General features: G+C 53.2%; 5 protein-coding genes across 7 annotated transcripts; 1 reads left to right on the top strand and 4 right to left on the bottom strand.

Moving 5' to 3' along the window:
- Positions 1 to 3,571: 3,571 nt before the first annotated feature.
- MESP1 (mesoderm posterior bHLH transcription factor 1) lies at positions 3,572 to 6,657 on the bottom strand. Of its 2 annotated transcripts, none has more exons than XM_054713291.1 (2): positions 4,140 to 4,829; positions 3,572 to 3,931 (listed from the first exon to the last, which is right to left on the bottom strand). In XM_054713291.1, the coding sequence occupies exons 1-2, from the start codon at positions 4,800 to 4,802 to the stop codon at positions 3,848 to 3,850; spliced, it is 747 nt and encodes a 248-aa protein (XP_054569266.1). In that variant the 5' UTR covers positions 4,803 to 4,829; the 3' UTR covers positions 3,572 to 3,847. The 2 variants fall into 2 exon arrangements, 1 of the variants encoding a protein (XP_054569266.1); XR_008555403.1 differs by lacking the exon at positions 4,140 to 4,829 and adding an exon at positions 6,545 to 6,657 and having other exon boundaries at positions 3,867 to 3,931.
- Positions 6,658 to 24,297: 17,640 nt separating this feature from the next.
- MESP2 (mesoderm posterior bHLH transcription factor 2) lies at positions 24,298 to 26,740 on the top strand. The gene is made up of 2 exons (XM_054713290.1): positions 24,298 to 25,140; positions 25,913 to 26,740. Exons 1-2 carry the CDS (start codon positions 24,298 to 24,300, stop codon positions 26,180 to 26,182), a joined length of 1,113 nt encoding a protein of 370 aa, XP_054569265.1. The 3' UTR covers positions 26,183 to 26,740.
- Positions 26,741 to 30,753: 4,013 nt separating this feature from the next.
- On the bottom strand, positions 30,754 to 49,094 carry ANPEP (alanyl aminopeptidase, membrane). The gene is made up of 20 exons (XM_054713281.1): positions 48,493 to 49,094; positions 47,829 to 47,971; positions 47,543 to 47,694; positions 47,084 to 47,210; positions 46,841 to 46,995; positions 46,494 to 46,607; positions 46,230 to 46,373; positions 46,016 to 46,081; positions 45,840 to 45,905; positions 44,149 to 44,324; positions 43,858 to 43,937; positions 41,801 to 41,928; positions 41,656 to 41,711; positions 40,660 to 40,807; positions 36,370 to 36,461; positions 35,883 to 35,993; positions 35,572 to 35,739; positions 34,183 to 34,323; positions 33,737 to 33,818; positions 30,754 to 31,355 (listed from the first exon to the last, which is right to left on the bottom strand). Exons 1-20 carry the CDS (start codon positions 49,092 to 49,094, stop codon positions 31,203 to 31,205), a joined length of 2,904 nt encoding a protein of 967 aa, XP_054569256.1. The 3' UTR covers positions 30,754 to 31,202.
- Positions 49,095 to 75,349: 26,255 nt separating this feature from the next.
- On the bottom strand, positions 75,350 to 116,267 carry AP3S2 (adaptor related protein complex 3 subunit sigma 2). Of its 2 annotated transcripts, XM_054713303.1 has the most exons (6): positions 116,135 to 116,267; positions 109,469 to 109,560; positions 108,947 to 109,058; positions 102,465 to 102,536; positions 78,276 to 78,383; positions 75,350 to 76,285 (listed from the first exon to the last, which is right to left on the bottom strand). In XM_054713303.1, exons 1-6 carry the CDS (start codon positions 116,201 to 116,203, stop codon positions 76,157 to 76,159), a joined length of 582 nt encoding a protein of 193 aa, XP_054569278.1. In that variant the 5' UTR covers positions 116,204 to 116,267; the 3' UTR covers positions 75,350 to 76,156. The 2 variants fall into 2 exon arrangements, with proteins under 2 accessions (XP_054569278.1, XP_054569277.1); XM_054713302.1 differs by lacking the exon at positions 78,276 to 78,383 and having other exon boundaries at positions 116,135 to 116,261.
- A 3,127-nt stretch (positions 116,268 to 119,394) lies between these two features.
- ARPIN (actin related protein 2/3 complex inhibitor) lies at positions 119,395 to 133,284 on the bottom strand. Its single transcript, XM_054713301.1, has 6 exons — positions 133,115 to 133,284; positions 131,242 to 131,317; positions 127,221 to 127,353; positions 124,383 to 124,589; positions 123,814 to 123,977; positions 119,395 to 120,548 (listed from the first exon to the last, which is right to left on the bottom strand). The coding sequence occupies exons 1-6, from the start codon at positions 133,204 to 133,206 to the stop codon at positions 120,540 to 120,542; spliced, it is 681 nt and encodes a 226-aa protein (XP_054569276.1). The 5' UTR covers positions 133,207 to 133,284; the 3' UTR covers positions 119,395 to 120,539.
- Positions 133,285 to 139,472: the final 6,188 nt, after the last annotated feature.

Genomic DNA, 139,472 nt, shown 5'->3' with positions numbered 1-139,472 from the left:
CCCAGGGGAAACCTGGGGTCAACCACACAGAAGCATGTTTCCTGCCCATGAGCATGAGGAGCTTTGTTTTACACCCGAGACGCACGCACGCCTGCCTGCCAGGGCTGTACCAAAGACCGGATTTGTCACCTCCCTCCCATCCTCCTCCCCACCCCAAACACCACGTACTGGTTTCGTGAAAAACTCCGTAACCTTCCTCATCCTGATCTGTGAAATCGCGCACATCACCTGCCTCCCCCCGCCCCCCGCTCTGAGGCTAAAAGGACTTGAAATTAGACGGTGGCTTTCATGTCCGACACACAGCACCTGGCTTCTCCCCACGTGAGTTAGAACCTGTCAGGCTGCGCACGCGCTGTGACGAGGTGACCAGAGTCAGCAGGCTGGCCGGGCGGCGCCCCGTGCTGATGCTGTCGCTCTCTCTCTCACCATCCAGACCAGGGCACCCTGCCCAGGGCCCCGGGTGAGGGGAGGTGGGCCGCCAGCCAGCTCTCTGTCCCTGAGACCGGCTGGCGCCCGGCTGTCACAGAGGCAGCGCACCTGTGAGTAAGCACAGGCTCTGGAGTCACATCCGGGGCCCAATCCCAAGGCCACCACTGAACATCTGTATCAACATGGTATCAGCCTCTTCCTTTACTGTACTTTTTTTTTTTAAGGCTATTTATTTATTTTAATGTATATTTTTTATTGATTTCAGAGAGGAAGGGAGAAGGAGAGAGAGAGATAGAAACATCAATGATGAGAGAGAATCACTGATCAGCTGCCTCCTGCATGTCCCCACACCGGGGACCAAGCCCACAACCCAGGCATGTGCCCCCGACTGGAATTGAACCCAGGACCCTTCAGTCCGCAGGCCAGCGCTCTATCCACTGAGCCACACCGGCTAGGGCAGTGGTCGGCACACTCATTAGTCAACAGAGCCAAATATCAACAGAACAACGATTGAAATTTCTTTTGAGAGTCACATTTTTTTAAACTTAAACTACATAGGTAGGTACATTGTTATTATCTTAATGAGGGTACTCCTAAGCTGGCCTCTGCTAAAAACTCAAGGGGCCAAAGAGCCGCATGTGGCTCTCGAGCCACAGTTTGCCGACCAGGGGGCTAGGGCTTCCTTACTGCACCTTGCCATCCTTAACGTGGCCCGTTAGCTCGGGCTCCCCTCACCGATGAGCCGAGAAATGAGAGCAGGCGACAAGGGCTCGCCTACCTGTGCGCGGGTGACCGTCCTGTCCCTCTGAACTGGCATCAGGGCTTCCGCCGGTTCGGAGCGGCTGGCCCAGGAAGGGGTGGGGACGACAAGCGGTGGGAGGCGATCCGTCTCATCTCCTGCCCTCCGTCCAATTAGCAGAGCCCTGTTAATGAAAGCCACACTCAGGCGCTAATAAACGGAGAGAGGCCCCCAGCTCTGCGAGGCGGCGGCCGAGGCCCTCGGAGGGGGAGGGGCCGGCCAACAAGCCCCACTTATCTGTGAAAAGACTTGCTAATAACTTTAATTCCCCCTCCTACGCCGCGGGGCCTTTGCCATGCAAATAGATTTTCTAAACCGGGTAGGATCCTGGAGAAAACGTCCCGTCCGCCCAGCTTAGGGTCCTGGGAGGGGAGAGTGGTTGTGGGGTGGAGGTGAGGGAAAGCGGGTCTCACCCCGTCAGGGCCTCTGCTTTGGGATCCCACTCTCTGAAGACAAAAGTGACAGGGACCCCCCACCCCACCATGAATGACTGCCCCTGCCGGCCTGAGCAGGAGCAAGACAAACCCATGGACATCAACAGGTAAATAAACTGTGGTATTTCATTAAATAAAGTGGGATACTCCAGGGCCAAGAAATAAACCTAAAACCGCACGCTAAGTGAAAAAAGCCAGTCAGAAGAGGTCACACATCCTCTGGCCCATTCCTATGAAATGTTCAGAACAGGCAACGCTAGAGACAGGACGCAGAGTAGTGGGCTGGGGCTGGGGTGCAGCAGAATAGTGGGGAGTGACTGCTAATGCAAACAGGATTTTGTTTTGATTGAATTTCTTGGGGTGGCACTGGCTAATAAAATTATACAGGTTTCGGAGTTTCCTGCTTGTGGGGGGCGGTGATGAAATGTTCTAAAATTAGTGATGATAGCATGATAGCCCTAGCTAGTTTGGCTCAGTGGATAGAGCATCGGTCTGCGGACTGAAGGGTCCCGGGTTCGATTCCAGTCAAGGGCACATGCCTGGGTTGCACAGGCTCGATCCCCAGTAGGGGGCGTGCAGGAGGCAGCTGATCAATTATTCTCTCTCATCATTGATGTTTCTATCTCTCTCTTCCTCTACCTAATCAATAAAAATACATTTTTTTTTAAAAATTAGTGGTGGCCGAAACCGGTTTAGCTCAGTGGATAGAGCGTCAGCCTGCGGACTGAAGGGTCCCAGGTTCGATTCCGGTCAAGGGCATGTACCTTGGTTGCAGGCACATCCCCAGTAGGGGGTGTGCAGGAGGCGGCTGATCGATGTTTCTCTCTCATCGATGTTTCTAACTCTCTATTCCTCTCTCTTCCTCTCTGTAAAAAATCAATAAAATATATTTTTAAAAAAATTAGTGGTGATGGCTGCATAACTCCCTGAATATAAGAAAATCATTCGAATATACTTTAAGGGGTGGACTTTTTATGGTATGCAAATTACATCTCATTAAAGATCTTATGAAAAGCAAATACCAAGTCCTGTGTTTCAAAGAAGGTTGAGGGGTTGCAGGGGAGAAGGAGGTATCCACAGAGGGCTGAGGGACCCTTGGACAGACGCTTTGTCCCTTGTCCACCTCAGCTGCCAGGGCTGGCTGCTCACCAGACCCCCTGGCCCAAGCCAGGCTCCTGGCCTCAAGCCTCCCCTCCCCACACACCCCTTCCCTAATCTGAGTCCAGCCAACGTAGACAGGGGTATGGCAGCTTGGCCTGGCTCTAGGTCAGGTGGGTGGACGTGAATGCAGTCAGATGGGCCTGGCATCTCACCGAGGCCTCTGGGAGGTCAAGGTTCCATAAACTCAGGACTGGCTCACCGTTATTTTATGTCCCTAAACCGCGTGGGAGTGAAGGAAGATGGGAAAATCCCAGAGTCCAGGCCAGGATGCTCCAGCACAAGGGGAATACAGGGCCCGGGACACGGGAAATGACCCCGTTAAGCTATTGTCCCCGAAGCTCCCAGAATGAATGCAGCTGACAAAATCCTACCAGCGCTGGAGGGTTGACCCTGAGTCTAGGCTTCTGCAAAATGGTTATTTGGGTATAAAATGTGTCAAGGACCCGATGCGGTAAGTATTCACTGATGGAGATGTACTTTCTAGAGATCCTTTGGTTTATTCCAGCCCCCCACCAGGTTCAAAGAAACGATGGACAGACTCCATGCCCTGCCACTTTCCCAGATGAAGCGCCTGCCGGTTCGAGGCTGACCCGCCCGAATGGGAGGTGCTGGGGGCAAGGAAGAAGGGGTCTGGGCCTACGTGCTCTGGGGGCTGAAGATTGCAAGAAACCCTCCCAACTCTCCTATGTGCTCTGGAGGAGAGGGTGGGAGCTTTGCATCCACGCAAAAAAAAAAAATAAATTGCCAATTGACACCAGCACAGTTTATTCACAAATAAATAAATACGCCCTAAGCACAGCCTCCCGCCTGCCTCAAAGCGTCCGTCCACTCTGCGGGTCCCATCGCGGCAGGGGCGGGGGAAGGTCATCCAGGTGGGACAGGCTCTCACCCGCAGGCCTGCCCTGGCCAGCCTCGCCGCCGCCCTCCGCCAGGGGAGGGGGTCTGGACAGGGAGCCCTTCCAAGGTGCGGAGGCCGCAAAGACCGCAGTGCTCACAGACAGGCCGCCAGCTGTCCGCCATCACGTCAACCACTCAGGCCGGGGGGCCACTCCAGGGGCGAGGGGGGCATCCAGGTCTCCAGCTGGGCCAGCACGTGGGCAGGAAAGAGCTGTGGGTGGAGGGAGAGGGGACAGCGTGACCCTCAGCGCTCCTGGGCTCCACGCTCAGAGGACCCTGTCCCTTGCGCGTCCCCTCCCTGCCCTCACCGCGAGCACCCGGGCACCCCGGCTTTCAGACCCTGGAAAGCCAGCGGGGAGGCCAGGCTGCGTCTCCAACCGAGTGGCGCCCACACGACGGCGGCGCCAGGAGATACTAACCGGAGACGAGGGGCCCGGCTGCACCGCCAGCCCGTCGGGGCACGCTGCCTCCTCGTAGAGCACGGGCACCCCTGCGGCTCCGGGACAGGCGGGCGCGGGCCCCCAAGACCCTGCCGCGGGGGCGGCGGGGCCCAAGCCGCGCGCGTGCGCCTGCGCGGGGCCGCCGTCGGGGCAGAGCGGGCAGCCCCGAGGGGGCGCCGCGTCGCTGCTCCGGGGGCGCGGGCGCCGGCGCCGCAGGCTGTCCTCGCTGAGGCCCAGCACGGCCGACAGGTGGCCGATGTAGCGGATGGCCAGGCGCAGCGTCTCGATCTTGGTGAGGCTCTGGCCGGCGGGCGCCACGGACGGCGGCAGGAAGCGGCGCAGCTCGTGCAGCGCGCGGGCGAGCGTGCGCATGCGCAGCTTCTCGCGCTCGCTGGCGCTCCGCCGCTGCCCGCCGCCCAGGCGGCCGCTCCTGCCCGCACGAGGGCCGCGCGGGGCTGCGCGGGCGCCGGGGCGCCGGGGGCTGGGCGCGGGGCTGCCGGCCGGGGCGCTGCCCCAGGAGTTCGGGGACGAGGCGGGGGAGCAGCCGCGGCCCCGGTCGGAGGGCGCAGGAGGCTGAGCGGCGCCCCAGCCCGCGGGGAAGATCCAGGGCTCGGAGAGCGGCGGGCACCGGGGCTGGGCCATGGCGGCAGCGGCGCGTCCCGGGACGGAGGCCGGCGACCTTTTTATCCCCGGGGGCGACCGCTCTATCCGGAGCCCGAGGTGTGAAGTGGCCCCTTCCAGGCCCCATCAGCACTTCAAAGCGGCTCGGGGCCTGGGGGGGCGGGGCCTGAGCCTTTGAACCGACGGGGGACGAAGGTGCCGGCCGCTCGGCTGCACCAGGTTGGCCCCACCTGAGCCATCGCAGGCCGCCAGCCCCTGCCCCTCGGGCCTCCTGCCTGCGCCCGGCCCCGGGTGTTGGGCCAGCTCAGCAGGTAAAAGGAAGCAGGATCACAGACCTTGAAGTCCAGGACCCAGGTCCCGGGCTGTCTTCACCTGTTGGGGACCTTATGCAAATAAATGAATTTTCTTGCACTTTTGTTTCCAATTTGTATAATGGGATCCTAGGGGCCTGGAAGTGAGGCCCCGATTCCCGCTAGAGGTGAGGGGTACAGCAATCCATTCCTCCTCCAAGGCAGGCGGTCCTGGATGCCCCCCTCCCTAGGTGGAGAGTTGGGGGAAGCACCACGAGGAAGCGATCCCGGGCGCCTCCCACAAGCTGGCTGCATCTGGTCAGGGTGCTGGACCATCTGGGCTGAGCCTGCGGCCCTGCAGGACACCCTCAGCCTGGCAGCCTCCTCGGGGGCTTGGCCTGTTGCCACCCCTGGCCTCCGGCTGGTGTGCTGTCACTCTGGGGCAGGTGTAACAAGCTTTGCCGTGGAAATGACAGAGAAAAGACATCTGACAAAATCCAACACCCCTTCACGATAAAACTTCTCAGCAAACTAGGCATAGAGGGGAACTTTCTCAACCGTCTAAAAGGCATCTACAGCCCTAGCTGGGTTTGCTCAGTGGATAGAGCCTCGGCCTGGGGACCGAAGCATCCTGGGTTCAATTCGGGTCCAGGGCACATGCCCGGGTTGCAGGCTCGATCCCCAGTGGGATGCGTGCAGGAGGCAGCCGATCGATGATTCTCACCACTGATATTTCAATCTCTCCCTCTCTGAAATCAATAAAAACATATCTAAAAAAAAAACAAAAGGCATCTACAAAGAACATACAGTTGACATCACATTAAATAGGGAAAGACTGAAAGCTTTTCCCCTATTATATATTTTTTTAAAATATATTTTATTGATTTTTTACAGAGAGAAAGAGAGAGGGATAGAGAGTTAGAAACATCGATGAGAGAGAATCATCGATCAGCTGCCTCTTGCACAACCCCTACTGGGGATGTGCCCGCAACCAAGGTACGTGCCCTTGACCGGAATCGAACCTGGGACCTTTCAGTCCACAGGCCGACGCTCTATCCACTGAGCCAAACCGGTTTCGGCTCCCCTAATATTGAGAAAAGGGCGAGGATGTCTGCTCCTACCCACACCTAGTCAGCATCTTCCTGGAGGGTCTGGCTTGTGCAATAAGAAAAAACGAGCCGGTGTGGTTCAGTGGATAGAGCCTTGGCCTGCGCACTGAAGGGTCCCGGGTTCGATTCCGGCCAAGGGCACATGCCCAGGTTGGGGCTTGATCCCCAGTAGGGGGCGTGCAGGAGGCAGCCGATCAATGATTCTCTCTCATCATTGATGTTTCTCTCTCTCCCTTCCTCTCTGAAATCAATAAAGAAATATATATTTTTTAAAAACGAAAGGCACACAGATGGTCTCTCTTTACAGACAACAGGACTGTCATCACATAGGAAATCTCACAGAGGATTTATCTATATTGCCTACCTGACCGCTCGGGTTGGCGTCAGCACCTGTCCTAACAGCTCCTTCATGCATGATGCCCTCCAGCTGGACTGGGGCTTCACGTCTTTGAGAGAAGATCTACTGTTTCGCATCCTCCACGGCTTCCAGCCTCAGGGGACCGGAGGGTGAGCTGGCAGGAAAGAAAGGAAAGCAGCTTGGTACCATCTCCCCTGGCATCTCAGCCCACCGCTGCCCTCCCCTTGTCTTTATCTTCTAGGCCCGTGGTCGGCAAACTGCGGCTTGCGAGCCACATGCGGCTCTTTGGCCCCTTGAGTGTGGCTCTTCCACAAGATACCACGGCCTGGGCGAGTCTATTTTGAAGAAGTGGCGTTAGAAGAAGTTTAAGTTTAAAAAATGTGGCTCTCCAAAGAAATTCCAATCGTTGTCCTGTTGATATTTGGCTCTGTGGACTAATGAGTTTGCCGACCACTGTTCTATGCAGTGACCTCCTCTACCACCTGTAACCCACCCTGGCAGGGTGTCTCAGAATGCTTATGCCCAGTCACAGCCAGGAGAGGCAGTGCCACCCTGCCTGGGTGCACAGGGCAGGACCCACATACTCCCAAGGACAGCCTGGCCCCCTCAGCCTGCAGCCGTCAGCAGGGGCTGCCCTCCCTGGACCTGGGCTGATGGATGCCTTCTGGGGGGGGGGCCTCCAGATTCAAGCCAAGAACCTGGTATTGGAGCCCAGAGACTGGGCCCGCTGTGACCCCGCTAGACGGGAGGGAACAAGTGGCTGGGCCCTGGCAGAGGGTGCTGTGCACAGCACGGGCGGGGCGCGGGGTACAGGCTGAGAGGCAGGAGGGTGGGGGGTCTCAGAGGGCCTGGGCCCTTGTGGCCAGCCTTCTGAATATAAAAAATGCCTCCAGCCGAAACCAGTTTGGCTCGGTGGATAGAGCGTCGGTCTGCGGACTGAAGGGTCCCGGGTTCGATTCCGGTCAAGGGCATGTACCTTGGTTGCGGGCACATCCCCGGTAGGAGGTGTGCAGGAGGCAGCTGGTCTATGTTTCTCTCTCATCGATGTTTCTAACTCTCTATCCCTCTCTCTTCCTCTCTGTAAAAAATCAATAAAATATATATATTTTTAAAAATGCCTCCAATCCCCATATGGTTGTGATCGCCACTGGTTTGTTGGCAATGACGCTCCGAAGTGAATTTGTATTTCATGAAGTACAAAATCAATTGTCCGAACTTGGACAAGACTGTCCTGAGAACACACGTCCGGCTCCTGAGGGGTCTCAGATCTGGGACCTAATACCTGACATTCACCGAGAGCTCACACGGTGGCCGCCAAGAGAGCTGGAGCGGAGAGGGCACCTCAGTGCCGTGTGACAAGCGGGTCTCTGGTGCAGCGCCGAGGGAGGGTTTAAAAGACCCAGGGGGGCCCTAGCCAGTGTGGCTCAGTGGACAGAGCGTCGGCCTGTGGACTGAAGGGTCCCAGGTTCGATTCCGGTCAAGGGCACATGCCCAGGTTTGGGGCTCGGTCCATAGTTGGGGTCATGCAGGAGGCAGCCGATCCATGATTCTCTCTCATCATTGATGTTTCTAGGTCTCTCTCCCTCTCCCTTCCTCTCTAAAATCAGTAAAAAAATATTTTAAAAAAGTTTTAAGTTTCTCACGCTCTAAAATGGTTGTGACGCCTGGTCCTACTTTTCAAACCGTTCTTCATTAATATATGCACACAGAAATATATATATATTCCCAGAAAACTCACACATGGTAACTTGTGGAAGTCTTATTCTGTTAGTAAATTAAAAATGTATACGTGATATTTTATCACCCTATAGGGTATTGATCAGTTTTATGCAATCAATTGGTAAGTTCATTTCAGCATCCCTGATTTTGTGTGTGTATGTGCATGTGAATATATGTATATATGTGTGTATATAAGTACTTATAATATCTAATATTCATATATCCTTCAAATTCTCATTTGGACATGTTTAAACACATTTCTGGATCTCTCATTAATAAAGCATTTAATATTATCTTTGAAAAAAAGGTAGAATGATAATAATAATAATAAACCCAGGGGTGTGTGTGGAGACGAACAGCCCACTAAATGGCATGCAAGAGGCAGGGTCTTCAGCCCTAAATGCTAACAAACTGGAGATGCCACGTGAGAGTCCCTCCCTCTCCTGTAGCCCTGGGGTCTCTGGGCCCAGACTGTGCACAGCCTGTGGTCAGTCGGCCTGATGGAGCCCAGTGGGGGCAGAGGGGGGACCCCCAATCTGGAGCCTGGCCCTGCCGCCTCCTGCCAGCCAGCCCCCCTCTTCCCTTCCCCATGCCTGTCACCTTTGATCTCCTTATCGCCAGCCTCTCTGGTGGGTTCATTTGGGAGCTGCCCGAGTTAATGAGTTCTCCGGGCGGCCGGGCCCACACGCCCCCCCACTGGGGTGAGGACTTCACACCTCGGGGGCCTGTGTTTTGACAAGTGCCTGAGCCAGTGGCTCCTGCTCCCCTGCCCGAGCCTGCCTTCGCTCCCCAAAGTGTAAGGCTGGGAAATGAGGCCTGGGGGCAGCCCCACTGAGCAGAGGTGAGAGTTCAGTGGGGTGGGGGGCAGGGCAGGGCAGCACCCCCGTAGGCCTCCGCCTTCCTGCTAGGAACCAGCCGGTCTCCGGTCTCCGCAGGCAGGCCAAGCCGGGTCTTGGGCACTGGCCCCCTCTCCCATCTCCCAGCTCCAGGGCCCTCATTTCCCCGGCAGCCCCCTGACATACGAGTGCTAATCAAAGGTGCTATGTCAGCATGATCCCTCGCAGCCCTTCATTCCTGTCCGGCTGGAGCCGGAGCCCCAGGGGAAGGAAGCAGTTCTGTACCAGCTTGCCGAGCATCAGCAGGCGCGTCCCCTGGGAAGCTCTTAATTTGGGGGTCCCCTACTGCCAGGGATCCTCCAGCCTTATTGTTCATGAAGCCCCCTCCTTCCGACAGCCTAGAGCAGTGGTCGGCAAACTCATTAGTCCACAGAGCCAAATAGCAACAGTACAACGATTGAAATTGCTTTTGAGAGCCGAAAACCGACGTCTGCGCATGGGCCACGAAGTTTCAATCGCACTGTACGTGCGCGCCCGCACGTGGGATTTTGTGGAAGAGCCACACTCAAGGGGCCAAAGAGCCGCATGTGGCTCGCGAGCCGCAGTTTGCCGACCACGGGCCTAGGACACCCTCTGGAGTGTGGACAACGTGGGTTGGGATCCCTCTCCTGCCATGTCCTATGTCCTACCCGTGTCACTCACTGTCCGTCTGAGCCCCAGCTGCTGCTTCTGTGCCTGGGGTGTGCGGCGCCCACTGTGAAGATGTGGCGAGGATCGATCACACCCCACGGACGCGCTTCGTGCAGCTCCCACGTGCACGCTGAGACCGCCACTCGGGGCCTGGCACCGTGCTGGGCTCGGCTGGGTCCCAGCTCACAACCATGCTGTGACGCAGGGGTACGGGCTCGCCTGGCTGAGGAGGCGACGGAGTGGCGAGAGGCTGTCCCCTGTCACATGGCTACAGAGCTGGGGCCCATCTGGCTCTGTCTGGGGCCACGGCCGGTGTTGCCCCTGCCACCTCTGAGTCTGGGGGGCTCGATGGCTCCTTTCCTCCGGGATCCAAAGCAGATGCATGAGGATGAGCTGAGGCTGGAGGGGGGCTGAGGCCACCTGGAGCCCAGGGCAGTCAGAGGGCCCGGCACGAGGCTCCCAACTCCTCCTCCTCCTCCCTCCTTCCCCAGCAGCCTCCCAGCTCCAGCCCGAGGCTCCCAGGGAGCCCCTTTCCAACTGGGATCACCCCCCCTCCTCACACCTCTGGCTCCCGGAGCCACTGAGTTGGCAAGCCATATGGAATAGATTATTCTGGAACCACGATAATCTGATTATCCTGGCCATGGATCAGCTGGATATGCAGCCAGTGGAAGTCACAGGAGGCAGAGGGGTGATGAGGAGGGAGGGGGTGGGAAGAAAGGGGAGAGATTTGGCGGATTCCGGGGAGGGATCAAGAGAAGTCCTGGGAGCTGGCTGAGAACAGGGCCAGCAGACACTGCCTCTGCCCTTATGGGGCGGGGGGGGGGGGGGGAGGGTCACACACTGCTCCTTTGCTTCATCTGGGTACATGGAGGGGGGTCTGAGCTTTACAGTGAAAGGTGGGGAAACTGAGGCATAAAGTGGCCTCTGTGACTCCGACTGTAAAATGCAGCAGGGACTCCCGATGGCCTGCCCAGATGTCCTGGGAGCTCTGCACGTTTGGTGAGAAAGCGTCCGTCTCAGGCCACAGTGCTGACCCGGAGTCACGCACACAGCATACGCATGGATAGGTGTACAGGATACAGCGTCCTTGCATTTCCAGCCACAGACAGCAGAGGGCGCTGCCCAGCCACCCGGGATCTTAGGATCCGTAAAAGGCACACCTACCTCTGACCAGTCAAAGGCCTTTCTCCTGGAGCAAGGGCCAGTGCTGGGTGGGAGTGGTGGGCACTGCGAGCTAAGCAGAGGTGCCAGAGGTGCCGGGCTGGCTTACGAAGTGGGTGAAGCTGGCTCAGCGCTGGCGCGATGGGCTCTGTGACCCCCGACAGGCCACTTGCCTTTTCTGGACCCGTTTGCTCATCTGTCAATCTGTGTGCAGAGGCAGAGCAAGATGGAGCCTAGAGGGGAATGGGGGAAGGGAACTGGCTCAGGAGGGCTGCGGACAAGCAGGGCTCAGGTCCCTTCCCGCTTCCCCACACGCAGCCCTGGAACGAAGGTTGAAAGAGTCAAACCACAAGCTGACCGAAACTCCAGGCGGGACACCGTGGGCTCTGAGCCCTTGCCAGCTCCCTGGAGGGGATCTGCAGGCCCAGCTCAGCTGCCAACTTGGGGCACATCCAGCCCCAGCCCCCCCAGAAAGCACACGACGCAGCTCTCTCCAGGCAGGATGTACAGGTTTCAGGCCCCGCTCACCCCGCCCCTGTCCTGGCTGACTGCTCACAGCAGTGAGGTGCCTGCCAGCGGCCAGTCCTGGCAGGAGGCGGAGGCCCGTACTCAGCACCAGCCCAGGCCGCCTCGGGGCTGGACACCCCCGCCTGGGCTCCCACACCAAGTCCCTGGGTGGCTCCGGCCCTCAGCCACTTCCAGGTCCTCCTTCCCAAGAGCACCTCCCCAAAGGTACCTGACTTTAGACCCAACAAAAAGCAGAGTGGGGGCTCGCAGACTGAGCTGGAATGCCTGGGCAGGGCCTGGGGGGAGGGGGTGCGGAGTCTGTGCGGCCTCCTTTGCCAGAGGCTGGGGGACAGGGATGTCCCTGGAGGAAGTGCAAGAGCTTAAATGGATCAGATAATGAATGGAGCAGGAGAAGGGTCTTGTGTGATCAGTATTGATTACGGGCCCCCAACTGAGGATAGAATGAACTCAGTCCTCGGCTCTGGGGGGCCCCCCACCAGGAGAAGTCCCGGATGCAGCCCTGGGCCTGAGCCGAGGAAGTTTCTGCACGCTTGGAGGTCATGCCCCAGCCCAGGCCCTGGGCATGCGCGGTCAGCGACTGGCACAGGCGGTCACACTGGTGTGTGGGCACGAGCTGCTGGCCGCCCATGACCAGGTCCCCACCTCTGGGGCCCCCTGGGGCCGGGCTTCAGGACAGCCTCACCCAGTGGTTCCCCTGATGGGAATTCATCCTGATTAGAAAAGATTAAAGGCACAAGTGTAGGCATACTGCTGAGCGACAGAACCAAGCTGCAGGAAAAAAACAAAAACAAAAAACAACGAAACATTCCATGAGGCACCACTGATATAAGCTAAAACAAAGAGAATCTAAAAGAAAACGAGAATCTAAAATATCCCTACATAGAAAGTCATCGGCCGAAACCGGTTTGGCTCAGGGGATAGAGCGTCGGTCTGCGGACTGGAAGGTCCCAGGTTCGATTCCGGTCAAGGGCATGTACATTGGTTGCGGGCACATCCCCGGTGGTGGGGGGTGTGCAGGAGGCAGCTGGTCGATGTCTCTCTCTCATCGATGTTTCTAGCTCTCTATCCCTCTCCCTTCCTCTCTGTGAAAAATCAATTAAAAAAAAATTTAAAAAAAAGAAAGTCATCGAATATGGAGCCCATACATATTTACGCCCTGCCTTTTGTAAAGATCTACTGTGTAAAAGCACAGACTAAGGCCCCAGTTCTCACCAAATCCATAATAACGTACCCAGACTTATTTGTGGGAGGGGAGGTCTGGGTTTGGGGTCGGGGGGAAGGGTCAACAAAGACTTTAATCTTCACCTGTAATGTTTACATTTTTGACAAGGAGATTATATAGCTTAAAACTGCATGTTAATGTACAGCTTTAAACTATTTGTAAATTTACAAGGCTATTCCTCTGCGGAAAACTGTAAGGCATCTCAGTGTATACCAGAGAACTTGTTACCAAAATCTCGGTTTAGAAATACAGGTACTGCCCTAGCCGGTTTGGCTCAGTGGACAGAGCGTCGGCCTGTGGACTGAAGGGTCCCGGGTTCGATTCCGGTCAAGGGCACGTACCTCGGTTGCAGGCTCCCTGGTCGGGGTACATGCAGGAGGCAAACAATCGATATGTTTCTCTCACATCGATGTTTCTCTCTGTCTTTCCCTCTCTCTTCCACTCTCTCTGAAAATCCATGAAAAAATATCCTCTGGTGAGGTTAAAAAAAAAAAAAAGAACTACATGTACGGATACAGAAAATGATCTTAATACATCAGTGAGGAAAAACTGGTCACAAAACAATGGGCTCTTTAGATACCCAAAGGGTCTAGAATAGGTATTTGTAAGGCAAACATTCATATCAGCATTAGTCACTGGTTATCAGTAATAACCAAAAGGTGGCAACAGCCCTAGCTGGTTTGGCTCAGTGGATAGAGCGTCAGCCTGCGGACCGACGGGTCCCAGGTTCGATTCCAGTCAAGGGCACATACCAGGGTTTCGGGCTCAGTCCCCAGTGGGGGGCGTGTAGGAGGCAGCCGCTCAATGATTCTCTCTCATCATTGCTGTTTCTCTCTCTCCCTCTCCCTTCCTCTCTGAAATCAATAAAAACATATTTAAGAAAATAAACAGGTGAATGTATTGTATGTGAATTATATCTCCATTAAGTTCTTTTTTTTAATTAAACCTTTTCGGGGGACAATGGTTATCATGTAGGTGTCAGGAGTGGATTTCTATGTTACAAGATCTGTATATTGCTCGGTGTGCCCATCACCTTTATTTTTGATATAAAAAAGTTATTTTCAAAAATAAAATATATAGCCGTAGCCCGTTTGGCTCAGTGGATAGAGCGTCGGCCTGTGGACTGAAAGGTCCCAGGTTCGATTCCAGTCAAGGGCATGTACCTTGGTTGTGGGCACATCCCCAGTAGGGGAGTGCAGAAGGCAGCTGGTCGATGTTTCTCTCTTATCGATGTTTCTGACTCTCTATCCCTCTCCCTTCCTCTCTGTAAAAAATCAATAAAATATATTTAAATAATAATAATAATATAAAATAAAATATATATACAAAAGAATACCCACAACACATAAAAATCCCCAACACGCTCTCTCCCCATGCTCCATGTATATGCTCATGTATTTGTAGGGATGCTAGAAAAGGTTGGGATGCAGAGAGATGGACCAACATGCCATCGGGGTTCTCTCTGGGTGGATGAAACTGGGGGGCATTCAAGATTCCCTTCTTTTTGATTGTCTGTATCGTCTCGAATTTCTGTAACAGCATTCCTTGCTTTGGTAAAGGAAAGAAAAAGGGAAGGAGGGTGGAGGGAGACTTTGCAGAACCATCCCCCCGCCCCAAGCTTGCTTGCATTCCAGCAAGAGTGGGCACCACTCATTCTCCCCTTCGTCCCTCCCATGAGCTGCAGGACTTCAGACAGCCACTCCTGGCCAGCAGGGCGGCAGGCAGGATCTGTGGAGTGCCACGTGCTGAACACATGGTGTTAACCCTAATCATCTCAGCAAAGAAACCCATTTCACAGATGATAAGACTGAGACTCAAGGGGATTGAGCCCAGGCAGGCTGGCTCTAGGCTTAAGCTGCCGCTACCGGCCCAGGCACTGGCCCAGGCAGCCATGGGGCCTCTGCAGGCCCGGGCACACCAGCCTCCTCAGCTCAGCTTTCTTGTTGGCGGAAGAGCAGGGAAAATTCCCTCCACGCCCAGCCTGTGGGTACCTGTGGCCCCCAGCGAACTCCCATCCCTGTGCTTCTCCAGCCAACAGTGGCCACATCCTTCCCCCCCTTCCTCCACATTCTCTCCTTCCTCAGAATTTCTGTGGACTCATTGCCTCCCTGAGTCCAAACTCCTCATCCACCAGGAATCCCAGCTCCCATCTGCTCATCCACACCCGCTCCACCCATCAGTCCCCATCCCCGTCCTGGGGCCCCAGCCCGCTTGGCATTGCCCTGGGCCTTCCGTTCCCAGACTTGGGCTCACACCCTTCCCCGCTGCCTGGAATGCCCCACCTCCACTTGGAGGAAAACCCACAATTTCAGGTCCCCCCTTTCCTTCTGCAACCCGCCCCGCTGACCAGCCAGGGAGCTCGGCTGTCGCCCACGGGCTCCCAGCACCCCAGGCACCCCAGACTCAGAGCCCACTTGCTCCTCTTTCTCCTCCAGCTCTGAGCTCCCAGCGGGCAGCGACTCGTCCCCCCTGGAGCCCGGGCCCCGGGCCGGGTGGAGTTTCCCGGGGGGTGTGGTGCGCGGCCCTTTGGGGGCCAAATCCTGGCTCTGAGGACCTTAGGCAGATGATGGACCCCTCTGGGCCTGCTTCCCATCTGAGCAAGGGGAGAACAGCGGGCCGAAGTCCTGGGTTTGCGCCCTGAATGGCTGTGCAGGCAGCGCTGGGCACTTAGGCACAGAGGGGGCTAGGAACCCAGCTCCAGCAGCTGCTCTGTGACCTTGTCCTGGTGGCTGTCCGTCTCTGGGCCTCCCGGTGACACGGACGATGCTCTGCCTGGCACGGCCTTGTCCCTGGGCTTCCCTGGCTGTGCCCGGAGTCACGCCCCAGCACCGGGGCCGGGAGAAGCAGGATCTGGGCAGGCTGACTCAGGGACACGGAATCTGCCTTTCCCCTGGCCCCCCCACCGCCGAGTGGGGACCTGCAGCCTCTCCCCCCAACCCCAGACGTGCGCTCCAGGGATGCCGAGGGGCCTGTTGCCGGCTGTTTTGGAGGCCCCTGCACACCCTGGTTCCCAAGGCGACACCTTGTGCCCTGAGGGAGGCAGCCTTGTGTCAACAGGCTGAGGGGAGGTGTGAAGGCAGCCACCGTGGCCAGGGGCGCGGCGGGCTGGCCCTTGCTGCTGGCTGGTAATGAGAATACCACCTGGCCCTGCAGCCCCGCACGGCCGGCCTGCCCGCCTTCCCTCCTGCCTTCCCTCCCACGTTCCCACAGCCTGCCCGCCCCCAGGGCCTGAAGGGAAAGAAGACGGAGCGGGCAGGGGCCAGGCGGTAACCCGCCTCCAGCCTTGGACCTGCTCCCGGGGCCCTGTGTGCCCGTCGGGGAGAAAGAGCAGGTGCAGAACCAACGGGGAGGCCTGCGCGAAGCCACCTGACACAGCCCCGCCCCCCACAGCCCCCAACATCATCAGAGCCCGACGCCCTTCTCATCTGACGGCAGCGGGTCGGGTTGGGGGCAAAGTCCTGGGAAGTGGATGGGGGATGATGGGACGGAGGCGTCAGGGTCCTCACCCGCATAATAGGTGCCTTGACGTGGGCACTGCCGGCCTCACGCGCCCAGCCGGCTGGAGCCGGAGACAAGCTCAGCCAGAGGTGGAGGGGGCTGTGGTTCCAGCCCCAGAGCAGGCCGGGCTGAGCCAGAGGCCGAGCCAGAGCTTCGGGCTCCGAGGGGAGCAGGCTGGGAGCGTTCCGGCGGCTCCGGAGCACCTGTGAGGCCCCTGAAGCGCCCCTGGGGCTCCCTCACCGAGACTGCCCAGAGCCCAAGGCAGCATCCCCCATCCTCTCCGGATTCCTGGCTTCAGCTCTAAAAGGACCTCAGGCCTGACGGTGTGGCTCAGTGGTTGAGGATCAACCTATAAACAATTCCTGGTCAGGCACATGCCCGGGTTGCGAACTCAATCCCCACTAGGGGGCGTGCAGGAGGCAGCTGATCCATGATTCTCTCTCATCATGGATGTTTCTATCTCTCCCTCCCTCTTCCTTCCTCTCTGAAATCAATAAAAAAAAATATTAGCCGAAACCGGTTTGGCTCAGTGGATAGAGCGTCAGCCTACGGACTGAAAGGTCCCAGGTTCGATTCCGGTCAAGGGCATGTACCTTGGTTTGCGGGCACATCCCCGGTGGAGGGTGTGCAGGAGGCAGCTGGTCGATGTTTCTCTCTCATCAATGTTTCTAACTCTCTGTCCCTCTCCCTTCCTCTCTGTAAAAAATCAATAAAATATATTTTAAAAAAATATATTAAAAAAAAACCACACACACAAATGTATTAAAAAAAAAACAACAACACAAAAAAAAAACCATATTCTGCCCGTGACAAGACTGGGAATAGAACTGACACATCACTAGAGACCTTCCTCCAGAAGAAACATTCACCCGTTCATCTGTGGAGACAACGAAACTGTGACGAATCCACTACACTGACCTGTCATCCAGCCCCCATGGCCCCCTTGTTCACAGGGTACCCCAGGAGCGTCTTCATTACGTGGACAGGAATTGTGTCTGGCTGCTCAGTGCACACACCCAAAATGACAACAACTTAAACGAGACGGTGGGGCCTGGTCGGCGTGGCTCAGGGGTTGAGCATCGAGCTAGGAACCAGGAGGTCAGGGTTCGATTCCCGGTCAGGGCACAGGCCCGGGTTGTGGGCTCGATCCCCAGGGTGGGGCGTGCAGGAGGCAGCTGATCCGTGATTCTCTCTCATCATTGATGTTTCTCTCTCTCTTTCTCTCTCCCTTCCTCTCTGAAATCAATTCAAAAATAACAACAAAGAACAAGATGGTGATTCATTTTCTCACACATTAAAGAAACTCACGGGCCGAAACCAGTTTGACTCAGTGGATAGAGCGTCGGCCTGCGGACTGAAGGGTCCCAGGTTCGATTCGGGTCAAGGGCATGTACCTTGGTTGCGGGCACATCCCCAGTGGGGAGTGTGCAGGAAGCAGCTGATCGATGTTTCTCTCTCATCGATGTTTCTAACTCTCTATCCCTCTCTGTAAAAACTCAATAAAATAAAAAAAGAAAAAGAAAAAGAAACTCACGGGCAGACAGTCCTGGGCTGGTGTGGCGCTTCCATGTTGCCACGGATGCCTCGGGCTCCTTTCGGCTCCACCATCCTCAGTGTGCGACTTCCGTCCTTGAGATTGCCTCCGGGTCACAAAATGGTTGCTGGAGCTACAGCCATCACACCTATTTTCCAGAAAATGTACGTGGTTGGAGCCTCAGGAGGATCCTCCCTGCTTTAAAGCCCTTTCCTAGAAGCCTCCTTCAATACTTCCAACATTTCACTGGCCATTCCATCTGCAAGACAGGCTGGGAACTGGATGGGGCTTTTTAAAAAATATATATATATATTTTTTATTGATTTCAAAGAGGATGGGAGATGGGGGGAGAGAGACAGAAACATCACTGATGAGAGAGAATCATCGATCGGCTGCCTCCTGCACGCCCCACACTGGGGATGGAGCCTGCAACCCGGGCACGTGCCCTGACCGGGAATTGAATCTCGACCTCCTGGTTCATAGGTCGATGCTCAACCCCTGAGCCACTGTGGCCGGGTGGAACTGTGGGCTTTTAGCTGGGCATGTAACCCTCCACAATACAGACTCCTGTTTTTAAGGAAGAGAGAAGAGAGGCTGTAACACATGCTGTGTGGACAACTACAGGTCCCTGCCACTCTTGTCAACATTCTACTGGCCCTGTTCCCTAGGTCTAAGCACCATCTCTCTCTTCAGCTGGTGAAGGGTCGAGCTGAGACTCCAAAACCCAGGAATGACTCCCCAGCCCAGCATCCTAACCATTAAGCTACACTCCCTCCCTGTACGAAACGGAGGCCCAGTGGGAGGATGCAGTTGGTCTCCCCCTGGTGAGTGGGGCTGACAGACAAGGCCCCTGGGCCACAGAGCCTGGATCCCAGGTCGACCCACTGAAGAACCACGGGCCCCAGCAAGCCAGGCCGAAGGCCCCCACTTTCCAGAATTTATGCTCTGACATCCCACGGTCAGACTAAGGCCCAGGCTCTGCAGCTAGCCCAGACCAAGAGGAAAAAGCACGGAGGCCGGCCAAAACCGGTTTGGCTCAGTGGATAGAGCGTCGGCCTGCGGACTGAAAGGTCCCGGGTTCGATTCCGGTCAAGGGCATGTACCTTGGTTGTGGGCACATCCTCAGTAGGGGGTGTGCAGGAGGCGGCTGATGGATGTTTCTCTCTCATCGATGTTTCTAACTCTCTATCCCTCTCCCTTCTTCTCTGTAAAAAAATCAATAAAATATATTTAAAAAAAGAAAAGAAAAGAAAAAGCACGCAGGCCTCGGTGCTGGGTGGACTCCCATTATTCACCAAATCCTTTCACAGGAAATCCCTCTGGATTGGCTCCAATGGGTGAGGTGAGGGTAGGATGGGCGAGGAAGGAATAATTCTGGGTGTTTATTTTTTTAAATATATTTTTATTGATTCCAGAGAGGAAGGGAGCAGGATAGAGACAGAAACATCAATGATGAGAGAGAATCATGGAGCGGCTGCCTCCTGCACGCCCCACATTGGCAATCAAGCCCACAACCCGGGCAGGTACCCTGACCGGGAATCGAACCGTGATCTCCTGGTTCATAGGTCGATGCTCAACCACTGAGCCACGCCGGCTGGGCAGTACTGGGTGTTTAGAACCTTCCTGGAGGTCACAAGGGTACTTTACCATTCCAAATGCAGCCGGCTGTTGGGCCAAAACTGAAAACATTCCAGCGTTGTATCAATAAGAAACCGATTTACTTGCGTTTGCCATTATTTCAACCTCCAAAGTGCAGGACGCCCTGGCAGGGTGGCTCAGTCGTTTGGAGTATCATCTCCTACACCAAAAGGTTTTGGGTTCAATTCCCAGTCAGGACACATACCCGGGTTTTGGGTTTGATCACCAGTCGTGGGTGCGGGAGGCAACCGATCAATGTTTCTCAATCAATCTCTCTCCCTTCTTCTCTGTAAAAATCAATAAGAACATATCCTCGGGCCGAAACCGGTCTGGCTCAGTGGATAGAGCGTCGGCCTTCGGACTGGAAGGTCCCAGGTTCGATTCCAGCCAAGGGCATGTACCTTGGTTGTAGGCACATCCCCGGTGGGGTGTGTGCAGGAGGCAGCTGATCGATGTTTCTCTCTCATCGACGTTTCTAGCTCTCTATCCCTCTCCCTTCCTCCCTGTAAAAATCAATAAAATATATTAAAAAAAAAAAAAAGAACATATTCTCGGGCGAAGATTAAAAAAAAAAAAAAGAAGTGACTGAATGTTTTCTGAGTCTACTCTGCCCGCAGGAAAAAGTGCTTTGGTATTTTTTTAACGTGGGTTTAAGCCCTTTTAAGTCATGAAATGTTGCATAACCAACTGCTTCTTTCCAAAGAAAGCATGTTTAAAATCAGGCATGGTTAACCGATTCCATCTTCTTTTTGCGTTACGGATAAAGTTCCCTCTCCTCATTCCTAGCAGCTACAATAAACCAAACAACAGCTGCCCTGACCTATGTTATTCCAGGTCAGTTATTGCTTCATCATCATGTTACAGTGGTTACATGAGCATCTTTTCTCCAACATATTTTAATTCTTTTTAAAAAAATATATTTTTTATTGATTTTTTACAGAGAGGAAGGGAGAGGGATAGAGAATTAGAAACATCGATGAGAGAGAAACATCGATCAGCTGCCTCCTGCACACTCCCCGACTGGGGATGTGCCCGCAACCAAGGTACATGCCCTTGACCGGAATCGAACCTGGGACCCTTCAGTCCGCAGGCCGACGCTCTATCCACTGAGCCACACCGGTTAGGGCTCCAACATATTTTAAAATAAGTTCTGAGGAGGCCCAACCGGCATGGCTCAGTGGTTGAGGGTCAACCTATGAACCAGGAGGTCAGGGTTCGATTCCGGTCAGGGCACATGCCCCGGTTGTGGGCTCCATCCCCAGTGGGGAGCGTGCAGGAGGCAGCCGATCGATGATTCTCTCTCATCATTAATGTTTCCATCTCTCTCTCTTCCTCTCCCTTCCTCTCTGAAATCAATAAAAATATATATGCATTTAAAAAATTATCTTCTGCGATGGAAACGGATGAACACTGAAATCAACTATGACCAACTGTGAGTGAGCTACATATGTCCGAACATGGAATGCTCTAATACACGCTGCTGAGTGAAAAAAGAACAAGTTTCAGGCTGGCATGGGCAAAAGGGCCATGGTACCGCCTTTATACTGTGTGTGACTTCTGAGGACATATGTTGACTGATGTGAATGCAACCCTTTACCAATAGCTGTTCCCGTTTGGGGCGGGGGGAGGGTTACAGGGGCTCCAGCTTTCTCTCTCATGTTTCCATTTCTTTCTTTTCTAAAAAAATATATTTTATTGATTTTTTTACAGAGAGGAAGAGAGAGGGACAGAGAGTCAGAAACATCGATGAGAGAGAAACATCCATCAGCTGCCTCCTGCACACCCCGTACTGGGGATGTGCCCGCAACCAAGCTACATGCCCCTGACCGGAATCAAACCTGGGACCCTTCAGTCCACAGGCTGACGCTTTATCCACTGAGCCAAACCAGTTTCGGCTAAAAGTTAATTTTTAAAAACAGCCACAAAATACTAGAAAGCCATTTACTTATTTCCTTTTAAAATGTATTTTTATTGATTTCAGAGAGGAAGGGAGAAAAAGAGAAAGAAACATCAGTGATGAGAGAATCATTGATCAGCTGCCTCCTGTACACCCCCACTGGGGATGGAGCCCACAACCCGGGCACGTGCCCTTGACCGGAATCGAACCCGGGACCCTTCAGTCCACAGGCCGATGCTCTATCCACTGAGCCACACCGGCTAGGGAAAGCCATTTACTTCTTCAGGCTGGTATGGGTTAATCTACTCCTGACTCCCAGGGAGCATCTCGGGAAGTCCCACTGCCAGGCCTGTGCTTATGCTGTTCCCACATCCAGAATGCCCTCTCTCTGCCCTGACCGGTTTGGCTCAGTGGATAGAGCGTCGGCCTGCGGACTGAAGGGTCCCAGGTTCAATTCCGGTCGAGGGCATGTACCTTGGTTGCGGGCACATCCCCAGTGGGAGGTGTGCAGGAGGCAGCTGGTCGATGTTTCTCTCTCATCGATGTTTCTAACTCTCTATCCCTCTCCCTTCCTCTCTGTAAAAAATCAATAAAATATATTTAAAAAAAAACAAAACAAAACAGAATGCCCTCTCTCTGCCTCTCTCCCTCCCCTAGAACCAGGCATGGCTCAAGGCCCAGCTGTGACCTCTCACCTCTGTAACCAGAGCGCTAGTCTCTGGCCCTGATGAGGCCCTTAGCCTCCAAGTCTGCCCTTTCTAAGAAAGATCACCAAGGACACCCGGCCGGCGTGGCTCCGTGGTTGAATGTCAACCTATGAACCAGGAGGCCATGGTTCGATTCTAGGCCAGGGCACATGCCTGGGTTGCGGTCTCCATCCCCAGTGTGGGGCGTGCAGGAGGCAGATGATCAATGATTCTCTCATCATTGATGTTTCTATCTCTCTCCCTCTCCCTTCCTCTCTGAAATCAATAAAAGTATCTATATTTTTTAAATCACAAAGGACATCGACACCTCCTTTAAACTGTAACTGTTGCTGAGCGGTGAGAGGTTTTCCTTTATAAACTTTACTATGTCCAAGTTTATATTATGAGACTGTAACAGTCCTGTGAGTAGATATATAATTATTATTCCTTGTTTTATGGAGCAGAAGGCTCAGACTTGTTAAGGGCTTTGCCCAAGGGCACACAGCCAGTTAGTGGTGAGCCTACTAATTATTTAATAGCCTCTCCCACAAAACTAAAATCTCATGAGGGGCCCTAGCTGGTTTGGCTCAGTGGATAGAACATCAGCCTGCGGACTGAAAGGGTCCCGGGTTCAATTCCGGTCAAGGGCACATGTCAGGGTTACCGACTCCATCCCCAGTGGGGGGCGTGCAGGAGGCAGCCAATCAATGATCCCCTCCCTCATCACTGATGTTTCTATCTCTCCCTCTCTGAAATCAATAAAAATATATTTTAAAAATAGCCGAAACCGGTTTGGCTCAGTGGATAGAGCGTCAGCCTGCGGACTGAAGGGTCCCGGGTTCGATTCCGGTCAAGGGCATGTACCTTGGTTGCGGGCACATCCCCAGTACGGAGTGTGCAGGAGGCAGCCGGTCGATGTTTCTAACTATCTCCCTTCCTCTCTGTAAAAAAATCAATAAAATATATTAAAAAAATAAAATAAAAAATAAATCTACCTTTGTTTAAAAAAAAAAAAAAACACTAAAAAATAAACTCTCATGTGGGCAGAGAACACGCCCAGCTTGCTCACCCTGGCGTGCCTGCCATTTACCAGCTGCTCAATAAACATGAATTAAGTGAATAATGCCCACGAGCATCCTGAAATGTAAGTACCCCAGTGCCAAGTGCACACTAAGTGGCTCTGTGGATGGTTCCCCCGAGGCCCCCGGCAGCCATCCCGGCTGGTGTGTGGCGTCATTGCTGAGAACGAGGAAACTTGAGCCTCAGAGGAGCGAAGTCACTTGTCCCAAGTCACACAGCAAATAGAGAGGGTCTGGCCGGGCAGGCCTGGGAGGCCCTCTGCACCCCATTCATTCTCCTTCTCCAGGCTCCTCTCTTGTTTTTCTTTATTTTATTTATTTATTTTTATTAAGGTATTGTATGTGTACATATCTTACCATTGTGTGTACATATCTTACCATTGTCTTGTTTTTTTCTTTTCTTTTTTAAATTGATTTCAAAGAGGAAGGGAGAGAGGGAGAGAGAGAGAGAGAGAAACATCAAGGATGAGAGAGAATCATTGATCGGCTGCCTCCTGCACGCCCCTCACCAGGGACCAAGCCTGCAACCCGGCCATGCGCCCTTGACCAGAATCGAACCCGGGACGACGCTCTATCCGCTGAGCCAAAATGGCTAGGGCTCCCCTGTTGTCTTTCTGGACCAGAAATGAGCTGTGGGCAGTGAGAGGCCTTTCTCGGTGTCACTCAGCAAATCAGCAAGTGCAGGCTCCAAGGAACCCAGGAAAGGCCCACCTGCACGCCCCCCCCCCCCCGCCCCCGCCCCATCACTGCTGGCAGGTCCCTCGGGCCTTGTCCTGGGCACCCTTGTAGGCTCTGGGAGCAAGTTCCTGGGCACAGCGCGCTCCCCACCCGGGACTGGTGATGAGAGAGGCGCAGGGGTCCCCGAGTCCCTTGAGAGGCAGCTTGGGCGCCGGGAGACAGAGGCGATGGCACTGCCCACCGCTGCTGCCGGGCTCCTGGGCACTCACCCTGCGCAGCGGAGTGGACGGGGCGGGCGGGAGGAAGCCCGGTGAGCAGCTTCGCAGCTCCATCCAGATGCGAATTGTCCCTCCCACACTTCCCGGGCTGCAGGGGCCTCCATTAGAGCCCCCCGAGGAGTCAGAATCCACACCTCCGCAAATGGGCCCGCTTTCCCAGGGGCCCCCCCTGCCCAGACCTTCCCTGGGCTCTGTGGGTTTTGACACCTCGCTGCAACCTGGCGGGAGGCCACCTCGCACCTTCGGTCCGGATAAAAAGCTCAGGCCCCCGAGGTGGCCGGCCAAAGCCTCGCGGAGCCCGCGGCCCCGGCCATGGCCCAGTCCCCGCCTCTGCAGACCCTCGACCCCTGGATCTTACCCCAGGGCTGGGGTTGGGCCGGGCACCCGGACTCCACGTCCCCTGCCTCTTCCTCCTCGGACTCGTCGGGCTCGTGCCCCTGCGACGGCGCCCGCGGCCCCTCGCAGCCCGCGCCCCCCGCCCGCGGCGCGCGAACCCCGCAGGCCGCCCCGACGGCGCCCGGACGCGCGCGCCCCGCCCCGGCCGGCGGGCAGCGGCAGAGCGCCAGCGAGCGCGAGAAGCTGCGCATGCGCACGCTCGCCCGCGCGCTGCACGAGCTGCGCCGCTTCCTGCCGCCGTCCGTGGCGCCCGCCGGCCAGAGCCTCACCAAGATCGAGACGCTGCGCCTGGCCATCCGCTACATCGGCCACCTGTCGGCCGTGCTGGGCCTCAGCGAGGACAGCCTGCGGCGCCGGCGCCCGCGGCGCAGCGACGACGAGACGCCCCCTCGGGGCTGCCCGCTCTGCCCCGACGGCGGCCCCGCGCAGGCGCAGACGCCGACGCCAGCGCGCGGCCAGATCCTGGGCTCCGCCGCCCCCGCTGCGGGGTCTTGGGGGTCCCCGCCTGCCTGTCTAGGAGTCCCAGCAGCGCCCGAATGCTTGGGGAGCAGGACCCCCGACGTGGGTCCTTGGGTCTCACCCCCTTACTGCTCCGGGACGCGGTCGCTTCCGCAAGTGTCCCAGCGTAGGGCCCCCGATGCGGCCCTTTGGACGCCGCCCGAAGGCGGTTCCGGAACGCAGACACCCGGAGAGCCCGGGACCCCGGCCGTGCCCTGGGCGCCGCCCTCCGCCGCCCCGGAGCCCGCTGCAGTGTACCAGGTACCGTGCCCAGGCTGCAGTTGGAAATGGACGGGGTGGGTAGGCGCTGGTCTGCAATAGATCCCATACTATGTAGGTCCCGATTATCCAATCCCACCCTGGTTAGGGGTGGAGAGAAGCTGAAGGGGAGATGGAGAGGGCGCTGACCCCTTGGGGAAAGAGATGGGACCCTCGCAGTTAAGGCCACCAACACCTAGAAGTCCTCACACCCCGCGGAAGAGGGAGGAGCCTTCAGATTTGCTCCTTCCACCCTGACTTCTGGAGGTGGCAGGAGCCGTGTACCAAAGTGCTCCATTCAGGGCTGGGAGGACGAGGGGAAGCCCCGCAGCTCCAGGATGAGGGGCTGTCTGATGGATGGGCTTTGAGCTGGTGACTTTCATGTTTCCTTCCAGCTTCATTCATTCATGAGGCCTATGAACAGTGGTCCATAACATAGCATATCAATAACCAAAATGTATATTACTGTGCATGAATTGACTCATTCTGCCCTGCATCTAGCCCTATGAAGTAGGTATTATCATCATCCCAATTTACAGATGGGAAAACTGAGAGTAGAAGAGGTTATCTGTGTTCTTGGAGCTGGTGAATAGCAGAGCTGGGGTTTGAACCCTGGCAGTGTACCCGCAGAGCGGACACTCCTAACCACTTTGCTTTCCCTGCATTCTGGATGCCAGGGCTGTTCGGAAGCTGCCTGCCGCGCTCGGAGGAGCATCTAGGTTCGAGGTCTCGGCCATAGTGGCCCACTAACCAGCTGCTCTTGTCTCTCTTGCAGGGTATCTGTGTGTCTCCGGAGTCCTATCTGTTGCCAGAAACCCCACCCCTCCTGCCGGGCCCAGCATGCCAGAGACTGCAGCCTCAGACCCAATGGGGATACTGGAGCCACAGTGCAGAGGTGCTCCCCAGCTCGGAGCACCAGGGACCAGGCCCCACCTTCCATTTCAGCGATGACAGCCCTCTCCAGAGCTCAGGCCTGCAGCTCAGTGGCTGCCCTGAACTTTGGCAAGAAGACTTGGAGGGGGCCCACCTGAGCATCTTCTATTAATGGCCTTGCCTGTCCCCTTTTCAGCTAGGAATGAAGCCTGTAAGTGTGGGCGCCCTCATGGGCGAGGCCAGTGGTTTTCAAACTTTCCTTTAGCCTTTTCCAAGTGATGCCTTTCACGGAAGCAGTGTTTGGTGGCCTCCCTGGCTGGCGTGGGGGCTGGGGCAGTGCCCTCTGCTCCTAGGCACCCCCCAAAATGATCAGTGCCCTGAAGAGCACAGCCTGAGCTGCAGAAACACGGGGGCTGCGTGACCACCAAGTTGGCAGGGCTGGGACTGATGGGATGGATTGGGGGAGTGGGGTGGGCTGAGGGCAGACCCCTATATACCGTGTGTTTAAAAAAACACAACACAGCCCTAGCCGGTGTGGCTCAGCGCATAGAGTGTCGGCCTGTGGACCAAAGGGTCCTGGGTTCGATTCCAGTCCAGGGCACGTATCTCAGTTTCAGGCTCCTCTCTGGCCCTAGTCAGTGCGCATGCAGGAGGCAGCCAATCTGTATCGTTCTCTCCCATCAACATTTCTGTCTTTCTCTCTCTCAAAAAATGTCAATGGAAAAACTATCCTCGGGTGAGGACTAAAATGTAAATAAATTTTTTTTAAAAAAAACAAACTGCTTTGTTCTGTGATTTTATGGCCTCCAGGAAAGGGGAAATGTTCCCATCCCCCGGGGAACCAGTCATGCCCTCCCAATGGTGATGTGGGCCCTCCCTTGCCAATCTGACCACGCTTATTGCGCAAGGTCTCTACCTGGCCGGCTGTGCAAGGTGGCAGAGCGGGTTGCCCCGTAGACCTGTTCACTTGCACCAGGCCAGCGCCCCGCCCCCTTCATTCCTGCTGACCCGTAGGGCTCGTCCACAAGGATGTGAAACTGTTTTCAAAGGATGCCTGTGAGTGGGCCCCAGGGACCAGGCTAGTGTATTAGTGGGGCTCGGGTTGCCCTAACAATACCACAAATTGAGAAGCTGAACAACCAAAATTTGTTTTCTCAGAGAGGCTGGAAGTCCAAGATCAAGGTGTCGGCAGGTTTGATTTCTTTGAGGCCTCCCTCCGTGGCTTGCAGACGGCCACCTTTTTCTCACTGTGTCCTCATGTAGTCACCCCTTGGTCTGTGTGTCTGTCTCAATCTCTTCCTCTTAAGGTCACCAGTCATAGGGGATTGGGGCCCACTCATCTGACCTCATTTTACCTTCATTACCTCTTTACAAGCTCTGTGAACCCCAAGCTGGGTGTGGATGTCAAGGCCCTGACTCCCCACGCAGTGCTCTCTCCTTTCCAGGGAAACCCAAGGTCCTGGCTCCAGTCTCAGGGCATCTGCACCGAAGGCAGAACTGAACACCTGCCCGTCTCCTTCCTTTGGCTCCCACCCATCTGCGCTTCATCTTAAAGGGACAGACAGAGGTATCCCTGGCCCAGTCAGTCACCCATGGCCGCTCCCCACAGCTCTGAAGCCCTGCCAGGGCTGGCGGAGAGCCCAAGGGAGGCCCTGGCCTTTACCAGCAGCAGCCAGAGCGGCGTGTCTTCTAGAACTTGGCAGCTCTACTTTCCCAGGCCCCCTCGAGAGGTGTTCCCCTAGGAGATGCCAAGGCAGAGGCAAGAGGCCGCCACCACCCCGGCTGGAGTTGCCCGAGAGGCGTCCTAGATGCTGCTGGAGTCGGGGAGCAGGGCCCCGGGGGGGATTGGGCTAATCCCACCCCTGTCCTCACCCTCTGGGAGGGGAGGCTCTTGGGAATAGCAGCCCCCTGCCCCCATCCGTCTGGCCCGTGGCTCCGTCCCAGGCATGCTGCCCTTGGCGGTACCTCTCTGCTAAGTGACTGGCAGGGGAGGAGAGGTGCCGATGGCAGTGCCCAGCCTGGGGTGACTGGTCTACCCGCACCTTCCCGGGGATCCCGGTCACCATCTGTGCGGCTGGACATTGGCTGCGTGCCTCATCTCGGCCTTTCGGTGACCCCGCAGTGTAGAGAAGGACGTGCCTCCCGGATGGTGGGGAGGTGGGAGGGGACACTGTACCCCAGCTGCTTCCTGTGGATCCTCAGATCCTGCCTTCCCCGGGGGCCTTGAGCCCTAGACAGACGGGGAGTGCGCAGTCTGGGTCCTAGGGGGCTCCCGCTCTGGGTGTGACCTTGAGCAAGGTTCTGCAGGCAGGTCTCGCTCTGTCCTTGCTGCAGCCCGGGAACCGGTTTCCTCCAGCCTTGTGAATGCCGGTGAAGTGAGTTGTCAGGTGGCCCTGGCCGAGCATGTGAGGTGTGGCTGTCATAGACCCTGCCTCAACGTCACTCGCTCATGCAGGGGCAGGGAAACCGGTCTAGGGCCTCCTTCTAGCTCCACTGAGTTGTGCCTTCACCTCCCTGAGCCTCTTTCCTTATCAGCAAAACCTAGATACAGACTGTGCTTATCTCCTCCTGGGACTGTTGGGAACCAAATGAGAGAATGCGCATAAGCGCCGAGCTCAGTGCCAGGCACAGAGACTAGGATCCTTGCTGACTCTTCTCCCTGGAGGCCAGCTCTCCCCCAGGGACACGAGATGGCGGGGCTGACCCCTCCCCCAACAGGGCCCTGAGCTCTGGTCCCCAAAGGTCAAGTGCCAGCCGCTGCTGCTGGGCGCTGGCGACAGGAAGGGCTGGCCCAGAGGGGACCTGGTTAGTGGAGGGACCCCACCCCACCCCGGCTGGCCCCGCCCCACCCTTTGATGTGCAGGCACCAGTGGAGCACAGGGGAGCCTGTGAGGGGAGAGGGCCTTGAACCCAGAGACGGGGCTAGGACCATAATGACAGTGGCTTCTTCTTACCTGTCAGGCCCAGTGGTCAGTACACAGACTCCCTCCATCCACATACCAGCCCTAGAGTCAGTCTTCATTGCGCAGACGGAACCCAAGTCCAGGGTTTTTGGTCACTTGTCCAGGACACGGGGGCTGACATATTGGAAACCTCTGGCCTCCCAGGCCCCAGCAGCTGGAGCTCTGCAGGCCTTCGGTCTGTGACTCCCTCTCCGCCTCCCACCAGCCCCGCATGCTCAGCTGGGCCTTGTGGGGCTGAGGCCCCGGGGAGCTTCCCACCACCTAGCTCAGTGCTCCCCAACCTTCTTTGGCCACGCCCCACCTAAGCATCTCTAACATCCTGATGCCACCCCCCACCCCCTGTGACATACAATTCTTTTTTTTTATTTTTATTGATTTTTTACAGAGAGGAAGAGAGAGGGATAGACAGTTAGAAACATCGATGATAGAGATACATCGATCAGCTGCCTCCTGCACACCCCCTACTGGGGATGTGCCCGCAACCAAGGTACATGCCCTTGACCGGAATCGAACCTGGGACCCTTCAGTCCGCAGGCCGACGCTCTATCCACTGAGCCAAACCGGTTTCGGCTACAATTCTTATTATTCAAAAAGTGAGCTCCTATTCACGTGGAGGAAGCCTCAAAGGCCATGAACTTGGTCTAAACAAACTTCCAAATAACATGGAATCCATGAAAGAGAAAGATAAAAGAACGAAAGGACACGCCGAAACCGGTTTGGCTCAGTGGATAGAGCGTTGGCCTTTGGACTGGAAGGTCCCAGGTTCGATTCCGGTCAAGGGCATGTACCTTGGTTGTGGGCACATCCCCAGTGGGGGGTGTGCAGGAGGCAGCTGGTCGATGTTTCTCTCTCATCGATGTTTCTAACTCTCTATCCCTCTCCCTTCCTCCCTGTAAAAATCAATAACATATATTAAAAAAAAGAAAAAAAAAAGAACGAAAGGACAGTGGAAGGACTGAGGAAGAAATCACTAAGAAATTTACGGTTAATAATAATAATAATAATAATATGAAGTGATATCAAGAAATAGCAAATAAAGTTTCAAAACATAGAACAGAGAACTGAATTGCATACATATGTCACAATATACATTTATAGGCTGTTTATGAGGCCCCTAGAACCAGAAGAAATGCAAAAAATTCACTGTTAATAACTCATTCTCAAATTGCCCCCCTTAAACATCAAATTGCCGCCTGTGGGGCGTGTGCCCCACGCTGGGAACCTCTGACCTAGCTCTCTTGGCCAAGAAATTCCCAGCAAGTCCCAAGTGGGCCTTGGAGCCCAGAGGTCCCAGGCCTTGCCCTCAGTGTTGGCCCTGGCCACCAGCTCCCCCAGGTGACGCGGTACCTGCCGTCTCCAGCATGCTACTCGTGATAACAAGGTTACGACCCGACATCACACTCACCCGCCATGGACCCTGGGGGGGTGGTAGGACCTGCCCTTCCCCCCGCTGTGCCAGGTGTGCGGCTGCGGCGCAGGACGCGGGGCCCTGGCAGGACCCGCTCTGGCCGGGCACCAGGCCCCGCTCCCCCCCCCCCCTACCCCGCCATGGAACGCTGTACCTGGGCCTGCCCTCCGCTCCCCGGGGCTCCCCAGCACCCACAGTGCTCAGATGAAAGGAAAACGCAGCAGATTCTGCAGGAGGGCCCAGCACCCCCTCCCCCACGCCCCAGAGCATCCCAGACCCCACCTTGCTGCCCACACACCGCTCCCTCTAGCCCAGGCTCCCCGGCTGCCATGCGGACCCCTCCTGTCCTGGTTCAATCATGAGTCTGGAAGCTCATCTAGAAATCCTTTATCTATATTTTCTCTTAGAAAAAAAAAAATATACAGATCTGGTGTCCTGTGGAGTCCCCAGGTCCAGGGTCTTCGTGGGAAGGTGAGAGGGGGCAGGCAGCTCCCCAAGGCCGCCCCAAGTCCACGTGGGGCTTTGCTGTCTGGCCCTGGAGCTGGGCTTCCCTGAGATCACCCCAGGGCTCTGGGCGACGGGAGCCATGCCAGGCCTGGGGTGCGGTTGGCACGAGGGGCAGGGCAGGGGCTAGGAGGTGCTTGAACTGGCTCCACGGACAGAGGGGAGAGAACACGGGCTAGGACTTAGTCCCTGAGGGAGGACGTGGGGCCTCAGGGTACGGGAATGGGGGTCCTGCGGGGGGCGTGGGGGGGGGAGCCGCGGGGACAGATGCCTGTGGGCACCTTCCGTGCGGGCCGGGCGACTGCACAGACTGGAGACTACTGGCTGTTCTGTTGGAACCACGCGTGCACCACGTCCTTGTTCTCCTTCACCCACTTGATGTTGGCCTTGGTTTTCTCCAGGGCCTGCTCCAGAGCCCGCGTGGCTGAGCCGAAGCCCGTGTCCATGTTGTTCTTCTTGAACTGCTCCAACTGCCGGGGAAAAGGGAGCGAGTCTCAGCCCAGGCTGGTCTGCGGCTCTGAGCAGAGGGGCCCGGTCCTGGCCCTCCCACCCCCCTGGGGCCAAGTCCTTATCGGGAGCAGAGCTAAGAAGTGACAGCCCCCGGGGTTCAATCTGCCTCCCAGATGATTTAGCCTGCAGCGTGTGCTTCTTGACGGCGTGGACTCTCGGTTTTTAATTGAATTGCAGTCTCAATCCAATCAAGGCGGGAGAGAGTGGCAAATGAAACACACACCATGGCAACCGAGCAGCTGAATTGAAAAGGCGGCCATTTTCATAATACAAATGACCCAGTTGCTTCGACCAGTAAGTGGTTTGTTTGTTTGCTTTTTTTTAAAAAAAGATGTTACCGATTAAAAAATGCATTAGTTCTGGACATTGTAACTAGGGCAATCAGACAAGAAAGGAAGAAGTAGAACTGCCTCTACTTGAAGATGACACGATCTGTACACAGAAAATCCTTAGACATCTACAAAAAGAAGTTATTTGAACTAAGGAGTCCAGCAAGGTTGCAGGATACAAGAGCAATATGTTCAAATCGGTTGTATTTCTACACAGTAGCCATGAAGAATTTGAAAACAAAATTAAGAGAGCAGCTTCATTTTTAAAAAAGAAAAAGAAATTGGCCCCCTTGCCGAAACCGGTTTGGCTCAGTGGATAGAGCGTCGGCCTGCGGACTGAAAGGTCCTGGGTTCGATTCCGGTCAAGGGCATGTGCCTTGGTTGCGGGTACATCCCCAGTAGGGAGTGTGCAGGGGGCAGCTGGTCGATGTTTCTCTCTCATCGATGTTTCTAGCTCTCTGTCCCTCTTCCTTCCTCTCTGTAAAAAATCAATAAAATATATTATAAAAAAAAAAAAAAAGAAAAGAAATCGGCCCCCTTGTACATGGCTGGCAGGGATGTAAATTGGTACAGTTACTTCGGAAAACATTTTGGCAGTTTAACAAAAAGTTAACCATAGAGTTACCAAATGACCCAGCAATTCCACTCCTCGGTGCATACCCAAGAGAAATGAAGACATATATGTTCACTCAAAAATTTGTACATGAATGTTCATAGCAGTGTTATTCATAATAACCAAAAGGTAGAAACAACCCAAATGTTTTATCAGCCGCTTAATGGATTAGCGAAAGTGGCATAGCCAGACAACGGAATAGGATCAGCCATAACAAGGAGTGATGCTTGCTACGCCATGGATGGACCTTGAGAACATTACGCTAAGTGAAAGAAGCCAGACACAAAAGGTCACATTACTTCACTGTCAAGTAAAGGCTGAGAGGCTATAGCAGTTAAAAGCACAGGACATGAGCCCTAGCTGGTTTTGCTCAGTGGATAGAGCATCAGCCTATGGACTGAAGGGTCCCGGGTTCGATTATGTGTCCATTGTATGAAATGTCCAAAGAGGCAAACCCATAGAGTCAGGAAATAGGTTAGTGATTGCCTGGGGCTGGAGACGGGAATGAGGAGCAATGGCTAATGGGTGTGGGGTTCCTTTTAGGAGTAGTAAAAATGCTCTCGAATTAGATGGTGGTGATGGTTGCGCAACTTCGTAAATATACCAAAAACCACTTAAAAAGGTGAATTTTATGATACACGAATTATATCTCAAAAAATTTTTTTATATCTCAATTTAAAAAAAGACAAAGCAACCTAATGCAATGAGTTCACTTTGGCTTCTAATTCAAACGTATCAATGCCAAAAACTTAGAAGATTTGAAAACGGCCTGGGTATAAGATGATCATTCATGTTCTTGGGTTTGCTAATAGCAGGGACATAATGTTTTTAAAATTCCTTTGTTTTAGGTAGGACTAAAGTATTTAGAGGTGAAATTACATAATATCAGTGATTTGCCTGAAAATTTATCCACCCCCACAAAGTATCGGGAAAATGTTCCTAAGTGTTCTAATTGAGTAATGGGTATATGAAGGTTCATGATTTTATCCTCTTTCCTTTTTGCCTGTACAGAAATCCCAAGAGAACTTTTTGGATTGAACTGGACAGCCCTGGCTGGTGTGGCTCAGTGGATAGAGCGTTGGCCTGCGGACTGAAGGGTCCCGGGTTCGATTCCGGTCAAGGGCACATGCCTGGGTTGTGGGCTCCATCCCCAGTAGGGGACGTGCAGGAGGCAGCCGATCAATGATTCCCTCTCATCATTGATATTTCTATCTCTCCTTTCCTCTATGAAATCAATAAAAATATTAAAAAAGAAAAAGTCTGGACACCCAGCTTCCCCTCTCAATGAGGGGGGCCTGGCTACAAGGAACCCACGCTCCCTGGGCCCACCCTCGGGGGGAGCTGACTGGCGGCCGCCCCCTTAGACCCGGGATGGTCCCGGGGGCCCAGGGCTGCTTACCTGCTGCAGCTCGTGCTCAGTGGAGAACCGTCGCGTCACGGCCTGGATGAGGTTGGAGAAGGAGAAGGAGCCGCCACCGTAACTGCAGGTCAGGGAGAGAGATGAACCGTGAGGGGGGCGGGAACTAGCACGCAGTGACGGACAGGCGACACTGCATCCGCACAGCTGCCCTGTGACTGGTCCATCTTGTAGATGAGACGCAAGGGCGCACTCAAGGGGACCCGAACACGGGTCTCACGACGGTGTCCTTGCTCCCACCTCTCCAGACATCACTCCCACCAGCCAGACTTTCTCTTCCCTCCAAGTGGGAAAAGGGACGACCCATCCCCCATCTGCTCTTTCGATGCCTGCCCCCACTCCTGTGCAGGGCTCACCCCTCTCTCCCAGCCCTGCTGTGTTCTGTGCACAGACATTCTGCACCCCTGCCGTGCTCGCAGCCGACTCACTCATTGAAGAGCTTCTTCCAGTTGATCTGGACGAAGTCCCAGGCCAGGGTTTTCCCGATGACGTTGCCGGCGATGCTGCTGATGGTGGAGGTGGCGTCCTGCTTCCGGATGAGCTCGGGGTTCAGGGTGTAGTTCAGGTACCTGGGAGGGCAAGGTCTGCGTTAGTGATCACGACCAAGGGCTGCAGTCAGGTGATTCGACAGAGAGCCAGGCTGGCACGGGAGCCTGCCCTCCCCCGACAGCTGTCCTCCATCCTTGGCCATCCCCTCGGCATGCCAAGGGCTATAAGACCCCTTGGTCCTGCCTCCCTCTTGTAGCTGGGACACTGAGGCGCCTGTGCAGGGTCACCGGCTAGGCCAGGTGTCATGCCTGACATGACCTGGTATTTGACAGCTATCTGACAGGGAATGAAGGAACAAGAGCTGCGAGCCCTGTTCCATGCAGGGTGGCCACTCCTGACTTTGACTGAGGCTGGTCCTGCTTTACTGGGCTCTAGGAGATGGCGTATGAGGCACGCAGTGGGAGCCGGGGGCCCTCATCAAGGGCGTGGGGGTTGGCCTGCACATCCAGAAGGACTGAGGTCCAGCTGGTGCCACAGCCCTTCACAGAGAGGGAAACTGAGTCACTGTCAAGTAAAGGCTGAGAGGCTATAGCAGTTAAAAGCACAGGACGTGAGCCCTAGCTGGTTTGGCTCAGTGGATAGAGCATCAGCCTGTGGACTGAAGGGTCCCGGGTTCGATTCTGGTCAAGGGCACATGTCCGGGTTGCAGGCTCGATTCCCAGTAGGGGGCAGTGCAGGAGGCAGCCGATCAGTGGTTCTCTCTCATCATTAATGTTTCTCTCTCTCTCCCTTCCTCTCTGAAATCAATAATAAATAAAAAAATACAAGAATGAAATACTTAAAAAAAAAAAAAGCACAGGACATGAGCTCAGACTTGGGCTTGATTCTTAACTCTATCACTCTTTAAGCTTCTTCTTCTTTTTTTTTTTTTTTAATATGTTTTATTGATTTTGTTACAGAGAGGAAGGGAGAGGGATATAGAGTCAGAAACATCGATGAGAGAGAAACATCGGTCAGCTGCCTCCTGCACACCCCCTACTGGGGATGTGCCCGCAACCAAGGTACATGCCCTTGACCGGAATCGAACCTGGGACCTTTCAGTCCGCAGGCTGACGCTCTATCCACTGAGCCAAACCGGTTAGGGCTCTTTAAGCTTCTTGACCTTGGGTAAGTTTTCCGAGCCTCAGTGTCCCCATCCGTAAAATGGGAACATCCTGCCCCCTTGTGCAGTTTGGTGAGTGTGCAGGCCCCTGTGAGGCCGGTTCTTTCTCTTCCCCCCGGGATCGAGGTGGGGAAGGGAACTCGCCCGCCGTGCCCGCAGGCCTCACCTGTTCAGGATCCAGACCTCCTTGCTGCAGGCCAGGGCTGCGCGGAGCTTGTCAGCTTCGTTTACCAGGGTGGCTTTTCGGAACTGGTCCCAGGCGAAGTCCCACTCCTCCTCGCCGCCCTGGGCGATGGCGTTGCAGTAGATGGTGGACCGCAGGTTGGGGTGGATCCTGGCGTCGGGGGTGGGGGTGGGTGGGGGGAGGCGGTCAGCAGCGGAGCAGCAGCAGGGAAGGTGGGATCAGGTTCTGATGAAGACAGGGCTAAGGGCTTGAGGGACGGATGAAGCTCGGGCGGGGGAGCAGGGGACACTCACGGGTTGTTATTGGGGTCAGCCATCCACTTGGAGAAAAGGTCCGATACCAGCTTCTTGCATTCCTGCACCCCACTGGAGCAGGCGGTGCTGATGGCATTAACCTCGTTGTACCTGCCCCGGGGACACTTGGTCAGACTGGCCAGGGCTCCCCAGCGGACACACGGCTCCAGGAGGGGCGGCCAGGCCGGGGCGCTAAGGCTGCAGCCCGCCATGTCCTCTGGGTCCCCCCTTTGCCAGCACAGGGGCCAGCCCCAGCTTCCCCATCTAGGATCTCAATGACCAGGTCGCTGAGGGGACCTCGGAGGTTCAGTTTGGTCCTTTGTGCAAAGAGGCCAGATGGGCCCCCGGCCCCTCAGAGATGGCAGGGCCCCTGCTGGTGGGGGAGTGGAGAGGTCCGGGGGACACTGCCTGGGTGTTGCTCTGGACTCCCCGGGTCAGGGTGGCTGGGGCCCCCATGACCTCCAGACCCAGAAGAGGTCACACTCACTGGTCCATCAGGTTTTCGGGGCGATTCGTCCAGTTACCGGTGAGGTTTCCAAAATAATAGAAGAGGGGCGTGACCTGCTTCTTCAGGTATTTCTGAGGAAAAGAGAACAGGAGCAACTTTAAGGCTAGACTCCAGCCGGGCCTGCCGAGGGCCCCGAGGGGCCTTGTGTGGGTGGGAAGGATAGGGTTGGGTCCCCTCGCCGCCCCCCCCCCCCCCCCCCCCACCCCCCCCCCCCCGCCGCCTGATTGTAAATGTTCTGTGTTTATTGTGGGCAATTTAGGAAACAGAAAACCATGCAGAAAATACAAACCACCCGGAGCTCACCAAAACGACAATTTCCCAACTGATGTGTGCCCTTTGCCCTTTCCTACCGAGCGAATCGACAAACCTGCGCGCTGCACAGGGTACCTGGCCTTGCGCCTAAGCCCCACCCCATGGTATTTGTTTTATTTGTTTTTTAAATCCTCACCCGAGGATATTTTCCCATTGATTTTTTAGAGGGAGTGGAAGAGAGAGGGAAAGACAGAGAGAAACATCGATGTGACTGAAACACATCGATTGGTTGCCTCCTGCACGCGCCCCAACCAGGGCCTTAGCCAGGGGTGGGGGTGGGGAGGGAGCCTGCAACCCAGGTATGTGCCCTTGACCGGAATCGAACCCGGGACCCCTCAGTCCGCAGGCCAATGTTCCATCCACTGAGCCACACCGGCTAGGGCCCTTCGCAGACTCTGGCTCAACAGGGTCGATTGTCATGTGTGCCAACCAGAAGCCACAGCCAAACGTAAAGGAACAAACCCCAAGGACAAAGAGAATGGGCGAGGCAAGAGCAGGGGGAGAGGCGATCACTTACGAGCAGGAAGGCGGGAGGAGGCAGACAGGTTTGGCAGAGTGACCTGCCTGTGGAGGGATGGGGCGGGGTGGGGGGGGGGGGGGGACGGAATCAAGGGACCTCGGGGGCAGGCTCGGCATGAGAGGGGTAGGTCTGCGGGGGACGAAGGGAGGCGGGGGCTGTAGAAGGGCGATGGAGGCCAGGGCAGCAGAAGGAGGAATTACCCCCAGCCCCCCTCCCTCCCTGGGCAGACCCCCCTTCCCCACCACCGGTGAGGCTCATCAGAGGGGCTCAGAACTGGGAGGTCACGTGGGAGAGTGGCCGGCCTGCAGAGGGGAGCAGAGGTGAATGGAGCATACGTGCTGCATGGAGGTGTCCCCTCTCGCCTTCCCCACTCTAACCCACCAGCCTCACAAAACAGAGGATCCCGCTCTGAAGACTGAATGGTCTCAAGGCAACACCCCCATGAGGAGTCACTCGGCCCCCCAGTCACCCCACAGGGAGACCTGCAGGCGACAAGCCCCACCTCTCCACGGGGCTTCTAATCACTTTTTAAAAAAATATATTTTTTATTGATTTTTTACAGAGAGGAAGGGAGAGGGATAGAGAGTTAGAAACATCGATGAGAGAGAAACATCCATCAGCTGCCTCCTGCACACCCCCCACTGGGGATGTGCCCGCAACCAAGGTACATGCCTTTGACCGGAATCGAACCTGGGACCCTTCAGTCCGCAGGCCGACGCTCTGTCCACGGAGCCACACCGATCAGGGCTCTAATCACTTTTTATTTGCCTCCTCCTCAAATCCCAAGCGGCAGCTCAGCCTCCAACTCAAAAGAGACAAAAGCCACAGGAGACGCAGAGGAAACCAGTCAACAGAGGAAGAACAGGAAGTTTCGGGAAAGCCTGTGATGACCGCCCGTGGCCCGGACGGAGGCCCGGACGCCGGGCCAGGAACAGCGCTGGGAAGTTTACAGACAGGAGCGGGGAAATGGACACAGCCCGTGGAGGAGGGTGGGTGGGCAGGTCCTGGCGGGCAGAACAGAAAGCCAACACGCTGCCCAACACAAGAGGGGGGACGCCAGGTCCAGTCCGCCAGGAAAAAAAAAGGAGAGGAAGAAAGTTGGAAGGAGCGACACAAAAATGTGCAGAGCGGAAGGCTGAGAAGGGCCCGCCAGGATTGAGGGAAGAGCCCACAGTTTCCAGAAGGAAACTCACTGGCCACTCACTGGCCACGTTCAAAGAACCCACTCACTGGCCATGTTCAAAGAACCCACTCACTGGCCACGTTCAAAGAACCCACTCACTGGCCATGTTCAAAGAACCCACTCACTGGCCACGTTCAAAGAACCGGAAAAGAGACAGGCTCTCCCTAGGCCAGTGGTCGGCAAACTCATTAGTCAACAGAGCCAAATATCAACAGTACAACGACTGAAATTTCTTCGGAGAGCCGAAAACCGACTTCTGCGCATGGGCCACGAAGTTTCAATCGCACTGTACGTGCACGCCCACACATGATATTTTGTGGAAGAGCCACACTCAAGAGGCCAAAGAGCCGCAGTTTGCCGACCACTGCCCTAGCCAGTGTGGCTCAGTGGACAGAGTCGGCCTGCAGACTGAAGGGTCCAGGTTTCGATTCTGGTCAAGGGCACATGCCCGGGTTGGGGGCTCGATACCCAGTAGGGGGCGTGCAGGAGGCAGTTGATCTATGATTCTCTCTCATCATGGATGTTTCTAGCTCCCTCTCCCTCTCCCTTCCTCTCTAAAATCAATAAAAAATTATTTTAAAAAAGAGACAAGCTCTGGGTTTCTCAACAGAGACTAGACATGAGTGCAGCAAGACCTGAGAGGTTTTCGAGGAATAATTTCCAAGGTGGGAACTTCTACACCCAGGTGAGCTCACGCCGGTGTGAAGGTGGAATAAAGGCATTTCAGACAATCAACCCTGGGACGTCCATCTCTCACAAACCCTTTCTCAAAACTCCTGGAAGGCCCTGGCCTGTTTGGCTCAGTGGATAGAGCATCGGCCTGGGGACTGAAGGGTCCCGGGTTCGATTCCGGTCAAGGGCATGTACCTTGGTTGCGGGCACATCCCCAGTGGGGGGTGTGCAGGAGGCAGCTGATCGATGCTTCTCTCTCATCGATGTTTCTAACTCTCTATCCCTCTCCCTTCCTCTCTGTAAAAAAATCAATAAAATGTATTTTTTTTTAAAAAAACTCCTGGAAGATGAGACAGAAAACTCGAGGAAGAACCCAAGGACTCTGAGTCCAGGAGAGCGACCTAGCCTATGAGCCAAGGGGGGTTGAAGAAAGCAGGGGTGCCTGGGCAGAGATGGGGGAGCAACGCTGCTGTATTATCTGATACATTTGCATAAGACGGACAAAGAAGGAAATAGAAGCATAGCATTCTGTGCGGCTCAGCCAGGCTGCGTAAATAATGGCAACAAAGTCAATGCCACACACCGAGGTGACCCAATATTGTGACAGCCGCATCAGGAAGATGAGGTGATGCCAAGGTAATTACAACCTCATTCACCATAATACCTCACGTCATAGGAAGTTCATGTGAAAAATGTTTAATCAAAAAAAGATCTCTTCAAGTATGAGCTAGTGGCTCCATAGTATTCCACCAAATGGATATGCTACTTAACCAACCCAGCTTTGGAACATTTAAGTGTTTTGGGGCCGGGCCGGTGTGGCTCAATGGCTGAGCATCAACCTAGGAACCAAGAGGTCACGGTTCGATTCCCAGTCAGGGCACATGCCCGGGTTGTGGGCTCGATCCCCAGTGTGGGGGCGTGCAGGAGGCAGGTGATTCATGATTCTCTCTCATCATTGATGCTTCTATCTCTCCCTCTCCCTTCCTCTCTGAAATCAATAAAAAAAAAATACATATTTTAAAAAGTGTTATGGGGTTTTTGGTCTTTTATAAACCACATGGCAGTGAACACCCTTACAGATCCAGCTTCCCCTGCTGGTCTCCCGAGGGGGAGTCCCCTGCATTAAAGCTGCTAACACCTGCATCTCCGCCCCTCCTGCCCCGGGGGCTGGCTAGTCAGGTAGACATTTCACAGGGGGGTTCTCTGGGCTCAGGAGGGGTACCCACGGCCACGGAGCCGGTAAGACAGGCGTCCTGCGCCCCAGCACAGTAGCCTCTTCTGAAAGGGCTAACATCCAAATCCGCCAACTTCGCTGGAAGTCTGGGCCCTTGCCTTGCCCTTCCCCACCCGCCCTTCACTCCTGATGCCGCCTGCGGCCTTCACTCCTGATGCCGCCTGCGCTCACCACTCTGCCCAGCCTGCGCTTACAAAGGCCCTGGGCCCGGTCGGCCTGGAGGGTTTCACCACGCCAGGCGATACCTCCATGGGCTTCCTAATGGTGCAATGCCAGGCACCTGGCGAAATGGTCCCCGCGCCCCGCCCTCCCTCCGTACCTGCATGGAGCCTGGCCCTCCCTCCGTACCTGCATGGAGCCGTAGACCTCGGAGCCGTCGAACATGAGCTTGAAGTAGCTCAGGCTGCTCAGGGCGGCCTGCCAGGGCAGGTACTGTCTCTCGTTGATCAGGAAAAGGGTGTTGTCCAGCGCCAGGGTGACGGGGACATGGCGGGCACTCGGGGTCAAACAGAGGGGCTCAACTTAGCACCCCCAGCTACTCCTCTCTGGGAACCCCAGCCGCCTCCTGGAGCCTGAGGTCCCAGAGCCCCAAGTGCACCAGCTCCGGTGTTCACTGGGGTGGGGAATGTGGGTGCTGGGCGATTCCACAAACAAGGCCAGCCAGGCCCTGCCCTCCCCCATTGCCAGGCACAATCCCTTGCTTATTATCCCCATTGTAAAGATGAGGCTCTAGCCAGTTTGGCTCAGTGGCTAGAGCGTCGGCCCTGGGACTGAAGGGTCCCGGGTTCGATTCTGGTCAAGGCACGTAGCTCGGTTGCAGATTTGATCCCCAGCCCTATCGGGGCACGTGCGGGAGGCAACCAATCGATGTGTCTCTCTCACATCCATGTTTCTCTCTATCTCTCACTCTCCCTTCCACTCTCTCCAAAAATCAATGGATGCCTAGCTGGTTTGGCTCAGTGGATAGAGCGTTGGCCTGGGGACTAAAGGGTCCTGGGTTCAATTCCAGTCAAGGGCACATGCCCAGGTTGTGGGCTCGATCCCCAGTGTGGGGGCGTGCAGGAGGCAGCCGATCAATGATTCCCTCTCATCATTGATGTTTCTTTCTCTCTCTTCCTCCTCTCTGAAATCAATAAAAATATATTTAAAAAAAAAAACCAATGGAAAAGTATCCTCGAGTGAGGATTAACAACAAAAAAGACAAGCCTGCTGCTCACAGTGGGGGGCGGGGGGGGGGAACCCTTCACACTTGCAGGTCAGACTCAGGGTTTCTCACTATGGAAACGCACCTGCTCACGGCACAAGGCCTTCCCGGCAGAGCCCGAGGAGGGAGGCGACACTCACCTGGCCAGGTCAAAGGCGTCATGGATGACTTGCGCCCGATTGAGGATCGGGATGACCTAGAAGGAGCAACAGAGGGTGTGACCTCAGGCCGTGACCTCGGGCCGCGCCTGGGGCCGGGGCCCAGGTCGGGGTGGCAGACACCCACCGACAGGTCACGCTGCAGCTGAGCCTGAATCTTCCTCCAGTTTTCCAGGTCGTAGTTCACCTGGTAATAGCCCGTCACGTTGACATTGAGCAGGACCCACTCGTTGGTGGTTTTGAACTCGTTGTGAACTGTGGGGAGAGAGACCGGGGCTGGGGCGGGGTGGCTCAGAAGACCAGAGGCTGACCCTTGACCTCCTCCCTCCAGGCCTCAGCCAAGAGCAGCCTCGTGCGGCTGCCGGGCAACAGCTGGCCACCAGCCTGTGGGGCAAAGCCGAGGAGAGGGGACGAGGGGCGGCGGCAGGCTGCCCGGCCGATCGCCACCTCTGGCGGGCTGGTGACCTCGGACAGACCACATGCCATGCCTGAACCTCAGTGCCTGCCTGCCGCCCAGAGCTCCAGGGGCCCGGGCCAGTGCCAGCTACCTGGGTACCTCTACTCTCACACCTCTAGTCCACTCAGACTCCCATCCAGGCAGCCCCCTGGCACTGTCCGTCTCCTTAGTGGGGCTTAGCGCCCCCTCCTCCCTGCTCTCCCTTCTAGCCTTTCTCCTGGCAGACAGGGGGGACCCTTCCACACCCGCAGGTCAGACCCAATCATTTGCCAACTTCCCAGCTGCCCCAGCTCCTCCCGGCCCAAGTCTCTCCTGCCTCCATGCCTTGCCCTTGCTCTTTCCTCTGCCTGAAACGCTTTTCTTTTTAAAAAAATATATTTTTATTGCTTTCAGAGAGGAAGGGAGAGGGAGAGACAGAAACATCAATGATGAGAGATAATCATCGATCAGCTGCCTCCTACACGTCCCCTACTGGGGGTCGAGCCCGCAACCTGGGCATGTGCCCTTAGGTCGGAATCGAACCCGGGACCCTTCAGTCTGCAGGCTGACGCTCAATCCACTGAGCCAAACCAGCTGGGGCCTGAAATGCTTTCCTATGACACCCATTAGCCCAGCTAACTGCTACTTTTCCTCTAAGACTCAGGACACCTCCTCCGGGAAGTCTTCCCTGACTTCTCCGTGAAGTTGAATCTCCCTTAATCCCAGCTCCTGGCCCCTGTGCCCAAGTAGCCCAGAGGCCAGACACGCCTCTGTGAAAGCACTCAGCGCAGCTCAGAACGCTTTCATTGCTTGTCTTCCTTCCATTCATCGGCAGCCCTGGCCAAGGGCAGAAGATGACTTGCCTTGACCTTGGCTTCCTCAGTGCCTGGTGCTGTCTAACATTTCATGGGAATTGTCTCCTTTAATGCTCACACAATCCCGCGGGGGTAGATACTGAACAGCCCCATTTTATAGGTGAAGAAATGGAGACCCGACAGGGATGGTAGCTTGCTCAGGGTCACAAAGCTGGGCAGCAACAGCAGAGCAGAGATTAGAACCAAAGGCAGGCAGGCCTGGCCGGCGTGGCTCAGGGGTTGAGCATCAACCTAGGAACCAGGAGGTCACGGTTGGATTCCCGGCCAGGGCACATGCCCGGATTGCAGCTCGATCCCCAGTAGGGGGGCGTGCAGGAGGCAGCTGATCCGTGATTCTCTCTCATCATGGATGCTTCTATCTCTCTCTCCCCTCTCCCTTCCTCCCTGAAATCAATAAAAATATATTAAATAATTTTTTACAAAAGAACCAAGGAGCCCTAACCGGTGTGGCTCAGTGGATAGAGCGTCGGCCTGCGGACTCAAGGGTCCCGGGTTCGATTCCGGTCAAGGGCATGTACCTTGGTTGTGGGCACATCCCGGGTAGGAGGTGTGCAGGAGGCAGCTGATCGATGTTTCTAACCTTTTGCACTCGGATGTCGAGTGTGACTCGACACGGTTAGCATCGGTAGCAAAGGGTTAGCGAGTGCAAAGGGCTAACTCACTATCCCTCTCCCTTCCTCTCTGTAAAAATCAATAAAATATATATATTTTAAAAAAGAACCAAAGAAGGCAGCTCCATTTGGGGAGTGAAGTGAGGAAGGAAGCCCTGGCCGAGGTGGTGGGAACCCCAGCACATGGGCCAGGAGCTGGGGGGGGGGGGGGGGGGGCGGGGGGGGGGCGGGGCTTCTGTCTACAGGGGCAGGCCTGCATTACTCATGGAGGCTCCTTCCAGCCAGGTGTCTTTCTGCAGGCTGCCATTTTTCAGAGACGAGATGTGAACAATCCACTGGTAGCTGCAACAAGAGACCCGAAGGGGGGGGGGGGGCGGTGAGAGACGGCAGGCCGTGGCCACCACCAGCGCAGCCCTGCGCAGGCTCCCACTGTCTGCCCGACTCTCTGGCAACACGTGCCCCCCGCCTCCTGGCCCCGGCGAGGCCCCTGGGGACCCGCCCGAGGACACCGGCCCGGCCCGGGGGGCGCGGGGGGGGGGCCCCCTCTGCTCACCCGAAGTCTGAGGGGCGGGTGACATTGGAGTCGCGGTCAAGGAGGAAGTGGTTCTGAGAGACGTTTCCTGTCTTGGTGTCCAAGGTGATGACAGGGAAGCCCATCTGCAGGATCCAGCGGTCCATGATGGTTTTCACATCCTGAGGCAGTGTGACGGCCGACTGCTGGTCCACGGCCTGGAAGGGGACACACAGGGGAGGGAGCCGTCAGAGCGAGGGCACGAGCCGTGGACAGACACCCCGATGGGGGGCCTGGGGACGGGCGGAAGGTGGTTGCTGCTGTACTCATTGGCCTTTTTTCTCTCTTTCCATGCATATGTATTGTTTTCATAATAACAGCAAAATGCCAACCATGTCTGTGAATAACTGAGAAAATAAAAATGACAACAGAGCCCTGGCTGGTTTGGCTCAGTGGATAGAGCATCAGCCTGCGGACTGAAGGGTCCCGGGTTCGATTCCGGCCAAGGGCACATGCCTGGGTTGCGGGCTCGATCCCCAGTAGGGGGCATGCGGGAGGCAGCCGATCAATGATTCTCTCTCATCATTGATATTTCAATCTCTCTCCCCCTCTCCCTTCCTCTCTAAAGTCAATAAAATATATTTAAAAATAATAAAAATAAAATAAATAAAAATGACAACAGGGCAAAGAAGGTGGGCAGAAGAGTGTGCCGGAGGGTATAGGCTGAGAAGGGGGAGGCTCCGGGGGCTGCAGAAAGAGGGGGCTCAGGAAAGAGGGAACCGAAGGGAGGGATGGAGTTGGCGGGGCACCTGGCATGGAGGAGGGCTCACCTTTGCAGGAGGCATGGGAAACTGAGGCAGGGCAAGGAAGCCGGTGGAAGTGGAGGGGAGGGACTGAGTCGGTGAGGGAGGCGGGAAGGGGGGGGCAGGTTCCTGGCAGATGGAACCTGGGCTGGAGCTTGGCCAAGAGGACCCTGGAGCCCAGCTGTGACTGTGACAAAGCCCTGGTCCCCTCTCCCTGGCCAGACTAGCCTTAGAGCCAGGGCACCTGGGGGCTGGAGGGGAAATTTGGGGTGAGGAGGGCCCCAGGGAAGGGGTGGGGCCGCTGGGGGGGAGAGGGAGAGGTGGGGATGAAGGAGAGCGGGCAGATTCCAGCCGAGGAGAAGCAGGGAGGGGCGGCGGAGGGTGGTCAGAGGGTCTGCCCCACAGACAGGGGCTGCTGGGGGCGGGGGGGTAGAGGGGGTTCTGAGTTGACAGGAATGCAAGGTGGGGCCGGATGGGAAGGTCCCAGCTGTGCTGAGGGTGCGGGGTGCAAAGTCATGCTGGGGAGGGGCCGGGAGGGCACAGGGCAGCCAGGACTGCTGAGCAGGTTGAACGACTGGCTCCAAAGTTCCCGGTAGAGGAGGGCTCGGGCCTGGGAACCGGGAGGCCCGTGTCCTGAGCACTCAGAGGGGTGGATTCCTGGGCTCCCATCACGGAGCTCGCTATGGGGTGCAGCAGGCCAGCTGCGGGGGGGTCTTGACCCACGGTTCTCACACCCCCTCCTTCAAAGGGCCATCACAGGGCCCATTTTCCCGATCACCTATCAAGGCTCCAGATGACCTGCCCGGGCTGGTGAGCCGTGAGCCGGCACATTCCTTTACACAGGTGCCCGCCTCCCCCCAGGGACATCTAGCATCTCAGGACCCCAACAGGATGGCTCGGGGGGGGGGGGGCGGGCAGGCTGTTACCCACCTTCTGCAGGCTGTCCCACAGGTCCAGGTAGGTAGTGCTGTTGTAGGAGTAGGTCTGGAGGTAGGACTGTGGAAAGAGGCAACGATGAGGGCTAAGCTGGGGCCCCAGGCCCCACCACTCCGCCAGGGGGAAGGCCCCCCACCCCCACCCACCAAGGGCTGGCCCAGCGCACTCACCGCCAGGCCCTTCTTGAACAGGTCCTCCGTCAGGAAGCTGGACAGCATCCTGAGCACAGAGGCTCCCTGGGGAGGGGGAGGGGTGCTCAGAAAGCTGTGCGCAGCCAGCAGGACCCTGCGACCCCCACCAGGCCGGGACAGGTGCTCCCGGAGCCCCACCTCCCTCCCCATCCCCCCCCCCCCCGCCCCCACCAGCACGCATGCCGGGCAGCACCTTGCTGTAGGAGATGGAGTCGAACATCTCGCTGATCTGGGCCGGCGTGTTGATCTCCTGGGCTGGGGTGGACAGCGGGTGGGAGGAGGCCAGGGCGTCCACCGCCATCACCCGGTACAGCTCGTTCTGCACTATGATGTCTTTCTGCAAATCCCCAGCCGCCGTCAGGAGACTGTCCTGGGAGGGGTGACCCAGGCCTCCCCCCGCCCCACCCCCCCCCAGGCCCCAGGCCCCAGGCCCCAGGCCCCGGCACAGCGGGCTCACCAGGTTCCAGGAGGGCTCGGCGTAGTCAGCACCCAGGTACTCCACGTAGGAGGCGAAGCCCTCGTTCAGCCACAGGTCGTTCCACCAGGCCACCGTCACCAGGTTCCCAAACCACTGTGGGGGCGGGGCGGGGGTCAGCCCTGCAGCTGCTCCGGCCTTGTGGCCCCCCACACCCCCCAGCAACCCTCCGGGAGCGCCCCCCATGCCAGGCCTGGGCCGGCGCCTTCTGACATCATCCTGACTCCCGCTCGCTAACCCGCCTCCCTTCCCGGCTGCCGAGGGGGGACCTGTGCCCCCCCCCCCGCCCCCACTTCCTTTCCCTGCACTCCGCAGGCTGCGCCGGCTACCTGGTGGGCCAGCTCGTGTGCAATCACGGTGACCACCCGCTCCTTGTTGCTGCTGGAGGAGGACTCCGGGTCGAAGAGCAGCGAGTTCTCACGGTAGGTCACCAGCCCCCAGTTCTCCATGGCGCCCGCGTTGAAGTCGGGCAAGCCGATCTGGTCTGGGGAAGCCAGGAGGTTGGCAGGACGGCCGGCCTCTGGACATGGAGGCCTCCTCCCCCCCCGCCCCCGTGAGACCCCCTCACTCACCGGATTTGTCCAGGGGGTAGGGGGTGTTGTAATGTTGGGCAAAGAAGTTGAGGATGCGGCCTGTCACGTTCAGGGCATACTGGCCGTGGCCCGCCGCGGTTGCACTGGGGCGAGCCCAGATCCGGATCTGCAAAGAGGACGGAGGAGGGGTCAGGGGCCCTCTCGGTCCTGGCGCAGGTGGGCCGAGTCCAGGGCTTGGATGAGGTGAAGCCAGGAGGCCTGGTCAGCAGGAGCGCGGGCTGGGGGGTCCCTGAGGGGCTCTGGGTCCTCGGGAGGATTCTTTGGGGGATGACAATGGCCATAACCACCGCGTCTGTCTGGCACCCGTGGGTCGGGAGCTCCCTTCATGAGGAGGGACCCCACTTTTCAGACACAGAGAACTCCCCAGAGCTGGGATAAACAGGAAGATCCCTCAGGCAAGGCCAATCCGGGTGAGGACAGGTGGGCCCGGCTTCGTACCAGGACTTGCTGATCGGTCGACATGATCTCTGTCATGTTCACAGACGTGAACTCGCTGACGATGTAGGCCAGCAGGTAGGTAGACATGACCGGTGTGGTGTGGAACTCGGTGACGCTCCACGTGGGGTCTCCGTCAAGTGGGACGCTGGGACCTGGGCGTGGAGCAATCAGGCAGGTGGGCGCGCGTCCTGTCTCGGGCCCTGCACCCCCCGCCCTGGGGCGCCACTCCCGGGGGGGGGGGGGGGCGGGGGGGGGCGCTGTGTGGCCCCAGGACAGACCTGCTCACCTTTGGGCAGCATGTTGGACAGGGCCGTGAGGTTATGGGGGTGGATGAGGGTGATGTTAAACCTGGCCTTCATGGCGGGCTCATCAAAGCACGGGAAGGATTTCCGCGCATCGGCAGACTGCATCTGGGTCGTGGCCAGCACCCTGCCCAAACCGGGTGTTAGCGGGTTGCCCGGGGAAGGCGTGCACCCGTCGGGGTGGGAGAGCGGGGCTTGAAGGTGTTTCTGGGCGTGCAGGGGGAGGGGTGCCCGGAAAGCTGGTCTGGCCTAATCCCTGCCCTCCCCGCCTGTGCATCAGCCTCGGATAGGCCCGCCGACTCTGGGAGATCAGAGCTCCTTCCGGACTGGGGACAAAGTCCCGGCAGGCTCTTCCCTATGCCAGCTGGGAGCCCACCTCTCTCTCCTCTGCTCTCAGTTTTCCCGTCTAAACCGGGGGACACGTTCACCGCTCATCCCCGACTCCCTACAGTGGGGTAGGGAGGCCTCCGGGAAAGGGTTTGTGGTAGCTGCTCCCCGGGAGCTCCCTGGGAAGGAAGGGCCCGGCGAGGGCTCCCGCAGGTTCAAAGGCCTCGAACCCACGCCCTCCCCGGGCCCCCCCACCGGCTCCAGCTCTGCCTCCGCGCCTGGATCTGCCCGCAGCACCGGGCCGGCCGCGGTCCAGCTTACTTTTTGTCGTTGCCGTCCATGTACTCGCTGCGGTAGAAGCCCGCCAGGTCGTCGGCCAGCTCGCCCTGGAACGTGCTATTCATCTCATACATGACGCCCGCCTCCAGCTGGCCCTTCAGGTGCACCACCAGGTACTCGGTGACCTCCACCAGCTCGGTCCTGTCGATTTCGGGGGCCCTGGAGCCCCCCAGGGCCTGCAGGGCCACCCTGTGCCCCTGGGTGTTGGTGTAGTTGAGCTTCTTGCTGTGGATGATGATGACGTCGGTGGGCTCCTGGCACGTGAAGCGGACGGTGCTGGAGCCCGTGAAGATGTACAGGCCGTCCTGGGGTTGGAGGTAGGGCCTCAGCGTCACCTGGTAGGAGTCGGGGACCAGCGACCTGGGGAGGCGATACCGGTTCCACGGCTTGCTCTGGTCCAGGGTGGTGGTGGGCATGGTGCTGGTGGTGGTGGACATGGTGGGGGCCGTGGCCGAGCTCTCGGCATTCTTGTTCTTCTCCTGGGCATACACCACGGACAGGGCGATGATGGTGCAGGCGGCCGCCACGCCCAGGACGATGCCCAGGATGCCTAAACTCTTGGAGATGAAGAAGCCCTTGGCCATGATGAGGGCGGGAGTTCGGGAGGCTCAGGACAGGCAGGGAACAGGGCACCCTGGGGCCAGGCTTATATCCCAGAGGGGAGGAGTCCCACCGCCCGCAAACTGGGCAAAAATTAACCAGGGCTCAGACAGGCAAAGGTCGCTGGACTGGGCAGGGGCGAGCTCTGCCCAGGCTCCGGAGAGGAGGCCCAGGAACCGCGCACCTGCTGGAAGCAAACAGTATCCAGTTACAGGCTGCTGGCTGCCCGGAGCCGCACCCCCACCCCACCCCACCCCCCGCCTGAGGGGTAGCGGGTGCAGTGCTATCTGTGTGCAAGCTGAGATGGTGGGGACAGGAGAAGGGGGATCGAGGTGAGAGTGAGGAAGGACTTCCCGGGAACAAGAGGTGGGAGATGCAGAAAAGGGGAGAGTGGGTTTCTGAGTCGGGAATACACTGGGTCTCCCCTGCGGCCGGAGCTGGAGGGGTGCCCAGCCCCCCTGCATTCCTCTAGAGCAGGCAGGCTCCCAGGTGCCCCCCCCCTCCCTTTTCCTTTGTCCTCAATTATCAGCTCACTGAGTAGAATGGGATAAGTTGTTTTGCCCTTTTTTTCCCTTGGGTTAATTCTCACCCGAGGATATTGTTCCGTTGCTTTTTAGGAAGAGTGGAAGAGAAAGGGAGAGTCAGAGGGATGTTGAGAAACACATCGATTGGTTGCCTCCTGCACTGGCCGCGGGCTGGGGAGGAGCCTGCCACCCAGGTGTGTGCCCTTGACTGGAATCGAACCCGGGACCCTTTGGTCCACAGGCGGACACTCTATCCACTGAGCCACACCGGCTAGGGCTGCCTTGCATTTTTTAAGACAGGAGGCTGGTGGAGGCTTAATCTCTTGACCAACCATGACCTTGGGCGGGTAGCTTTCTCTTTCTGAGACCTCTTTCCCTCTCTTGTTCACGGAACAGATTTAATGAGAAAAGATATTAAACACCACAGAGCGGAACCTAAAAGTCACCCGCCCCGCCCCCCCCCCCCCCCCCCTTTCTTATCCAGGGCTCGGCCACGGCCTCCTTTCCTATCCTTGGCAGAAATGAGAATAGCACTCATCATTCTCAATAAAAAGGCAAAACTGCCCCAGCCGGTTTGGCTCAGAGGAAACTGATGCCCATTCTTACCCTTCCCATCCACCAGCCTAGTTCCTCAAGTCTTGACACCGCCTGCCCCTCACCCCCACTTCCAGTACCCCCCGCCCCCCATCTCACCACTCCTGGGTCAAAGCCACTCTCATTGTTTATGTGGACACTGCTGTGCCCTCACCCACTCCCCATATCCCACTTCCATTCTGTCCCCCTCAAACCTCTTCACCAAACAAACTGGATCATTATTTTCTACTGAAACGGGCAGAATACAATGTTCCCCAAAACTGCTCCATCGAGCCAAGCTCACCAGAACTGTGGCAGCTGTCAACAGGCAGCTATGAAACAATGGTCCGGAGACTACTGAGACGTCTTGTACGTGTGTTTTTCTGACCTAAAGCCAAGCCATCGCCCAGCTGGGTGTGGCTCAGCGGTTGAATGTCAACCCTGGAACCAAGAGGTCACTGATTTGATTCCCGGTCAGGGCCTATGCCCAGGTTGTGGGCTCGGTCCTGAGTAGGGGGTGTGCAGGGAGCAGCCGAATTCGTGCACCAGGCCACTAGTGTGTGTGTGTGTGTGTGTGTGTGTGTGTGTGTGTTGTTTTGCCCTTTTTTTAAAAAAAGCCAAGCCATCAATCACTTAGGGACCAATTCAATATCTGGTTGGGAAAGTCCCTTCCCACATCCCATAGTAAGTGTTGCACAATCACAGAACGCTTTACTTTGCTGACATATACCCAGATCTGTGTTCCAAAAAAGAAAAAGCCTGCTAACTCACTCCTTGTTAACCCCAACAACTTCCATGTTCCCAAGCCATAGAAAGCCCTCGGCCCCACATTTGGGGCACAGAACCTGGGACCCTATCTCGGTGTTCTCGCCCTCTGCAGAGCCTCAATAAATCTGCCTTCGCTTTTATCAGTGTCCCTGGTCCAACTTCTTTGATATCAGGAGACAAGAATCCAAACTTGTTGGTAACACTGCTTAAAAACCTTCCTTTGGGTCTTGGAATCTAAACCAGATCTAAAGGGACCCAAATTCGAGTGCTCTCAGCCTGCCCACTGCACAGCCTCATTCTCACCGCACTCCCCCCTGCCTTGGTTCTCCAGCCTCTCTGGCCTTCACCCAGCTCCCTCACCACAGGACCTTTGCACATGCTGTTTCCTCTGCCTGGGTCATCTTCTCTCCCTTCTTACCCTGGTTCATTCCTATTCACCCTTCCAGTCTTTCTCAGAGAAGATGCCTGACCTCCCTGACCAGGTCAAGCTCCTATTAGCTCCATTAGCACCACACACCTCTTCTTCGAAGCCCTGTATCTCAGCGAGTTTTCGATGTGATCTGTGTGGTTGATGACTCAAGCCCTGCCTATTTCCCCAACAGACTGGAGGCCCCAAGAAAGCAGGGGGGGGGAGGGGGTGGGTGGGTGGGTCTTGGCTGCTTCGGCTTACCAACACTTGGCACATACGAATGAGTAAATGGGGGAGTCCATTCAAGGGGTCTCACCTTATTGCAGCCTTTCTAGCCCATCTCCGCTCTTGTCCCTGCCCCCACGCTTGCCCTGGGAGAACGGCCTCCCCCCTCCAGCCCACTTCCACTCACAGCAAGCAGGCAGGACTCACGTCGGGGCCAGATGCCCCTCAGGACTCCCGTTTGTCTGCTCCGTCAGCTCACCAGCTCCTGGAGGACCTCATTCACCTGCCCCAACCCCCCCCCCCCCCCGCCCCCCGAGCCTGCACGAAGGCCTGGTCAGTGACTACGTGTGTGAGCCGACGCGGAGACGAGTTCATTCCCGCACAACTGCAAGAGTGAATGGCTGCCACCGCATCTGGCCAGCAGAGGCCAGGGTCTGAGGGCTGGGTCTGCGGGGGGAATCCTGGGTGCCCATCCCTCAGAGGCAGGGTGCTCCAAGCCCTCAGCAGTTCCCTTTTTCGCTGGAGACCTGTCCCCCAGGGCCCTGGTCTGGGCGGTGTGGACTTCCCCCTGCAGTAACTGGCAGCCACCCCGTCAGGCCTGGGTTGATTTCCAAGAAATCAACCGAGTGGGAAGCCAAGTGCCCAGGGCAGGGCTGCAACTTGGGCCCGGTGACAGAGGGAACGGTGACACCCCAGGGTGACGTAGCATGTGCTCCCGGTTCCCGCCATCGGGGTAGCATTTGCCAAGGAAGGCCTTGCGTGTGGTACCCCTGGAGGCTGGCCCCCAGGACCCGTGCCGCCCCCCTGAATTGCGCCTCACCGCCCCCCTGACTGGGCCTGCAGCCCCCTCCCACCCCAGGAGGGAAAGACCCACCAATCCAAATCCGGTTGGCCTAATCCCTTCTCCAAACAAAGAAAGAGGCCCAGCCTGGCCCACCGTCCGCTTTTCCTGTTTGCTTTGGACCTGGCCCACGGGCCCAGCTGGCTGGGATCTGAACTCCCTGGGAAAGGGCCTCTGGCCTTCAAAGTGGGCGCAGCAGGCAGCCCACTGACCTGTCATGGGAGGTCCCTGCTCTGGGCACCAGGCCGGCCCAGCTGGGGGCGCCGAGAGGGACATGTCCCCCAGCCCCACTGCTGTGATACCACGCGGGGCCCCCTCCTCCGTCCCCGCTGTGGCCATCTCCACATCCCACCAGACACACCTTGGCCGGAATTCTTCCTCTCCCGCTCCAGCCCGCTCTCCGGCTCCTCTCTGCCCGCAGAAGGAAACCTCCACTCTGGCTTGAGCCTCAAGACCTTCTGTGAACTTGACCCTCTGGCCTCTATCTCCAATGCCCACCGTGGCTCCAGCTGCTGGCATTTCCCCAAACCCTCTGGGCCTTTTCGTGTCTCTGTGCCTTTCTTCGCTCTTCCTGTTCCCACTGCCAGGAATGTCTTTTCTCTCCCTCCTGTCAAAGCCCTACTTACTCATCCTTCAAAACCCGGCTCAGATGTCACTGCCTTCTCCGGTACGGCAGCCCCTTTGTACTTCCCTGGCCTGATTCCTTCCCTTATCACAGCTCTTACGAAAAGGCCGTCTGCATGTTCAAACCTAGACCTGGGCACCTCGGGGGAAGGCTCGGTGACTGTACACCCCTCCACGCCTAGCGCAGGTCATGAGGCCAATGCGTGTCGGCTGAATGAATGACAGCAGCTACCAGCCCTGCCGTGGCTTACAGCTCCGGTGTGGTCCAGCCCCCAGGATCCTCTGGTCTCCTCCCTCTCCCCCTGCCACCCTCTCTCCTCCGCCCCACTGTCTTCTGGTGTATCAAGCCCGCCAGGCTCCCCCTGCCCCATCCGCCTCCCGTGGCCCCACATGAGCTGCTCTTTGGCCTGGAGAGCTCCTGTCGTTCCTGCACACACCACCTTCTCGTCCTGGAGGCTCACTTCAGCGCTGCTGCCCCAGGACAGCCCCCCGAGCACCCCCAAGACTGAGCGCCATGAGGATAGTTCCCCCCACCCCCATAAACAAGCACCTAGTATACACCGGTGGGCATCACGTAAGTACACAAGCGCCTAGTACACACCGGTGGGCAACACGTAAGTACACAAGCGCCTAGTACACACCGGTGGGCAACACGTAAGTACACAAGCGCCTAGTATACACCGGTGGGCAACACGTAAGTACACAGCACCTAGTATACACCGGTGGGCATCACGTAAGTACACAGCACCTAGTACACACCGGTGGGCATCACATAAGTACACAAGCGCCTAGTACACACCAGTGGACATCACGTAAGTACACAGCACCTAGTACACACCGGTGGGCATCACGTAAGTACACAAGCGCCTAGTACACACCGGTGGGCATCACGTAAGTACACAAGCGCCTCGTATACACCAGTGGGCATCACATAAGTACACAAGCGCCTAGTACACACCAGTGGGCATCACGTAAGTACACAAGCGCCTAGTACACACCGGTGGGCATCATGTAAGTACACAAGCACCTCGTATACACCAGTGGGCATCACATAAGTACACAAGCGCCTAGTACACACCGGTGGGCATCACATAAGTACACAAGCACCGAGTACACACCGGTGGGCAACACATAAGTACACAAGCGCCTCGTACACACCGGTGGGCATCACATAAGTACACAAGCACCTAGTATACACCGGTGGGCATCACATAAGTACAAAAGCACCTAGTACACACCGGTGGGCATCACATAAATACACACCGGTGGGCATCACGTAAGTACACAAGCGCCTCGTACACACCGGTGGGCATCACATAAGTACACAGCGCCTAGTACACACCGGTGGGCAACACATACTTATGCAGCAGATGCATCAATGAGAGAGACGGTGGTTAAAGATGGAATTCAGCGTCATTCAACCCCTTGATCCTGGGGACAGGTGTTCCCTCCATCCCCACTCTCCCTGGGGTCCCAGATTGTGCACACAAACTACCTTCCTGAGCTCTGCCATAGCTGTGAGCCTCCTGCACATGACTCAACATTTTCCTGTAATCAATTCATGACTTCCTCTCCTTCTGAACAAGAATGGCCACGAAATAATGGTTGCACGTGTTAACGTTGCATTTTTTCCGTTACACGTTTCAGCTCATGACTCCTGACTTGGAACCATTCATCTGGGTCGCGCCTACAATCACTTGGCGTGGCCACACCCACTTAGGGAATCACTGCTCCGTCCTGCGTGGTCCGGGGGTGGCGGCACCTGCATTGTCTTTGGCGTGGAGCCCCTCCCCAGGGGAACAAGATGTGCGTTCCTTGTACAGCTCATCTCCGGACTCGGGAGAAACCAAGTGCCTCCGGCCCCATCTCAACCAAAGCGGCTTTCCCATGGGCCCACACATTTCTGCCCTGCCTCAGTTTGGGTCCAGAGAACAAGTTACTCCAAATTTAAAATATAGCCCTAGCCGGTTTGGCTCAGTGGATGGAGCGTCGGCCTGCGGACTTGGGGGGTCCCGGGTTCGATTCCGGTCGCGGGCATGTGCCTTGGTTGCGGGCACATCCCCGGTGGGGGGTGTGCAGGAGGCAGCTGATTGATGTTTCTGTCTCATCGATGTTTCTAACTCTCTATCCCTCTCCCTTCCTCTCTGTAAAAAAATCAATAAACTATTAAAAATAAAAAATATATACATTAAGGCTGACAACGATCACGCAATAGAATATTTAAGGCAGAGTCACACGTGTAGAAGGCATCACCTGAAGGGGAGAAGTCTCAGAGGTGGGGAGACGGGTTGCCTTCTGAAAATGCTAGGAGTCTGGAGGGGTTAAGGCGGGAGGACCAGCAATCAGCAAACTACTGTGAGCTACAGGCCCCCTCACTGGCCACTCCGCCCCCCTCCCCACTCCATCCTGTCCGCTGCAGGGCTAGGGGAGCTGGGAGCAAGGGGACACCCTGAAGCCCACCTGTCAGTGAGTGGGGGGCAGAGACTAGGCTGGGGCCCCAGCTCAGGGTCCGCTCTGGCCCCTCTGGCCTCTGACCTTCTCCAGGCTTCTGCGGCCTCCATCCCAGCTGCATGAGCCTGGGCCCCGGCCAGCCCCCAGGGTGCTTCCGCTGGGAGCCTCGGACATTGTCCTCCTGTGAGAACCTCAGAAGGCCCCCTGCTGGGAGGTCAGCTCTGGTCTCAGCCTCTAAGACCCAATGCAGGGCCCTCAGGAGGGAAGGCACAGAGGGGCCTCGTGGGATTGGGGCGGGGAGGGGGGGGGGGCGAAGTACACCAGCCATGGAGGAGCCATCCTGGGCTGCAGATCCTGCCTGGCAACTCCCATCTGTTTAACTGAGCACCTACTATATAGACGCCCTACTGAGACAATCGCCACCATTTGGCGGCTGGAGAAACCAAGGCACAAAGCGGTTAAGTGTCTTGCCCAAGGACCACAGCTGGTTAGTAGGCTTAACTACACATGCTTCCTAAGCATCTTCCCCTCCCCCCCCCTCCCCCCCCGCCATGTTCTACTGTGCAGGGCCCATGAGGGCTGGAGACCACAGGAAGGGGACACGCACCAGGCAGGGCGATAACCTGGAGGCACATCCCCACTTCCTCTTGGCCACGCCTTACTCCACCCCACCACGGCTCCACCTAGAAAACGGATGCCCCGAGGGCCCATCGGGTCCAAATCCCCTTTCACAGGCCAACACAGTGAGGCCCACAGAGATCCAGGTCCTTAGACACTCGCCACAATCAGACCCGGGGTGTGACTGGGACCAGTGCTCTGACCACCCGAGGGCCCTGCCTGGCGGGTGTGGTCCCTGGGGGCTGGGATGGTGGGAGGAGGGGATTCAGGCCACAAAACCCCGATCAGGGCTCACCTGGGCCCCTGCCTGCTGCCCTGCTAGGGGCTTGGGGTGCAGTTGGAGGGCCCCTCCCCACAGGTGGGGATAGTGGGCACCTTGACGTCACCCCAGGGAGCGCCCCGCAATCTCGGAGCCTCCTTTTGCATCGGGAAACCCCCATCCTGATGGGATGGCTGCAAGGGGAGAGGGGACCGGGATTGGAAAGTGGCTGCTTAAGGACACAAGTGTGCTTCCCTCTTGCCCCCGGGGCCAGGGAAGGGCATTCCAGTTTAGACAGAGGCCACATTTCAAAGGTCCCCGAAGAGGCCCCGGGCCATCTCCTCTGGCAGCGGCCCAGCCCCCAGGATTTTCTTTCCTCTCCCTCCCGCTGAGCGCACCCCCAGGGAGAGCCCAGCTCGGTGCCAGTCACCTTTCGTCCCACCAGTCCCATCACCCAGCCGCAGAGCCAGCGGGGCGCAGTCCGCCTCCCAGCCTGGTCTCCCCACCTCTCCTCCCCCGCCCCCGGAAGCTCCAGCAGCCCCCTCCCTGGCCTGGGTGGGGGGGACCTCTCCGGGGGAGGGGGTCCCCTGCCCCAGGAGGGCCAAGAAGAGGGAGCAGCAGAACCTTGGCCAAAGGAATTCTTGGCTTCTCAGGGTGCCCGCCCGAGAAGGGGGCGTGGGCAGCAGACGCGGGGCTCCCTGCACGCGTTGGCGTCGGGGGGGCCCCACTCACTACTGCTGAGGTTCCCCGCCGGCCCCTGCCCCGCCACCCCGCTCACTTGCCTAGGCCACCGGAGCCGCTCCGGGAGGATGAGCGGACCAGCCACCCGCACGCGCCACACCACGGCCCGACTCCTCCTTTCCCAGGCTTTTTAAAGGGAAGTAACCTGACCCCACCGCTACCCCTCCCGGATTAACCCTTTCAGGCCGCCGCCCACACACGCGCCCGGACTCGCCTGCCTGCTGCTCCCGGACGGCCAGCCTCGCCGGGACCCCAGTGGCTCTTTGGTTCCTGGTCTGCTTCCCCCCCACAACTCCAATAGCGAGTCCTCCTGTGGCCAGAGCCCAGGGCCCCGCCCCTCCACATCTGGACAGCATCTGCTCCTGGGGGTGGGGCACAGAGCCCAGCCCTTCTTCCAGCTGGGGTGGGGGAAGCCCCACTCGCACATCCCAGCCACCCCACAGGTGGGGGTTCCACATAACTAAATCTTGCCGGGGACGTTAATTTAACTTTTATAACTCTTGCGGGGCGGGGGGAGGTGGTAGCGGGGGGGGAGGGGGGGGCTCATCAGAAAGAAGGCAGCGAGAGCAGGAAGCTGGACCTACCAATAAAGTGACCGGAGCCAGGGGGCTTGCCTCTCACCCCATCTGCTTCCAGGGGCTGTGAGGGCAGGGACTGGGCCTCCTCTTCTCCGCGCATCTGTATACTGGGCAGTCCCAGATGCTATCAGTGCTGGCTTCCTGTGGTTGCTGTAACATATGAACACCAACTCAAAACAACGCACACTTCTTATCTTACAGTTCTGTAAGTCAAGGCCAACGTGGGCCTCACCGGCTGCACTCCAGGGCCTCCGCGAGGCTTTCTTTTGGCCACGCACGGAGCATCGTGTTTGTTTGTTTGTTTGCCTTTTCCCGCTTCTGGAGCCCACATTCCTTGGCTTGTGGCCCCTGCCGTTTTCAAAGCCAGCAAGCCGCAAGTCCAGTCTTTCTGCCTATTTGGGGGACTAGCTATGGTTATGGGAAATATTAATCAAGCTATATTATATCAAGAAATATTATTGGGGACTATGGTCATGGGAAATATATATATATTTTTTAATTGTTTATTGATTTTTACAGAGAGGAAGGGAGAGGGATAGAGAGCTAGAAACATCGATGAGAGAGAATCATCTACCAGCTGCCACCTGCACACCCCCTACCAGGGATGTGCCCGCAGCAATGTACATGCCCTTGACCGGAATCGAACCTGGGACCTTTCAGTCCGCAGACCGACTCTCTATCCATTGAGCCAAACCGGTTTCGGCGGTCATGGGAAATATTAATCAAGCTATATTATATCAAGAAATATTGGGGACTATGGTTATGGGAAATATTAATCAAGCTATATTATATCAAGAAATATTATTGGGGACTAGCTATAGTTATGGGAAATATTTCTGGCTATATTGGGGACTAGCTATGGTTATGGGAAATATTAGGGTCTAGCTATGGTTATGGGAAATAATTAGGGTCTAGCTATGGTTATGGGAAATATTTCTGGCTATATTGGTGTGGGCAAAAGGGGCCACATGCTGACCTGACAAGCTCAGGGGAGGCCTGTGTGGCAGTTCTGCAAACTCAGACACCTGAAGTCACCACAAAGGATGGTCTGAAATTAAACGTGAACTAAAAGCAGTGATGGTGGGTAGTTACATCCTAGGCCGGCATCTTCACTGACAAGGTCAACCTTTACCTAACTGAGCCTATCTGTCTTTTTGCATCTCTGATAACATACCTTTTGAAATGTCTGGGTAACTTGTGACCTCCCTTTTTCTGGACCCCTTGGGGCACAGCCTAATGTGCTGGGCGCCAGGACAGAGACCACAAATTCCTTCATTATCATGTTCATTGTCCCTGCACCCACCTGAGTATGTGTCCATCATTTCACTTTTTACCCAATCCCAGGGGTTTCCCTGCTTTGCTTTCTCCCGCCTCTCTGGTTCATATGTATAAATCCAGATGTAACCCACCAATCTCAGGGGCATTTTCCCAATTCGTTGAGGTTCTGCTTCCGGCCATGTCGACAGTTTGGCTCAAATAAACTCACAAAAATTCTTTACAGGTTTCAATGTTTTTTTTACGTTAATATTGGGGACTAGGTGCAGTTACGGGGAATGTGAATCAAGCTCTGTTAACCACGAGTGCCTTGTGCTGGTTAAAGAAAGGACAGGCTGACCTGGCTGGGGGGTGTAAGCCCCCAGGACCTGGGAGTCAACCTTGAACCTGGGAGTCAACCCTGGAACCATTCTCATTCGAGAACTGCCTATCATCATGGAAAGGTGAACAATCTTGTTGCCCAGACAATGGAGTCCCACCCCAGCCTCCTAATTCCCCCTGTAATCCTTGTCCCACCCTATATAAGCAGCTGGCTTAAGGGGGCCTGCAGAGCAGACCTGCTGCTCGCCCATGCTGCCTGCAGTATTGGAATAAACACTCACATATAATTCAACCCTGTCTCTGCTTCATTGGCTCAAGTAGTGACAGGCAGCCGGGACCCACTGATTGCCCAGTTACGTGATCACATCACTCTGACACTAACTCTTCTCCTTTGAGGATCCTGGTGATTACATTGCCTCCACTTGGATAATCCAAGAAAATCTCTCAACTTTCAGGTCTGCAGATAGCAATTTTTAATTTAAAAAAAAAAAGTATTGTTATTGATTTCAGAGAGGAAGGGAGAGGGAGAGATAGAAACATCAATGATGAGAGAGAATCATGGATCGGCTGCCTCCTGCACGCTCCCCACTGGGGATCGAGCCCACAACCCGGACATGTGCCCTTGACCAGAATCGAATCCGGGACCCTTCAGTATGCAAGCCAGTGCTCTACCCACTGAGCCAAACCAGCTAGGGCCGCAGATGCAATTTTAATTCCACCCCCAACTTTGCAAACTCCCTTTTGCCAAACAAAGCGTAATATACAGGGATGGGGCAAAAGTAGGCTTACAGCTGTGAGTATGCAAAACAGAGTTTATTATTGTATTATTATTATTATTTACTAGTGGCCTGGTGCATGAAATTCGTGCACGGGGGAGGGGAGTCCCTCAGCCTGGCCTGCACCCTCTCCAATCTGGGACCCCTCGGGGGATGTCCGACTGCTGGTTTAGGCCCAATCCCTTGGGGCGGTCGGACATCCCTCTCACAATCCAGGACCGCTGGCTCCTAACTGCTTACCTGCCTGCCTGCCTGATTGCCCCTAACCACTCTGCCTGCTGGCCTGCTCGCCCCCAACTGCCCCCCCAACCAGCCTGCTTGCCCCCAACTGCCCCCCCGCCAGCCTGCTCACCCCCAACTGCCCCCCCCTGCCAGCCTGATCACCCCCTGCCCCCCCTGCCAGCCTGCTCACCCCCAACTGCCCCCCCCCCCCCCGCTGGCCTGATCGCCCCCAACTGCCCTCCCCTCCTGGCTTGATCGCCCCTAACCGCCTCTGCCTTGGCCTCCCCACCATGGCTTTGTCTGGAAGGATGTCCGGAAGGTCTCCTAGTCTAATTAGCATATTACCCTTTTATTAGTATAGATTATTGTATTGTTTTTCCATATGAACAGCTGTAAACCTACTTTCTCCCCACCCTGTGTATAATGACTCTAAGGACACATAAGAAACTGACAAGACTGGTGTTTTTCCCAAAGGGAAACTGGGCAGCTAGAGAACAGGATGGGAAACAGATTCTTTAATGAATCCTTTCATTCTTTTTTTATCGTATATATACTAGAGGCCTGACGCATGAAATTCGTGCAAGGGGTTCAGCCCTCGCAGCCCCACCTGCGTCCGCCAGCCCTCACAGCCTCAGCTTCGTCCAGAAGGTCATCCGGACCGTCTGCTGTTTGGCCTAATTAGCATATTAGCTCTTTATTATATAGGATTTTTATTGATTTCAGAGAGGAAAGGAGAGGGAGAGGGAGAGAAAAATATCTATGATGAGAATTATTGATTGGCTGCCTCCTGCACGCCCCACATTGGGGATCGAGCCCACAACCTGGGCATGTGCCCTTGACCAGAATCGAACCCGGAACCCTTCAGTCTGCAGGCCGATGCTCTATTCACTGAGCAAAACCAGCTAGGGCTCTTTTATTCTTTTGAATGTGAATACGCTGCCTATTCAAAATATAAATACACTTAAAAGTGGAAGACAGAAATATCGGAGGATTAACACATTTTATGATATAAAAATGTAAAACCTTTTATGTTTATGGATGAAATTATTTGGTGCCTGGGGTTTGCTTTGAAATAATCCAGATGAAATAGGGAAGTTGGGGCTGGCTGCTCAATTCAGCATAATTTAAAAATGGGGTAGCAGAGCATTGGCCTGCGGACTGAAGAGTCCCAGGTTCAATTCCCAGTCAGGGCAACATGCCCAGGTTGGGGGCTCAGTCCACAGTGGGGGGTGTGCAGGAGGCAGCCAATCAATGATTCTCTCTCATCATTGATATTTCTATTTCTCTCTCCCTCTCCCTTCCTCTCTGAAATAAATAAAAGTATTAAAAAAATAAATAAAATAAGGGAACATCAGAAATAATCTTATGGCTCAGTAATTGAAAATTGGTTAAATAGATTATGGTCCTGCACGTGAAAAAATACTATATCACCATTTAGGACATAATAAACCATGTTTTTACAAGTACCAGAAGAAATGTGTTTTGTTTAATTAATAACCGTGGAGCGGGAAGACCTCTCTAAGTATCACACAACGCCAGAAGCCACAAAAAGCAAGGCTGAGAAATCTGACTACACAAAAGCAAAAATCTCTGCATCGCAAAACACACCTCCAGCAACGTCAAAAGGAAAACTTCCTACTGGGCCAGTGCCTTATCTCGTTCGCTGCTGGAGCTCAGAGGTGGGCAGTGTGAATTCATTATACTGTTCTTACTTTTGAGTATGTTTTCAAATTGCTGTAACAAGGAGTTAAAAATAATTTAAGTATCTACAAAGCTTCTCCATGGCAAAAGACAACTATCACACTGGACTAGAATATTTGCAACCCATAAAACAAAGGATTGATACCAATAATGTTCAGAAAGGTCCTATAAAAAGATTTAAAAACAAATCAAGCCGAAACCGGTTTGGCTCAGTGGATAGAGCGTCAGCCTGCGGACTGAAGGGTCCCAGATTCGATTCCGGTCAAGGGCACGTACCTGGGTTGTGAGCACATCCCCAGTGGGAGGTGTGCAGGAGGCAGCTGATTGATGTTTCTCTCTCATCGATGTTTCTCTCTCTATCCCTCTCCCTCCTCTCTGTAAAAAATCAATAAAATATATTAAAAAAATAAAAAATAAAAAAATAAATCAAGCCCTGGCCTGTTTGGCTCAGTGGATAGAGCAGGCGTCCTCAAACTACGGCCTGCGGGCCACATGCGGATGTTTTTGCCGTTTTGTTTTTTCACTTCAAAATAAGATCAGTGTGCAAAGGAATTTGTTAATAGTTTTTTGTTTTGTTTTTTAATATATTTTATTGATTATTTACAGAGAGGAAGGGAGAGGGATAGAGAGCTAGAAACATCGATGAGAGAGAAACATCGACCATCTGCCTCCTGCACACCCCCTATCGGGGATGTGCCCGCAACCAAGGTACATGCCCTTGACCGGAATTGAACCTGGGACCTTTCAGTCCACAGACCGACGCTCTATCTACTGAGCCAAAATGGTTTCGGCTGTTCATAGTTTTTTTTTAAAACTATAGTCCAGCCCTCCAACGGTCTGAGGGACAGTGAACTGGCCCCCTGTTTAAAAAGTTTGAGGACCCCTGGGATAGAGCGTCGGCCTGCAGACTGAAGGGTCCCAGGTTGGATTCTGGTCAAGGGCACATGCTCGGGTTGTGGGCTTGATCCCCACTAGAGGGTGTGCAGGAAGCAGCCAATCAATGATTCTCTCTCATCATTGATGTTTCTAGCTCTCTCTTCCTTCCTCTCTAAAATCAATACAAATATATTTAAAAAAATAAAAATAAATCAAGATGCCACAGTTGAAAACTGAGCAAAGGATTAGATTTTAAAAAACCACAGAAGCCCTAGCCGGTTTGGCTCAGTGGATAGAGAGTTGGCCTGTGGATCCAAGGGTCCCGGGTTCGATTCCGGTCAAGAGCACATGCCTAGGGTGCAGGCTCCTCCCCAGCCTGGGCCCTGGTTGGGGCTCATGCAGGAGGCAACCAATGAATGTGTTTCGCTCACATTGACGTTTCTCTCTGTCTCTCCCTCTCTCTAAAAATCAATGGAATAATATTCTTGGGTGAGGATTAAAAATAAATAAGTAAATAAATAAATAAATAAATGAAAGGTCACATTTCAAGTCTCCTCAGAGGATGATAAATAATCCTATCTAAAAAAAAAACCCAAAACTCACCGAACAGGAAATTTTTTAAAAGGCCAATCAACACATGACAATATGTTCAACCTTAATCATATTTAGGTGTGGACAAAAAAAAAAGGCCACATGCTAACCTGACTAGCTCAGTCTTGCAAACTTAGAGACCTCAAGTCGCCACAAAGGACGGTCTGAAATGAAAACTTTAACTAAAAGCAGTGATGGTGGGTAGTCAGGTCCTAGGCCTGTATCTTCCCTGAAAAGATCAATCTTTACCTTAACTGAGCCTATTGCCTTTTTGCATCTACAATAACATATTATAGAAATGTCAAGGTTACTTGTAACTTCCCTCCCCCTGCCCCCCCCGCCCCACGCACGCCCAGGGCACAACCAATGCGCTGGCACCAGAATACCACAAATTCCTTCACTGTTATTGTTATCATGTTAATTGTTGATGTTAATGATCCTACACCCACCCAAGTAAGAGAAGTATGTGTCTATCATTTTACTTTTTATCCAATTCCAGAGATCCGCCCCCTAGCTTTCTCCCACCTCCCTAATCTATCACCAATGGATTTCATGTAATCCGCTTACATCTTCTCCTCCTTTGATTAGCCTACCTAATAAAATAGTAATATGCAAATTGACTGCACCTTCGCTACGCCAAAGCCATGCCCACCAGCCAAAGCCACGCCCACCAGCCAATCAGGGTGAGTATGCAAATTATCCAACAAAGATGGCAGTTAATTTGCATATGCTGGGGGAGGGAGGAGTGAAGACTGAAGACAGCTTAGAAGGAAGAGGGAGGAAAAGCAAGGTGGCTGCCAGAGGGAAAGCCCGGGCGGGGCGGGCAGTGGCGTGCGGGTGCAGGTGCGGAGGCCGAAACGGCAGTGGTGGTGGTGGTGGCGGCGGCGGTGGCAGCGCACGCGGCCGCAGTGGCCGCTTGCAGGATTCTTCCTGCAAATGGGCTACTAGTAAAGTATTAAAAAACAATGTGAAAAACCACCATTTTCCAGAGCATTATCCCAGATACGTTGGAGACTTTGCTTCCTGGCAATTGTGGACAGTTTGGCTCAAATAAACTGCCCAAAATTCTTTACAGGTTTGAATGTTTTTACGTTAACACAGGGAACACAACCTGGAAACAGTGAGATGTCCGTTCTGGCCCATGCTACTGGCCAAGGCTTAGATGACTGATAATAGCTAGAGTTGGCCAGGGTGTGGGCAGCCAGCATGACCAGTTCATGGAGCACTAGAGAATTGCTCTGACCCCTTGAGAAAGCCAAATGGCAAAACATTACAAATTTAAATGCATTAGCCCAGCCAGTATGGCTCCAGGAGGTTACGCTTCGATTCCCGATTCCCAGTCAGGGCACACGCCTGGGTTTCAAGCTCGATCCCCAGTGGGGGACGTGCAGGAGGCAGCCAATCCGTGATTCTCTCTCATTGATGTCTGTATCCCTCTCTCTCCCTTCCTCTCTATAATCAATAAAAAATATATATACAGCCCTGGCCGGTTTGGCTCAGTGGATAGAGCGTTGGCCTGCAGACTGAAGGGTCCCAGGTTCGATTCCGGTCAAGGGCATGTACCTTGGTTGCGGGCACATCCCCAACAGGGGGTGTACAGGAAGCGGCTGATCAATGTTTCTCTCTCATTGATGTTTCTAACTCTCTATCCTTCTCCCTTCCTCTCTGTAAAAAAGTCAATAAAAAAAAACACACACACACACACACACACAAAATTATAAAAAATTCAAATGCATATACCCTTTGACCCAGGGACCCTGCTTTGGGGGGAATTTACCCTAAACCCAAGGGAACCAAGCCAGAACTTAAAGGCCCAGAGGAAAAACTGTAGTTGGAATGAGTTAATTCTGTACACATTGCCTTGAAATGGTGTCCACAGTCCATTTTCTATGTTTAAAAGCAAGTGCCGAAGTAATACTTGATTCAGGGGCGAGGGAGGACGGGTAGAGGGACCAGAATAGACAAAGGCAGGGAGAGACCACTTTTTGTCCATATGCACCTGGGTATTCCTTGAATTGCTAGAACATACACTGAGTGGCCAGATGATGATGATCTCTGAACACATAATAATCTGGCCACTCAATGTATATCCTATAGAATAAAAGGCTAATATGCAAATTGTCCCCTCGACCAGGAGTTTGACCAGCAGGCAGGCCGGCCAACCGCCCATGTCCCCTCCCCCTGGCCAGGCTGGCCGGACTCCACCCATGCACAAATTCATGCACCGGGCCTCTAATACACACACACACACACACACACACACACACACACACTGAGTGGCCAGATTATTATGCGTTCAGAGATCATCATAATCTGGCCACTCAGTGTATACTAGTTTTGCAGTAGCCACCACCACCACCAAAACCATTATAATACTATTTTAAAAAGGAGACCAGAGTCCAGCCAGCCTGGCTCAGAAGTTGTGCGTCAACCTATGAATCAGGAGGTTACAGTTTGATTCCTGGTCAGGGCACATGCCCGGGTTGTGGGCTCGATCCCCAGTGGGGGCGTGCAGGAGGCCGCTTATCAATGACTCTCTCTTATCACTGATGTTTCTCTCTACCTTCCTCTCTGAAATCAATAAAAAATTTATATATACACACACACACACACACACACATATATATATATATATATATATATATATATATATATATATATATATATATATATATATATATTTTTTTTTTTTTTAAAGAAAGGAGACCCGAAAGCATCAGGGAAGGGGGAGATGGCAGGGACTCAGCCCTGCCTGTCCCGTGTGGGGCCCCTTAGCCAGCGTGTCCTTCTCCATGCTTGAGGCTGCCGGACAGAGCCCTGCGGGGTAATGCTGGGTTTCAGGGTGGGGCAGGGGCCAGCTCCAGGCAGCCCCCCTTTGCAAGCTGGAGTCCCTCAGTCGGGACAGGGGCACCCATTTCCAGGCCCTCCTCCCTGTCCCCAGGAGATCAGAGTGTGCACTCCCAGGCTCCCCCAGCCTCGAGGATCACGAGCACTCGCTGCCCCTTCCCTACACGCTTCCCTCTCCCTGGGCAGCGTGTCTGCACCTACTGCCAATGGGCCATTCAGCGGAGGCCAGCACAGCCCTGCCCAGGAGTGCGAAGGGCTATGGCTCTCCTCTCGCTCATTTGGTCAGTCGGTCGGTCAGTCAGTCAACAAGCATTGAAGGAGCACCCCTTACCTGCAGGCCCCGGCGCTGCTGTGCATGAGGTGGTACCTGTCCTCACAGTCTCCCGGGGCAACAGCGCAGGAGGAAGTCTGTACGGTTTCCCTGTCCCTGTGCCCCAGCGTCTGGCACGGGTCTTGGCAACGTTTCGGGCGGACAATGAACCAAGTCCCACAGGACTGTCCTGTCAGCGGGGAGGAGCGCCACTCTGAGCCTGGGAAGGGCAGGGGAGGGTCAGCGCACACAGGGGACTCTGGGCTGAGTCTTGAGCCTGAAGGACAGCTGGAGAAAGGAGTCCCAGGTAGAGGGACCAGCATCCACAATGGCAGGGGGTCAGGTGCACGGAGGGGCGTCCGCCGGGGGTGGGCGGGGCCTGGACACTGGGGCCTTGGATGTCCTGCCAAGGAGTTTAGGCTCCATGAATGTTGACAAAAGGGGACATGGATGGACCTGCTTTTACAGTGAGCCTCCGGCAGTCTGGGGAGCCGCTGGGGGAGGGTCCGGAGGGGAGGCCGGAGGGCAGGTGGAGGGGCAGGGCGCTGCAGAGGTGGAGGGGCTCCCAGGCGGGGGTGAGTGGACATTTGGGAGGCCGGGAGGGGCGGCGGGAGGGGCGCCGAGCGGCTGCATGGGCTGGAGAGGACGGTGCTGGAGTGGACGGTGCTGGAGTCAGCGCTTCCTGGAGCCGAGATTTTTTTATTTTTATTTCTTATTGCTGCTGTTTTCAAGACTTCAGTTTGGGTTCTAGTATGAGATTGATTAAAAACACATTTTTTGGGGGGGAAAAAAAAAAAGACAAAGAGCAGCTTTTAGAACAAGCTGTCTTGGCAAGGCAGGAAGTGGGACAGGGCCTGCGGATGTAGGCTGGCCCAGTGGGGGCCAGGACAGTGGAGGGACAGAGGTCCCGGAGGCGGCGGGGGGGGGGCGGGGGGGGAAGGGCGGGCCAGGAGTTGCAGCAGGAGCCCTGCGCCTCGGGGTCGGCTCCCTCCCGTGGGCTCCGTCCCAATGACCCCTCGGGTCCCCCGTCCCTGTGCACTGACCGCTCACCCCGGGGGCCTCCTGCAGGCAGGCAGGGCAGGGTACCCAGGAGGCCAGCTTTGCAGCCAGACAGGTGGCTTCCTGTCAGGGTCTGACCCTCAGAAGCTGGGCCCCCCCAGAGTCTTCACCGTCCTCATCTGGAAAGTGGGGGCAGGTCCCCACAGGGCTGCGGTGGGACTCTGGCAGAAGAGGTGTGGGCGGCTTACCAACCACGCCACCCGCATGGACGCTGTGTGCCAATGTCTCTGGCCTGGGGGCACGCTCCTGTCCCCTCCGGCCGCTCCCTGGGGCACCAGTCTCTTTCCCTAGGAACCATCGCTGGCCTCCTCGGCCACCCCTCCCGCGTCCTCTCCCAGGGCCTTGCTTGTCCTGGGTCCCCCTCCCGGGCCCCCTGTCTCCCCCTCCCAGCCCCCCATCTCCCACCCTAGAGCTCCAGGCCTCTGCCTGCCTCCCTCCCTCCGTCTTTCTGTCTGTCCACCCTCTGCACCTCCCTTCTGCCCACCCTGAGGCCCCCGACTCCTTGGCAAAGTCCCGCAAACCGGGGGGCTTAAAGCAAGAGGAAGTAATCCTCTTGCCATTTGGGGCCGGAAGTCGGAGACAAGGTGCTAGCAGGGCCCTGCCCCCCCTGCAGGCTCTAGGGGAGGGTCCCACGGGGGCTCTTCCGGCCCCTGGGGGCTCCGGGGGACCTCAGCTTATGGTTGCATCACTCCAGGCTCTGCCTCTGTGGTCACAGGGCCACCTCCTCTGTTTCACTCAGGTCACCTGTCACTGGATTTAGGGCTCACCCGAATAATCCAAGGTGATCTCCTCCCTGGACCCATAACTTAGGTCCATCCAACACTCCTTTTTAAAACAAGCTCACGTTCACAGGTTCCGGTATTAGGACCTGGACTTATGGACCCCCTACACCCAGCGGGGTGCCCCCAGCCTCCCCCCCACCCCCCGCGGCCTCCACCCGCTCCCCGCTGGCTCAGCTAAGGCACACACCCGCCAACAGCCGAGAGAACGTCGGAGACCTGCTTCAACCTGCTTCAACCTGCCTGGGCTTCCTCCTCTCGCCCTGGCAGCCTGAGCCCTTTTGTAGAATAGAATTCCCTTTTGAAACCCCACACACTGGGCAGCCTGGCCCCTTCTCAGCCCAGAGGCCTCCCCCCGGCCCCCATGACCAGCAGATCCCCCGGCTACAGGCTCCTGGAATGTCTCCCCTTTGGAGCCCTCAGGAGGCTGGGGGCGTGCCCTGTCCAGCGGCCCCAGCTGTTTGGGGAACAGGCCCACCCGCCCTGGGAGTCGGAGGTTTGTCTCCCTGATACTCAGATGTGCACAAATCTTGGCCCCCAGGACAGGCTGTCCACAGAAGTGGGGCCATGAGCCTGGGGTCCCTGCACCCTCTCCTGGCTTCTGGGGGGCCTGGGGTCTACACGTGGACAGAGGTTTCAGGAAAGGGTTCCCGTCAGGGTCTGACTCTGAGAAGCTGGGCGGCTCGGAGTCTGGGCCAGCCCCGTGGGCTTTGGGGAGGAGGGTGTGGACAGAGGCCATCAGCGGTCAAGATTTGTATCCTGGCCGCGGCGATTATTAGCAAATGACTCCTCTGGGCCAGTAGCTTCTCTGAATCACACTTGGCCTCACGGGGTTTGGGTGAAGATTAAGCGAGGAGCTGGCTACTCCCTGATGAATGAACTGTGGGATGTGCAGGCGGGAGGTCTTCCCCCTCCTCCCAGAGGCCAGCTCAGGGCCCTGGGACTCGCGTACCAGCTCTCCCTGTGGATGTGAGGGCTGAGGTCCCAGGGTGCCAGGGTCCCAGGGACCAACCAGTGACAGGCCAGTGGTTACGACGACTTAACGCTCATTCAGCTCACAGCACGGCCAGGCCAATTCCCCGGTGCTGCCACTTGGGCAAAGCTGGGACTGCAGGCTCAGAGGGCAGGGACCCCCTGTGAGGACACGTGATGGCTAGGCACCACACGGGGGCCAGGGCAGCGCAGAGCTGGGCTGGGCTGGGCTGGGAGGGAGGCCACCTGGCAGGGTGTGACCTGGAGCGCAGTGGCTCAGGGCGGGCCTTCCTGCTGTCACCGGGGCCAGGTGCAGCTCGATGCCAGGCAGCGGCACGGCGACGCCAGGCTGGTTGGTAGTTTGGACCCAGGGATTTCCCTCCAATCCTGTCACATCGGAGTGAACTTTAACCAGCCCATGGGTTGGCTGGCGCTAGCCAGGGCCCAGCTGATGGAGAGCCAGGCGGTGGCTGGGACCCTCGTGAGGGGGAATTTCAGCAGAAAACGCCCCACATGAGAGGCAGCCACCTCCTCCCAGCCATACCTCCCAGCCACACCGAGTTCCGAAAGGCTGGCTTAGCGGTGGACAGTTCGAATCCCCGCCGGCCTCCGTCCACAGGCGCTTCTTCCCTAGCCAGCAAGGACCCATCCCAGGGCACACGTGCCGCCTTCTTCCTGTCAGACACGGCAAGAGCAGGTGGCCTCCAGCCGCTGGGAGCCACTCGCAGGTCTGGAGAGGGGTCAAGGGCATCGTGCCTAGTGCTCAGAACCGAGGCCAGGGGAGCCGCGCTCCCAGGCTGCCCAGGCGAATCAGGGGCTTCGGCAGCGGCAGTGCCCCGGGCTCGTGGCCATCTCTCGGCCCCCAGTTCTGCTGCCAGCTTGTGAGGGTCCAGAGATGGGGCTCGAGAAGGCCCCTCGCCCCTCCCACCGCAGGGCCTGACTTGGAGGAGATGCACTAACTCAGCACGGCACACATTCCACCTGCAGGGTCTTATCTGGCCTCCCCTGGGCCGGGCCGGGCTGGGGGACTGAACTGCAGCAGCTGCAGACCTGGGAGCCCCCGGGGTCTCTCTGGGAGCAGAACCAACAGGGACCACCAGGCACGCCCCACCTCCCCATCTGGTACCTCCACTCTGATTGGTCAGCGCCTGAGCCATGCTGGGTGGTTAATGTTTTGAGGATCCCCTCAGGGAGGGCCTGCGCCAGGCTGTCACCTGTGCCAAGAAAAAGGTACCCAGGTTAGGCCCTGGTTCTGCGTGGAAGACAAGCTCCATGCCCTCCGGAAGGCGGGGGGAGGGACCCCTAAGGGGCAGGGCACCCCATCTCAGGTGCTCTCAGGCCGGGCTGATGTCCGAGGTGAGGGAAAATGTCGGGTTTGCTCTTGAGAAAGCCGAAGACCCCATTTTTTTACGGGAAGTGTGGAGCTGCCGACAGGACCCCCACCCTCAGCCAGGCCTGCGTGGCCGGAGGCCGCCCTGTGCTGGCTTAGGGGGGCTGGTCCCACCCTCATGAGGTGCTCTTCTGTCTTCACACTCCTCTTCGTAAGGGAAGATTCCAGAGCCCCTACTGCTTCCCCCCCGCAGCTTTCCCCAGAGGCGGGCTCCACGATGGGCCTGGGACCCCACCGGCGGGCCAGGCCAGCAGCCACTGTCCCCCTCCGCCTCCGCCAGGACCCGAGGACCATGTACCCAACCTCCCAGCGCCCTGCGTCTTCACCGACTCCCCTTCCCTCCGCAAAACCCAGTGATGGCGCAGCCGGTGTAACCCCACAAGGCCACATCCAGCCTGTGTAACCCCACAAGGCCACATCCAGCCGGTGTAACCCCACAAGGGCCCCCCGAGGCAGGAGTTCCGAGGCCCTGTGCCCAGAGCTGGACTGCGACCCACACTCTTACACGGCCACCACGCGGCCAGAACCAACTTCTAAGTCCCTCCGTTCGCTGCCTCACTTGGGGGGCCTGGTGGGGGCAGCTGCACACCCAGGAGAGGGCCTCTCAGCGTCAGCACAGACCCCTCCCGATGAAAGTCCTCCAGGACCTGAGTCTTCACCATCTAGACTCTCCTCTCACTTCCCCTGCCCCCGGCTGGGCCCGCCCTCATCCCTTGGCCACATCGCTGGCCCCCGGCTCCCACCATCTCTGGGATGGCCGCTCACTTCCTCTCCTGCCCACTCCCAGGCTCCCGGCCGGCTGGCGGGCATCTGCCCACGGTGCTGAGCGCAGGGCCTGGATGGAGAGCACAGCTGGGAGGGACCCGGCCAGGACCCACTGTTGGCCTCAGCCACTCGCCCATTCGAGTTGCGTCCTGGTGCTGGGACCAGGCACTGCTCACAGCAGCTGGGACGCAGCCCCCAACAAGGGACTACCTCTGTGCCGGAGGGGCTGGCAGGGGACAGACCGCAACAACGCCAACACCCAGGACGGCGGAGTCCTCGGAAAAGGGGGGCAGAGCAAGGCCAGGCAGTGCGGAAGGGGGGTGCCGTTTCACAGGGGTGGCCTGGGAGGCCCCTGCAATAAGAAAGCAGGAACTCCTTAATCCTTTAAATGGAAACACTTGCTTCTCCCAGGAACAGGGTGGGGGGGGGGGGTAATGGGGGCGGGGCGGAGTTTGTTCAGTGGTTTGGAGGTTCAGGGCGAGTCTGGCTGAACAGCATGTTACCTTACTTTTTGAACCACACCAGTGTTTTTCCTTTTTGAACCATTCAGTCATTGAAAGAGCGAAGAATGCAGTCTTTTGGAAAAGGTTAATCATTTTCATGGAACTACTTCCTTGAAGGAGGCCTGTTTGCGTATCTGCCACCTGCAGCCTGAACGCTGCAGGTATAGAGAACCCCCAGTCTCCGAGGCCAAGGTCTGAGCCCCAAGGGCAGCCCCTCGGCCCGTGAGCACTGACGTAGGCTGGTGCACACTCGGCTACAATGACCGCAGTAGTGAGAGGATTGGGGGGCTGAAGGCCAGGACGTTCGCTGGGGGCCAATCCCCCCCTCCCCTCTGTGTCTCCATGACTTAAGTGGCTCGTGGTTACCTTCAGGCACCGGTCCCTGCTGCATCCTCTTTGGAAGCCATGGACAGAGACCACGGTCAGGAAAGACCCTGCCGAAGACTGGTCCGCAAGACAGGCTGGCCAGCAGCCTGGTGTTACAGCCCCGTTTCTTTGGGGTGAAGCTGGGGCCAGAGGGCCTCACCGGGGTGGCTGTGTGGAGGGGGAGGGGGAGGGCTGGCTCCTCCGTGGCAGAGGCCTGAATAACAGGAACCTAAGACGGGATACTCTGACCTCATCCTCAATGTGACCAGCACAGGGCCATGACCGCCTGGGGGACATGTGGGTGATTAGTGTGCTGTATGGGCCGAAGGCTTGCGTCCCCCCGGATCCGTATGTTCAAGTCTAATCCTCAAGGTGAAGGCATTTGGAGGTGGGACTTAGGGAAGTGACGAGGTTTGGGTGAGGTCATGGGGTAGAGCCCCCATGATGGGGCTGGTGCCTTGACCGGGGACAGAGCTTCCTACCTCCGCCATCAGCTAGGAAACAAGCAGCAGGCTCCCCATGACACTGCATCTGTCAGCACCTTGACCTTGCTCAGCCTGCAGAACTGAGCAGTCTTGCTGTTTAAGCCTCCCAGCCTGTGGTACTTCTGTGATGGCCGTTTGAACTAAGTCAGGCTGCTGGGAGCACTCATGTGGGGGGCGGGAAACGTATTATCCTTTAAATATGCCATAGAACACGGCCCCCCACTGGCTCCAGGCCCCACAAACAGGCTGCCGGCCACTCAATCGGAGCACCGAGGCCAGGGTGGGAAGCAGAGCCTCATCCACCCTCACTGCCTGCACCTGGGCTGGCACCCACAGGCACGTAGAAACTGCAGACCACCGGGATTTCAGACTTTGATCGGTGGCCAGGAGCACCGAGAACCCAGAATTCTGCACCACTTTAGGAAATGCTGTGTACACCGCCCAGGGCCAAGGACTCCCGCCTTCAGACCCGGCCCCAGTTCCAACACTGACCTCTCTCCGCAGCAGTACCTACCCCTTGCCAATATCAGGCCCATGAGGGTTTTCTCTTCCCTCATAAAAGGTTTACGACTTCGCTGACAGTGGGCAAGAAAGCTGGATCTGCAGCAACCTCAAGTAGTTAATGAGCAATGATGGTGGCTTGCCCAAAGGGATCGAGTTTTCCAATCACAAAGCTGGGCTGAAGTTGGGCGCCATCTTAGAGGCGGTGTGCGGGGTGCTGTTGGGGTGCCCACTGTAGGAATCTACAGGACCAGCCAAGGGCTTGTGGGAACCACTGGTTTCCAGGAGCAAAACCTCTGACGGCTATCCCTGCCATCACGTGTTAAACCCAAACAAATCAAGAAAAGGGTTTGGCTCAGTGGATAGAGCATCGGCCTGTGGACTGAAGGGTCCGGGGTTCGATTAGGGTCAAGGGCACGTACCTCGGTTGCAGGCTCCTCCCCAGCCCAGGCTTTGGTCGGCCTCGTGCAGGAGGCAACCAATAGATGTGTTTCTCTCACATCGATGTTTCTCTCTGTCTTTCCCTCTCTCTTCTACTCTCTCTAAAATCAATGGAAAAATATCCTCGGATGAGGATTAAAAAAATAAATAAAATGAAAAAAGAAAAGGACTTGGCTCTCGCTCTGTGACACTCAACACACCGAACACCCGGCTTCCGTTTCCTCATCACTTCGACGCAGCACAGAGGGCCCTCCAGCTCCCACTCCCGAAGACCAGGCCTCTGTTAGTCAGTTTGTGAGAAGCTACTTAACCTCTGGGAGACTGTTTCCTTATCAATAAGAAGAAAGACAAACTTGGGAGAAGCCCTCGTGGGCAGTGGAAAAGGAAAAGGACTCTGGCAGGCTCGGTGCTGAGCCCAGTGGGACCTAGAGCTGGTTACCTGGCCTCTGAGTCCTACTTGCTTCACCGGAAAGCGGAGATGTCTGCCGTAAGGCCTGTGGGAGGATCCTGCTCAGCCACGTCCCAGCAGGTGCAAAACAAACATCAGTGTCCTCCCTTCGTTCCTATTTCACACTCAGCGAACGAACAAACGAATGAACGAACGGAGAGAAACGGGTGTGAATGTGCTGAAATGTCTGTACAAATGTCAAACCCTTCAAAATCAGATATAGCCGCCTACATTCCTGTTCTGCCATAAAAGGGACCAACGCGGTCCCCCTCTGAGGTTACCAGAGGGGATCTGAAAGACAGAGGACCAATGAATGGGCCCCGGGAAGCACCATCTGGAGGGAAGAGGCCCTGGCCGGGCAGCTCAGCTGGTCACAGCATCATCCCAACACGCTAGGATTTCGGTTTGCTCCCCAGTCAGGGCACAGACAAGAATCAACCAATGGCCCTGGCCAGTTTGGCTCAGTGGATGGAGCGTCGGCCTGCGGACTCAAGGGTCCCGGGTTCGATTCCGGTCAAGGGCATGTACCTTGGTTGTGGGCACATCCCCAGTGGGGGGTGTGCAGGAGGCAGCTGATGGATGTTTCTCTCTCATCGATGTTTCTGACTCTCTATCCCTCTCCCTTCCTCTCTGAAAAAAATCAATAAAATATATATAAAAAAAAAAAAGAATCAACCAATGAATGCATAAATGGGTGGCGGGACAGCAAACTGATGTTCCTCTCTACTTCTTTCTCTCTCCCCCTTCCGTGCGCTCTCTATGACCCGCGGGAAGGGCTCCGAGCACAGGGCCACGTGTACGGGTTCCCAAAGCCAGCTCAGTGAGACCGTCGCTTGCGGGGAGCAAGGTGTGCTCATACAGAGCTCAGGGGGGCCCTCAAACACTGGGAGGAAGATGCTGCCGCTTCCCGTGCCCCCACCCTGGCCCCGGCCCCCCTGCTCCAGAAGCTGGTTCGGAGGGCTGTGGGTTTCCCGTACGGAGAAAGAAAACTCATCATTCATAACACAGCGACAGACCCGTCAGCTCCTCGCGAGGACGATGTATTTTAAACCCAGAAAGAGCCGTAACTCCGAGATGCTCGATACGCTGCCGGCTTTACCGTCTACAGACATGAAACCCCTCCCCCCCTCCCCTTTGACGGGGGACGCCTCTGGCTGGGCTGGAGGGATGCCGTGTGGGGTGCCCCCCAGTTAGCAGGAATGTGGCGGGCCTGCACCGGGCTCATGGTCTGGATCGCTTCCTGCACAGAACACCTGCGAGGGCAGAGCCGGGACGATGGCAGGGCGATGCCCTCTGCAGGAGTGTAACCAGGAAGCGTGGCCGCACGGAAGGACTCTGGGCTGACCACCTAGCAGAGCCAGCAGGCCCTTGCCTGCCACTCGCCACATCCCAGAGCTGAAGTGGCACCTCACCGGCAAAAGTACATGCGACTGGCCCAGACGCCTCGTGGTGCGAAGGAGGGAGACTCTAGCCGGACGAGGTCCTAGTGGGGGTCCTGGGAAGTGGGTGGGCCTCTCCATACGACCCCAAGCCCAGGGAACGGCTGCATGTGGAGGGAGAGGGGGCGAGTGACTTGGACACACAGATCCCCCCACTAGGGGAGCCAGGACCCCCTCACATCGGCGGTGGCCACGGGCGTCAGAGACCGGCCAGGCTGCGCACGTGAGAACGGAGCACTCGCCACAGTGACACGGGGCTCCCCTCCCGCTCCCTGGCAGCGCGTCGGGTCCGAGGCTTCTCTCCCGGGGCGCAGGTAGGTTCTGTCGTGGGACTCGCTTGGCCTCCAGTTCAGCCGAGTCCTCACCCCTCAGACGAACTGGGACAGGTTGGGGACTTTGATGTTGAGGTCACCGATGTTGATGTTCCGCGGCATCTCGGGCAGGTTGATGTTTTTCACGGCAGACACGGCCCGGGCGGGGGCTGCCGAGAGGCCGCCCTGGGGAGAAATGAGAGGTGGGAATGAGACAAACCCTCGGTGCCGCGGACTTCCTGCTCAGAAAACCCAGTGACAGAGGTCTCAATAGTGTCCGGCCTGGCCCGGCCGGTGTGGCTCAGTGGTTGAACGCTCACCCATGAACCAGGAGGTCACAGTTTGAATCCTGGTCAGGGCACCTGCCCGGGTTGTTACTCGATCCCCAGTGGGGGGCATGCAGGAGGCAGCCGATCAATGATTCTCTCTCATCATTGATGTTTCTCTCACTCTCCTTCTCCCTTCCTCTCTGAAATCAATTTAAATATATATATAATGTCCAGTCTGAGCACACACAAGGCAAGCTTCGCCCCGCCCCCCCCGCCCCGTCCTTGAAGCCAGCCAACAAAACAATCTTCAGGCGACTGGGGCTATGGTAACAGGGGTCCAGACCCTGAGCTCCTGAAGGCTGTCGCTTAGGTAGCTTCACAGCCCTAGCACCTCAGGGCCCGGTCCACGGTCGGTGCTCGCTCAATGCTTACAGAAAAAACCCCGAGATGGTTTAACCAAGTCACACTCAGTAGCGGGCACTTTGGAGGTTACAAAACAAAGCAAAACCCTTTCCTCAAGAGACTGAGGACTCTTATAAACAAGCGCAGTCACGGGGAAATTTTTAACAGGAAAACGAATGTCACTGCTTAGGGCACCTGCTTGCCAACTAATAATGTGAGATGGAAAAGAACCGGCTTTCGCAATGTCACGGGCAACCAGATGGGAGGAAGGACCAGCAGGAGGTCGGCGGACCCACACCCGCAGGGACTGGTAACAGACTCGGGCGGCCAAGGCACCTCCGCTCAGCCCTCACCCTCCAGGCTCTCGCCTGCTGCGCGGAGGAGAGGCGTAGACTGACCAAGACCCCAAACCATTTCCTCCGCGTCGTCTGCCTTCTAGATCCTGAGGCTCCGTTCACCCTCGGTTCCCCCCTCGCCCTGCCAGCCTCCGTTCTGCTTCCCAGCCCGCCTGCCTCTGAGTCACTTACTATTCCTGGAACTGTCCCAGCCCGCATTTCTAGAGCTACGGCTGCCACAATAGCTGTGGTCTGGAAAAGCTTCCTCAGCACGACTGCCAGTCCTCACAGAAACAAGAATTCCTGGTTTCGCAAGATCAAGTGCTGTTACCCAAAGCGAGGAAGCTGCTGAAGACACGGGGAAAATGAGAGCGGTCATTTGCCCCGCGATTTCGCAGCGTGTGAAGGTGGGCCCTCGCCAGGCGGATGAAGGTGATGGAGAGGCCCAGCGGGGACTGGACAGATTTACCGGGAGCATCTGCACCACGTGGGGGTGGGCTGGGGCGTGTGACTGTCAAACCCAGCTCCATCGCTCCTGTAGCTTTTTATAAGGCTAACTGTAAATACTGGCGACTCTGAGGTCTGAAAGACACCGCGAGAAATGGCTGCTGGGAGATCAGACTCATCTAACCCCGTGGTCGGCAAACTGCGGCTCTCGAGCCACATGTGGCTCTTCGGCCCCTTGAGTGTGGCTCTTCCACAAAATACCACGGCCTGGAGCGAGTCTATTTTGAAGAAGTGGCCTTAGAAGAAGTTTAAGTTTAAAAAATTGGGCTCTCCAAAGAAATTTCCATCGTTGTGCTGTTGGTATTTGGCTCTGCTGACTGATGAGTTTGCCGACCACTGATCTAGCACACAAACTAGGAGACCACACTGCAATCGGAGAAGGGGCGCTGGGCCCCCGCAGGGAACGTGTGGCTTTGAGAGGAAGAGTTACAAGCCACAAACATGGGCCACAGCCCCCAGAAGCTGCTAGCCTTCCGGTACCATCTGGCTTGTCCACGCTCACTTTTTGCCTCCCTCTTACCTGGCCTTCAAACCAATGAGCTTTCATGGACTCAGGAGGAAAGGAGTGTAAAACATTCCCAATGCCACACACCGACCCAGCACGCCCTCCTCAACCCGCCCAGGGCTCGGAACCCGCCAGGGCCAGGACAGCTGTGCGCTCACCTCCGATTTCTCCAGCCTGTTCTGAGCTTCGATCTGCGCCACGATTTCATTCATGTTTGTTTCCAACACCATCCCTCCCATCACCACCTCCTGTAGGATGTAGTGCACCTGGGGGGGGGGGGCAGAAACGAGAAGGGTCAGAGCGCTCTGCGCAGTTAGCGTGGGAGACTCGCGGGCGCCCCTGCAGCAGCAGGGCCGGGGGACCTGACACCGGCTCCCGGGCTCCCGAACAGACACCGAAGCCCCGGGGTCATCCACCTCTCAAGGGAGGCCACAGGGGCTTCCCTCGTGCTCACACGTCACACACGAATCTCCCAGGAGCAGGGGTAGAGGTGCCGCTCACACTCAAGGCAGGGAGGTGGTGCTGAGAGCATGAGCTCTGAGGGCGGGCAGACCCTGGTTAAATTCTGCTCTGCTATTAGCTTGTGAACTTGGGGATGCTATCCTTTCTTTTTTCTTTTTTAAAATATATTTTATTGATTTCTACAGAGAGGAAGGGAGAGGGATAGAGTTAGAAACATCAATGAGAGAGAAACATCGATCAGCTGCAACCTCGATAGAGCCCGCAACCAAGATACATGCCCTTGACCAGAATCGAACCCGGGACCCTTCAGTCCACAGGCCGACGCTCTAGCCACTGAGCCACACCGGTCAGGGCCCCACTATCCTTTCAATGCTCCCGGGATGGTGGCGAAGACTGAACAGGATAATCTGGTGCCTGCACACGGTGGAACCTAAATAAATAATGATGGCGTTTATTACATTATCATCATTCATCGACATCCATCGATAGGTAAGTGGATAAACAAAATGTGGCATATTCATACAATGGCATATTCATACAATGGAGTATAACTCAGCCTTAAAAAGGAAGAAAATTCTCACACCTGCTACAACATGGATGAACCTTAAAGACACAATGCTAAGTGAAATAAGCCAGACACCAAAGAACAAAGAGGATACGATTCCATTTCTATGACGTACCTAGTGGTCAAAATCATGGAGGCAGAAGTAGAATGTGGCTGCCAGGGACTGGGGGAGGGAGGGAGTGGGGGGTTGCTGTTTGATGGGCAGAGTTTCAGTTGTGCAGGATGAGGAGTTCTGAGATGGATGCACAAAACAGCGAATGCACCCCATATGCTGAGCTGCACTTGGAAATGGAGACGGTAAACTCCACGTTGTGTAAATTTCACCACAATAAAGAGTAACAGGTCTCCATGCCTATCGTCCTAGCAGTAATGTCTTCACGGGGGAAGCAGCAGCGGCAGAACATCCACTACCCGCTGAGCACTGTGTATGTAACTGATTTTAATTTCCCAACATCCACCCGAGACAGGCAATGCAGTCTTCACTTGACAGATGAGAAAACGGACACATGGAACAGCCAGGGAACCTCCCAGTGTCACGTGTATTCACAGCAGAACGGAGCCAGCGCTCCTGGCTGCAGAGCTCGCGTTTCCACCCTTGCCACCACACTTCCTCGAAATCCCAAATGCCTTCCTCTCTGCTCATCCCTCACGCCTCGTCCACATGGAATCGCTTAAGGCTTGCCTGGGGTGTGCCAAGGAGCTTGTAGGACTTCGTCCACGCTTTATCCCCAAGGCCCGAACAGTGCCCCGGGCAGGGCAGGCGCACTGAGTGACAGGCCTTTCGTAAGTCTGAGCAGCGGATTCCTTGTGCTTAGAAGGCGGCTGGCAGTGTGGTGGGAGGCTTCATGGAGAAGGTATGAAAGGCCTAATACAGGACCAGCCATTAGCTAATAGACAAAGGCAGTTAAGACTTCTGATTTGAACACTGCATCATGAACTCCTAACTTTTAAATGCTATTCAAAATGTTATCAGTGCAAAGTGCAAAAAGGAGCAATAAGTAAAAATGCAAACTCCATTTTCAACAACACTAGAAAGAAGTCCAGGCCCCCCAAAAGCTGTCAAGAGCAGGGAGCTCAATGCAAGGGCTCCTCTCCTTCAGGGCGTGAAAGGATGAAAGGAGGCCACGGAGAGAGAACACAGGCTGCGAAGCTCAGAAAAACGGCGCAAATCCACTTCCTGGAGGTAAGGGGCACACCCTCTGGGAGCAAACAGATTCCTTGTTTTTGGACGACCGAGCTTCCTTGGAGCTGGAGCTGAGGCTAAATGAGGAACCACACATACAAGCTCTGTTTGCCTCCCAGAGCTGGTCTCCTCGGCTGCACTGTGGGCAAGGTCACGGTGCCTGCCTCTGTTGGCTGGAGAGAATACAGATAAGTGGACTCACCCAGAATCCCACGCCGTGAGAACTGCCACGAGCTGGGAACATGGACTTGACACCTCCCCAACCAAGCATTCTGCAAACAGCCGGCCCCTGAAAAACTCACCTACTTAAAGAGGAGTTATAAAGAAGGATTTAGCCCTAACCGGTTTGGCTCAGTGGATAGAGCATCAGTCTGCGGACTGAAGGGTCCCGGGTTCGATTCCGGTCAGGGGCATGTACCTTGGTTGCGGGCACATCCCCAGTAGGGGGTGTGCAGGAGGCAGCTGATTGATGTTTCTCTCTCATCGATGTTTCTAACTCTCTGTCCCTCTCCCTTCTTCTCTGTAAAAAAAAATCAATTAAATATATTTTAAAAAAGGATTTCTATAAAGACGTCACAAGAAACAATTAGGAAAGAAACAGGAAAGCAAAAAGCCAGGCTAATACTACACCGTGGGAAAATGCTGCCGCGGGGCAGATTAAATTGTCCTAAAATATTTTGTAAAATTAAAAAAAGAAAACTCGGAAGCAAGAGCTCAGAGCTGAGATGCCAGCGAGAGCTTATGGGCTAAGTAGGGAGGTAAGAAGACGCCTACCAGCACAGCTCAGAAAAACGTGCGGAAATGAAGGTGGAGCTGCGAGGAAAGACACGGAGGAGAGACGCTGCTCACACAGTAAGGAGCGAAAAAGGAGAGCAATGAAGAATAGCAAGTAAACGGAAACAGACAAACAAAAAAATAGTTAAAAGGAACAGAGAGAAAACGAGTTACTGAAGACAGCCTAGGAGACGCAATACATGCCCCAAACTAAAATGGAATGGGACAAATATATAGCAACTTGTTCATAACGATTCCATAAATATACAGTGATTTGTTCATAAAGATTCCATAAATATACAGTGATTTGTTCATAAAGATTCCATAAATATACAGTGATTTGTTCATAAAGATTCCATAAACATACAGCGACTTGTTCATCAAGATTCCATAAGCACACAGAGCCTTGTTCATAAAGATTCCATAAAGATAGACCTGAAGGCGTGGCTGGGCCACCAGAGGAGCTACATGCGGAAAGGACATGTGGGTCCCCGGGAAAACGGACCCTCCAGAGGCAGCGCCAGATAGACCTTGTGGGCAAGACGACTGGATTTCCGCAACCGGGCAAGAGATCACATCACTTGGAGGGGCAATATCCGCCCTGGCTGGGTGGCTCAGTCGGTTGGAGCATCATCCCACACACCAAAAGGCTGTGGGTTCGAATACCGGTCAGGGCACATATAAGAGGCAACTGATAGATGTTTCTCTCTCACATCGATATTTCTCTCTCTCTCTCTCTCTCTCTCTCTCTCTCAATCAATCAATAAACATATCCTCAGTGAGGATAAAAAAAAAAAGGGAGGACAAATCTTGAAAATTTCCACAGTAAAATTCTAGCAGAAAAAGGAGCAATTACCTACCAAAATGCCCAAGGAGAAAAAGTGTGACCAGAGCATTGTATACTGCGCTGATCATCAACCAAGGGTAATACAGCGGGAACCACTGCTCCCACAGTCTTTCTGGGGGGATCTTCAGGGCGCACTCTGGCAGCCGAGGGGTGACTGGAAAATGGACAGCAAGGACGGGTGGTGAGCACTGAGTCCGCGTACTGGTAGGACCAAGACTAAAGGCGAGAGTGATGACAGAGTGTCAGTGCTGGGCCCTGACAAGGCACCAGCGTTAGGAAGACGTTGGGGGTTGGGGGGGTGGGAGGGGGGGGGACAGGAGGGCAGTAGGTAGAATAACAATAACGATTCCCCATCCTCAATGGCTGAGAGCTGATGGACAGCACTTAAAACGGACAACTCACGTTATAAAGAAACGGGCATTCTGACTTTTATGATTCCCCCCCGTGTCCAAGCCCACAGTCATTTGCTATGAACAGTATTTTCAGAGCCTCCAAACTTTTGATTTAGGGCCAACAAGACATTTTTGGCTGATGAGTTCTATGCCGTTTTTCTTGCCTAACATTCACCCGAATTGCATCCCCTACAATTTCCAGTTTCCCTGAAGAGGGAGAATTCACACTCCAGTGAAGCAGTCAGTACAGATCCCTTGGAGGTTTTTTGCCCACCCCACCCCCCTCATCTTCATAGTTCCTTGCCTAAACCTAATTCAACGTCATTTTTAAAATTTTTTTAAAAATATTTTTATTGATTTCAGAGAGGAAGGGAGAGGGGAGAGAGAGATAGAAACATCAATGATGAAAGAGAATCATTGATTGGCTGCCTCCTGCACGCCCCCTACAGGGGATCGAGCTGGCAACCCTGGGCATGTGCCCTTGGCCGGAATCGAACCTGGGACCCTTCAGTCCACAGGCTGACGCTCTATCCACTCAGCCAAACCAGCTAGGGCTAATTCAACGTCATTTCCTTTTCCAGGGAACTGGCCTTTCCAGAGCACTCACCTCTGTTTTCACAGGACAGATTCTCGTTCCTCACGCATGGCTTACCTGTCTATTATTAAGTAAATTACATGATTACAATACCAGTGTAAGTGGCATCAACAGGTCTGAACACGTCACACTGACCTTGGGTGGACACAGTCTCTCGTTGGGTAAATAAGCAAGGTCAAGCCACTAGGGAGCAGCTGCCCAGGGCCTGTGTCCACCTGACAAGTCTGGGGGGACCTCTTCCACTGAACGTGGGCATCGTTCTGAGTGGCGGTCAAGGGAACTCTGAAAGTCAGAGGGTGCCAAGCACAGGCGTGGGGAGAAGGCAGTCAGGAATCGATACTCAACTGTGTTCCTAACAAACTGGGGAGTCGGTCAAACCACAAAGCCTGGTTCTGTCCAATGACAGCCGTGGACTGATGGGGTGGTCTTGAGGTCAAGAGAAACGTGGGTCAACACCTCAGAGGGCCCCGCGAGTTCAAGGGCCAACATGACCAAGGGAGGCAGGGGAAAGGGAGTCGTGAAGGTGGCAATAAAAACCCACAAGCAGCCCTGGCCGGTGTGGCTCATTGGATAGTGTTGGTCTGTGGACCAAAGGGTTCCAGGTTCGATTCCGGTCAAGGGCACGTACCTTGGTTGTAGGCTCCTCCCTGGCCCCGGCCCTGATCGGGGCTCGTGCAGGAGGCAACCAATCGATGCGTTTCTCTCACATCGATGTTTCTCTCTGTCTCTCCCTCTCTCTTCCACTCTTCCTAAAAATCAATGGGACAATATCCTCGGGTGAGGACTAAAAAACAACAACAGCAAAACCACAGAAGTAGAAGAAAGCAGAGAGGTCAAGGTCCTCAAGAGCCCTAACCCCAGCCACACACAGTGGGCACCGAACAAATAGGAACTGCCAATTAATAACAATTCACAACATCCTGCTATTTCAGCAACCACCTGAAACAATGACACCAGCAAAATTCATTCAGAAGTGTTTGTTCAGAGAACAAGAGTGCCCACTGATTCCTTAGTTCTTGGCAAATGCACCGGCAATTCGATCCAGGAATAATCACAACCAGGAAGAGTTTCATCTGAACATAAAGATTATGATAACCCCAATAAACCACAGGTTATCTTGATGGAAGGGGAAGGCAACAGAGAAAATACTCGTTTTAAAAAAATCCTCACCTGAGGATATATTCCCATGGATTTTTATTTTTTTATATCAAAACTTTTTTTTATTATAAAGTATTACATATAGTAGTACATTCATCTCTTTTACCCCCCATTGTTTCCTATTGATTTTTAGAGAGAGTGGAAAAGAGAGGGAAAGACAGAGAGAAATACTGATGTGAGAGAAACACATCGACTGGCTGCCTCCTGCACACGCCCTGATCAGGGCCCGGGCCCGGGAGGAGCCTGCAACTGAGGTGTGTGCACTTGATCGAAATCGAACCCGGGACCCTTCAGTCCACAGGCTGATGCGCTATCCACTGAGCAAAACCATCTAGGGCCAGAGAAAATACTCTTGGTGATGAAGCTGAAATCTCCACAGGTAACATGCTGGATGGAAATGTGTTTTTTACAAGACCAAAATACAGAAATGTATGGCCACACATTAGTGACTGAGAGTTGCAGTTTATAATTCTGTCCTATTAAAAACTTTCTCTTAAAACCTCTCAAAACAGTAAAAAAGTAGGGATGATTACCAGAGTCAAAATGTCTACCCCTCTGAAGGCACCCTAACGCACTACCAAGCCTCTATTCCGTCCTCCCCACACGCCCGGACACCTGTCCTTCATGCTTCTTTTCAGGAAGCTGTCCCATCATCCCGCCCCTGCCCCCGCCCCTCCCCTCCCCCCCCCCCCCCAGGTATTTGCTTCTATAATCGGATCCACTGGGCATCCAGTTTGGCTCCACTCCTCTGTTCTGCCAATAGAAGGGAACTGTTTGAGCCCTCCCCCACCTCTTCCCCTGGAGGCACTCTGAATGACCTGACCGAGATGGAGACCTAGCCTAGCCGGTTTGGCTCGGTGGACAGGTTTGGCCTGCGGACTGAAGGGTCCCGGGTTCAACGTTGGTCAAGGGTTGTGGACTCGATCCCCAGGAGGGGGTGTGCAGGAGGCAGCCGATCCGATTCTCTCTCATCATGGATCTCTCTCTCTCTCTCCCTCTCCCTTCCTCTCTGAAATCAATAAAAATGTATTTTCTTTTATATATATTTTATTGATTTTTTACAGAGAGGAAGGGAGAGGGATAGAGAGTTAGAAACATCGATGAGAGAGAAACTCAGGACGGGGTAGGAAGCCAGGCCCACTCAGAAGGCCTGTCTCCTCAAAATCAGGACTTTCGAACCACATGAGCCTCTTCTCCTCGATCAGCTGCCTCCTGCACACCTCCCACTGGGGATGTGCCCACAACCAAGGTAAGTGCCCTTGACCGGAATCGAACCTGGGACCCTTCAGTCCCCAGGCCGACGCTCTATCCACTGAGCCAAACCGGTTTCGGCTAAAAATGTGTTTTTTACAACAATGGAGACCTAGGAGTTTGGGCCCAGGGCTCTACTGTACCAAGAGAGAAAAGGGGGGAAGTCCCGTGAGTGCCGGGGAGGTGACAGTGCCCAGGCCCAGCTCCAGGACTGTGCAGGGTGTGACTCTCCTGTTCTGAGGAGCTCAGAGGCTCTGTGCCAAGCGAGGCCCGGCCCGCAGTTCCACTGTGAGCTGCACAGAAAGGGCACAGCCACACGGAGAGCCATGGAGGAGTTCCGTGACCGGCTCACCGGCTGCGGCTTCCTGATGCAGAGAGCGCTTTGCAAACTGGCGCGAGGGCCGGCGGTGCAGCGATTCTGCCGCCGCTGCCAGTCCTCACCCTCCCTACCTCCTACCACTCGTCCCGGGGATCCTGCTAAGCAGGTCTGCAAAAATCGGAGACAGTTTTCCAGGATCCGAGGTGCTGAGCACCCACGGTTTGGGCCAAGCAAACGCAAGAAAGGCCGAGGACAGGCCGAGAGGGTCGCCTCTCCTCTGACATCGCTGGGCCGTGTGCATTGCCATCGGGTCTTCAATCCAGGCCACTGCCATTGGTCTCCCTCTTCTCCTCGACCTTGATTTTCTCGGCGGGCAGGTCCGCTACCCATTCACCTCTGGTCCCCAGTGCCGAGCGCTGTGCTCGGTAACAGCACAACTTCACACACGCTGGCGCAACGGATGGAAGAGGCTCATGTGGTTCAAAAGTCCTGATTTTGAGGAGACAGGCCTTCTGAGTGGGCCTGGCTTCCTCCCCCGTCCCTGAGTTTAATAAAACCCCTACTGTGTGGCTTTTACTGCCACCTACACAACTCAGAGAAACACATGCTCCTGTCTGGGCCAGGCTTAACCTCCACAGGGAAAGGGGGTCAGGACGAGCTTGCTAGTTTCGCGTCAGGATGGACAGAAGGAAAGACAAGTGTCGCCGCAAGGACAGAGGCGCTCCGTAGGGACACAGCTCTGGGACGGCTGGGGATGGAGACGAGGCAGTGGCAACAACCCCACCCGAGGACAGAGAACTGCAGGATCTTCAAGAGTTCCATCCTGTATGTTTCGCACTGAAGTCAGAAACGTTCTGAGGCCAGAAAATAAACAAAACAAAACAAAACAAAAAAGATCGGAGTCCAATCCCAGGTCAACAGAGACCATCACCAGGAGCAAAAGGATCTGGAGCCAGAAGACAATGAACAGGACTCTTTCCTGCTAGTGAAAACAGAGTCCCAAACTTTGAGCTGGCCATGTCCTAAAAGTTTATTTCTTTAGTAAACTTCAGTATTAAACGCACAATGTACTTTTCTATAGATGTAAGAAGTAAGGTCCTCATGCGAACAGCTCACAAGAGCTGACTCAAGTCCACAATGCTACCTAGAACGTGGTACCACAGAGCACCCTGCAGCTACAGGTGAGTACCGTGATCGCGCAGCTTCTACAGTAAATGCGGTCCTACACGAGGATGGCAGGAACCCATCAACCGAACTCCACGGGCAGAGGGCAGGTAAGATCTTGCGAGACACCAGTGGCACATTAACACACACCACAACCCAAGCTCGGTCACCCCACAGAAACCTCTAGACTAGATCAACCCCTCCCGGGGTGTTTTATTTTATTTTTTAATATATTTTATTGATTTTTTTAGAGAGGAAGGGAGAGGGATAAAGAGTTAGAAACATCGATGAGAGAGAAACATCCATCAGCTGCCTCCTGCACACTCCCCACTGGGGATGTGCCTGCAACCAAGGTACATGCCCTTGACCGGAATCGAATCTGGGACCCTTGAGTCCGCAGGCCGACGCTCTAGCCACTGAGCCAAATCGGTTAGGGCCCGGGGTGTTTTTCTTTAGAGGACAAAAGCCCGTTTTACCACAAACCAGGTTCACATCGCCGATGCAGGCTCGCCGATCTTTCTTAAAACCGTGTCACTGCACCAAAGACAATAAAACAAATAAAAACCAAAAGGACATAAGCACAGTGCTTGTATTGAAATGTGAGGATGCCAATACTGCAAGACTCAAGTTTTAAAAAGGAAGTGGTAATCACTAATAAAATATCTAGTCTAGCCCTAGCCGGTGTGGCTCAGTGGATAGAGTGTCGGCCTGCGGACCAAAGGGTCCTGGGTTCCGGTCAAGGACACGTACCTCGGTTGCAGGCTCCTCCCCAGCTGAGGCCCTGGTCGGGGCGAGTGCAGGAGGCAACCAATCGATGTGTTTCTCTCACACTGGTATTTCTGTCTTTCCCTCTCTCTGAAAATCAATGGAAAAATATCCACGGTTGAGGATTAAAAAATAAGTAAATGATTATCTAGTCTACCATTGTAAACGGCTAAGTGTGGATAAGGTTTTTCTACCCCTTAGTGGCTTAATTCCTAGGAAAGGGCCCCCGAGAGTAAGGAGGGGAAATCCTGGTCGGCTGGGGTACGGATCACCTCTAGGCCCTGCGGAGGGTGCGGTGGTTTGAGAATAAGCCAAGAAGAGGACAGGGACACTTTAAGAGGACTGAGCAGTGACGGGGAAGAGGAAATTATTTGAGTCATCTTGGTCCAGAGGCAATCTCTAGTTCCCAAATTATCCATTCCAGAAAAAAAAAATGAAAGAGGAAGAGGGCATAAAAACACCCTCCAGAAACCTGGCACCAAAGCCTTCTCTCTTACCCCCACTTTCGTTCCAAAGTCCAATGTTTTATCAGTGTTTTAAGTCACGCTAAGGACTGCCTGTCCCCATGGCTCACCCTTTATCTCACCTGGTATCTCACGTGTCCACAAATGGACACATGGTCATTACATTCAGCCGCTGTGGGCTGAGAGTCTTCACGGGTCTATCTGCCATGAACAAAACGGAGCACACGGCGCAGCGCCGGCACCCCCGGGAGAGGACACAAATGGGACCCATCACACGTCCAGTCCCCAATGAATGATCGATCGGAAGGAAAACCTTCAAGTGTACGACGCGCTCCTGTGACTTCTAAATCAGAACATTCTGACCGTAACTCAGCCGGTCCTTTGCCCCCCATTGCTAAGGGCGATCAATGAACTTACTCCATGCTGAGATGCCCTCGGGAACTCGCGCACGCAGCGCTGTCTGGCCCCCGCCAGCTCCGCTAAAGCGAAGAAAGCAACCTGATTTGTCAAGTTCCATTTGTTTCTCTTTTGCTCGCTATCAGTGTCTCCTGCACCACTTTTTTTTTAATATATATATTTTATTGACTTTTTACAGAGAGGAAGGGAGAGGGATAGAGAGCTAGAAACATCGATGAAAGAGAAACATCGACCAGCTGCCTCCTGCACACTCCCTACCGGGGATGTGCCTGTAACCAAGGTACATGGCCTTGACGGGAATCGAACCTGGGACCTTTCAGTCCGCAGGCCGATGCTCTATCCACTGAGCCACACCGGTTTCGGCCTCCTGTACCACGTTTATGACCTTCCGTGGTCTTCAGATGGGGCATCTCCATCGTTTTCTCCAGACGTCTTCTCGCCATGAAATTCCTTAAGATTCAATCCCTAGCTCCTGATTTTCTTTCTTCTCTTTCATTCATGTGATCATTCATTCTTTCAATGAACAAGTGAATCTAGTGAAACCTCATCTTACGTAAGATCAAGTCCTAAAGTCACCAACTAAGAGGAACGTAGACACAGCCAAGAATCCCTTACATCACCTCTGCAGTCCAACCCGGCCATTTTCCCTTCCCCAATGACAAGGATTCCTTTTCCTTTCCAGCTGAGCACTAGACGAAGTGGTCTATTTAGGGACCACACAGACTGGAAGTCTGAATTGCATCTTCAAGCACTAACATCACTCCAGGCACAATGTCATGCTTATGACAGGCAAGTGACAGGCAAGTGACAGGCATGCGAGGGCAGAGGCAAAGAAGAGCCAATTCAAACCTCCCGTCCCACTCCAGGCCCACGCTGAGCGAGCAGAACTGTGGGCAGAATCATTCTGTATTTAGAGTTCTTATTCTCTTTCTTTCTGCCGGATGGCTCGAGCTGACTCTGTATAAGCTAAGTCTGCACATGTGAGCCCACTGGACCCGCCAGACACAAGATCGTGTGTCAAGGTCAAGGCTCTCGCTCGTTTTCACGGAGAAAATGTGACCTGCAGCAATGTCTACTGTCACGTGTGCCTCCCATCCCCGGACAGTCAGGGCTGTAAGGAGGAAATGAGGACAGCACATGGACCTTGTCCTCCAGGGTTTAGAATAACTACGGAACATAAAATATCTGTAATAAAAGGAAGACTGTGATAAGTGCCATGACCAAGGACAAATGCTGTAAAAGTTCAGAGAAGGGTGGGGCTTAACCAAATGGTAAATGGAGGAAGGAATGACAAATCTCCTGGCAACTCATTAACTATTCTTTGGGCCCTGGTAATAATTCTTCTCCAATAAAAGGCTCACTCAATTCTCAGCTTTGCATAAGTATAGCTGACTGCAGCAAAGCGCACTCGTTGCACAGTATTCCTTCCTTAAAAAATAAGAAACAAATTCCTATTATGAGTCAGAGTTCTCTGTGAAGCCACTTCCCTGCCGCTTACTAGTGTCCGGATCTAAACCTCAGTTTCTTCATCTGTAAAATGGGGAGAACTAGACTCCTTACTGATGCCCATTCCAGAACTAAAACAAGATGATGTAGCCGTTACGTAGATACTTAAGCAGTTAATGACTACTAGCTGATGTTGTAATTACAGTCAGTCTTCTTGACCAACCTCCTTCCCGACACGGAGACTGATTCTTGGCTCCCGAGACAGACAAACCCTCACCTCGGTGCAGACAGCTCACGCTGCTCCCAAGCTGCCTGGTCTACTGAGCAGCAGCAGGAACTGCCAGGAAGTTCTTTGCTGAGCTTCCATGTGCATGGAGCCATGTCCATCCCCGGCCTGACCTGTGCCCCCTGGTAGCAAAGAATAAGTCCCTGCCCACCCCTCTGAGATTCTACACCCTGGGATTTTTTTTTTTTTTAAACCCTCAGCCAAGGATATTTTTTCCATTGATTATTAGAGTGGAAGGGAAAGAGGGGGGGAGAAAGAGAGAGAGAGAGAGAGAGAGAGAGAGAGAGACAGACAGACAGACAGACAGAGAGAGAGAAACATTGATTGGTTGGTTGCCTCTCGAATGAGCCACTACCAGGGCTGGGGAACCTGTAACCGAGGTATGTGTCCTTGACAGGGAATCGAACCCATGACCCTTCAGTCCTTGGGCCCATGCTCTAACCACTAAGCAAACGAGCCAGGGCATACACCCGGGATTCTATCCCTTTTCCTAATTTGACCAAATGGCAGGCAGGCAGGTAAGTGAAGCATAAATCACTTGGCCACCATCAAGAAAAATATTCACCTGGCCAGCATGTCTCAGTGGTTGAGCGTCGACCTCTGAACCAGGAGGTCACAGCTTGATTCCCAGTCAAGGCACATGCTGGGGTTGTGGGCTTGATCCCCAATGTGGGGCGTGCAGGAGGCAGCTGATCCATGATTCTCTCTCATCATTGATGTTTCTCTCTCTCTCTCTCCCTCTCCCTTCCTCTCTGAGATGATCTCCATCCCAAGCTTCCTGTTCCTTCTAAAGCGCAGTTCCTGGAACGGCCCTGGGCCCCACCCCGCCCTCGCTAGCCCTTTACGGGGAATCGAAACCTTACAAAGCTGTAACCTCCCTGCAGACAAGGTCTAAAATAGCTCAGCGCTGCTGCAGCACAAAGTGCAAGGGCGGGAATGGCAAGTGGTGAGTGAGAGAGGCAGGCGGGGAAGGTCTGCAGGTGAAGACCTCCGCTCCATCCTTCTGGCAGTGGCCCCATCTCTCTGTGTACGTTCCCGGGAATGCACCTGTACAACAGGCATGTCCTCCTCCATCAGAACAGCTGCTGTAGGGGGCACAGAGCCACAGAAGAGCTCAAACAAGGGGGTGAGAGAGTCAAAAGCCCTTTAACTATGTCATCAAGCAGGTGTAAGGATGGAGTGAAGGGAGAATCTGGAGGGAGAACGGTAGGAAAAAAGTAAAAATAAAGACAAAAACCACCATTTACTGAGCTAAGCAATTACTAACTGCAATCCTCAAAGTCACCACAAATAGTGGATGTTGCTGAAACCAGTTTGGCTCAGTGGATAGAGCGTCGGCCTGCAGACTGAAGGGTCCCAGGTTCGATTCCGGTCAAGGGCATGTACCTTGGTTTCAGGCACATCCCCAGTAGGGGGTGTGCAAGAGGCAGCTGATCGATGTTTCTCTCTCATCGATGTTTCTAACTCTCTATCCCTCTCTCTTCCTCTCTGTAAAAAAAAATCAATAAAATATATTTAAAAAAAAAATAGTGGATGTTAATGTTTTTCATCACAGCTAAGACTCCACTGCCTATAAATCACACCACTGCTGTATGTACCACCACAAAAGAAAAACATTGTCAATCAAACTATAAATGCCATGACTGTAAGACAAATCTTGATCTGACATGTTGAAATCATAATTATTGGAAAAAAGGGAGACTAAATTGATAAAATATGGTATCATCCCTATTTTACAACGGAAGAAACTGAGCCACAAAGCGGTCTTTAAAGGGGGTTGCCTAAGTCACATGATTAGAACCCTGAAATTAGGGAGCATGTACAGGTCATCGGCCTGAAAGTTAGAGTCTAAGTAGAGTATCGGGTTTTTAAATATGCACATCTGACATTACACCTGAAAAGTACTATGAAAATTAAAAAAAAATTGGACAATCAATCAACCAATCATATTTGAGTGTCCTGTACTGTTCCGATAACCAACAAAGCATTTTGTAAGTATATTTTTATTGATTTCAGAGAGAGAGACAGAAACATCGATGAGAGATAATCACTGATCGGTTGCCTCCTGCACGCCCCCTACTAGGGCTCGAACCCGCAACTCGGGCATGACCGGAATCGAACCCGGAACCCCTCAGTTCACAGGCTGACGCTCTATCCACTGAGCCAAACCGGCCAGCGCCAAAGTATTACATATGGACACTATTCCAGGAGCTTACAATATACTGGAAACTATTAGGACGAAAACCTGGAGCGCACAAGCAGGAAGACAAACTGGCTGGAGAAGGACCACACAGGAGCTCAGAGACTTCACGGAACGTCCAACCTGAGCTGGGCCCTGAAGTCTGGAAAGCTTGGGGTCAGTGAAGGTCAGGGGGAGCCTGAGCGCCCCGAGGGCCTACAATCCAGAGATCCTTGGAGGCCAGAGGGGGGATGTAGATGGAAAAGAAAATGGGAGCAATGTTTGCTGTGGGAGATTAGACCAGGTGAGGGAGCTGGGGACAGGCTGGATGGAGCTGAAGGGCTGATATGTTAGTTACCTGGATGCAGGTACAGTGAGTTTATTTATTTTTAAAATATATTTTATTGATGTTTTTAGAGAGAGGAAGGGAGAAGGACAGAGTTAGAAACATCGATGAGAGAGAAACATTGATCAGCTGCCTCCTGCCCATCCCCCTACTGGGGATGTGCCCGCAACCAAGGTACATGTCCTTGACCGGACTCGAACCTGGGACCCTTCAGTCCGCATGCCGACGCTCTATCCACTGAGCCACACCGGCTTCGGCACCGGGTACAGTGAGTTTAAACGGAACAGGAAAGGGAGAGGTGGCTGAAGCAGACGCTGAAAGAAGAACCAATGCCATCTGCTGACCACTTGGAAGCAGAAGGGAAAGCAGGCATCACTGGGACTTCCTGCCGTGAGGAAAGACGGCTACCACTAACAGCACTAGGAGAGGCAAGGAGAGAAGATGCTGGGTGGGTGGGAGGCAGGAAGAGAGGCGGATTCGGAGGGGACACAGTGGTTTGGTGCGCACTGCCCTGGAAGTGGGGCAGGTCCTGTGGAAAGTGCTGCACAGCCCTGGAAGCACACGCCCCACCTGGGTCAGCGTGGGGTCCAGATGCGTCCCATGCGGGTCACTGGGGAGGAGTGCCCGGGGGATGCACAGAGAGCGGCAGGGTCCAGGGACAGAGCGCGGGGACGTGCCCTCTGTGGGCAGGAGGAGGAGCCGCCCAGGGGTCAGGGCCCGTCAGTGGGGATCTTCCACTCCTTCCTTGAGGTCTCCACAACCAACATTAAACCTGATACTTACGGGTAAATGCAGGTGCACGGATTCTGAGAATCTAAAGGGGTGCACTTGTGCAGTGATTGGCGGGCGGGCGGGGAGGGGGCGGGGGGAGCGACCTAGGAAATGCTCAGCTCCAGGCTGACTGTGACAGGATGACTGCCCTTAGTGCTACCAGCAGTTAAGTCCCCGGAGAGGGGTCTGGGCATCCCTCTGCCACAAGCTGCTGTTTTGGGGTGCAGACCTGGCTGACTTCAGAAACTTCTCTACAGAATGCTAACTCGAGGTCACAGGCAGATAAGGTCACGGAGACTCACAGATGCCAGAGACATAAATGTAGTGTTTTCCCCAAGCTAGCAGATCCATCTGCTGCCTCACTCATAAACTATCCCGTGGCCAACGGAGCCATTACCATCGCTGGGCGCACACTCCGGGCCCTCCCCACGGGGGCTCTGGGAGTTAAAGTGGTTCCTGGCCCAGGGTGAAGGGAGAATGTGCACACAATATAGCAATTCATCTGCCTTCCAGCTCAGACTTTGCCTCGAGCAGCAGAGAGACTTTAAACTGTTTACGGTGCTGGGCAACAAAGCTGAGAGAGGACTTCCGGTACTCCCAGGGCAGGGGGCCTGAAGGGCCAGGTGCTGACCACACCGCGCATGCACACGGTCCGTTTCTGAAAGGGAGTTCCCACGCGTACCAAGCCCCCTCCCCAGGGGCAGGGACGGATTCCTCGTGTAACAAGGCCGGATCCGATCGCCTTCCACTCCCTACCTCACCCCGTTCCTTCCCCCCTTCCTCATTCCCATGCAGCCATACTAGCTCAAGGTCTGTGCACTTCCGCTATCCGCCTGGATGTTCTTCTCCGGAGAGCCACACCCCCCTCACTCTCTTCCTTCCTTCAGGTTTATGCTCAAATGCCATCTTCTCAGAGAGACCCTCCCCGACCACCCCATATAAAATATCAAGCGTAGCTACCCACTCCTTTGCCCGCTTTATTTTCTCCCCTGCATTCATCACGACGTAGCATTTATTTTGTCCCCCCAACCCCCAATAGACAAGATTCATGAAGATAGGATGTTTTATTATCTATTTCCCCGGCACCGGAATAGGGGATGGATAAATGAATTCAACAAGGAGTAACTAGTAGGTGCCAAGTATTGTGCTAACTTCTGGAAAAGCTTTGGTGAACAAGACAGTCTGATCCTGGCCCTGGACAGCTGGCTCCGTTGGTTGGAGCATCAGCCCACGCACTGGAAGGTTGCAGGTTCAATACCCCGTCAGGGCACATACCTAGCTTGTGGGTCCAATCCCCAGAGGAGGCACATATGGAGGGTGTGGCAGCCAATCGATGTTTCTCTCCTTCTCCCTCTCAAATCAATAACAACATGTCACGGGTGAGGATTAAAAAAAAAACAAAACTGAACAGTTTTTTTACCTTAATAATATCTGGGGGGTTAGGAGGGAGGACAAATAAACCAAAGAAAGAAATACTACATTTAGGCCCTGTTCTAAGCGCTTTCCATAGATGTAATGCTCACATCCACCACAGAAGCCAGCTGCTACCATGACTGCCTGTCCACACCCAGTTCCCAAGTGGCACAGCCAGGATCCGGCACAGCCAGGATCCAGCAGAGCCAGCATCCGGCGCAGCCAGGCGGGCTCTGTAGTGTCTGCTCCTAATCAGGCAAATAAGCAAAACAGCCCGCTGTTAAATGCAACAGCACCAATGGTTGAGGGTGTTGGGGGCGGGATAAGGAGACAAGTCCGCTGTTTCAGTTTATGGGCAGGGAGAGTAATGTCAAGAAAGGTTTTCTGGAAACTAATTTCCTTGAAGGGTGAGTCAGAATTTTCAGTCTGGAGAGGCCAGGGCTGGAGCTTCAGTTTTATTTTATTTTTAAATATTTTTATTGATTTCAGAGAGGAAGGGAGAGGGAGAGAGAGAGAAACATCAACGATGAGAGAGAATCACCCATCGGCTGCCTCCTGCACCCCCACAGTAGGGAGGGAGCCTGAAACCTGGGCATGTGCCCTGACTGGGACTCGATCTCATGACCTCTTGGTTCACAGGTCGATGCTCAACCTCTGAGCCAGGCTGGAGATTGGGTTTTAGACATAACTGAGTTTAAAGTGAAGTGAATTTGGGTGGAAATTTAGGATTCACCAGCAGACAAACCACTGAAGTCATGATATTGTATGAGATTTCCTAAGAGAAAGTCTAAAAAAGAAAGAGAAGAGTGACCAGTTAAGAGGAAAGAAAAGGCTGAAACTGGTTTGGCTCAGCAGATAGAACGTCGGCCTGCGGACTGGAGGGTCCCAGGTTCGATTCCGGTCAAGGGCATGTACCTTGGTTGCGGGCACATCCCCAGTAGGGGGCGTGCAAGAGGCAGCTGATCGATGTTTCTCTCTCATCGATGTTTCTAACTCTCTATCCCTCTCTCTTCCTCTCTGTAAAAAATCAATAAAAAAATAAAAAAAAAAAGAAGAGGAAAGAAAAGGCCAGATGGAACAGCCAGATAGACAGATAAAATACCAGGTACATGTGTATCCCGGAAATGAGGAACAAAGAACACCTTAAGAATGAGGAAGTGCCTTGGCCGGGGTGGCTCAGTTGGCTGAGCGTCGTCCTGTGCACCCGAAGGTCTCTGGCTAGTCCCAGTCAGGGCACATGCCCGGGTTGCAGGTTCGGTCCCCAGTCGGGGTGTGTACGGAAGGCAGCCGGCGTGATGTCTCTCTCTCACATCAATGTTTCTCTCTCTCGCCTTCTCCCTTCCTGTCTCTGAAATCAATACAAACATATTTAAAGAAGGAAAGAATGAGGAAGCATCCAAACTCCTTGGTGAATGAGACACTGGGAAGTGTCCCTCAGAGTCAGAAACGCAGAGCACAAGGCTCTCCACAGTCTGATCACCCTCTTCTGCTTCAGACTTCTCTCTAACCGCATACACTCTCTGTGTACCCTACCCAGTGCTCTCATGTAGGCCGGTACTGCTGCCAGCTGAGGGCATCTGGAGGAGTAGGCAGGGGTCCTGGTGGCTTTAGTAGAGGGGTCAGCGATGCTAAGTATCAGCAACTCGATGAAAAGATACCAAAATGTCATTAGCGCCTCTGGCGACCCTTTGTCGAGCTGGAGTTCCAAATCTCCAGTGGCTTTCACCCCTAACCTTCACACACTGCTCTCCGCCCCTCACCGTACCTTGAGCTTGTGTTCCTGCTGTGTCAGGTGTGTAGACTCTGAAAGTCTAGACTCTCCTAGAGTTCTGGTTTTAGAAACAGGAATCGCCAAATTCTGTAAAATTTTACATATCACGTCTAGTATAATAATCATGCTTTTAAATTCTCCAATTCTGTGGTTTCCTAGATAAAACATGGATTTTTTAAAAAAATATGTTTTTATTGACTTTAGAGAGGAAGGGAGGGGGAGAGAGAGATAGAAACATCAATGATCAGAGAGAATCATTGATCAGCTGCCTCCTGTACGCCCCACACTGGGGATCCAGACCACAACCCGGGCCTGTGCCCTGACCGGGAATTGAACTGTGACTTCCTGGTTCATAAGTTGACGTTCAACCACTGAGCCACGCCGGCTGGGCTAAAACATGAATTTTAAAGTTTCGGGCCCTTTAGTCTGAGCCTCGGCTTGCTGACCTGTTACATGGGGGTGTCACACCCATGTTACATAAGACACCTGGACACAAAGCACCCAGCACAGGCCTGGCCCTTGGCAGCGGTCCCGTCCCCTTGGCCACCCTGCCCTTGATGACTGCTCCCCTCAGGAATTTATACAGCCTCCTTCTTTCTCACGTGGCACCGATCTACCTCCAATTGTCGTCACACTTTGGTGCTCACCCAGCTTTACTCAGGCTGTGACACACTCGGCACACAAGGGCCACCGCATCCAGGACCCCGGGCTCTCAGCCAAAAGCTGCCACTGGGCCCCCATCTCGCCTGCCCCCTGCATCTCAGAGCCCAGTCTCTGAAACAGCCATTTCTTCACATCCCATTCTTCTTTCTCTGCCTCTGTTCAAATGTCCTTACATAAAAGGGCTCCTGAGTAGACACTGGATCGTTCGGTATAATTTGCACACAGTTCTATGAGGTGCGGTGTGCAGATTTGCTCTATGTATTTGATTAGATGCAGTGCTTGTGACTGCTCCCAGGAGAGAGAACAAGACGAGCCCTAACCGGTGTGGCTCAGTGGATAGTGTCCTCCCAGGGACTAAAGGGTCCCGGGTTCGATTGCAGTCAGGGCACATGATTCTCTCTCATCACTGATGTTTCTATCTCTCTTTCCCTCATCCCTTCCTCTCTGAAATCAATAAAAAAATTTTTTTAGCCCTGACCGGTTTGGCTCAGTGGATAGAGCATCGGCCTGTGGACTGAAGGGTCCCAGGTTTGATTCCGGTCAAGGGCATGTACCTTGGTTGCAGGCACATCCCAAGGAGGGAGTGTGCAGGAGACAGCTGATGGATGTCTCTCTCATCAATGTTTCTAATTCTCTATCCCTCTCCCCTCCTCTCTGTAAAAAATCAATAAAATATATTAAAAAAACTTTTTTTTAAAGAATATTTATTAGCATTACATTTCCTAAATATGTTAATTATGTTGTGGTTGCTAATTAGTTATGTCGCTATTGAGTATGTTAGAGAACTAGGCACAGCATATGATCTGAGACAATGTCCTTGTTCTTCAGAGATGTCTGCTGAAGAACTTGGGGATGAAAAGTGACGATGTCTGCAACTAACTTTCAGGGGTTTCAGGAAAAATGTACAAAACTAGAGAGATACCAAAGCAAGTGAGCCAAATGTGAATAACCAAGAACCAGATATAAGAAGGACTCTACTGGGCCTGCTGGTGTGGCTCAGAGGTTGAGTGTCAACCTATGAACCAGGAGGTCACGGTTCGATTCCTGGTCAGGGCACATGCCCGGGTTGCGGGCTCGATCCCCAGTGTGGGGCGTGCAGGAGGCAGCCGATCGATGATTCTCTCTCAGCACTGATGTTTCTCTCTCTTTCTCCCTTTCCCTTCCTCTCTCAAATCAATAAAGAAAAAGAAATTTTTTTAAAGGGACTCCACGGGAAGAAGCCGAGATTTTAGTGCCTGACTGGCTGCTGGGGCGAGGAAGAGGGAGGGAAGGTCTGGGGTGTACCTGGCAGGGGACGGGGCTGCACCCCTGGAAGAGGGTGCTGGGGAAGAACCGGTTTTCAGGAGACAGATGCTGAATCTGGCTCTAGGTAAGAGGCGGCAGGAAGAAACAGGTGCTGGGAGGAAGTGAGAAGAAATGCCTTCCGGCAGTTGGAAAAATAGGAACAAGACTCAGACCACCTGGTAGTTAGCAAGGCGGTGCCCACCTACATGGATACCAAGTAGGAGACACGGATGAGATCTCAGATAGAAGCAGGAGAGGGAGACGAGTGAGGTGAGAGGTCACTGACGATGTAATTTGCTGGTAGGAGGTGGGGGGAGAGTAAGAGGAAAGCCAGGAGGGGCCTATGTGACGGGAACCAAGGCAACATGAGGAAGACGGCAGCGCTCCAGGGAATGGTCAACAGCACCAAGTACAGCAGAAACGTTAGAGGTGATGGCCGGCGAACGGGATCAAGAAATCCGGGACTTTCATTTGGGCAGGAGTGGACACCAGGCGACTGGACCCCAGAAAGGGAGCAGATGAAGGAGCAACGCAAGAGAGGGTGTAGACCACTCACTCCTTACAGCCCCCCTTAAGTGAATGAGATGGAACTCCAGCTGGAAGAGGCGGGAGAAGCATGGGAGAAGGGCGTTCTGGGGGAGACGGGGGAGATCGGTGGTTACAGGAGACGGAATCAATAAAGACACACCTTGGCGATGAGGCGAAGAAGCGAGACCGGTGTATGTCGGGAAGAGACAGGAAGGGGTCTGTAAGCTCCAGAAACGGAATGAAAGGCAGGAAGAAGGAGAGAGAGAAGAGGTGAAGACGGCGGCGGTAACAAAAGGATGTCAACAAAAACAACACGGGAGCAGCCCTGGCCGGTGTGGCTCAGTGGATAGAGCGTCGGCCTGCGGACTGAAGGGTCCCAGGTTCGATTCCGGTCAAGGGCATGTACCTTGGTTGCGGGCACATCCCCAGTGGGGGGGCGTGCAGGAGGCAGCTGATCGATGTTTCTCTCTCGTTGATGTTTCTAACTCTCTATCCCTCTCCCTTCCTCTCTGTAAAAAATCAATAAAATATATATTTAAAACAAAACAACAACAACAACAACAACACGGGAGCAGAAAGAGAAATCCCAAGATCAGAAAGTGACAAGCTGCCAGGCAGCAGGACTGTCACCTCTGGTCCTCCCTCGGGCCTGCTGCTCCAGCCACACCTGCTCGGGGTGATGGGACCACGCCCAGGACAACCCCCCGCAGAGTGTAAAGGTCGAGGGACCGATGGGAGTTCCGGGAGAGAGTCTTCAATGAAGAAGAATGGAGAGTTCCAGCTGTTATTCCAATGATCTTACAACATGGCCTTTGCTTCTGAGTAGAAAGATCACTTTCTATTCTCGAAAGGAGATATGGCTGAACTAGAAGCGGCTCCACGTGAGGGCAAAGATAAGCCTGAAATCCCAGGGAAAGGAAGTGACCGGCCGGAACACATGCAGGCATTCCACAGGTGGGCGGAGAGTCCGCCTCTTCACATCATCACTTTCCGAAACCCCAGGCCTCAGGGAGAGCCACTTCCTGATGGCGTAAGAACAATCCAACATCACAGCTCTACTGGCTGTAAAAGAAGCCTGCAGCGGTATCAAAATACTGCCTGGAACTTATGTGAAGATAAGACATATGAGAAACAACAACATGTTTATGGCCTTTTATTCCCTTTTAAAGCGATGTCCAGTGGAGTACTTGGGCCTCAAATTACTTTACTGCCCTAGCAGGTATCCTCACAAATATTTTTAAAATAACATGAGAGTGATAAGATAAAAGCTCACAATTATCTCAGGAGATAAGAGAAAAACTTAAAAAAAAAAAAAACTTTTAGAGAGGGAGAGAGAAGAGAGAGAGAAACAATGATGTGAGAGGGAAACATCGATCGGCTGCCTCCTGCACACCGCCTACCAGGGATCAAGCCCACAACCCGGGCATGTGCCCTGACTGGGAATCGAACCGGCAACCAGGGTTCTGGACACCTTGTGAGGCTCGGGGAGCGCTAAGTCAAGTACAGCAAGTCCTCGTTTAACGTCAACGACAGGTTAACGCAACTTGAAATGAAATGACGTACATGAAACCACTGGACTGTGGGCTAATCGATCTGAACAACATCTCACCAATGTCATAGTGAAACGACACTGAACAAAAGGACGTTATTCCAAGACCAGAAGGAATGGGCCTCTGTGATTCCCTGGTATCAGGCTCCTTGTAGAGTCGGTCAGGGCAGATCCTCTCAGAGGAACTTCACTGCGTTCCAACAGCCAACCTTCAGAATGCCCAGACTGCGCTAGCCTGCAGGGTGCCACCTGAGAGCCTGGGAGAGGGCACTGAGACTGACAGTCCCCTCGACAGCAATGCTAGCGGTGAGGGCTCTAACAACACCGCCTCACCCTAGCCAGTGTGGATCAGTGGATAGGGCATCGGCCTGCGGACTAAAGGGTCCCGGGTTCGGTTCCCATCCAGAGCATGTACCTAGGTTGCAGGCTCCTCCCTGGCCTGGGCCCTGGTTGGGGCGCATGTGCAGGAGGCAACCAATCAATGTGTTTCTCTCACATCGATATTTCTCTGTCTTTCCCTCTCTCTTCCACTCTCTCTAAAAATCAATGGAAAAATACGCTTGGGTGCGGATTAAAAATATGTATAAAAAAATAAAAATACAAACATCTGCCTCATCGGCTTAGCAATGAGCACAGAGTCTCCAAAAAATCACTACCACCCTCCAAGGGCTAAGGATCACAGTGACGACGAGCTGGAGAAAAAGCAGGACCCAGCAAACCTGAGATGCATGGACCTCCACCAGTGAGCAGCACCGGCTGGGGGTGTGCCCAGGGGGACAAAACAAATGCGGCAGCTGCTGTCCCCTTGCCGGCAATCGCCCCGTTTAATCTGGATCAGGAGGGCGGAGGCCACGGCCGAGAACATGGACTCTGAACCACTCCAATCCTGCCTGACATCAGCTTCCCCGCAGAGCATCACATGACCTTCAACTACGTTAATGACGTCTTAGTCACTGCTTTACTGTTCAGGAAAAGTAAAAATTTCACCAGGGAAGTCAAAGCCTCGGTGTCGTGATTATTCGAAAGCCTCACTCTCACTGCCCTGTTGCCGGGAAACTCATCTGATAACCAACATAAATCTATTGATGTCACTTTCAGCCCGACAGCCAGTCATTCTGGGGACATCACTGCCATCTACCAGGAGGTCTGTATGCAAAGCCGAACCAGGATACAGGCCCAATAGCAATCTCTGAGTGTTACAACTGGTAACAGATCTTTGCAAAATACCCCCAAAACTATCACACTTAAGTTATTAAATAAAAACTGGTTCTGCCCAGCTGACGTAGCTCAGTGGTTGAACGTCGACCTATGAACCAGAAGGTCAGGGTTCGAGTCCCAGTCAGGGCACATGCCTGGGTTGTGGGTTCAATCCCCAGTAGGGGTCCTGCAGGAGGCAGCTGATCCACGATTCTCTCTCATCATTGATGTTTCTATCTCTCTCTCCCTCTCCCTTCCCTTCTGAAATCAGTAATATATGAATATGTATATATGTGTATATATATACATATAAGTATATATGTCATATATATACACATATATGTATATATATATTAAAAAAACAAACAGGTTCTAGGCCCGGCCACTGTGGCTTAGTTGGTTGAGCGTCAAAAAAACATATTAAGAAAAAGCAAAACCAGGTTCTAGGAATATCCCCAGAATGCAAAAGCACAAAAGAAAGCACATGAAGGTGTAGAGGTGGCTGGGATGGCTGAGGCGCCTGGCTTTCTGGTAACCCTGGTTTGGGAGAGAAGGTACCTTATCCATATGGAAGATCAGATCCAATTCACAAACGTTTTCGAAACATTTATCCAGGGTCTCCACAAAAACCTAGGAAACACAAAGAAATCGGTAAAGAAGAGAAACAGGGGATAGTCACATCCTCATAAACAGCACCTTGGAAAGTGAAGGGGGAAGGCATGATACCATGTACCTCACGTAAATCTCAAACAAAACAGAACCTCCTTATTTTCTTATCTTTTCTCTCCCATTTTCCTCTCAGGTTTTTAATTTCTAAGAGATCATTTTGTTTGTGTTTCTTGTTTGTTTAGCAACCCATGTTTGTCTTCTTTTATTGCTCTGTGGCTTAGAGATAAGGGGTTGTTTCCCTCTCCCTCTAAAAAAATAAAAGCAATAAAAAAGAACATATATGTATAAAAGCAATAAAAAAGAACATATATGTATAAAAGCAATAAAAAAAAACATATATATATAAAAGCAATAAAAAAGAACATTATATATATATATATATATATATATATATATATATACACATATATATATATATATATAAAGAGCACTCACATGTATGTTTTTCTCAAGCCTCAAAACACCATTATTCAAGTTCATGATCAAGATCAAGAACCGAAGGAGTATAACAGAGGCAAAAGGCATGCTGATGCGTGAAGAGACTGAAATGAAGGTACTGCAGGCTCAGACAGCAAAAGAATAAGATATGCATCTAAAATTCAATCCCTAAGAAACACAACTCTGAGGAAATGACAAAGAGCATTCGTCTCATAGAGGAAGCGAGTGACTGAATTCATCTGCAAATGGCGAGGACACACACAAGCGCAAAGGAAATCATCAAGAGGCAGAAGTCACTCAACATCTCAGTTGCATAAAAGGCGCCATCGTAGTAGAATGGAAGTGGGAAGAGTCTCCATCCGGGACTTGGGAGCAGAAGAAATCCTGATCCAGAAGCCAAGCACACTGCGACCAGACCTCGTTCCTGCTCAAGGTCAAGCAGTGCCCCAAAAAGCAGAAGTCGAGAGAGAAAGAGGGGAATGGGAAAAATAACAAGATTTAGTGAAAGTTTAAGCCTGACTGTTAGCCTGTTTCATCAGAGGCAAAAATATAGCAATGGATGCGCGAGGAGCTCTAGCTGGGAGGTTGGGAAGGGCAGAGAAATGACAAGAACAGCGAGAAAAGGAAATGGTTGCAAAGCAAAAACAAGGAGCGAGCTACTGGAAATTCAGTTCTCAATGTGCGGGCCTGTGGGTACCGGAATACAAGGAGCTCCTCGGATAGCAATGGCCCTCACATGGCAGCCGCCGGAGCTAAAGCTTCCGGAAAAAACAGAATAACCGTGTTTAGCGATTATAAGCCAGCAGCTGGGAATCACAGGAAATTTGCTGAACAAGAGAAAAACAGGAAAACGCTTCGGCGAGGCAAGAAACAAGGAGACAAATCCAAGCCTGCTTCCATACGGGATCAATTGAATTTTGCAAATGAAGACCAAAACGTCAAATTTAGAAAATGAAGGGGTATTAACCGTGAAGATGGATGTAGCTCAGTTGACAAAGTGACAAGACTTTGAACAACAGGAAGAAGTATTTGGAAACCGAGACGCTCAGCCTGAAGTGGCGAGATCACAAACCCACACCCCAAGGGGAATGGGGTGCGGTTCATGGCTTCGGTCCGGGAGCGGAAGCAGTTGGAGAAAGGTCACTCTTTTAAAGTTTGGGGCTTTGCAAACTTCTTGTTCTAACGTTAGCTCCTCTGTCACCAAAGAGTAGCATTCTAGCTGGCAAGGGTGTTGCACTTTAATCCGTTAAAAAATCTGGTTCTTGCAGACACAAAAAAGGTGATTGTGTGGGGTGATAAGAGGGGTTAGATAACCCTATGGTGGTCATCATTTTGCAATACATACGAGTGCCAAATCAACAGGCTGCACACCTCAAACTTGCACAATGTTATATGTTAATTATATCTCAATTGAAGCTAAGGAAAAAAGAAAATTGTCATTTTTTATAAACATCAAATCTTCTAAGTTTCCTGGGGTTCACCCTTGACCTCAGACTTCCCCAGAAGGGGCTCTTGTAAACTATCAGGGATACTGAAGCCAGTCCGTGACCCAGACACTTTGTTCAGCTTATCTCCTCTTGGGAGCCTGCATCTAAAAGTGGCAAATTCGCCCTGGCTGGTGCGCTCAATGGTTAGAGCATCAGCCTGAGCACTGAAGGGTCATGGGTTCAATTCCCAGTCAAGAGGACATACCTGGGATGCAGGTTCGACCGGGGCCTTGTTCAGGAGGCAACCAATGGATGTGTCTCTCTTACATCGATGTTTCTCTCTTCTCTCTCTCTCTCTCTCTCTCTCTTTCTCTCTCCTCCTCCTCTTCCTCCCTCCCTCCTTTCCACTCTATCTAAAAATCAATGGAAAAAATACCTTTGGGTGAGGATTAACAAAATAAATAAAATAAAAGTGGCAAATTACCCTTTCCTTACACAGCTAAGTTTGTGCTTAGCTTTTTATCATTTAGGGAATCTACATCTCCTAGTAAAACTATAACGCGAAGCAAAGGAATGGTAACTCAAAAGTCTGAGGGATGCAATGAATGAGGATACAGGAGCTTTAAGGGACTAGGTAACATACTGTGGCTAATCTGAGGGACAGTTTCATTTTATTGGCAAAAAAACATACTGTGTATACAAAAAGTATGCAAACATGTTTGCGTACTTTTTGTATACACAGTATGTTTCACACTCAAAAATAATTTATAGAACAACAATAATCTTTCTGGGACTCTGACAAGGGTTTCAGTAATTTGTAACCTGGAAGCACTGACATTTTAATGAGGTTTTTGTTTTTTTTTAAATGAGTTTTCTCACCCAGTAAAGAACATGTTTGATTTATATATTTTGCTCTTTTTTCATATTTTCAGTAGTTTTAAAGATTTCTTTATATAGACCATGCATGTTTTTTACATTTATTCCTGGGTAGTTCATGGACCTTTTTGCTATTGCGAGTGGACCCCTTTCAAATATTGCTTCCTAACTTATTATCCTATATAATAAAACCCTAATATGCAAATCGACCAAACAGGGTGGAATGACTAGTTGCTATGAACTGACCACCAGGGGGCAGATGCTCAATGCAGGAGCTGCCCCTGGTGGTCAGTGTGCTCTCACAGGGGGAGCGCCCTTAGCCAGAAGCCGGGCTCACGGCTGGTGAGTGCAGCGGCGGTGGCGGGAGCCTCCACAGCAGCACTAAGGAGCAGCGAGCCGAGCGGTAGGAAGCAGCAAGCAGGCAGACGATAAGGAGCGAGGGGTCCTGGACTGCAAGAGGGATGTCCGCCTGCCGGCTTAGGCCCACTCCCCACAGAGAGTTGGCCTAAGCCAGCAGGCGGACATCCCCTGAGGGGTCCCGAACTGTGAGAGAGCACAGGCCGGGCTGAGGGACACCTCCCCCGGCCCCAGTGCACAAATTTCGTGCACCAGGCCTCTAGTTTTAATTTTTATATGTTAAACATGTATCCAGTCCCCTTACTGAACTCTAGTATTACTTCAAATTGTTTTCCAGTTGTTTTGGATTTTCTAGGTAGATAAGTTCATCTGCAAACATTACATGTTCTTTAAATGTGTTTTTATTGATTTGAGAGGAGAGGGAGAGAGGGAGAAACATTGATCGGCTGCCTCCTGCACGCCCCCTACTGGGGATGGATCCTGCAGCCCTGGCATGTGCCCTGACCAGGGAATCGAACCTTTCACCTCTCAGTGCACCGGATGACGCCTCACCAACTAAGCCACACCAGTCAGAGCCAAACATTACATATTCTTTTTTTTTTTTTAATATATTTTTTTATTGATTTTTTACAGAGAGGAAGGGAGAGGGATAGAGAGCTAGAAACATCGATGAGAGAGAAACATCGATCAGCTGCCTCTTGCACACCCCCCACTGGGGATGTGCCCGCAACCAATGTACATGCCCTTGACTGGAATTGAACCTGGGACCCTTCAGTCCACAGACCGTTGCTCTATCCACTGAGCCAAAACGGTTTTGGCATATTCTTAAGGCCAGTAAAGCCAATACCCCAATACTGCCCTTTCCCCCTCAAAACGTACTTTTAGATTTCCTGGCTGTTTGTTTTTCCTGATAAATTTTCCTTTACCAAGTTCTGTAAGATCTGATGGAATTATACCTGGATTTCCCATTTAATCTGTTGATTACTACCTTCATCTTTGCTTGATTCTCCCCAACAAGGGGAAGGCTTATAGCTTCATTTATTTCAAGGATTCCTTTAAGATTTTACAATGTTATTGGAATCAATGTCAAGTATCCCATACTAAGTTAATTTCAAAACACTAAGTACCCTTTGTTACTGCTCTAAGTGAAATGTCATTAATTATAAATTTTCTAGCTATTTCTGCAGAAATAAGAAATTCAATTTTGATGAATTTAATCTCATATTCTGCTATTTTGCTCCCATATCAACCATTACTTGTGATACTTTTTGCATTTTTCTTTTCAGGTTTTCTAGGTACATAATTAGACCAACTTACAATGGTAACTTCTCTCTCTCTTCCTTTACGATGTTACTTCACTTCTTTTTTATCACTCATTACAAATGTTTGTCCAAAAGGAAGTAAATAGTAAGACACACCTTGTTTACCTGAGTGCCCCTGAGGTAACACTGCCCCTGGCTCTTGGTTTTAAAACTAAAATTGGCTACTTCTAGAAAAATAGGTGGCGGGGGTGGGGAAGAAAGATACTTTCCACTGTATACTTCTGGTGTGCCTACTGAATTTTGAACCACAAAAATGTCTTATTTCTTCAACAATAAATAGTTTATGCTAAATAAACACACACTAGCCCTAACCGGTTTGGCTCAGTGGATAGAGCGTCGGCCTGTGGACGCAAGAGACCCAGGTTCGATTCAGGTCAAGGGCATGTACCTTGGTTGTGGGCACATCCCTGGTGGGAGGTGTGCAGGAGGCAGCTAATCAATGTTTCTCTCTCATCGATGTTTCTAACTCTCTATCCCTCTCCCTTCCTCTCTGTAAAAAATCAATAAAATACATTAAAAAAATATAAACACGCACTAAATAATCAAAAATGCTTGCTATTCCAATTTAAGAGTATTTAGGAATACGATTTGGATGGTCATCTCTCTCAGCACCTACTGAGAGAACAGGAAACTATTCATTCCCACTAAGGTGACTTTGGAGAACACCTAAGGATGGGGTCTGGTTGCTAGGGGAACCAGCCATGTGATTAGAGGGTTTAGAACTTTCAGTGCCTCCTCCCACCCAGCCCTCCCTGGAAGGGATGGGAACTGGAGCTTGGATCAATCCCCAAGGGCCAATGATTTTTAGTTAACTTTACCTGTGCCACGAAGTCTCCCTAAAACCCCAAAAGGACAGGGCTCAGAGAGCTTCTGGGCTGGTGAGCACCAGATTTGGGGAGAATGGTGTGCCTTTTCCCCAACCTCGCTCTACACATCTCTTCCATCGGGCTATTCTGTGTCTTATCCTTCCATAACAAGCTGCCAATGTATAAGCACAGTGTTTCTCTAGAGAGTTCTGTAAGCTACGTTAGCAAACCAATCAAGCCCACGGAGGAGGTCAGGGGACTCTGATCTATAGCCATTCAGTCAGAAGCACAGGCGACAGACAACCTGGTCTTGCGTTTGCTGTCTGTCTCCAGATATATAGGGTCAGGATTGAGTTCAACTTATGGGACACCTGGTCAGTGGCCACAGAACTGAGTTATTTGCTTGGTGGTCGTGGGGGAAAACATCTACATCGAAACTGGTGTCAGAAATGAACATAAAAACCAAGGGCAGCGAGATGGCTAGGTAGGAACCAATGAACCCAAAAGCTCCGCGTGTTTAAGGGTTGCTATGGAGCTTTCTCATAGCACCATCTGGTGGACATCTGGCAACTTTCACCAGTATCAGTACAGAGACTGACAAAAGGCCCTGGCTGGTTTGGCTCAGTGGATAGAGCATCAGCCTGCGGACTGAAGGGTCCCAGGTTCGATTCTGGTCAAGGGCACATGCCTGGGTTGTGGGCTTGATCCCCATTGGGGGACATGCAGGAGGCAGCCAATCAATGATTCTCTCTCATCATTGATGTTTCTATCTCTCCCTCTCCCTTCCTCTCTGAAATCAATAAAAATATATTAAAAAAAAAAAAAAAAAGAGCCGAAACCGGTTTGGCTCAGTGGATAGAGCGTCGGCCTGCGGACTGAAAGGTCCCAGGTTCGATTCCGGTCAAGGGCATGTACCTTGGTTGTGGGCACATCCCCGGTGGGGGGTGTGCAGGAGGCAGCTGATCGATGTTTCTCTCTCATCAATGTTTCTAACTCTCTATCCTTCTCCCTTCCTCTCTGTAAAGAAATCAATAAAATATATTTTAAAAAAAAAAAAGAGACTGACAAAAGGATCTATAGGATGGCTACTCAAAAACCCAAAGCGAACCCTAAAGCACCTGCCATCATTAGCTGACTACACATACCTGGATGAGGTCCAAGATCCCAAGTTCACTCTCCGATGAATCCACACAAAACACAAAGTAGAGGGTAGCATAGTGCCGATAAATCAGTTTGTAATCAGAACCACCAATCAAACTGTGGAAGACAGGACACATGTAAATCCCTGCATCTTCATTAAACACATCAAAGAGAAACCCTGCCCAGGGAATGAGAACTGAGCCAACACACAGGGGGAGGGTGGGCCAAAGCAGAGTCCAGTTCTCCCCGGTGAATGTGACCACGTTTGGCCGTGGTGCCTAAACCACTTTCCTCCCCTTTTTTTCTGCCCATCCTCCCAGAAACCAAACATCTAAGTAAGAAAAATCCGAAACACAACCGTTGAACAGCTTCCAAACAGAATGGGGTGTCTCCCTCAGCCCATCATGCTGAGGTCAGCTCCGGCTGCACGGGGTACCCGCCTGACACTTGAGCACTGCCTCAAGCAGTAATGATGAAGGCCACCCAAAAGGGGACACATGGGGAGAAACCTGAAGCTGATCACTTACCTTCCACCCTCCAAGAAGTTACAGATGTTGTCATCCCGTTTGAGAACTAGATGGAAGGTCTCTCGAACAATCTGCTGCTGAATTTCTTCTGGCTATGGAATAAAAGAGGTAAAGTGAGTCAGCGGGGGCATCTGAAATCTATCCCACTGGTGGAGGTGGCCAGGGAGAGAAGTGCTTCCAAGCTGGGAATGATCTGAACATATGGTACCAGATTCCAGAAAAAGGGGATAAGTAGAGAAAAAAATAATAATAGGAGAATCTCTGGGAAAATGGACAAGGCTCTGTTATAGGAATTAAGCAAGGGTATATTGCTCAACTAGCGTGGCTCAGTGGTTGAGCATCGACCTATGAACCAGGAGGTCACGGTTCGATTCCCATCAGGGCACATGCCTGGCCTACGGGCTCGATCCCCAGTGTGGGGTGTGCAGAAGGCAGCCGATCAGTGATTCTCTCTCATCATTGGTGGTTCCATCTCTCTCTCCCTTCCACTCTGAAATCAACAAAAATATTATAAAAACAAAACAAACAAGAAAGGGTATATTTAACGAGCTATCTAGTCACTAAGCATTGTCCTGACAGGTAAGCTGATATCTATATATATAAAAGCCCAAGCGATCAGCCGATTGGAAGCTATGACATGCATTGACCACCAGGGGGCAGACGCTCAACGCAGTAGCTGCCAAGCTACAGTGACTTGGCAGCTGCGGTTCTCCAGTGATGCAGCAGGAACCAGAGAGGAGGGAGCCGAGAACCGCCCTCTTGCAATCCGGGACCCCTCGGGGGATGTCGGAGAGCCGGTTTGAGCCCAGTCCCTGCAGGCCAGGCCAAGAGACCCCACCAGTGCACGAATCCGCGCACCAGGTCTCTAGCTTCTTTATAGTTAATAATGAAGAAAGGAGAATTGACGTATCTCAACTCTCCAGCAAGGTGAAAGAATAACTAGAAGGCCTGGTCCTGAAATATTTTGTCTTGCCCTCGAAAACATCTGTGGCAGGGCAAATAATGTCAACAGGTCTAACACCTTAAAGAGGTCAAAATGTAATTGTGTACACATTAAAAAACAAACAAAACAACTTGCCATCTTATCTGCTGGTGATGCAGGTATTACATGTAAGATGTGTTATCAACAGTGTTACTGAGAAAGATAGTTCTATAGAGAATAAGAATTTTGAATAATCGCAGAGCTACAAATACTTACTACATCCGAGAAAGGTCGATTATGATGGAATCTCTTGATAATTCATATTTGATCTCTATTTATACATACAAGGTTCAAAATGAGTATGGTTTAAAAAAAAAAAAAAGGGTGGGAGAAACCAGTCATTACAGAAGCAATCAAAAGCTCTAGACCAGTGCTCTCAAATCTCAATAAATGTGCAACAAATCACCTGGGAATGTTATTAAAATGCAGATTATTCTGACTCAGTAGGTCTAGGGAAGTCCTGAGACCATTTCTAACAAGTTTCTAGGTGACACCAATGCTGCCGGGGACCATACTTTGAGGAGCAAAGCTTAAGCAAACCTTCAGACTGGACTTGCCCTGAGCGTCAGATAATAGATTCGAAAATGTTAATACCGTTCTTTCTGCGGCAATTTATACTTGAAATGTTTAGTTACTGAAAAGAAATAGAGGTAAAAACAGGGAAAATGTCATTGTGGAGAAACCATTTTTCAGAACTTTGACTCGCCATGGGTATACTAGCACAGTGGCTCGGTAGTTACTGACGGATGAATGAAAACTTACTAATCACCGGCCCCTGTAAATTTGAGTAAATCGACCAGGTACTTTCCTGGTTTCCATTTAAAGCTCACAGAGGGAAGCATCAGCACTTTTTTAAACTGAGAAAAACATCTTTCAAACTAAAGCCTTTAATCTGGCTCTAGGGTGGTGGTGTCAGCAGATGGTGGAAAAATGATATGAAATGATGAAGCTACCGAATTTCTAATTCAACAAAAAGGTAAACTACCAATTGTTTATAGTCCTCAGTTATTATTTTTTTAATTGAATTCAGAGAGGAAGGGAGAGGGAGAGGAAGACAGAAACATCAATGATGAGAATAACTGATTGGCTGCCTCCTACACACCCCACACTGGGGATTGAGCCCGCAACCCAGGCATGTGCCCTTGACTGGAATCGAACCCAGGACCTTTCAGTCTGCAAGCCAACGCTTTATCCACTGAGCCAAACCAGATAAGGCTAGACCTCAATTATTGTAATAAATCCCTCATATCCTTCAATACTCTTCTTTTTACAAGGTTAATTTTCACTCCTGAGCTAATATGGTTCTTATAAAAATACTATGTTCTGCCGAAACCGGTTTGGCTCAGTGGATAGAGCGTCAGCCTGCGGACTGAAAGGTCCCGGGTTCGATTCCGGTCAAGGGGCATGTACCTTGGTTGTGGGCACATCCCCAGTAGGAGGTGTGCAGGAGGCAGCTGGTAGATGTTTCTCTCTCATCGATGTTTCTAGCTATCTATCCCTCTCCCTTCCTCTCTGTAAAAAATCAATAAAATACAAATTAAAAAAAAAATACTATGTTCTTCAAAGATATACAAATGGTTAATAAGGACAGGAAAAGATGCTCAACATCATTAGACATTAGGGAAATGGAAATTAAAACCACAATAAAAATCTACTTCACACTCACTACAACACCTTTAATGGAAAAGATTAACAAAAGTCACTAGGGAGACAGAGAAATTGGAACGCATACTGCTGATGGGAATGCCAAAGGGTTCAGCCACTTCGAAAAAATTTGGCAGTTCCTCAAAATGTTCACCGTAAAGTTGCCATATGACCCAGAAATTCTACTCCTAGGTATAAAATCAAGAGAAATGAAAAACACGTGTCCACATAAAAACTTGTAGTACATGGCCCTGGCTGGTTTGGCTCAGTGGAGAGAGCATTGGTGTGTGGACAGGATGGTCCCAGGTCTGATTCCGGTCAAGGGCACCTGCCCGGGTTGCAGGCTCCATCTCCAGTAGGGGTTGTGCAGGAGGCAGCCAATCACTGATTCTCTCATCACTGATGCTTCTCTCCTGCCCCCCCTTCCTCTCTGAAATCAACAAAAATATATATATTTTTAAAACTTATAGATATATGCACCCCTATGTTCATAGCAGCACAATTTACAATAGCTACGATTTGGAAACAGCCTAAGTGCCCATCAGCAGACAAGTGGATCAGAAACTGTGGTACATTTACACAATGGAATACTACGCTGCTGTAAAAAAGGAATTCTTACCATTTGCAACAGCATGGATGGAACTAGAGAGCATTATGCTAAGCAAAATAAACCAGTCAGAGAAAGATAAATATCACATGATCTCTCATTTGTGGAATATAATGAACAACATAAACTGATGAACAAAAATAGAACCAGAGACATAGAAGCATCGAACAGACTGTCCAACCTCAGAGGGAAGGCAGGGGGTGAGGGGGTAAGAGATCAATCAAAGGACTTGTATACATGCATATGAGCAAAACCAATGGACACAGACAGTAGGGAGGTGAGGGCTTGTGCTTGGGAGAGAGGATGGCAGGGGAGAGTTCAATGGGGGGAAAAAGGGAGACTCATGTAATACTTTAAACAATAAAGAAAAAAAACTTGTAGCACATGAGTGTTCATAGCACCATTATTCACAAGAGCCATAGGTGGAAACATCAACCAATGAATAGACAATTAAAACGTGATATATCCATCCATACAATAAAATATAACTTGGGCCCTAACAGGTTTGGCTCAGTGGATAGAGCGTCGGCCTACGGACTGAAGGGTCCCGGGTTCGATTCCGGTCAAGGGCATGTACCTTGGTTGCGGGCACATCCCCAGTAGGGTGTGTGCAGGAGGTAGCGGATCAATGTTTCTCTCTCATCGATGTTTCTAACTCTCTATCCCTCTCCCTCCTCTCTGTAAAAAAATCAATAAAATATTAAATAAATAAATATATATATATATATATATATATATATATATATATATATATATATATATCTTGGCAACAGAAAGGGATGAAGAACTGATACACACTATAGCATGGATAACCCTGAGAACATACTGTACTAAGTAAAAAAAGCCAGTCATAAAAAACCCCCACATATTATATGATTCCATTTATATGAAATGCCCACAATAGGCAAATTTAGAGAGACAGAAAATAGATTAGTGGTTGTCTAGGGCTGGGGGACTAGAGGGTGAAATACAGAATAACTGCTAATGGGTAGGAGTTTCTTTTTAGTGTTCTAAAATTGTGGTGATGGCTGCAAAACTTTGTGACCCTACCAAAAACCAAATGAATTGTACATTTTATTTATTTTAAAAAATACATTTTTATTGATTTCAGAGAGGAAGAGAGAGGGAGATAGAAACATCAATGATGAGAGAGCATCAATGGTCGGCTGCCTACCACACGCCCCCTATTGGGGATGGAGCCCACAACCCAGGCATATGTCCTGACAGGGAATTGAAGCGTGACCTCCTGGTTCATAGGTCAAAGCTCAACCACTGAGCCACCACAGCCAGGCTGAACTGAACATTTTAATTAGGTGAACTGTGAGGTATGTGACATATCTCAACTTTAAAAAACAGAGGGGAGTCCTAGCCAGTTTGGCTCAGTGGCTAGAGCGTCGGCCTGTGGACTAAAGGGTCCCAGGTTCAATTCTGGTCAAGGGCACATGCCTAGATTTCAGGCTTGATCCCCCCCAAAACCCCATAGGGGACGTGCAGGAGGCAGCTAATCAATGATTCTCTCTCATTATTGATGTTTCTATCTCTCTATCTCTCTCGCTTCCTCTCTGAAATCAAAATAAAATAAAAATAGAAAACAGAGGGGAAAACTCACACACACACACACAATGCAAATTTTTACCTCCATGTAATTATTTAATAAAATGTAATCTAGCTGAAAAAAATTCTATGAAAAGGTAGTGTTTTTTTGTTTATTATTTTTACTTGGAAGAAGAGGAAATAAAGTCTGAAAGAAGTTCGTTAATTTGTCAATAGACACAAAGGTAAAAAAGGTGGAGTTAAGGCTTGAACATAAATTTTCTTTTTCCCCCTCCAAGGTTTCAGGAGTCCACTAATTGCATATGTAACATTTTGAAACCTAGCCGCTGAGAAATAAAACGTTTGGGGACAGGAGGAAAATGATGATGTTTGTGTTTTTCCACAGAAATGCTTTTGGAAAAATTCCAAGTTCACATTATTATTTATTGAGCCCTCACGCAGCAGGAGGTATAGTTTCTCCTTCCCCACTTAAAAAAAAAAAATACATATATTTGTATTGATTCCAGAGAGGAAGGGAGAGGGAGAGAGAAACATCGTATTCTATCCAATAAAGAGGGAATATGCAAATTGACTGTTGTGCCATAACAAGATGGCTGCGCCCACAGCGGAGGCCAAGATCCCCTACAAGCCTTAACGAGCAATCGGCAGGGACCTGAGGCTTCGACCCCCCCACCCCCCGCCCAGCAGAGCTTGATGGGGGGCCTCAGGCTGTGCCCCCCCACCCAGTAGGGCTTGACGGGGGACCTCAAGCGCACCCTCCGCCGTGGCACCGGGCCGGGGGACCTGAGTCTGTGCCCCCTGCCTGGTGGGGCTTGATGGGGACCTCAAGACGTGGCCCCTGCTCCGGTCCGGGGGACCTCAGGGCGCGCACCCTGCCCCGGCGCTGGAACAGGGGACCTAAGGCTGCGCCCCCCAGCCCTGGCGCGGGGACTGGGGACCTCAGTCCACGACCCCTGCCCTGGTGCCAGGCCAGGCGACCTGAGCCACGCCCCCCCACACCTGGCCGGGCTTGACAGGGGTAGGGCCAGCCGGGTCTGGATCTAGCCCAATGGGGGTAGGGCCGGCCGGGTCAGGGTCTTGCATGATTTCAAGGCACACATGGGTGGGTGGGGACTTGACTCTGGTTCCCGTGGGGTGCCCCAGACTCTGACAGGAGAAAGGTTTTCATATACATTTTACTAATTTTCTTTCATCTCTGGCACTACTATTATAGAGAAAGGGCAAATAGCAATATTAAAATATTTCCTCTAATTAATTCCCTTTTAATGTGCATGATTTTCGTGCACCGGGTCGCTAGTCAATGATGAGAGAGAATCCTGGATGGGCTGCCTCCTTTACCCACTGGGGACCCAGCCCGCAACCTGGGCATGTGCCTTGACCGGGAATCCAACCGTGACCTCCTGGTTCATAGGTCGATGCTCAACCACTGAGCCACACCGTCAAGGCACATTCCCCACTTTTACACTGACTTTTTCCGAGTCCCTGAACAGTCCCAGGCAACTCTGGAAATGAAATTATTCCAAGAAAGCACCTTCCCTGACTCTCTGGCTAAAGCAAAAACTTTAAGAGTCTGCATATGTCTTCCTCCTCGTGAAACTAAGTTTAAACAAGATTCAAGTGACTTAAATCTTTCGGGGTCTCCATGAGGCACCCCGGTCACTTACAGAGAGCCCCGAGACCAAGGCGGTGTCACAAAATGGCATAGAAATGCCGGGGTCCGGAGAGGGGTCAGGGAGAGGGGTCAGGGAGCAGCGAGGCGGGGGACAGAAGGCCGGACACTGGCCCGGGGCGGGGCCCGCGGGCGCCGTCGGGGCCTGGGGGTCGGGAGGAAGGGGACGCGGTGCCCCGGAGGGACGTGACGAAGCTGGGCCGCACTCACGAAGCGCTGGTAGAAGCGGACCAGCCGCGGCTTCCCGTGGTTGTTGAAAACCAGAATCGCCTGAATCATCTCTGCCGGCCACGCTCCTCTCAAGCCTGCTGTTTCCAAAAAAACATCAACTTCCGCCACAACACGGACACTTCCGGTGGGTGCGCCGTTGAAAGTGGCCGGCGGAAACGTCCCCCCCCCGCCGCGCCCAGGGGCCGGACCGCGAAGAGGCCGGCTTCCCGATCGCGGAGAAGGAGCCAGGACCTGCTGCGGGCCCGCGGGGGTAGGGTTAGGGGGCGGACCACGAGACCCCGAGGCTGGGAGGGTCGCCTCCTCGGTCAGCCTGGCCGGGACGCGAGCCCGGATCGGTGTCCTTTGCCCGGACCGACCGCTCGCCTCACTGAGCACGTGGGAGAAGCAGGTTCCCACGCAGGAACGCCTGCGCGAAGCGGCGGGGACCTCCCTTTCTCCCCGTCCGCATCCCGACACCACGTCCTGCTTTCCCGCTGTGAGATGCTGGCTAATTTAGCCTTTCCCCAGTTGGGGCACATTAAGATCTTTTTTCTTTTTCTTTTTCTTTTTTTCCCCGACATTCCATCCATGGTAGATATGAATGGTGGAATCAAGAGATCTCTAATGCAATCCCATTGAAAAGGTACGGGCGACCCCATATTGGTAAAATTTGTGGGGTTTTTTTTACGTTTAATGACAGTCGGGGTGAGGTGGAGCACCTTCTTATGCTACAGATCGAGGTGCAAACTGGATCATTTACACCAATGACTGGGAATGTTTCAAACGCCTTTAAAATATACTGGACCCATGCCGGGCCCTCACATGCAGGGGTTGCAGGCTGGATCCCCCAGTGTGGGTGTGCAGGAGGCAGCTGATCAATGATTCTGTCTCATCATTAATGTTTCTCTCTCCCCTCCTCTCCCTTCCTCTCTGAAATCAATAAAAAAAATATATTTTTAAAAAATAACATTAGACCCAACAAATGAATGTTTCTCGCTTTCTCAAAATCGATCAATACTTTTTCTAAAATAAATATGTATTACTCTAGCCTAAACCGGTTTGGCTCAGTGGATAGAGCCTCGGCCTGCAAACTGAAGGGTCCCAGATTCGATTCCGGTCAAGGGCATGTACCTTGGTTGGGGGCACATCCCCAGTGTGGGGGGGGTGCAGGAAGCGGCTGATTGATGTTTCTAGCTCTCTATCCCTCTCCCTTCCTCTCTGTAAAAAAATCAATAAAATATATTTTTAAAATATCAGTCTTGTAGCCAAGGTTTTTTAATTCAAAAAAATCCAAAAGGCGGTAAATATGCATTGAAACTTGACAAAATGTTTTCAATGTTGAGAGGAGTACCAAAGAAAATTCTAAAACAGACAAAGAAGGAGGGGACCTAGCTTTACCAACTATCAAAACCTACTGTGATTGTCACATTGTCATTATAGCAGACCTACTGAAATATAATGGCTAATTGAAATATGAAATAATTTACTGTGTGATGCAGGAGAAATGATAACCTGACAGTGGGGGGAAATTCAATAAATACGTTGGGATAGCAATTTGAAATTAAGCAATTTAGTTATCTCACTTCATATCCTTCTACAAATTAAAGGTAAAGTGGATTAGAGACTTAAATATAAAACTAGCCGAAGCCGGTTTGGCTCAGTGGATAGAGCGTCGGTCTGCGGACTGGGGGGTCCCAGGTTCGATTCCGGTCCCAGGTTCTAATGCGGGCACATCCCCAGTGGGAGGTGTGCAGGAGGTAGCTGGTCGATGTTTCTCTCTCATCGATGTTTCTAGCTCTCTGTCCCTCTCCCTTCCTCTCTGTGAAAAATCAATAAAATGTATTTTAAAAAATAAAAAAATAAAATAAAATAAAACTAGATAATAACCAAAATGGAGGAAAATGAAGTTGCATAACATCTGAAAAGAATATCTTAGAAGCGATAAAAATCACAAGTCAACAGCTCTATATAAAGACTTTATATTTGTAAAACCAATTTTTAAATGTGGGAACAAATAAAAATGGAAAAGTTGTTAAAATATGGCAAATGGTTATATTTTAAAACAGAAATAACTGATAAACCAAAAAGAGCTACTCCCTTAGTAGATAAATGGGCAAAGAAACTGAATAACAAAAGAGGAAATACATCTAGCAAATGAACAATTTTTAAAAATGTTTAAGCTCACTATTAATGGGGGAAAGGCTAGTTAAAATAAAGTATTAACTTTCAAATTAAAGTATTTTCACCTTATTAAATACAATTTTTAAAAGTGTTAGCATATCCATTTCTGGCAAGGATAGCATGAAAATGTCCTCTCCTAATTTACTGGTGAAATTATAGTTTAGAACAACCCTTTTGGAAAGCAATTTGGCTCTATAACAGACCTTTACAAAAAATGCCTAGATTCTCAGTAACCTGATTCCTGGAAATCTGTCCCTAAAGAAATTACTCAAACATATTGTGGGGAGAGGAACACGGGCAGGGGGAGGGGGAGGGGAAGAGGGGACTATTTAATTCACAACAGTTTTGACACATTAATTACATAAGCTCACAAAAGGACCAATGAATTACCCCAAAATTGGACAATGGTAGAGCTATTAAATGGCAGTTGATGTTAAAAAAAAAAAATGGTTATGAAAACTCAGTAGCAATATGGAAAGTGATTATATAACAATTGAAACAGGATAATCTCATAAACTGATGAACAAAAATAGACCCAGAGTCCTAGCCGGCTTGGCTCAGTGGATAGAGCATCAGCCTGCGGACTGAAGGGTCCCAGGTTCGATTCTGGCCAAGGGCACATGCCTGGGTTGCTGCTTGATCCCCAGTGGGGGGGTGTGCAGGAGGCAGCCGATCAATGATCCTCTCTCATCATTGATATTTCTATCTCTCTCTCCTTCTCTCTTCCTCTCTGAAATCAATAAAGAAATATCTAATCTAATAATAGACAAATATGCAAATTGACCGCACCTTTGCTACACCTAAGCCACGCCCACCAGCCAATCAGGACGAGTATGCAAATTACCCAACAAAGATGGTGGCTAATTTGCATATCAAGACAGTGTGAAAGAAGCCAAGAGCTGCAGAAGGGAGTAAAGCTTCGAAGAAGCAAGCAAGCCGGGGGGGGGGGGGGGGCGCGGGGGGAGGAGAAGGGAGGAACGAAGTCAGGGCCGGGGGCGAAGGGAAAAGCAGGCGGGCTGGCGGAGAAGGCGGGGCAGGCGACAAGGGAGGAACGGAGGCGGGGTAGATTGCAGCAGGAAATCCTATTGCAGGATTTTTCCTGCAACGGGAACGCTAGTATATATATAAAAAAAAATAGACCCAGAGACATAGAAACATGGAACAGACTGTCAAACCTCAGAGGGAAGGCAGGGGAGGAGATCAACCAATGAACTTATATGCATATATGCATAACCTACAGACACAGACAATAGGGTAGTGAAGGCCTGGGGGGAGAGGGGGAGGAGAGGGCAATGGGGGAAAAAGGGGACATATGTAATACTTTCAACAATAAAGATTAAAAAAAAAAAATGCCCGGCTGGTGTGGCTCAGTGGTTGAGCATCAACCTAGGAACCAGGAGATCACCAGTTCGATTCCCAGTCAAGGCACATGCCCAGGTTGCGGGCTCCATCCCCAGTAGTGGGGCGTGCAGGAGGCAGCCGATTGATGATTCTTTCTCATCATTGATGTTTTTATCTCTCTCTCCCTCTCCCTTCCTCTCTGAAATAAAAAAATAAAAATAAAAATGCTTTGTTTAAAAAAGAAAAAGAAAAAAAAGGTGCTATCAAAAATGTGGCCTGGCAGAGTGTATCTGAGAGGTGAGGACCAGCCAGCCACACCTGGGCACAGCATCCCCAGGCAAGCAGACAGGGAGGCCAGGAGGCAGGAACCCCCAAGGTGGCAGAGCCCCAGAGGAGGAACAGAGAACGGGCAGCTTCAGGGAGAGAAGAGGGCGCAGGGGACAGGAGGCCTGAGCAGGAGAGCAGAGACCCCAGCCCAGAGCACCAGGGAGGGCAGGTGAGGGAGGAACGCGGAAAATACCAGGGCAGAGGAAGGAGCCTCCTCCGAGCTGCTTTGCATATGCAAGAGGGATGTTCCCCAATTCTGCACCAAGACCAAGCCCAGTTCCTCTGACCTCGCTGCAGGCACTCCACTCGCTCACCACCTGCCTCCAGAGACACAGCTGCCCTCAGGCCGTGGTTGTCATGAAACTAGGAGGCTACACTCCCCTCAGGGAGGGCCAGGGGCCCTGATGCTAAGGGTGTGGCTATGGATTTGGTCTTAGCACGGCTTGTTCAAAGCGAGTAAGGCTGCGGGGACTCTTCCTCGAACTCCAGAATGGAAGTCGATGGCAGAACTTCTCAGCTCGGGTGAGCCCCGGGGTTACCGCTTCTCCCAGGAACCTCAGTCGTCCTGGGGATAAAGCAAAGAGACGTGAACTGAGCACGTTTTTTAAAATATATATTTTATTGATTTTTTACAGAGGAAGGGAGAGGGAGAGAGAGTTAGAAACATGGATGAGAGAGAAACATCAATCAGCTGCCTCCTGCACACTCCCTACTGGGGATGTTCCCGAAACCAAGGTACATGCCCTTGACCCCCCCTACTGGGCATGTGCCTGCAACCAAGGTACGTGCCCTTGATCGTAATCGAACCTGGGACCCTTGAGTCCGCAGGTCGACGCTCTATCCACTGAGCCAAACCGGTTAGGGCATGAGCACATTTTATAAAAGTCTTTAAGTCACTAGACAATAAGGCTTGACTGAGTGATATCCCTCGCCCCCTGCCTTGGCCTCACCTCTTTATTTTATTTTTTTTAAGTTTGTTTTTTTAAAAAAATATATTTTATTGATTTTTTTACAGAGAGGAAGGGAGAGAGATAGAGAGTTAGAAACATCAATGAGAGAGAAACATCCATCAGCTGCCTCCTGCACACCCCCCACTGGGGATGTGCCAGCAACCAAGGTACATGCCCTTGACCGGAATCGAACCTGGGACCCTTCAGTCCGCAGGCCGACGCTCTATCCACTGAGCCAAACCGGTCAGGGCCTCACCTCTTTATTTATTTATTTTTTTGTCAATCCTCACCCGAGGATATTTTTTCCATTGATTTTTAGAGAGAGTGGAAGAGAGAGGGAGACAGAGAGAAACATCGATGTGAGAGAAGCACATCGATTGGTTGCCTCCTGCACATGCCCTGACCAGGGCCCAGGTGGGGAAGAGCCTGAAACCAAGTATGTGCCCTTGATTGGAATCGAACCCGGGACCCTTCAGTCCACAGGCTGACACTCTATCCACTGAGCCAACCTGGCTAGGACTCAGCCTCACCTCTTTAGAGGCGGCCCAGGGAGTCAGCTGACATCTCCAATTGTTTCTCTGTCCAAGACTTACTTACTTTATTTATTTTTTAATATATTTTTATTGATTTCAGAGAGGAAGGGAGAAGGAGCGAGAGATAGAAACATCAATGATGAGAGAGAATCATCGATCAGCTGCCTCTTGCACGCCCTACACTGGGGATCGAGCCCATAACCCAGGCATGTGCCCTGACCGGGAATCGAATCGTGACCTCCTGGTTCATAGGTCGACACTCAACCACTGAGCCACGCCAGCCGGGCCAAGACTCACTTTATTAAGACAAATGGAAATCCAGACCCTCTAGTCTACCTGCTCTGTTTACTCCGGCAAAGGCTGTCATTTCCATCACCGAGACAAATAGCCCATTTTTCTGTGACTTTGTTTCTAAATGTTCGACTTGGGGCTTTTGACATCAATTCAAATCTTCAGGTGAAATACACTTCCGCAAAACAAATAAACGGTGAGTAGGCTGAGGTCAACTAGGGGGCTGACCATTGGCAAGCAAACAAAGGAAAAAAAAAACACCACTGAGCACCAAGTTAGCCTTTTCCCAGCCACTCTGGGCAGGGCGCCCAGAACAAAGGAGAAACGACATGCGCATTCATTGCTTGACTGCCTCAGCCTGGCTCATAGTAGTCACTTGATGTGACAATGTTTGCTGACTTGCCCTGAAGTCACATTGGTCCATTCTCTCTGTCCCTTGCTTTTTTTTTTTTTTTAATATATTTTATTGGTTTTTTTTACAGAGAGGAAGAGAGAGGGATAGAGTTAGAAACATCAATGAGAGAGAAACATCAATCAGCTGCCTCTTGCACACCCCCTACTGGGGATGTGCCTGCAACCAAGGTACATGCCCTTGATCGGAATCGAACCTGGGACCTTTCGGTCCACAGGCCGACGCTCTATCCACTGAGCCAAACCGGTTTCGGCTGTCCCTTGCTTTTTATTTTATTTTATATTGATTTCAGAGAGGAAGGGAGAGGGAGAGAGAGATGGAAACATCAATGATGAGAATCATTGATCGGCTGCCTCTTGCACGCCCCACACTGGGGATCGAGCCCACAACCCGGGCATGTGCCCTTGCTTTTATAAATCTCTGGGGATTTCTTGTAGATTGGCACAGTTCAGATCCACCAAAAAGAAAGGTCCCAGGCCATGGCCTGTGTGGCTCAGTGGATAGAGCGTCGGCCTGTGGACTGAAGGGACCCAGGTTCGATTCCGGTCAAGGGCACGAACCTCGGTTGCAGGCTCCTCCCTGGCTCAGGCCCTGGTCGGGGCACATGCAGGAGCAACCAATCAATGTGTCTCTCTGACATCGATATTTCTCTCTGTCTTTCCCGCTCTCTTCCACTCTCTCTAAAAATCAATGGGAAAATATCCTCAGGTGGCCCTAACCAGTTTGGCTCAGTGGATAGAGCGTTGGCCTGCGGACTTAAGGGTCCCAAGTTCGATTCCTGGTCAAGGGACATGTACCTTGGTTGCAGGCACATCCCCAGTAGGAGGTGTGCAGGAGGCAGCTGATCGATGTTTCTCTCTCTCTCATCGATGTTTCTAACTCGCTATCCCTCTCCCTTCCTCTCTGTAAGAAAATCAATAAAATATACTTAAAAAATATATATATATATCCTCAGGTGAGGACAAAAAAAAAGGGAGGTCCCAGATTGTCCCCCTTCACACCTTGAAGAATTTTCCCGATGCAACACACCCTCGGGAAGGCCACGGAATTCCAACAAGGCTGGAGGGTCAAGTTTACACTGCTGTCTCCTTGTCCTACACACAGCCACCGCTGGTACGAACAAAACTCCTGCCAAGCCCGGCCAGTGTGGCTCAGTGGTTGAGCGCTGACCCAGGAACCAAGAGGTCACAGTTGCATTCCCGGTCAGGGCACATGCCTGGGTTGTGGGCTTGATTCCCAGTAGGGGGGCATGCAAGAGGCAGCTGATCAATGATTCCCTCTCATCACTGATGTTTTTCTCTCTCCCTCTCCCTTCCTCTCTAAAAAGCAATAAAAAATATTAAAAACAGCCCTCACCGGTTTGGCTCAGTGGATAGAGCGTCAGCCTGCGGACTGAAGGGTCCCAGGTTTGATTCCGGTCAGGGGCATGTACCTTGGTTGCGGGCACATCCCCAGTGGGAGGTATGCAGGAGGCAGCTGATCGATGTTTCTCTCTCATCGATGTTTCTAACTCTCTATCCCTCTCCCTTCCTCTCTGTAAAAAAATCAATAAAATATATTTTTAAAAAATATTAAAAACACACAACTCCTGCCAAGAGGTAAACCACTCCAACGCCAGGTCCATAGTCGTTGCCCTTGACCTACCCACTCCGCATCCTCTGCCCCGTCCCCCTGCTCGCGGGTCTCCGCCGTGGCCCCTTCGGAAGACTTCCGGGCCATGATGTTGTCGGTCCACGATGCGCCCGTCTTTGCATCACCAGCGAAATTACACTTGGTCACTGTTCCAGCCTCAAGTTTGGCTAATGAGTCTGAGAGAAGGAAAGAAGTTGAGTGACCTCTCTTCCTGTGACGGAAACACAGTGGGGGGCTGGCCCATCCTACTGGGGTCCCTGTGGCTGGGGGTGAGCCATTGTTCTCTGCAGGCCTGGGTGTGGACCTCAGGGAGACCCTGGATGGGACCCCGCAAGGCCCCAGCTAGGAGAGGGCACCCACAGGTACCATGGGATTGGACAGCACCCCACAATCCAGGGTGTCCAGACTATTGGCCTCAGGGCACTGCCCTGGGACTTAGGGATATATCTCAAGGGGTCTTGTTCCCGCAGAGGCCAGACCTGGCTGCTCCCGGATCTCTAAGCAGGAGGGGTTTGGGGGGAGAGGGAGGATCCGCAGGCCAAATGGGAACACGTGGCCGCCGCGAGGGCTGCAATGCTCACCCACGAAGGGGCCGTCGCCTCGGGTTTTCAGCCGAACCCCGGCCCCCAGCTCCAGCTCCAGGGCCTCCATCTCTGACTCGGGCATCCAGAACGCCACGGTCTGCTCGGGCGTGAGGCTCTCCGTCAGGGCGAGCAGTTCCGGCTTATTCACCAGCTCCTTCAGTGCCTCGGGCGTGAGTCTGTCCGTGTCCCCCTTGGCGTCCACCTCTGCAGGCACACAGCACAAGAGGATTGTTCCCGCTGTAGGATCAGCACTGAGGCCCTAGCCGGTGCGGCTCAGTGGATAGAGCGTCAGCCTGCCGACCGAAGGATCCCGGGTTCGATTCCGGTCAAGGGCACATACCTCAATTGCAGGCTCCTCCCTGGCCCCGTGCAGGAGGCAACCAATCGATGTGTTTCTCTCACATCGATGTTTCTCTCTGTCTTTCCCTCTCTCTTCTACTCTCCCTAAAAATCAATGGAAAAATATTCTCCAGTGAGATTAAAAACAAATAAATTAGCCCTAACCGGTTTGGCTCAGTGGATAGAGCGTCGGCCTGCGGACAGAAAGGTCTCAGGTTCGATTCCGGTCAAGGGCATGTACCTCGGTTGCGGGCACATCCCCAGTGGGAGGTGTGCGGGGGGCAGCTGATTGATGTTTCTCTCTCATCGATGTTTCTAACTCTCTATCCCTCTACCTTCCTCTCTGTAAAAAATCAGTAAAATATATTTTTAAAAAAACAAAAAAAACAAAATCAAATAAATTAAAAAAATAAAAAGACCAGCACTGAGGGAGCCGCCAGGTGAGGAGTGAGCCCATTCCTCCAGGAATCATCAAGGAGGTCAGGCATGGGCTCTGGGCCTGGCTCATGGTGGATGCTCATTAAATGTGCAGAGAATTGCCCGGCTGGTGTGGCTCAGTGCTTGAGCATCAACCCATTAACCAGGAGGTCACGGTTCGATTCCCAGGCAGGGCACATGCCTGGGTTGCGGGCTTGATCCCCAGTAGGGGGCGTGCAGGAGGCAGCCGATCCATGATTCTTTCTCATCCATTGATGTTTCTATCTCTGCTTCTCCCTTCCTCTCTGAAATCAGTAAAAATAAATGAATCCTATCTAATAAAGAGGGAATATGCAAATTGACCGTCACACCATCACAAAGATGGTGGCGCTCAGTCCCCTCAACTTTGCCGGAGTCCCACAGTCCTTTCAGCCCAGCTGGGGAGGCAACAGGCGCACAGGGCTGCCGGACCAGCCCTCAGCCCCCCAGGCGCCTAGGGCCAGCCCGAGGCACAGGCAAGCCTTGGACGTCGGCTGCCCAGCTGCCCAGGGCCAGCCCGAGGCACAGGCAAGCCTGGATGGCAGCTGCCCAGCCGCCCAGGGCCACCTGAGGCTTGTGCTGCTGGCAGTGGCAGCAGCAGAGGTGTGATGGGGCATTGCCTTCCCCTGATCGCCGGGTCGCCTCCTGCCCCTGAGGGCTCCTGGACTGTGAGAGGGGGCAGGCCGGGCTGAGGGACCCCCCCCCTTCCAGTGCATGAATTTTCATGCACCGGGCCTCTAGTAAATAAATAAATGTTCAGCCCTAACTGGTTTGGCTCAGTGGATAGAGTGTCAGCCTGCGGACTGAAGGGTCCCGGGTTCAATGCCAGTCAAGGGCACGTACAGGTTGCAGGCTTGATTCCCGGTCCTGGTTGGGGCACATGCAGGAGGCAACCAATCAAATGTGTTTCTCTCACATCGATGTTTCTCTTTGTCTCTGCCCCTCCTTTCCGCTCCCTAAAAATCAATGGGAAAAATATCCTCGGGTGAGGATTAACAACAACAATGTCCAGGGAACGAATGAGCTGTGGAAAGCACAAATGAATGCAATGACAGCGGGACGGATGGATGCCGCGCAACCTCAAAACCTTCCCACACAGGGGTAGATAGCAGAGGTTCCCGCTGCTGCCAACCCCGGGAAGAGACATGACATCCCGAAGGGCCCGAGACCCAAACGAGAATTTTGGCAGGAAAGTGGAGGCCCCCGGGGCCTTGGCCTGGGCTCTGCACCAAGGCAGTCAGAGCCCAGAGCCAGGTTCATGGACGATTCTGCCAGACTAAGGTGGGGGGAGGGGGTGCCACTGGGATCATCTGTGTGAACGGGTACAGGAAGGAGTCCAGCCAGGGGGCCCTCAGGCCAGACAGGGGCTTTAAACCCAATCATGCTGCCTGGCTGGTTTGGCTCGGTAGTTGGGTCGACCTATGAACCAGGAGATCCAGGTTCGATTCCCCTCAGGGCACATGCCCAGGTTGCGGGCTCAATTCCCCCCCAGTAGGGGGCGTGCAGGAGGCAGCTGATCCATGATTCTCTCTCATCACTGATGTTTCTATCTCTCTCTCTCTCCCTCTCCCTTCCTCTCTGAAATCAATAAAAATATATTTATAGAGTCCAGCCGGTGTGGCTCAGTGGTTGAGCATCAACCCAGGAACCAAGAGGTCACCGGTTCGATTCCCAGTCAGGACACATGGCCGAGTTGCCAGCTCGATCCCCAGTAGGGGTGTGCAGGAGGCAGCCAGTCAATGATGTTTCTCTCTCATCTCTCTCTCTCTCTCTCCTCTTCCCTCCTCTTCCCTCCCTTCCCCTCTCCTCTCCTCTCCTCTCCTCTCCTCTCCTCTCCTCTCCTCTCCCTTCCTCTCTCTCTAAAAATCAATTTAAACAAAAACGTTAAATATATATATATATATATATATATATATATATATATATATATATATATATTTAGAAATAAATTTTAAAAAAATAGAGTCAATCATGCTGAAAAGACCCTTTCTCGGGCCACCGGGCCGGAGAGAGGAGGGCCGAGGGCCAAGAGGTACCTACTGTAGGATGACATGAGGAAGCCCGTGTTCACCTTCCTGGTGGCGCTGAAGTTGGGCTCGATTTCGTTTCCCTTGGGGTCGAACTTCCGGCGATGGATGTGACTGGGCCGGACGTACAGCACGTAGTAGCGCTCCTGGGGGCAGGCAGAGAGTTAGGGGGCTGCTCCACTCCCCCTCCTGCACCCCCCAATACACACACATATTCCCCGCAGGGCTCCACGCGGCCCTCCCCAAACTCACTCTCTTCCCTGGAACCAACCCCATCCTCAGCTCCAAAAACATTCAAGCTGCACAGATCCCTACTCCAATACTGATCCATTCGTCCACCCATACGTACACCCGTTCATTCATTCACATGTTTTGTTTTGTTTTAATATATTTTTATTATTTTTTTTTATTTATTTTTTATTTATTTTTTTAATATATTCCACTGATTTTTCACAGAGAGGAAGAGAGAGAGATAGAGAGTTAGAAACATCGATGAGAGAGAAACATCGATCAGCTGCCCCCTGCACACCCCCCACTGGGGATGTGCCCGCAACCAAGGCACATGCCCCCGACCGGAATCGAACCCGGGACCCCTGAGTCGACAGGCCGACGCTCCATCCACTGAGCCAAACCGGCCTCGGCTTAATATATTTTTATTGATTTCAAAGAGAGGAAGGGAGAGGAAGAGAGAGATAGAAATACCAATGATAGCCCTAGCTGGTTTGGCTCAGTGGATAGAGCGTTGGCCTGCTGACCAAAGGGTCCCAAGTTCAATTCCGGTCAAGGGCAGGTACCTCAGTTGCAGGCTCCTCTCTGGCCTGGGCCCTGGTCGGGGCTCGTGCAGGAAGCAACCAATTGATGTGTTTCTGTCACATCTATATTTCCCTATTCCACTCTAAAAATCAATGGAAAATATCCTTAAGTGAAGATTAAAATTAAATGAATAAATAAATCTCATTAAAAAAATATATCAATGAGCCCTGACTGGTTTGGCTCAGTGGATAGAGCGTCGGCCTGCGGACTGAATGGTCCCAGGTTCGATTCCGGTCAAGGGCATGTGCCTTGGTTGCAGGCACATCCCCAGTGGTGGGCGTGCAGGAGGCAGCTGATTAATGTTTCTAACTCTCTATCCCTTCTCCCTTCCTCTCTGTAAAAAATCAATAAAATATTTTAATACACACACACACACACACACACACACACCTATATATATATATACATATATATATATACTAGAGGCCCAGTGCATGATTGAATCATGCATGTGTAGTGTCCCCTACACGCTTTCGCTTTCGATCACGGGAGAGCTAGGTGCCTGTTCGCTGGTGCACCAGGCCTTTCAGAAGCCTCCAGCGCGGCGGAGGCTTCTGAAAGGCCTGGTGCCTCAGCGGACAGGCACCCAGCTCCCCCACTTTTGATGGTCCGCGTGGTGGGACATGAGCTCACTGCCCCCAGAGGCCCCTTCTGTGCTGCAGCACAGCCATGGCGCAGACGCTGAGCTCGAGCCACCGCTGGCGACGTGAGCTCAGCGTCCCGCCGGCCCAATCAGCCACCCCGGCCACCCCGAGTCCCGCCCCCCCGTGCCTCCTGGCCAATCGCGGGCATAGCGAAGGTACAGTCAACTTGCATATTTGTCTATTATTAGGTAGGATATATATATATATATATATATATATATATATATATATAATCTCAGTGATAAGAGAGAATCATTGATCAGCTGCCTCCTGCACACCCCCTAGTGGGGATGGAGCCTGCAACACGGGCATGTGCCCTGACCAGGAATCGAACCGTGACCTCCTGGTTCATAGGTCAACGCTCAACCACTGAGCCACACGGGATGGGCCATTCACGTGTTTAGTAGCGTATCACCACGCACAATGAACCAGGCTGGACGTCCATGAGAGGGTGGGCCCACAGCCTGACCCCAAGTTGCCCCCACAGCCAAGACAGAAAGTATACACAGACAGCCCCAACCCGAGGGTCCCTCAAGGTCCCCAACTACCACGCAACAGGCGTGGCAGCAGCCAAGATGCCCTGGAAAGGCGCTGACAGGGAGATGTGACCGAGGGCAGCCGCTGAGCCTCTTCCAACAGGTACGGGGCCTGGGGGCGCATCCTAGCCTCAGCGTCCCCTGTCGCACGGGGACAACGTGATGTCTGCTCTCAGGAATGTCGCGCGGGTTCAGTGAGAGAACGCAGGAGCAAGCACAGCAGAAAGCATGAAGACTCGGTCGTGCCGGCTGCAGCTGCTCCAATCAAAGCAGGCGGCAAAATGCTCCAGGGACCGAAGAAGAGGGAACCGCCTCCGGGGAGAAACCGGGAAGGAAAGCGAGGCCCTGAAGGTGGAGAAACCAGCAAGGCACCCGGCACTAAATCTGTTCCATCGGCCCAGCCGGCGTGGCTCAGTGGTTGAGCGTCGACCGATGAACCAGGAGGTCAAGGGTCGATTCCCAGCAGTGGGTGTGCAGGAGGCAGCCGGTCCATGATTCTCTCTCATCATTGATGTTTCTCTCTCTCCCTCTCCCTTCCTCTCTGAAATCAATAAAGATATATTTAAAAATCCTATATAATAAAGAGGTAATATGCAAATTAACCCTCACACACTCACAAGATGGCTGCCTACGACCAGGCCAGCATGGGGGTTAGTGAGGGACGACCAAATGACTGAACAGCAGGCTGCGTGAGGCGACCAGGGGGCCTTCAGGAGCGATCAGGCTGGCAGGGGGGCAGTTGGGGGTGACCAAGCCAGCAGGAGGGGCAGTTGGGAGAGACCAGGCCACCAGAGGGGGAGTTAGGGGCAACCAGGCTGGCAGAGGGGGGCAGTTGGGGGCAACCAGGCTGGCAGGGTGGGCAGTTGGGGACAATTAGGCTGGCGAGGGGGCAGTGAGGGGCAACTAGGCTGGCAGGGAGGGAGAGTTGGGGGCAACTAGGCTGGCGGGGGGGGGCAGTTAGAGGTGCTCAGGCCAGCAGGAGAGGGAGCAGTTAGGGGTGACCAGGCAGGCAGGCAGGTGAGCAATTAGGAGCCAGCGGTCCAGGATTGTGAGAGAGATGTCCGACTGCCAGTTTAGGCCCGAGGGGTCCTGAATTAGAGAGGGTGCAGGCTGGGCTGTGGGACCCCCCACCCCATGCACAAATTTAATGCACCGGGCCTCTAGTCCTATATAATAAAAGCCTAATATACTAAGTGTTCAACTGTTTGTTCAACCATTGGACCAGTCGCTATGATGTGCACTGACCACCAGGGGGCAGATGCTCCAACCGGTAGGTTAGCTTGCTGCTGGGGTCCAGCCAATCGGGACTGGGCAAGATGGGCCGGACACGCCCTGGAGCCCTCCCTCCCCGGCTGGCCAACCTCCCGAGGTCCCTCCCTGGCCCCGATAGTGCACTGGTGGGGTCCCTCGGCCTGGCCTGCATGCTCTTGCAATCCAGGACCCCTCGGGGGATGTCGGAGAGCTGGTTTTGGCCCGATCCCCGCAGGCCAGGCCGAGGGACCCCACTGGTGCACCGGGCCTCTAGTAAATAAATGAAATAAACCTCTTCCATCAGAAGGCCACGGGACCTCTTCCAAGGGCCTTGCAGCCCACTCCACACCCACAGCCTTAGTCCCGAACCTAGGCTGCATGAAGGGGGGCAGTTGGGGGCAACCAGGCTGGCAGGGTGGGCAGTTGGGGGCAATTATCTCTCAAATTGATGCTTATCTCTCCCCCCCTCACCTCACCCCTGCCTGCGCTCGATCGACCCTCCCAACTTCCACTCCAAACACACCACTTGGGTTCAGGGCCTGGTCTGCCTTCTCAGAAAGAACCCAGACCCTCCCATCTGTCCACAGCCTAGCGCGCTGTAACGGATCCCTTTCCACTCGGTGGCCTCTTTCGGCTGCTAATCTCCCGATCCACCTCCCACCGGAGTCCCTCAAAGGAGGAACGAGCTGGACCCAAGTCTTGGCACTGACTGAGCCAAGCACGGGGAGCCTTGGTGGGTGAGGACCGTGGAGCCGGTGTCTGTTCCTGCAGGTGCCCCCAGCATCCTCACCTTCCTGCCATGGGCGTCCGAGATGCTGTGCCGAGATACATCAACCAGTTCTCCCTCCAGCAGGACACCATTTCCCCTGGATGGGAGGAGAGGGAGGGGTCAGCTGGGTCTGCCAGTCGTCAGGAAAGAGCCACATGTTCCAGGCCCAGGTCAGAGTCTGCACCGGGACTGAGGCAACTCCCAGGTGTATGAGCAGCCCCCTTCTCTGTGCTTCCCACGTGGGGCCTCCATTCCTTTGAGGGTCCCGAAGGTTGGGGTGCTTGCTCAGGGGGTAGGAGGGAACCTTGTCAGGCTGCAAGGCCAAACTATAGTGGCCCCTCCTGCAGGGAGGACTGTAACCAGAGACTCAGTCTTCCTATCTACAAAATGGGAGAGTAACAGTCATCTCACTCTGCTTCTATGGTGATGACATAAGATCATGAATGTGAAGGTGTTTGGTAAGCTAATCAGTGTTTAGTCAGTATAAAATATTTTACTTTTTTATTTAACCAAATTAGGAGGGGTGTCTAAGTTGCTATAAAGTATCTTTCCTGCCTTGGCTAGGTAGTTGGGTTGGTTAGAGCAAGGTTGCAGGTTTGATCCCGGGTCAGGGCCTATATAAGGACCAATCGCCCTAGCTGGTTTGGCTCAGTGGATAACAGCTTCGGCCTGCTGACTGAAGTGTCCCGGGTTCGATTCCAGTCAAGGCCACATGCCTGGGGTTGTGGGCTCATCCCCAGTAGGGGGCCTGCAGGAGGCAGCTGGCCAATGATTCTCTCTCATCATTGATGTTTCTGTCTCTCTCTCTCCCCTCTCCCTTCCTCTCTGAAATCAATAAAAATATATATATTTTTAAATATATATTTTTTTTAAAAAGAATCAACCAATGAATAAATAAGTGGAACAACAAATTGATGCTTATCTCTCTCAAATCAATCAATAAATTAAAAAAATAAATTAAAAAAAAAATCTTGGGGGGGGGGGTGGGATGAGGGCATGGGACAGGGGGAAGGGAAAGCTGGGGGAAGGTCAATTGGGGGAAAAAAAGGAGATATATGTACTACTATATGTAATACTTGAAACAATAAAAAAATGAAAAAAAAGAAAGAAAAAAATTTAAAGTCTTATAAATAAAAAAACAAAAAATAAATAAAATCTTTCCTTTTTAAAGCACTCTCACATTCCTGTTCTCATGGCCACTTTGGAGGCAAAGAAACCCCCAGTCCAGATCGCGGGGTTCCCACTGAGAGGAGCTGGACCCCACTTCCTGATTCCACTTTTCATGAAAGCAGAAGCTGTGGGTTTCCTGTTCGGGGAACCACAGAAATGGGAGAGGAGTGGGGTGGGGGGGGTGCAAAACATGGCAACTGGCTGTACCTCAGTGCCCCTATCACCCCCCTCAACCCTCAAAGGCCCGTTCGGTTCTCACAACTTCTGGGTCCCTCCGGGCAGGCCTGGACCTCCCATCCCACCCCCGCCCCACCCCTCGGCGCTGACACCCGCCCGTGGTTCTCACTCTGGACTCTGGATTCGGTGCAACCCGTGCCCGGGCCAGAAGGAAGGCTCGGCAAGCTGGCAAGTGGCTGCCAGGGGGTGCGGTGGAGACGAAGATCGTGAGAACCCAGCACCCACTTTTGAGCCATGTTTGGGGGGGGGGTCGAGACCCAGCCCTCTCCAAGCGTCTGGGGGAGAGCAGGGGCGCTTTAAACCGATCGATTGGTGTCAGGGGGTGCGCCCCGGGCCAAGGGGGGCGCGCGGGAGGAGCTTTGGCACCGCCTGCTTTTCCTCCCTCCGGCCCGCGCCCAGGAGACCCCACCCGATCCAGGAGCCCCAGGTTCCAGCCGGGCGGGCGGGAGGCCCGGCGGGGGCGCGGGGAGGGGCGCGCGGGTGTTACCCCTGGTGGGCGGCCGGCTCCCAGGCCCCGCGCAGCTGTGCGCTCCGCACCGCCTTGTTCCGGAGCGCGCTGTCCTGGTAGATGCGGCTCATCCTCCCCGGGGCCAGGCCGCTGTGCCGGGACCGGGACCGGGACCAGGAGCAGAGACTAGCGATTCCCGGGGCGGTTCCGGGAAGGCCGCGGCGCCGGGAGTTCCTGGGCGGGACCTAAAGGGGCCGAGCCTCACTCCTGCCCTGGGACCATGCGCGCCGGGAGGGGGCATCTGGGAAGACCCTGGGCTGGGGCCCTAGGGTCCCAACACTTCCTTCCTTTTTCTCTCCCTTTTCCTGTTCCTGGAGAGAGACCCCTGCCCCAACACACGCACGGAGACATGGAGGCCCAGAGATCCTGTAGGATCAGCTCTGAAAGAACGGGCTTCCAGAGAACAGGAATGGAGAAAACGGAGAAGCCCTTGTGGGGAGGTGGAGGTTGGGGGGAGCGCAGTGGGGGGCGCCGAAGCTGCACGTGGGGCCCCGCCCCAGGTCCCATAATGGGTGAGCTTCCTGGGGTCTGCGATGCAGGAACCTAGGGTTTGGGTGTCAGATCCGGGACTCACCGAGGTTGGAACCCTAGCTGTGCGCCCCAGCTGAGCGCGCTTGGACAAGTTCCTCAATCTCTGAGCCTGTGATTCCTCCTCTGTAAAATGGGGGTTAGGCCCCAGCCGGTGTGGCTCAGTGGATAGAGCATCGGCCTGCGGACTGAAGGGTCCCAGGTTCCATTCCGGTTCAGGGCACACGCCTGGGTTGCTGAATGGATCCCCAGCAGGGGGCGTGCAGGAGGCAGCCGATCCATGATTCTCTCTCATCATTGACGTTCCTCTCCCTCTCCCTTCCTCTCTGATATCAATAAAAATGTATTTATTTATATTTTTTAAAATATATTTTATTGATTTTTTTTTACAGAGAGGAAGGGAAAGGGATAGAGAGTTAGAAACATCAATGAGAGAGAAACATCCATCATCTGCCTCCTGCACACCTCCTACTGGGGATGTGCCCGCAACCAAGGTACATGCCCTTGACCGGAATCGAACCCGGGACCCTTCAGTCCGCAGGCCGACGCTCTATCCACTGAGCCAAACCGGTTTCGGCAATAAAAATGTATTTTTAAAAATAAAATAAAATGGGGTTAGTATCAGGGAGGCTGAAAAGAGTAATAAGCTCGTCCGAGCTGGTTTGGCTCAGTGGATAGAGCACCGGCCTTCGGACTGAAGGGTCCCGGGTTCGATTCCCCGTCAGGGCACATGCCCGGGTTGCAGGCAGGAGACAGCCGGTCCATGATTCTCTCTCATCATGGATGTTTCTCTCTCCCCCTCTCCCTTCCTCTCTGAAATCAATAAAAATATATATATTTTAAAAAAGAGTAATAAACTTGCTCCAGAACACAGCACTGCCCCTCTGTCCTCCCTTGACATTTTTGGACCCAGGCTCCCCACTGCCCTTTGTCCAAATATGTCCCCTTCTAGGGTGCGCTGACACTCCAACCAACTGAGCCACCAGACAGGGCTGAGCCACCGGACAGGGCTGGAGTCTTAGCTGTATGTGTGTGTGTGTGTGTGTGTGTGTGTGTGTGTGTGTGTGTTAATCCCCACCCAGGATGTTTTTCCATTTATTTTTTTTTTCTTTTTAGAGAGAGGGAAAGACAGAGAGAAACATAAATGGGAGAGAAACACATCGATTGGTTGCCTCCTACACGCCCCCCGACCAGGGACAGGGAGGAGCCTGCAACCCAGGTACAGGCCCTTGACTGAATCGAACCCAGGACCCTTTGGTCCACAGGTTGACGCTCTATCCACTGAGCCAAACCGACCAGGGCTTAGTTGTTATCTGTTTGTTTGTTTGTTTGTTTGTTTGTTTTTCTAGAGAGGAAGGGAGATGGAAGGAGAGATAGAAACACCAATGATGAGAGAGAATCATTGATCGGTTGACTCCTGCACCCCCCACTGGGATTTGAACCTGCAACCCGGGCATATGCCCTTGACCGGAATCGAACCCAGGATCCTTTAGTCCGCAGGCCGACGCTCTATCCACTGAGCCAAACCAGCTAGGGCTTTTTTTTTTTTTTTTTTTAAAGAGAGAGAGAGAGAAAGAGAGAGAAACATTGATGGGCTACCTCCTGCATGCCCTGCACTGGGGATTGAGACCGAAACCTGGGCATGTGCCCTGACCAGGAATTGAACAGGCAACCTCTTGGTGCATGGGTCGACATTCAACCACTGAGCAACACAAGCTGGGCTGAAGTCTTAGGTCTTTATGCGTCAGATCACATCTTAGCAGATCTGACAGCGTCTGTCTCGTCTTGACAAAGTCTGGTGGCTCCAGAGCTAGAATGCCAAAGGCCACAAATGCAGCAAAATTACCTGAAGGAAACACACACACACACACACACACACACACACACACACACACACACACGGCACAGAGACGCACAACAAAGAAAGCACTCAGGAGAGAAGACACCCTGTAAAATAAGATGTCAGTAGAAGAACAAAACCTATCCATCACGTGGCATCAATAAATGCAAACAGGGCGAGCCTTGTTCGGAAGGAAAATCCGTGACGGGCCTTCGTATCAGACAGCTTGTCCTGCCGCCGCACAGCCCCTCGGCCTCACAGGGGCTTGGACGCACCCTGTCCCCGCCACTCCGCCGCGGCGACCAGCTCTGCGTGGGCTCCACCGGCTTCGGGCAGAAGCCGTCCTCCACGCCTCACCTTATGGCCAGGCCACACCACTTGCCCCCTCAGACACCCGGTCCCCAGGGTGCTCTGGAGAGGCCTGAGAAATTGCATTGCCTATTGTTCCAATGGCCAAAGGGACATGATTGCTAATGGGAAGTGGGTGGTGATAACCCCTTGGCATGAAGTGGCATCGAAATTACTCGGGTGTGGCCCTAGCCGGTTTGGCTCAGTGGGTAGAGCATCAGCCTGCGGACTGAAGGGTCCTGGGTTCGACGGCAGTCAAGGGCACATGCCCGGGTTCCCGACTCCATCCCCAGTGGGGGGCGTGCAGGAGGCAGCCGATCCATGATTCACATCATTGATGTTTCTATCTCTCTCTCCCTCTCCCTTGCTCTCTGAAATCAATAAAAATACTTTAAAAAAAAATTACTTAGGTGTTGCCTGGCCGGTGTGGCTCAATGATTAAGCATCAACCTAGGAACCAGGAAGTCACAGTTCGATTCCCGGTCAGGGCACATGCCCTGGTTGCGGGCTCGATCCCCAATGGGGGGAGGGGGGGGGGGGTGCGTGCAGGAGGCAGCCGATCAATGATTCTCTCTCATCATTGATGTTCTATCTCACTCTCCCGCTTCCTTCCTCTCAGAAATCGGTAAAAAATATATATATATATATATATAAAAAAACAAGAACCAGAGGCAGGAAAGAGCTGAGAGCACCAAGGGCCACAATGCTGGCCAGTCCAGCCAGGGTACAGAGGACATCTGAGTGGCACAAAGGGCTCAGAATTTGTATTTTACTCTAAAAACATGTCCTTGTTGCCGAAACCGGTTTGGCTCAGTGGATAGAGCGTCAGCCTGCGGACTGCAGGGTCTCAGGTTCGATTCCGGTCAAGGGCATGTACCTTGGTTGCGGGCACATCCCCAGTAGGGGGTGTGCAGGAGGCAGCTGATCGATGTTTCTAACTCTCTATTCCTCTCCATTCCTCTCTGTGAAAAATCAATAAAATATATATTTAAAAATAAATAAATAAAAACATGTTCTTGTTGTGTAAAAAAAAAAAAAGGAGGATACAGAGGTACACCAATGCATTTCTTCTTTCATAATGTGCTGGTTTGTGCACAGAATATTTCTGGAAGGAGAAAGAAGAAGCGGATCGCGGTGGCTGCCTCGGGGACTGGGGGCTCCTCCGGCGCGGGAAGGAGATGTGTGTTTCATAGCGTGGCTTTTTATGCTCTTTGATATTTTCGCCATGTACATGAATTACTTTTCCAATTAAAAACTGGTTAATTTTTTAAACTGTGGAAACATCTTAATAGTCGATCTCAGTTGTAATCAGAGAGATGCAAATGAAACCATCATGGAAATAGCATTTTTTTTTTTTTTTTAGGAAGGACTTCAAAACGAATCAAGCTCACAAGCTGATGAGGATCTGAGAAAATGAACTCCGGTGCTGTCTGCGTGTTTCATTCACGGAAATGAGCATATGTATAAGTCATGGAGTTACCATAAGTTATATATAAGTTATCCAATACGAGCTAATTCTTCTTCATCTATAAGTGCTCCTCCTAGACCCTCCTCCCTCCCCGATTTGTCATTATATTCAGAACTAAATGCATCCCTAAAAGTTTATTTGAAATGCCATCTTTGCTAGATCCTTTAAAAAATATATATGGCTACTCTATTTGCAAATATACCTTTTTAAATGTATTGATCAATTCGAGAGAGAGGGAGAGGGAGAGAAACATTGATTTGTTGTTCCATTCGTTTATGCATTCATTGGTTGATTCTATATATTCTTACTGATTTCTGAGCGGAAGGGAGAGGGAGAGAGAGAGATAGAAACATAAATGATGAGAGAGAGTCATGGATTGGCTGCCTCCTGCACGCCCCCTACTGGGGATGGAGCCCGCAACCCAGGCATGTGCCTTTGCCTGGATCGAACCTGGGACCCTTCAGTCCATAGGCCGACGCTCTATCCACTGATCCAAACCAGGTAGGGCCATTGGTTGATTCTTATACTAGTATGTGCCGTGACCACAGACCAAACCCACAACCTTGGTGTATCAGACGATGCTCTAACCAGCTGAGCTGCCCGACCAGGGCCTATTTCTTGCCTTTTTATTCTGGTCCACTGTCTGCCCGTGTGGGTCCGTGATGTTTTCCTGTCTGTAGTTCTATGAGATTTTTCCATAACTAGGCAAGTTCCCCTTTGTCACTCTTCTTAACTTGACCTTGAATTTTCCTCCTGCACATGTTTTTTTTTTTTTTTTAAAAATATTTTATTGATTTTTTACAGAGAGGAAGAGAGAGGAATAGAGAGTTAGAAACATCGATGAGAGAGAAACATCGATCAGCTGCCTCCTGCACACCCCCCACTGTGGATGTGCCCGCAACCAAGGCACATGCCCTTGACCGGAATCGAATCTGGGACCCTTGAGTCCGCAGGCCGACGCTCTATCCACTGAGCCACACCGGTTTCCTCCTGCACATGTTTTTATAGGTGTATCTATCTACTCCGGACCATTAGGAACCTCTGGAGTGACAGTCAACCTTTAGGGCTTAGGGCAAAAGGATGTGGGGCTTCTCAGGCAGGCAGGCCTGCCTCTCTCTCTCTCTCTCTCTCTCTCTCTCTCTCTCCTCTCTCTCTCTCTCCCTCCAGCAGGAGCCTCCATGCTAAGACACAATCTGAGTGACAATACCTCCCTATTTGAAGCAAGGTGTGCCTATGGGCATTCCCAGACTCACGTTCCAGAATATTAAAGAGTATCCTGTTTCTTCTCCCTTTTTTTTTTTTTTTTAATCCTCACCCCAGGATATTTTTTCATTGATTTTCAGAGAGAGAGTGAGTGGAAGAGAGAGGGAAAGACAAAGAGAAACATCGATGTGAGAGAAACACATCAGGCCAGGGAGGAGCCTGCAACCGAGGTACGTGCCCTTGACCGGAATCGAACCCGGGACCCTTCAGTCTGCAGGCCGACGCTCTATCCACTGAGCCAAACCGGTTAGGGCAGGTGGTTTTTTTCTTAATTAAATATATTTTTATTGATTTCGGAGAGGAAGAGAGAGAAACGTCAATGATGAGAATCTCAATCGGCTGCCTCCTCCACACCCCACACTGGGGATGGAGCCCGCAACCCGGGCATGTGCCCTGACCCGGAATCGAACCATGACCTCCTGGTTCCTACATTGACACTCAACCACTGAGCCACGCCGGCTCGGCTTTCTTCGGTGATTTTATCTTCCATGCTATCTCCAAGACACCGAGCTTTAGAAAATAAATGCCCTCCTGTTCAAAGCTGCAAACGTTGTCACGCTCGCTGATAGGGACAGTCTGGTGGGGTTTCTGTGAGCGTCACCTCAGGGACCTCGAGCCACGCTCCCCTGCTCTGATCGCTGGGCACCCTTCTGCCCCAGCAGACAGGGCGCCTTCTGCACCTTGTCGCAACGTGACTGCATTTAAACCTTCGTTTGTCCTTGGTGCCTATGGAGAAGTGAATTGTCTCCAGGATTAGAACACCAGAATGGCCCTAGCCGGCTTGGCTCAGTGGATAGAGCGTCGGCCTGCAGACTAAAGGGTCCCGGGTTCGATTCCGGTCAAGGGGCACATGCCTGGGTTGCGGGCTTGATCCCCAATGGGGGGGGGGG

The sequence above is a fragment of the Eptesicus fuscus genome, chromosome 25 (genome assembly GCF_027574615.1).
Source record: "Eptesicus fuscus isolate TK198812 chromosome 25, DD_ASM_mEF_20220401, whole genome shotgun sequence".
Taxonomy (NCBI): domain Eukaryota; kingdom Metazoa; phylum Chordata; class Mammalia; order Chiroptera; family Vespertilionidae; genus Eptesicus; species Eptesicus fuscus.
The sequence above is the reverse complement of the archived record's forward strand: the minus strand, read 5'-3'. Positions and strand labels throughout refer to the sequence as shown.

What these genes read in the sequence shown, in the direction of transcription:
- MESP2 (XM_054713290.1), top strand. Translation starts at nt 24,298, where the DNA reads ATGGCCCAGTCCCCGCCTCTGCAGACCCTCGACCCCTGGATCTTACCC. An exon ending in AGCCCGCTGCAGTGTACCAG is followed by an intron (nt 25,141 to 25,912) that starts GTACCGTGCCCA and finishes TCTCTCTTGCAG; the next exon opens with GGTATCTGTGTGTCTCCGGA.
- MESP1 (XM_054713291.1), bottom strand. Translation starts at nt 4,802, where the DNA reads ATGGCCCAGCCCCGGTGCCCGCCGCTCTCCGAGCCCTGGATCTTCCCC. An exon ending in AGCCGGGCCCCTCGTCTCCG is followed by an intron (nt 3,932 to 4,139) that starts GTTAGTATCTCC and finishes CTCCACCCACAG; the next exon opens with CTCTTTCCTGCCCACGTGCT.
- ANPEP (XM_054713281.1), bottom strand. Translation starts at nt 49,094, where the DNA reads ATGGCCAAGGGCTTCTTCATCTCCAAGAGTTTAGGCATCCTGGGCATC. An exon ending in GAGGTCTGGATCCTGAACAG is followed by an intron (nt 34,324 to 35,571) that starts GTGAGGCCTGCG and finishes TTGCCCTCCCAG; the next exon opens with GTACCTGAACTACACCCTGA. An exon ending in CTGAGCACGAGCTGCAGCAG is followed by an intron (nt 31,356 to 33,736) that starts GTAAGCAGCCCT and finishes TTTCCCCGGCAG; the next exon opens with TTGGAGCAGTTCAAGAAGAA.
- AP3S2 (XM_054713303.1), bottom strand. Translation starts at nt 116,203, where the DNA reads ATGATTCAGGCGATTCTGGTTTTCAACAACCACGGGAAGCCGCGGCTG. An exon ending in AACTTCTTGGAGGGTGGAAG is followed by an intron (nt 109,059 to 109,468) that starts GTAAGTGATCAG and finishes TGTCTTCCACAG; the next exon opens with TTTGATTGGTGGTTCTGATT. An exon ending in TGATCTTCCATATGGATAAG is followed by an intron (nt 78,384 to 102,464) that starts GTACCTTCTCTC and finishes CCCCCCCCCCAG; the next exon opens with GTGCACTACATCCTACAGGA.
- ARPIN (XM_054713301.1), bottom strand. Translation starts at nt 133,206, where the DNA reads ATGAGCCGCATCTACCAGGACAGCGCGCTCCGGAACAAGGCGGTGCGG. An exon ending in GAGCCGGCCGCCCACCAGGG is followed by an intron (nt 131,318 to 133,114) that starts GTAACACCCGCG and finishes CCTCCCATCCAG; the next exon opens with GGGAAATGGTGTCCTGCTGG. An exon ending in CGGACGCCCATGGCAGGAAG is followed by an intron (nt 127,354 to 131,241) that starts GTGAGGATGCTG and finishes GCCTGCCCCCAG; the next exon opens with GAGCGCTACTACGTGCTGTA.